Source organism: Diospyros lotus, chromosome 1, assembly GCF_014633365.1.
Source record: "Diospyros lotus cultivar Yz01 chromosome 1, ASM1463336v1, whole genome shotgun sequence".
Lineage (NCBI taxonomy): Eukaryota > Viridiplantae > Streptophyta > Magnoliopsida > Ericales > Ebenaceae > Diospyros > Diospyros lotus.
The window spans coordinates 24,700,943-24,845,121 of record NC_068338.1 but is presented as its reverse complement, the minus strand read 5'-3'; the positions used below and the strand labels follow the sequence as shown (position 1 = coordinate 24,845,121).

The following is a 144,179-nucleotide window of genomic DNA, read 5'->3' as shown; positions in this document are numbered from 1 at the left end:
AGCAGTTCTTGGTAACATCAATGTCCGTAGCATAGAACATTTGATTGGTTTTATTGTGGTTGTTAATTTATGAAAATGATGGTGAATTGCTTACCTTTGTTTTCCTTTTTGTTTTGGAATTGTCACTCAGCAGAACTTGTTACACAACTTGTCAACAAAAGGCATTGGCCCTCTGGACTTCCTTGAAACAGATGGTTGTTGCATCACCTATTCTCAGCTTTCCCGAGCTCTTGGAACAGTAAATAATGTTTTGAGTTTAAATTGCTTCCGTTATGATTTGATACCTTTAATTTATTTTATCTATATTTTTTTTTGTTTTTTTAATCTTGTTCTTATTTGTGTGTGTTGATGGACAGTTAAACCTGAGTGGCCAGTGTCAAGATGCCCTATCTACTGAAGACATGAAAAAGTTATGGGAGCACATGGACACAAATGGAGATGGTGTTATTGATCTATCAGACCTCACTGTATTTACTTTGCTCGTGCTGTTTCTTACTTTAATTTCTTCAAGTGAACTTGCTTGCTTTTTATCATCTTATGGTTAAATAAAACTTAGGTTGCCTCACTAAGCGCTTTTTTGGAACCGTCTTTGAAGGGGGTGTGGAATCCTTGCGGTCCAGTCCATCTGGAAGAAGACAATGAAGAAAATGGAGTGGGAACAGAAGAATTGCTTAGCACCCACTCTACAGAAACTACAATTGGCTTCACTGTCAACAAGGCAATGTTCCTTCCCCAGGAGGTTGAAAATGGGATGTGGCCTGAAAATTACTCTCTTTCGGACCACGCCCAGTTGACTGTGGAGTTCTCGGTGGTGCAATTGGGCGATTCTTGAGTTTTGTTGATTGTTTGCATTCCTGATCAATGAATAACTAGATTAGCATATATAGCAGTTTTTCTTGATCTTTCAAGCTCATTCATTGCCTTTTCTAATGTGAAGATATGCTCTTTAGGAAATGTGCCGTATAGTGCAAGCTTGTAAATATGTATTGGCTTATACACATACATGGTTTTGCCATATAGATGAGAAATTAATATATATGGTTTGCCAGTTTTTCGCTTAATGGGACTGAGACTGCAGCCTTTTCTTTTTTCAGATCAAAGAATGTATTTCAATCACTGTGCAATTTGTACACATTATTTTTTACAATACTCTGTTTTTTTGTTGGCTAAGCAAAAGAAGAAACTTGGGTAACTATAGCGTGTTGTCTTCTAATTTGGTAAAGCGGTTAGCATATTAGTCATCTAATTTGTTAAAAGGATCAGTGCACTGATCATTCAGAATATTTGAAAAAAAAAAAAACTCTTGATAAGAATCACCTTTTACAATATCACAAGTCATTTCGCTTTTAAACTAGTGGACCTTATACTGGCAACCACCTTAGCAATCAGTGGGCACTAAATTCAAATGTGGAACCTCAAGTCTCCACATTATATGAGGTATCACTGGCGAAGCTACCACTTTTGAGTGATTTCACATTCTGGTTATATTGTAAATCTATCTGACTGCTTATGTTACGCCCAGTGTGATTATGGCATTCAGACTGGTTCTGCATTTTGGTTGCCCAGTGAGCTAGGTAGGCGTTGGGACAAAAATATCTGGCTATTGCAAAGAAACTGTCAGGGTCTGATGTCAAGCAATTGCCAACAAAATCAAACTTGTTGTATGCCTTTGATTTGGGTTTTGGCCTCCAGAAACTCATTTTTCTTAGTCCACCTAAGGCCCTGGAAAAGTGGCCAATCCCCTTACTAACAGATGAACATTTCCAGATGGGCCTATTGGAACAAGGGTTTTTGGGTAGAAAAGAAAATAGAATGACAATGATCCGGATGAATCTAGTTTCTTTTAGTAACTTATTTATGTATATGCTTAATATATATATATATATATATATGAGCACATTAGTTTTGTTTTTTTTTTTCTTAGTATTTTTTTTTTATAGGATAAACATAACATCAAACAGACGCAAATCTAATCTGTGTGAGGTGGACAAGGGATAAAAGAACTGTAATGCATATATATATATATATTGATGTCTGGGCTAAAATTAGTACCGACTAAAATCTATTCTAACTCTCATTTGGATCCACCCCTGATACCAAAATCATTTGTCAAAAAGTTAGATAAAATTAACTTGTCACGTCCTAAAACTCTAATTTATATACTTAAAACTCTAAAATCTACATATCTCTTGGGATCCTTTCAATTCGCCACTGATATTCTCATTAGAGCAAAAATTTCATGTATCTCATAAGTTTAACTCAAGGCTCATACCTAGTTAAAATTAATTTTTGGACTTCTGAAACCAAGTAAAATGCTCAACAATTTTTCCGAGAAAATTTGAATGTTGGATTGGATATAGATATTGATATATTCTCTCCCTTTTAGCACTCTCATTAGGGTAAAAATCTCGTATCTCATCATGAATTTGGCCCATAATTGGCCTCATTCGCATTGACATGATAATTAATAATACTCCTAGATAACCATAGAAAGTATGAACGCCTCTTAGCCATCGCTTCGTCACGCTCGATCTGGCTCCATCTCTTGTGTTGGGAGGGCAATATTGTTAACAGAGGATCCTGAGTATTTCGTGAATCAAAGGGTTACTTATTGCCATGGTGCTCTGCCCTTAGGACCTCGAGATTTTCTCATGGCGCAGCTTAAGCTCGTGGATGTGAAGGCGTTTTGGACACCCCAACAAACCTATTTCAGGTGCTCTACTCCATCATACTTTCTGGTGGACTCTAGCCAATTCCTATACTATGTTTTCTTTTTTAGTCTAGGTTGTGAGGTAGGAGGCATTACCATGTTAGTTCCTGCATGAACATGATAATATTCCCTGTGGCTAGCTTGTAGGCTTTCTAGAGCCCCCTGTCCTGGGTTTTGCCTTGGTGCATTCTCCTCTTGAGGCGGCCTTGTGTTGTCTCTGGTCATCTATCAAGAACAAAATATAAATAACTTTATTATAACTTATAACATAACAATAACTTTAGATTAACTTTAATTAGTATGACTTGTAACATGGCGAACAACTCACATTCATGGATTTCCTAGCATACTGACTATTTGGATCATTGTATCACAGTAAATTACATTTGTAGGCAATCTCAAAACATTTTCCTTTAGCCTACACCCCATATGATCAGTTATGGCAATCATATTGAGTTAGCTCAAAACAACTTGCAATCAATGAAATATCATGAATTCCCAACTAAAAATGTTAGATACAATTTTATTATTGGGCTTGCAGAACTGGATGCTATGCATTTCCTTCTTAATTCTACTCATATGGGATTAAATTGTACCACCAAATTCTAAAGCAAATTATAAGAGTTTTAATTTGACAGTAGCTTGTTGGTTTCAAAGCTTCTCATTTAAGCATCCAAAACTTTTCAAAAGCCACAGGTTTCTCTTATCCTTTTATCCAAAAGCTAGAGATTCTCTTTGAAAAGTTGCTTTTGATGTGAAAAAAGTGTCATTTGCTCAAGTTGTATTCGAACGAAGGACATGTTTTTGAAATGTCCAATCCGCGCAGCGATAACATATTCTTAGGTGCAATTTGCTACTTGAGAACCAACTGTGCTATGCTCATGGGGACAACGATAACATATTCTTCTCAAGATTAAACATGAGTCCCACGTTATCGTTGTTTTCAAAATGTCTTCAAAGGGCAGCTTTCTTTTTTTATATATACATATGTATTGGGCCAAATTCTTTAGCTTAACACATGAAAGACATATTTTTTAATATTTTTTTGATTATTTGTTGTTGACCCACCTTGTAGCATTAGAAAAATAATTAAAAAAAAAAAAAGGTTTGTTTGTGGGAAGGCAGAAAAATTATGTGCACGAGACCATTAAACATTTGCTGAATAAAACATGTCAACAACAATAATAATGTGACATAAGATCACTAGCCTACTTTTTTATGGCCTGATGAATTAATTAAGGCTCTTCCTGCCTTCGTTAACACCACTCTGCCCCTTCCATTATTCAAGTTTAACATTTGTGTGTGTGTGTGTTTTATTTGCCCTCAAGCAATTTTGACAATCCAACTCATTAACTTATATAGATTTATATGTATGTGTGTGGAAGAATGTGGGGGAGTCAAAATGGAGCTAATTTTAGTTGAGGCTTTGAGTTCTTGTTTGAGAGTATTTCCTTTTATCTTTTTAAAGTTGATTGGCAAAATTTTAGTAAAAGAATGTTCTATGATATGTTTGGAAAAAAACTAAGAGAAAGTCTATATGAGTGTCTAGCTAACAATCAAAATGGTTAAAGTTTTTTAAATCTAGGTGATTTTTTTTAATAATGTAGTGGTTTTTAATTTTATCTGAGTAATCCCTTACAAGTTCATTCACACTGCTTTGTATACACATACTGTACAGAACTTAATTCAAAAATTGAGAGTCAAAAATAATCTTCACCGATGCCTTTATAGTTTTCTTTTAAATTAATTTAAAAGCTTTTTTCACTCTAACATCAGTTAAAACACCATTTGGAGTTAAAATTACTTAGATATCGAAGAGACAATTTGGTATTTTATGATTTTTAGTGAAAACATTATTGTAGAAAATATTTTTTAAGACAAGATGATCCCTATGAAAAAAAAAAAAAAACTCAAAATTTTAAGGTATCTATTTTTGTACTTTTCTTTTTCTCTTTAGATAAATTAACAATGAAAATTTTGAAAAAAAATAAAATAAAGGGCAATCTACTATATATCTTGTGCTTAAAAACAGAGTAAACTAATTAAACTCAAATAAAAAAATTTAATTGATTTTGAATTCAAGTTGAACCACTAATTAAACTAATTTTAAATAAATTGAACTAATATGCTAGTTTCGAAATAATTCAATGTACTTACAAGTAGATGATCTTTAATTCATACAACATTACTCTATTGTGATATATCTCATCATTCATACTAATAAGAAGAAGACCACAATAAGAATAAATTGCCAATCAAATTCTACCAAGAATACCAAACTAAGTTATGAGATCCAAACTCTTCAATTTACTAGTTTTATGTTCTAGTTGGTTCTTAATGGCAAAACCTTTAATCACTTACTGTCCCACTAGAAGTAATGAGGAAATGAGGATTATTGGTTCTTTGGTATATTGGGGTTAAATGCAATTTATTAGTGCAAATTACAATATAAACCAATCAAATTGAATTTTTAATAGGAAAACTATGTATATATTAATTAAATATCAAAGAAGGCAATTAAATGGCAGTTGTTGTAGGTAACCAAGCACATTATAATTACTAGAAATACTATTTGAACACTTCATTTTAATAGTTAAACTTACACTCACATATTGATATATTATATTATATTATAATATACATGCATAATAAATTAGTATAAAATATCATAAAAATTATATATAAAACTAAATATTGAAATAACATTTCTACATGTTATATAGATGACATTAAAGCATATGCCTTTCTCAACATATACTGATCACAATCTAATCATTACAATTTAAGACTTTTTTTTTTTTAGTTAAATTTAATTGAACTCTAGTTACAATGGGATAGAAGTATTTTAAATGCCTTTTTTAAATTTTATAATTTGAGGATTGATTTATACTAAAATTCAAATCCTTCCCACAAAAGGATACCCAATGCTTGGATCATTTGGAAGGCTCGAGGTACAATGATTATTGAGAGGCATCATTGATTCCTTTGACTTTTATGTATAACATTTCAATAAACAACGGTCAGTTAGATTTCTCTAGATTTTAGGTTTGTTAAACTAAATATGGATGATAGTTATTTTGATATTTTAGTGATGCTACAACTATAAAGATAGTGTGTGAGATCACAAAGGGATGTTTATATTTGGTTTTACTATCCATATTGGAGTGGAGACATTTATATTGATATAATTAATTCTTATTTAAAAAGTCTTCAATTTGGTTGGTATAAGGGTATTCAATCACTTTAGATTAATTCACAATGCACGTTTACTTATTTTGACTCTTCATCATGATCCCATGTATATGGTGGTTTAGTTGAGGACATTTGGTATGATGTTTATTATTCATTATTATTTATCATACTACTGTTGTTATTGCTATTACTAATTAAGTCAAAATATAAAGTATTAAGATTAATTTTTTATTTAATTCATATAATATTTCTAAATTATTTATTTATTTAAAATCATTTTATAGGAGAATGGTTCTATATATAGGTCTGGTTCTCAAGAGTAAAACCAAGATTTAGGAATCAATTAATTATTAGGTAATATAATAGAGGAAGTGGAAGGAAAAAACAAAATCAAGGACTAACTAATAAAATCCTTTTGTCTGGACGAGCAAGGGAATTTATGGATACATTTTATCCAAGTTATTTGAATTTGAGCCTAAAGAATTTAAGAACTTGAAATTATATATATAAGGGTGTTATTTAGAATGATATTTGGGTGTTTATATAAGGGTAAATTGTATTTGCACTCCTTATGGTTTGTGTTTTTTGTCCAAATATTTTTATGATTTGTTTTTAGTCGAGCACAATTTTTGTATTTTTGCTAAATTATCAAAACACCCATTCGTTATAAATGACATTAATTAAGAATAAATTAAAGAAAAATTATTTTTAATCTCAATCTTAAAAAAATAAAAAATAATAATTTAAAAAATATAATTTAAACGATGATTGACTAAAACCCATTTGGCCATATTAGAACCCAAAGGGTTAAGCTTCCTTTATTGGAACCTCTTTTTTTCGACATGGAGGGTTCTTTCGTTGTCATATTTATCAAATATCACAGTATAAAAGAATCATTTTCGCTATCCTTTTTTTAGTTATTGTCTTGTTCTATTTTACCGCTAATAGAAAAAACGAACCCAACCACGATTAGCATTATTTAGTTTAAGATCAAATAACAAATCTTTAAAGAGGAGCTAAAAATCCTAATTAAAGATAAGATGGTGATAATATATATGTACATTTAATTTGAGATCAAACAACAAATCTTTAAAAAAATGAGTTGAAAACACTGATTAGGGATTTGAAGATAGAGATAATATATACATGCGTGTGTGTGAAAAAATTAAAAAGATAAATAGAGAGAGAACAACGACAAATAAGAAAATGAAAAGATTCTTTCTATTGTCTTCCGACATAGCAAAAGAATCTTCTAAAGGTAAGATAGCTAGAGCCCTCGTTGGGTGCCAACAATGCAATTGTTGGGTTTTAGGGATGTTGGCAATAACAATTCTTCTAAATTATTTTTTTTGATTTTTAATATTTTAAATAGATTGAGATTAAGAATAATTGAGTTTATTTTGTTCTTAATTAACACTGTTTATAATAGAAAAAGTGTATTGACAATTTAAAAAAAAAGAAAGTATAGGGACCTTGCTCAGCTAAAAGCTTACCATATTGGGTGTATATAATATATTCTATTATTTAAGCAAATTAGTACCATGTTTGGTACAATCATGAAAAGGCTCTCCTTGAAGGTAAAACCCTAGTTTCAAATCTTTTACTATATCATTTAAAATTTTCTATTTAAAGGCAACTTTATTATACTATACTTTTAGTAGTGAGATATATATATATATACATATTGTAAATATCACTATTATATTAATTTAATAATCATTTTTATAAATTAACTTACATTTGATAATTAATTAATTGGACGGGAATTAATTACCAACCATATATATCATGGCAACAAATGAAACGTCCAGTACATTTTGGTGGTAAGTTTTTAATGACTTCAAATGAAGGCTCTTTCCACTTTTGTGTAGTTGCTCGCGGGGACTCATCTCTTTCCATATTAGGCGGCACAATTTACAAGAATAGTGATGATCATAATAAGGCCCATAACAAATAGTTTTGAGTGTACATGAAAGAACATGTAAGTACATAATTAAAATATGTATTTTACTATCATAATAATAATAATAATTGATGTGTGTGTTTTAGTAATATATTTGTTTTTGCTTGTTTTTTTTAATTAATATTGAATGATGTGGTTAGTAATTTATCTAAATTATCATTGTTTTTATGATAATTGTTTTACGGGTTTTATGGATAACTTTATCTAAATTTATCTAACTGTACTGAGGCCTCATCGATTGCCACCATTTTTCTCTCTCATTCGTTCCTTTATCACTAGTAATAGTAAGTCTCTCTTGTTGTCTCCCAGTCATGGGGTTCTCTTCATCGAAAGGGATTTTACACAGCGAGAGCCCTAACAGACTTGTCATCGAGCAAGCTTCTTGGGCTTCCTCTCCTTGTTATTTTATTTTATTTTTTTTTGTTTTTTATATTATATATACAAATATATATTTGCACACTTTATTATATATATTCTCTCATGAATAGAACAAAAGTAGTATTTTCTAAAATAAAACTAAAACTAGTTTAAAAATTTAGAAGGACTATTTCTATGAATACAATTTTAACTTTGATGTCATTCCTCATGTAGACATTAACTTGGTCTTCATTTAAATTGCATTTATTTTTCATCCCTTATAAGAAAATAATAATATGAATAGATGTATCACTATCAACTCATCATGAATTTGACAAAATAGTTATGACCTACGAATTGTAGAAGTAGGATATTTGGCAAGTAATCTCAAGGCATAGGTTAAATGGTCGAATGAGCAATATATCAGTGTCAATCTAGTGGATTGCTAGTTCGATCCTCGCCCTGCCCAAGGGTCAAATGCCCAACTTGCACTACAAGGAAAAGTGGTATTGCCGGCGAAGTTTTCCCGGCGGTTTCATGAAGTGTCGGGAAAACATTACCATTACCGGCGGTTTTAAAAACCGCCGGTAAAACGTTAGCATTACCGGCGGTTTTTAAAACCGCCGGTAATGGAGTCAACATGACCGGCGGTTTATAAAACCGCCGGTTATAGCATACACATCTCCGGCGGTTTTATAAAACCGCCGGTGATGTTGACCATAACCGGCGGTTTTTAAACCGCCGGTTATGTTTTTCCTTCACCGGCGGTTTTAAAACCGCCGAGGATAGTATCTATATAATCCCCGCGCGCGTTTTTAACCCCTTCGATTTCTTCCAAAATCCCCCCTGCAAACCCTAACCGGTTCTCTCCTTCGATCACCCTCGCGCCTCGCTGCCTCCCTCGATCACCCTCGCTCGCCTCGCCTTCCCTCCCTCGCTCGCCTCGCCTCGCCCTCCCTCGCTCTCTCGCTCGCCTCGCCTCGCCCTCCCTCGCTCACTCGCCTTCCCTCGCTCACTCTCAGTCGGCCTCGCCCTCCCTCGCTCACTCTCAGTCGCTATCGCCCTCGGCCTCGCCCTCCCTCGCTCACTCTCAGGCGCTATCGCCCTCGGCCTCGCCCTCCCTCGCTCACTGATCAGTCGCACATGCAACCAGAGAAGTGGTGATTGGAATTGGGGTAAATTACAGTTCGATTGCTCCGCGATAGTTGTTCTTCCTTGATCAGGTTTGTCTCTAGCTTGTGTATAATGTATCTCTATCGTTTATTTATCTGTCTATACGTATGAATCTTGCGTGTTATCCCAGATCCTTTGTTTCTCCGTTCCAGATCAGTAGCATCATCTATGTTATGATTTGATTGTGCTTTGTGCTTTGATTTTGTTTTACCAGTTAGTGGTGATGCTATGATATGCTTGTGCTTTGTGCTTTGATTTTGTTTTACCAGTTAGTGGTGATGCTATGATATGCTTGTGCTTTGTGCTTTGATTTTGGTTGCATTTATAGGCTAAGTTGGTGTCTGTATTTATAGATGCAATTAGCGATGATGAGCTACCTTGGATGGACACTTGTCCGTGGAGACAGATAGCATATACTGATTTGTTTGGAATGAGTTATAATGGGGATGGGCCGAGCTCAACTCCTATGGGCTTGTCAGATTGACTGAGATTGTGATTATGGTTGGAGCAGACGAAAAGAATCCACACTTGTACATATATAGATTAGGAATTATAGCAAACTCTAATTATAAAGGGAAAAAGAAAAGCCTGAAGTCCAAAATTAAAGCTTAAAACAATTAGGATTAGAAAATTAATTAAAAAGTAAATTAATTTGGAGTAAAGTTCAATGAGCCTATATTCACGTAAGAGTCCACTTCTAAAACCTCATAATTTCTCATCTTGACTTTGAAATACCTATCAAATAATTTTAAGATATAACATTCAAGACTTTTACCTAAATCTAAAACCAGCTAGAAATGGAAAGATGAATAGAGTGGAGTGGATTGGTTGGCATACTAATGAAATGGACAAATGCATGGAAAAAAGGGATTGGTGATGGGTTCAGCTGCGTTAGCATTCCCATCCCATCCCAACATGTACATATGTATAAAATGACAAATTAAGAGGGGTTTATTTCGCACTGCAAAGTGTGGAATCCAGCAGTTTTTTTTTTTATATTTTTTTTAGAGAAAGAGATTTGTCCAATGCAAACCTAAACATGGACAAATTTTACCACCAAATCGAGGGCATAAGTGCTAGGAGTCACGCAAGGGCGATCATCCCTAAGATATTTGGCAAGCAATAAGCATTTAAATAATACAATTCAAGTGTACCATCTTCTTTCTCATTTCAAGAAAAGAGTGGAAACAACGGAGTACGGAGGTATCCAAATTGAACTTAAATGGAAATTAATGACATGAAAAAGTCTATTTCAAAACCTAACATTAAGGGGGTTACGACGAAATATGAGAGAAATGGAGAAAAACTCGTGATTGGTGTGGAAGGAAAAATCTGTTTATGATATAGTTCAAGAAAAAGTCATCTTATTTTTTTTTCGCTTTTTTTAATTCATTCACTTTAAGACTGATTTTGAATGTCGTGTAACATTATTTTCAACCAACATCCATTGTAGCTTATCTTTTGGTGTGGCCACTAAAGAATTGCTTATACACTAAATAGTTGCATCAAAGAGAATTCAAGGCAAATATGAGCAAATAAATTATCTTTATTTTCTTTCTTTTCTAACTACTTTTGATATTTAGCACATTCCTTTTTCCTATGGATATCAGCTTTGCAAAATATTTAAATTCTTTCTTGATGCCAGGTTTAAGAACTCAGGATTCTCATTGTTTTTGGATTTTTTTTATTTTTCTCTTTTTTTTATTCATGTCATTAGACCATCTCTTTTTGTTGTGATAATTGGGTTTTTCAATATAACTCTTATTTTAGTGTGTGACTGATACACCAAATTCAGACTTTACATATTCTTCCTTTTCATCCTTTTTTCCTCTTGAACACAAACCCCAATAAATTGGTTAATGGTCCATATCTCTATTTAGATATTATAAATGATTTTAAGACTTAAAACAAGCAAGAAGATAATTCAAGCCTTGATGAACAAGGAAAACATCGACAATAGTCACTTTTAAGTATTGATAACAATTATCAATGTCTACATCTGAAGAATAAAAACTCTAATCCCACTAACCATATCATACCTCATATTAAATAACTTTAGCATTTGTTTTCCAAATTCAATCCTTTTTGATTTTTTGAAACTCTCTCCATGTGGCCTCGAGAAATTTTTTAGTATTGGAATCTATAGATATAATCCCCTAAAAGGACATGGATATGGATTTTTTCATAACCATTAAACTAAGTTGATTTGCCTTATTCCATTTTTGATAAAATATATTTTCTTCAATAGTACTAGTATCCGTGAGCTTAGGGGGTTCATTCTTGCAAATGGCTAAATCAAGATCAGTGAATCCATGAACAAACTCAACATACAGTTATTCCTTGTTAAAGTCTCAATAGAGCAAATATGATTATTAGGAGAAATATTGGTAATTATAAAACAAGTATGATTTTGAATTAATGATCGATGCAACAAAAACATGCATTGAAGTATTTACATGCGAGTTCAAAATATATCACTACACATTTCTAATCGGGATCAAACATATAAAATGCAATCTAAACTTTTATTCAAGTGAAAGTGAATAATTCTTAGGAAATTTATCCCTTTCGGGATAGACAAAACTATTTAGAATTAATAAAATAACCCTCGTCATCGCTCACACTATTCTAAATTAAATCAAATAATACACTTCTTTCGGGATTGTTAAAGGTGAAGCACCAAACGATGCCATTCTTCTTAAAAGGGATGGGTAAGCCTTGTGTGGCAACCGCAGGCTGCCATTTGGCCCTGCTAGATGGTAACACGTGGCACCATCCTTCCTTTCCTTGATTACGTTCGATTATCCTCCTGCCCGATTGCTTTCCCTGCCTCTGATCAATTCTGTTGGAATAATCAATCGTGATGCACAATTGAATCTCAGCCTTCTGTGCATACTTTATGAGGAGCAATCTCAACCTTCAATCGTTCCTTTTATTTGCTCCTCAGGATGTGAACCAGAAGACGAAAAGGTGAGAGCAAAAAAGGGGGGTTAGGGTTTCATTGTGCGTTTGTCTCTTGGCCGAGTGTTCGGGAGGGTTCCCTCTAAGTGAGGGTTCTGTGTAATTCTTTTCATCTCCATTTTATCCTCTATATATGCTCTGTATATTCTCTTCGTTCACTAGCTTGATAGGTTGACCTGTGATCTTGATTTTGTGGTCATTGGGTCCGTTTTTGTTTGCAAGCTAGTGATGTACAGAGAACCTTGTATGATGTTGTGAATCGGTGTAATCCTCACCTTCATAGTGCAGTGAGCTCTTCTCGGTTGAGCTCAACGTGGACGTAGCCCATTTTGGGTAAACCACGGTAAAAATCTGTGCCCCCTTTGCGTTATTTATTTTTCTGGTTGTTTATGTTTTTGTTTCATGAATCTTCTACATGTTTGCCATGATTGTGTTGGGAGTTCTTTAATTTTCCAGTCCTATCGAAAGTTTATATTTTCTGGGGTTTGTGTTTGTGAGCCTTTATCGTGTGCTTCTCTCGCACAGATAAATCAATATATACAATAATTCAAATAGCCAAACACATCCCAAAATCTGAATTGAGTAAATGAATAGATATCAACAAAATCCAGTTGAGTGGTACAATTCATATCAATTTACAAAATTATTCAACTAGGTTAATTTTCTTTCATATCCATTATTAGTTGTAGGCGTGCAATATATGTAATTACTTATGACGATAAATATCTTGAGTATTAACCTATAAAAAAATTTGTAAGTTATGTTTATAACATTTAACGTGAGAGTATATAAATATACCTTATGTATTAAAAAATTATAACATTCTAATACATTCAGGATGTGATAGATATTTGTTTAATTAAATATAAAAAAAATTCTACTTAATATACTAAAAAATTAATTTATAAACCTCAAAATACCAAATAATATTTTTTGGATATAAAAATTACAAAACAAATGTATCAAAAAGTGTTTTTGCGTGAATGAAGGAAAACAAAAGAAAAAAAAACAAAACATGCATAAAAAACACGGCACGCGCAGTCACCCGCCCCCCCAACCACCGTCTGCGTCCGTGGGTCGCGCAGAGTCCGCAATCAGCGTGCGCCTGCCGGTAGGCCCGCCGATCCGCGCGCCGCACCGCCTGCTGCGCTGCGGCTTCGCAGCCTTCTTTCACGCGATTCAATTTTTTTTTTTATTTTTTTAAAAAATTATGCAATTTACAATCCTGATGATTTTTAATTTTTTTTATATTTTACAACTTTAAATCGAGAAAATTTGTCAAAAAAATATGAATGAATATGTCATCAAAGTTTAATACAATAACTGTATACAAATTTGTAAAAAAACAAAAATGATCTAAATCAATAATCAAATTATCTCACACGTTATGAAAACTAATTATTGGGCCCAAAATATGTTATTAACTTAGCTCTAATATCTATTATTGGATTTAATTTGTTATTTAATACCAACAATTAGAACAAACAATTAAAAGAGGATTACAAAAATACCAAATTTCATGACGATTTAAATCTTCTATTTAGACAGACTACTAGTTGACATCGCTAAAATTGAATCAATACAAGAAAGTTGCATGTTTTGAATAGGTGATCATTCTCCCTCTCTAATAAGTGTATGGATGTTATCAATGGAGCAAACAATTACAGTTTTTTATTTAAATAGAAAACTAAATCGAAGATAAGAGAGGAGACCTAATACTATAATTTCTTTAAGATTATCTTTAACGATGCTCTCTATTCTACTTTTTATTATATTATAAATAATTCACTCTCTATTCTTTTTTTTTTTATCTTAAAAACTATGCTTACTCTAACCACACTCCATGTTCTACTCTCTATTTGATTCCCTATTTCATTTATTTATTAATAAACTTCAACTCTATTTTTTTTACCTTACCTATATATAATCAAGTATATAATATTAATAATCAAATACATAAATCAATAAATAATTCCCCAAAATCAAATACACAAACCTTATCGTTGTCGAAGATGCCGCCATGACTGTTTGCCTTCTGTCACCCTGTTCACCGTCATGTCTTCTCGTTGTCGTCACCATGTCTATTCACCTTCCACCACTGATTCTTTGTCTTTTGCAACCGCAGGCCTTTTCCAATAGCAAATCGACTATAACTGATGATGGCAATGACTACGATGATGATCATTGTGGGGACGTCAGCTATTGAGATGGCCATTGTGGGGAGAAATGGCGAGGGCTGCTTTTGGATGAGCTAGATCATCAAATTTGGTTAGGCAATAGCGGATCACTATCAATTTAGCAAAGGAATTTGGCGATGGCGAGCAACGTTGGACCTGAGAATTGGATTGACTTCCTAAAAATTTAGCTTGGCAAAAGAAATGGCAATCAGTTATGGACAGTCTAATGGGCCCCCGGCCCGCTAAGTAACCCATTAACTTATAAATTCTTTATATTTTTTGATATCACATATAATTAATTAAATGCTAAGATGAATCCAAGCCCATAAACTTGATTTAATTACTTTAGTAAGCTTTACTAGTCTTAATTATCAATTCCCTTTTAATAATTCAAAATTTTGATTAGTGATGTTCCACTTACAAAAAAAAAAAAATCTAGTAGGCTTGCCTTCGGGTTCTTGATGAGCTTATTTCAATAAAGATCTGTTTTTTGTTTTGGTCTTCACTGTCTCGGTCGGAGCTTCCATGCAGGTGATGGGGAGCCTTACCTATAGATCTTGATGCGCATCAAGTTAATTCTTGGTTTGGGTTGCTGGGGATATGGCTTGGTTTCCAAGTGATTCGTTATTGGTTTCAAGTGGAGTAAATGAGTATTTGCTTCTTCTTGTAATGTTTTGTCGGGTTTTTTTTTTTTTTTTTTTTTGGCGCTCGTTTTATGTGGTTTACCTAGACATCCCTGCAGGTTGTTTGATGGGGTGTTGTTTAGTCATGTTTTCCCTTTGTGGGTGTGGCTTAGCAAAATGCCTTGGATTTTCAATGCTCTTCTTTGCAGTAGGTAGGTTGCTTGCAACTTCTTGTTATTTTTTGGTTTGGTTGTGTCGTCAGATGTCATGTTTGTTGTTTTAGTTTCCGAATCCCCGTGCGTTATGGTCTTGGCCCGAGTTCTATCTCAGAGCATGTCCCCTTTTTGAAACATTTAATTAAATAATTTTATTTTGTTTTAGAACTCTTAAATATTAGCACGCGTGTTATGTTAATTGTGTGTATATACATTTTGCTTGCTAATTAATAAACAGTAATGTTGCAACGCATTCGCCCGACTTTCTTCACAACACCAACTCCATTTCAAGCTAGCTAGCTAGAAATAAGGCATTTAGGTAGACTGTAAAGAACATATATATATATATATATATAGTTGGTGCAGGATTACTTTCAAGAGAAACATGTAGTAGCTAGCTAGCTAGTATTATATATAAGAGATGCATTTTAGAAACGATACCCATCCGTCCGTCCGTCCATCTTAAATGAGAGAAACTTCAAAGGTGCACGTTCATAAGGTAGATGATGATCCAGTTGCCGAATTGTTTGTTGCTGCTATAATCTCATTGGCGGCATTAATACATTCCAGTGATGAAGATGATAACGATGACGATGACGACGATGATGATGATGAACTACAATAATAATCTTAAAACCCCCCAACTAAACTACCAACCATGTATTTAGAAGCCAACTGCCGATAGAGTGTAATCTTTATCTTACTGATTTGTTGTTCCAGTCAGGTCTCAGTTACATTATTAGTTTTCCTTGCACTACGGCTGAAAGAGAGCATCAAGACTTCTTTAATATATAAACCTGCAGCAACATTAGTTGCTGGCCACCACTTTGAGGCAGTAGTAGATAATTTTACTTAAATTGCTATTGCGTTAATGTCGTTTGTATTTATGTAGCTTGCCCATCTTCTTTTCTCTCAATTAAGGGGAATTTAGATCAATGTAAACCATTTAATAACCAACTTTTTGGATATTCAAACCTTTTTTTTTTTTTTTTAAGACAGGATCTAAGGCAAGGTTTGAATTTGATACAATCTGAAGAGATAGGAATGCGTGAGTTGTGGATTAATTAATTGGGTGTACGTACGGGGAGCTGAAGTTTTAGTGAATTTTGATACATTGAAATGGCTAGCAAAACAAACTGGAGAAGTACAAAGCCTATCCTAAGCAACTCTCCTGGTTATAACTTAATGTTAAGGAGCTATATAGTGTTTTTCACTATTATTAATGTTTAAAACTTTTTAGAGCTTAGTTTAGAGGTAAGCTCGCGTATAAATTGATTTTAATTATTTGTTCGATCGAGTGGTATTTTTAAGGTATTGTTCATGTCCAATGAGTTTGCACAATACATATAATTTGAAGGGTAGTGACTGCAACTTCTGATCCTAATATCATCATCTAAAATGATAATTATATATTTCAATTGTTAACCTAAAAAATTGTGTATATTACACTAATCATCCTTAAGAAAAAGCTTAATTTAGTTAAATAAGACATGCTTCTGTCGCCACTAGCACGTTTGCCCTCACAAATGTACATTTATATATATATATATATGTACTATACTTGTGAAAAATAAATATAAATTAATCTTTCTAGAAATGAATGGATATATATGATGAATATTTATAGTTGCTTTATCTACATAAGCAGCTAATTAATTAAACCAGCTTGGATAAAGCCATGCACTCGTATTTTCTCTATAATCCTTCCTAACACACTTTATATAGTAACATATATATATATATATATATATATAATTCCCTCGTACCTTTGTAATTTCAAACTGACAGCTATGTATGTATCTATCTTCTCGTACATACAAACTTAATTCCTTTTGTTCCAACTTGCCACTATGATAAGCCACCTTACGTTTTTAAAGAATATTTTAATTTCCTCTTAAAACCACAACTATCTCAGCAACTAGATATATAATAACATTTATATTAGCGTTATTTACTCTTTTTTGTTTTTCCCAACTCCCTCGAGCTACAATAATTAATTGCTCCCAACTTTTCCTTTGTATATATTTTGATTTAACTTTTTATTTACTTTATTTTCTATATATATATGTGAACAACACCACCCACAAAAAGATTTTCTTATAAAAGTTTTATACAGAATAATATGACTTCTCATTCGGAAAATTTTTATGGGTTTTGTTTATAAATGTCATTTGTGCGCTCCTTTTCCTTTTCGTTTTGAATTAGGGTTTTGTTTGATTTTGAAGATATTCATCTCAGTAACCAACTATATATTCCAACCAAAAATGAAGGTTCCATGTGTGTGTGTTTGTGTTTTTCTGCAGTTACCTATACCTGCCCCATTAACTCTAACTTCTCTCCTACTACCACCATTGGCATATGTTTCCTTCATCATCAGGCACCAAACTGACTTTCCTCTTCCACCAAATTAATTTATCTTTTTTCTCTTCATTAATTCATCATCAATGCCACCCCTCTCCCCTCCCTTCACGTATGCATATATATATGATGAACCTGTAGCTAGCTTCACCAAAGCTATATCACATGCACGTAATATATATTCGTTGTTTTAAGACTCGTGTTTCTTCTTCTAATTAACAGTACTTGTCGACAAGCAGCTGCAGAATGAACGGCCAGGAGGCCAATAGCGTGAACCTGGAGTTGGCGCTGAACTCGTCGTCACCTTCATTGCCCTTCCCGCAAGCGGAGTCTCCAACCAGATCGGTTAATTCCAGCTCTATGGAAACAACATCCCCGACGAGTTCATGCGTGTCGTCGGAGATCAGCTTCGACGAGTCGTCTATAAACATGGGCATGGGAGGCGGCGGGCAGCAGAAGGCGAAGCCAATGATGCTGATGGGGTGTCCACGGTGCCTCATGTACGTGATTGTGGCCGAGGAAGATCCCAAGTGTCCCCAGTGCAAGACCCCTTGCTTGCTCGAGGTTCTCCATCAAGATGAAATTAGAAAGAAACCTGCTGAGAGATGAAATCGCCAGCAGCCTTCAGCAGGCCCTCTAATCCTTCATCATCAAACCCACCCCTTGCTTCATTATCAAACTATATATCAACATTCCCCTTTTGCTTGCATGCCCTTCAATTTCCTTTTCTTACATTCTCTGTTAGTTTGTCCTTTGTAATACGTACGTGTGTTTGGTTACTGCTTAAGACACAAAAAACCTTCACCCCCGTGTATTGTCTGCTTGCATTGTATACGATTTTCCGGCAGCATTGCTCGAGTTGAGGGGTCACGTTGGCTCCAAATCTCACCTCTTGGTTCGGCAATCGACTAGATATGGTAGTTTTGTCGGTCCCACTTTCTTCATGCATGTAAGATTTAAACCTCGATCGAGCATATTAAAAAATAAAGTGTTAAGCAATCCTCCAATGACGATTTACAAACCTTAATCATTGCAATGTTGTTACAACATCAATTTCATGTACCGTTTTCTTTCAAACTATATATGCTATAGAAATAAATATATATAATTTGGTCGGCAAAACACAGCTATAATATGTATATATGGATCAAGGATCATCCATCGAATTAATTAAAACCTTATTTACTGCGCGCAGCTGCTATACAAATACAATGACACCATTATTTCCTACCAAAATAAATAACCGGACCACAAGATTATGTTAGAGAGGGGAGGGATATTTAGGAGGAATAGACATTTTAAGAGAGAGGAGTGCTTAGTGGGAGGAATTGTAGAATTTTCCTTGATTCATCAACTCAAATACAATGGGTATTTATAGGTGCAAACGCGACTCTTAAAATCTAAATACATAAATTCATTCGCGAACCAATGATATGAACCAAAATAACCAATATATGAACCATAATTATTAAACTAACATTGAACTTGCACACACATAAACTAAGACACATGCATCTAGAAAATTCAAATTAATCTTCAACACTCCCCCTTAATTTGAATTTTTCTTCCTTACTTCAAGACTTACTTTACTTGTAATGTTTGAAAATCTTCAAATTTGAGTGGTTTCATAAAAATGTCCAAAACTTGATCTTGAGTCTTTACATGCTTAAGCTTCACTTCCCTTTTTGCCATACATTCTCTAATAAAATGGAACCTTATATCAATATGTTTGCTTCGATCATGAAAAGTCGGCTTGTGCATGCAAACTTGTCAATGCAAATTTCACTTGCTTCCACTTGTGGCAAATGAAGTTCGTTCAATAAACTCTTAAGCAAAATAGCATGGTGAGTGCAAGTTGTTGCAACCACATATTCAAATTCACAAATTGAAAGAGTAACAATGGATTGCTTCTTCGATCTCTATGTAATAGTACAATCACCCATGAAAAACACGAAACCAGTAGTGCTTTTTCTATCATCAACATCTCTCACAAAATCACTATCACAAAATCCTAAAAGCTTGAAATCAGTGGATGAAGAATAAAGTAACCCATAGTTAATTGTACCTTTGAGGTATTGGAGAATTCTTTTAGCAGCTTTCATCTGGGTAGAAGTAAGAGCTTCCATAAAATGACTTACCACCCCAACTATAAAGAGAATATCTGGCTTTGTACATGTCAAGTATCTCATACTTCCCACAAGATTTTTGAATACAGTGGGATTGACCTTATATTCATCATCGAACTTTGACAATTTTAATCCACATTCCATGTGCTCACAAAGTTGCAATTAAGCATTGTGAACTTATAATTCTCCAACACTTCTCTTGCATAGCTTTCTTGTGAAATAAAAATTCCATCCTTCATTTGCTTCACCTCCAAGCTCAAATATTATGGCATAAGTCCTATGTCCATCATTTTAAACTCCAGTGACAACTTTCTTAAATTCCTTAAATAATCTTGTATTATTGCTTGTAAAGATAAGATCATAAAATGCAAACAAGCAGAATATCTCTATTTTCGTATGATTTAACATAAAGAGCATATTCATGAGAGCAACAAACCCATTATCTTGGAAGTACTTGTCAATGCGAGTATTCCATGCCCTTGGTGCTTACTTTCATCCATGCAATACTTTCTTCAATCTCAAAACTTTATCTTCATGACCTTTGACTACAAAACCAATTGGTTGCTCAATATTAACCTACTCTTCAAGAAAAACTTTATCTTCATGACCTTTGACTACAAAACCAATTGGTTGCTCAATATTAACTTACTCTTCAAGAAAGTCATTTAGAAAAGTCGACTTTACATCTAGTTGGCAAATCTTACACTTTATTTGAGCTGCCAAAGAAATCAACAAACGAATCATCTTCATACAAGCAACAAGTGCAAACACTTCTCCATAGTCTACTCCATGCTGTTGTTTGTGGCCTTTAGCAACAAACCTTGTTTTATATCTCTCCACATCTCCATTTGCATTCTTCTTTGCCTTATAGACCCATTGGACTCCAATAGCTTCATAGCCCTAATTGGGAAGAGTTGATAATTCCCAAGTGTTATTTTTTTCAATTGTTTTGATTTCTTCCTCCATAGCTTGCCTCCATCTTTTGTCCTTCATGGCCTCCTCAAAGTTTAAAGGCTTACTACCTACAAACAAACAAAATAAATTATTCACATCATCACCAGTGATTTCTTCAATTTCATTATAAATATCATACAGACTCCTCATTTTCCTTGTAGTTTCACTAGAATCTTCTTTATTGTGTATTATGTATATATTATTGATCATTTATATGAGAAATCATTAAAAAATGTGTAAATTAGAAATAAAAAATTATTATGCCAAATAACATTTGTAAATGAAATATTAATTATATGTAAAAAATTCAATAAATATACAATTTTTTTTTGTAAAAACAGTGTTTTAAGTAGTTATTTATTAAATATATTATAATAATTAAAATAAAAAGCTTAATATTTGTATTTTAATTAGTTCTTATTTGTATTTTAAAATTAAAAATACAAATATAATGTTATAAATATTATTGGTTAGTTAGGTATTCATTAAATACAAGCTTTAAAATTAGAATACAAATATAATGTTATAAAATCTAATTTTGTAAATGAAATATTAATTATATGTAAAAAATTCAATAAATATACAATTTTTTTTTGTAAAAACAGTGTTTTAAGTAGTTATTTATTAAATATATTATAATAATTAAAATAAAAAGCTTAATATTTGTATTTTAATTAGTTCTTATTTGTATTTTAAAATTAAAAATACAAATATAATGTTATAAATATTATTGGTTAGTTAGGTATTCATTAAATACAAGCTTTAAAATTAGAATACAAATATAATGTTATAAAATCTAATTTTGTAAATGAAATATTAATTATATGTAAAAAATTTAATAAATATACAATTTTTTTTTTGTAAAAACAGTGTTTTAAGTAGTTATTTATTAAATATATTATAATAATTAAAATAAAAAAGCTTAATATTTGTATTTTAGTTAGTTCTTATTTGTATTTTAAAATTAAAAATACAAATATAATGCTATAAATATTATTGGTTAGTTAGGTATTTATTAAATACAAGCTTTAAAATTAGAAATACAAATATAATGTTATAAAATTTAATTTTGTAAATGAAATATTAAATATATATACAAAATTTAATAAATATACAATTTTCTGTTGTAAAAATAGTGTTTTTATGAAAATATTTTATTTTCATATAAAAATTAATTTATATGAAATTAATTATATTCTGACATTTATATTATTTAATTTAATTAATGAAAATATTTTATTTTTTAATTTTTACATTCTGACCTGATTTAAGATAATTAAATTTTAATGTAATTTTATTTAAATAAAATATATATATTTTTTAAATTAAGAATATATTTTAGTTATAGTCCCGTCACTAATTTAATTTTATTGAAATAAAATATATAATTTTTTAAATTAAAAATATATTTTAGTGACGGTTCCGTCACTAATTAAATTTTAATTTTATTTTATTTAAATAAAATATATAATTTTTTTAAATTAAAAATATATTTTAGTGACGAGTTCCCGTCTCTAATTAAATTTTAATTTAATTTAATTTAAATAAAATATATAATTTTTTTAAATTAAAAATATATTTTAGTGACAGGTTCCCGTCGCTGATTTGTGACGGGGTCACCCCGTCACTAATTTCATCACTAAAACATCCGTCATTAAATTTTAGCAACACTAGTTTTAGTGACGGATTTTCTTGTTTTAGTGACGGATTCTCTCGTCACTAAATTACAGATTTTTTGTAATGTAATGACTTGAGGGCAAAGGGTCAAAGTGAAAGGTCAAAGTGAAATAGGGCAAGAATTGAGATGCTGAATTGCAAATAAAATAGTGTGAGCACTGCAAATGGTCGACGGTCACATTGTGGTCGCCGACAACATGTCAAATCGGCGTCTAGGGAGGGCGTTAGGCCATCAAGGCCTAGGGGGAAGATGATCGGTGCAAAGAAGCAACCTGATTGGCTAGAAAATTAACCCAAAATGCCTATAAATAGCTGGGGTTTTGTCCAAGCGTTTCATCAATTTTCAATGAAAAATTCGAGCATTTGGAGAGAAATTAAGGAATAATGATAGAGGGGTTTTAATCTACAATGGAAGGGGGTGATTTCTAAAGAAATTAAGAGATTTTGGTATTGATTTGAAGTGGTCTCAAAAGCCTCATTGAAAAATCAGGTATCGCTGGAATCAAAGATTAATCGACCAAAACGAGGGTGTTTTGGCCAGTTTTTCGAGCTACAAGTGATTCCATTGTATTCGGAAGGAAGAAAAGAGCAACATGGAAGAAGAAAACAAAATATTTGAAGCAAAAACCAGTGGCCGACAACGAGAGGGAAATTGGAGAAAATGATTGGAGAAGGGCATGGGTGCGAGCGCGTGAAGGTAAGAAAAAAATAGAAAAAAGGAAAAATAGAGAAAAAATAAAAAAAAAATCTAAAAATTAGGGAATTTATTTTTATTAATTTTTTTTCTAAATTTTGGTCAGGAAAAATATCAAGACACGAATTTTGAGAAAGCTTAAACAGCTGGATCAAGGTGAGTGGTTATTCTAAAAAAACATACTTGAGATAACTTGCCTAAATTGAGTATGAATTTCATGAGGATTTGCCAAAATTTATGTGCATCTTGCCATACATATGTAGGTTTCATTATATGTTGTCTTAGTATTTGTGATTTTTTATTGGACATGAAATTATTGGCATATCAATAATTGTGTCATCCATGTTGACCATAGTGGGATGTGATGTTGCCCTAGTAGCGAGACCTACATTTCCCCAAGTGAATTTTGCCAGAATGATCGTAGAAGTATCCCGTGTCGTGTGTGATTATCGAGGGTTCCATGTCGAGGCTAGAATGCTAATGAAAGCTACTCTAGGATGTCGGTTGATTCATGTCCATATATCGTACATTTATGAAAATTATTTATCCCCTCACTTAAAAGATTCAATTTTTAATTTGGACTTTGTTCCTGAAATATTCAATGTTTCAAGTGGGACAAGCAATAGAAAAGAAAAAGATATTGTCCATACATGATTTCAATTGTATTTTTGTCTTACACCCATAACAGGATGAGTCATGAGATTTTTTATGATGTTAGATATGTTATTATATGTTATTTTGTCTGTCAAATATTGTAATTTTTATGGTTATTAAGAACAATATTAAACAATTTGAATTCATTTGCAATTATGATATCCTATCAGATTTCGATTCTGCTTCTGCAAATATTTATTTATCATTCCTTAGCTTATCATTCGGGATGCTAAATATATATATATATATATGTTTAGAGATTTTTAAATATGGTATTTTGGGAATTTAAAGATGGTGTTGCGAGAAAAAAATATATATCCAAAAAAAAAATTCAAAATAGTGACATGCCTCGGGAGAGCGGGTTGTTATAGCTCAATTGCTTTTGTCACAACTTCTTTTGGAAAAGCCCTTCTTGAATGCTTATCAAGTAGACATGTTTCACACAAATGATGTTGGTAGTTGATGGAGGGCATTCCTTTCACCATGTACTTACGTTCCAAAATTTTGAGTGCTCCAAAATTCAAGTGCCCAAATCTCATACACTAACACTATGCTTCAGCTCTCTTATCCACCTTAAATACTTTGCTTCAATTGTCTTGAGAATCAGCATAAACATTTTATTTTTCAACATAAACACCTTAGCAATCAAATTAGCATGTTGATCTTTAAGCCAAAGACAACAATCTTTCATATGAATTTCATACCTCTTTTCAAGGAGTTACCCCAAACTCAAAATATAGCTTTTCAATTTAAGCCCATAATATATATCAGTAATAAGTATATGACTTCTATTTATTGAAGAAACTAGGATACTACATTTCCCACAAATTTGAATCCTTAAAGAATCTTCAAAAGAAATAGTTTCTTGCACTTTTTCATCAAGCTTCACAAATTTTCTTTTATCCACATGTGTGATTGTTTTCTCAATTATCCAATAACCATGAACTTTACTCATTTCCCTCGTCATCTTTGAGTGTAAGCAACAAAGCAGGCTCTTCGACTTCTTGGTTGTCATCAACAACATTAACTTGCTCCTCAACATGATTAGTTACACCATAACATTCCTAAGAATAATATCCAAATTTGTGACAGTGGTAACACTCAACGTTAGACCTATCATGCCTCATCTCATTTGGCCAAGGATTGTTACCTCTTTCTCTTCCTTGACCTAATATATGGTTAATTGCTCCTTTCACAATTGTTGAAGTTGTTATGATCATCTCTACCTCTTCCTCCTCAACCATGTCCTTGTCCTTGTCTCCTTTGGTTATTTTCTCCGTTATCATCTTTTAAAGAAACCTTCACTTTAAAAGGTTACTCCAATGGTTTATTATGCCTCCTTCTGATCTTGTTTTCATAAGCTTATAAAGAGCCTTCTAATTGTTCAAGTGTCATGGAGTCTAGATCTTTGGACTCCTTAATGACACAAACCATATAATCAAACTTTGGAGTCAAGGAACAAAGAATCTTTTCCACCTCACGAATATCATCAATTTTATCTCCATACCTCTTTATTTGATTTACAATGGCCTTTACCCCAAACAATAATTCGAAATTAACTCGCATTCCTTCATGCACAAAGCTTCAAAATCACCTCGCAATGATTAGAGTCACACATTTTTCACTTTGTCAACTCCTTGAAAGGAACTTTGCAAAATCTCCCATACTTCCTTTGTAGAGGTTGCATCGGCCACCTTCTCAAATATTGAATCATCCAAACATTAATAGATGAGAGTAAGAGCTTGTTAATCCTTCTTCCTTGCTCTCACCTAAGCATTCTTTTCATTTTGAGACAAGGCAACTTCATTTTGAGGTTTCACATAACTTGTCTCTACAATCTCCCATATACATCTTGTGAGCCAAGCATGGCTTTTATACAACGACGCCACATTTCATAATTTTCTTTTGTGAGGTGAGGAAATTGAAATGAATATACTCCAACATTGTTTGTCATCTCTCAAAATGAACCTTACTCTGATACCACTTTGTTAGAAAGGAGAGGGATATTTAAGAGAAAGGGACTTTTTAAGAGAGATGAGTGCTTAGGAGGAAGAATTGTAGAATTTTCCTTGATTCATCAACTTAAAAACAATGAGATATTTATAGGTGCAAACATAACCATTAAAATCTAAGTACATGAATTGAATCCATTTATGAACCACACTAATGACATAAATCAAAATAACATACATGAGCCATAATTAATAAACTAACATTGAACTTGCACACGCATAAACCAAGACACATACATCTAGAAAATTCAAATTAATCTTCAGCAAATTGTATATATATATATATATATATATATTTTTGTTACGAAATTGGATAGAATACAAACCAATAAACCATATACGAACACAAAATTTAATGAGAAAAATTCAGATCAAGAAAAAATACTGGCAAAAAAAATAAAATATCACTAACTAAATATTAGTAATATAAAAGTGATATTGACACACATACTCTATGTTTGTTTCATGTGAGTTGGGCACGTATTTATAGACCTAAAATCATCTATGGATGAACACATAAAATTATATCCTGATCAAAAGATAATCCATGAGTATATTCCTCCAGATAAGATAAATCTCACATAAAATCGAATTTGATAACATTATAATCACAGTCAAATTCGAAGTTATAGTCACAATCAAATTAAGAAACTCAATCACAGATAAACAAGGATTTTGAGTCATAGTTATCACAAATCTCCATCTTGACTCTAAATCCACAAATGGAATTATCCAGAATTCCACACAATACTCGAACTTTGCAATAGGAAGGGATTTGGTCAACATATTTGTAGGATTGTCATGAGTGCTGATTTTTCTTACAGTAATTTCACCACGAGCAATAATATCCCAAATAAAATGATATTGCACATCAATGTGCTTCGTTTTCTCATGAAACATCTGATTTTTTGTGAGAAAAATAACACTTTGACTATCACAATAGACTATATTGTCATAAGATCTTCACTAATTTCACCCATCAACCTTTTTAGCCAAATAACTTCTTTAATAGTCTCAATAATTGACATATATTTTGCTTTTGTAGTAGACAGGGTAATGGTGGACTGTAAGGTAACCTTCCAACTAATAGCACAACCACCAATGGTGAACACATACCCAGTAAGCGATTTTCTCTTGTCAAGATCACCTATAAAATTAGAATCAACAAAACCAATAACTCCATCTCTAGTATTTTCGAATTGTAAACAAACATTAATGGTACCACGCAAATATCAAAGAATCCATTGGACTGTCTTCTAATGTTCTTTATCAGGGTTAGCCATGTATCTACTAACCACGCTCACTACATGAGTCAAATCATGGCATGCATAAAACCATAGCATACATAAGACAACCCATTGTACTAGAGTATGGAATTCTCAACATCTTGTCAATTTCATCATCTGACTGAGAAGATAAGCTCGATGAAAGCTTAAAATTTGCAGCCAACGGAGTACTCATAAGTTTAGCCTTCTACATATTGAATTAGTCAAGACTTTCTGTAACATCTTGCATCGAGCGATAGTAAGGACCAGATCAACTTACCCTAATGGGCTTACACAAACTTCCCAAGGGTCACCTATGCTTGAGCTACCCTAGCTCAAGTACACTTAACTCGGGAGTTCTTTATCCATATTTAGCCCAAAAGATATCCAACTGATGTTATTTTCTTCCTTATTATCATCAATATATATTAACTTCTCTAGAGTCCTTTATTAGACCTGACATTTGACTCTCGGGGTATTACATTTCCCCCCTTGAGCACATGACGTCTTCGTCATGTGACCTTACAACTGGTTCTAGATCTTTTCCCCTTTAGGGGTTGTCATCCTAGAAGCCTGCCAGGAGCCGCTCTTTGTTCAGGCCCTCGCGCCCCAGCGCCACTTCCCACCCTCATCAGACCACCTTCCCCAAAAGTCAGCTCTAATACCACTTGTAACATCCCGCATCGAGCGATAAGAAGGACCAGATTAAATTTCCCTGATGGGATTGCGCAAACTTTCAAGAGATCACCCATCCTTGAGCTACCCTAGCTCAAGCACGCTTAACCTGGGAGTTCTTTATCCACATTCAGTCCAAAAGGTATCCAGCTGGTGTTGTTTCCTTTTTTACTATCCTCAATATATATACAAGTTTCTCTAGAGTTCCTTTTTACACCTGACCTTGGGCTCTCGAGGTATTACACTTTCTTAACATATCCCTTTTGACTTAAATACAATTTACTTGATTTTCTGTCTCTTGAAATTTACATTCCAAGTATTTTTTTCGTTGTGCCCAAATCTTTCATCTCAAATTCTTTGTTGAGCTAAAATTTTAATCTCTTTATCTCGTCCTTATCTTTCAATGCTACTAGCACATCATCAACACATAGAAGTAGATATATAAAGAACCCATTCTTGTTCCTTTTAAAATAGACACAACTGTTATAATTACATCTATTAAAATTGTGCTTAATCATAAAGCATTCAAACCTTTTATACCATTGCCAAAGAGACTATTTCAGGCCATATAAAGACTTTTTCAATAAGTACACATAGTCTTCTTTGCCTAAAACTTCAAAACCCTCTAGTTGTTGTATATATGTATCCTCATCAAGTTCTCCATGTAAGAACATTGTCTTAATATCCAACTATTTTAATTTAAGATCTTGAATAGCCACAATACCAAATAATGCTTGGATGGAACTGTGTTTCGCAACTTTGAAAAATATGTCTATGAAGTTCACACCTGGAACTTGACTGTATCCTTTCGCTACACGTCTGGCTTTGTACCTCACTTTTTCAACTCCTGGTGTACCTTCTTTCCTCTTGAATATCCATTTGCACTTAACTATTTTCTTATTCTCAAGTAGTTTCATCAATTTTCAAGTAGCATTTTTGTGTAAGGATTTCATCTCTTCATGCATTGCAGTAATCCATCTCCCAAATTCAACACAACTAAGTGCTTCAGAATAAGTGGAAGATTCTTCACTACAGTCAATAAAATCAACCACATTCAAAGCATATGCAACGAAATCAGCTTCAACATATCTTTGAAGAGGTTTGATATTTCTTCTAGATCTATCCTTAACAATACAATAATCTGATAGACTGGCACTTGCTTATGGACTTGACTTGGGGCTTGACTTAATATGAGATGACGACAAAGTCTTAGATGTCTGACTATAGTCAATTTCAAGCTCCACCTGAATATCAGAACTCTAGTGACTTGTAGGGTTAGTTTCTTTTTGCAGATAAACCACGAAACATAGCAATTTCATCAAAAAAAACATCTCTGTTAATCACAACTTTAGATCTTGGTTCTAATTTCTCATTATCAACATGAACAAATGCAGGGCATCCAAAAATTTTCAAATTAAAATAATTTACAGGAGTACCTGACCATAATTCTTCTGGAGTTTTCTTATCAATAACAAATGACGAAGATCGATTAACTATAAAATATGTCATATAAGTAGCCTTGGCTCAAAAAGACTTAGATAAACAAGCAATGGACAGCATGCACCGTACCTTTTCCATCAAGGTTCTGTTCATCCACTCAGCTACACCATTTTGCTATGGTGTACTTGAAAATGTTAAATGCCTTAGAATTCCTTCTTTTCTACAGAAATCATTAAATTCACGTGAATAAAATTCTAAATCATTATCTGTGTAAAGACGTTTGAGCTGTCTGTCGATTTGTTTCTCAATCATGGTCTTCCATTACTTGAAAGTAGCAAAAACTTTAGTCTTCTGTTTCAAGAAGAATACCCAGTCTTTCTAGGAAAAATCATCGATGAAAGTCAACATGTATCCGGCACCACCTGTAGAGGGTACTCTGGTCAGACCCCAGAGATCATAATGGACATAGTCCAATATACCTTTCGTATTATAAATGTCTTTAGTAAATTTAACTCATTTTTCCTTACAGAAAACGTAGTGCTCACAAAACTCCAATTTTTCAGTACTCTATCCTTTAAGAAGCCCTATTGTGCTCAATTCAGTCATACCTATTTCACTCATATGTCCAAGACACATATGCCATAACTGAGCGAGATTGATATCAAATAAATAAGAAGTAGAAATAGAAGCATCACCTGTAACGGTAGAACCCTGTAAAATATATAATCGACCGTACTATTTCGTGTCTTTCATCACAACAAAAGCATCTTTACTAATCATAATAACTCCACCTTCATTAATGAATTTATACCTATTCAAATCAAAAGTACTCAATGAAATAAAATTTCTTTTAAGATCGAAAACATATCTGACATCTATTAAAGTTTGAACAATACTATCGAATATCTTAATTCTAGCAGTTCTAATGCCAGCAATTTTACACGAAGAATTATTGTCCACCAACATATCACTAGAATTCAGAGTTTTATATGTCAAAAATCAATCCTTATTAGGAGACATATGAAACGTGCATGTTGTGTCAAGGATCCAATCTTCACTAGATTTAGTAATCTCATTAGTAACCACCATAAGTTCCCTACCATAGGATCTAATTTTCAATAACATTGGTTTCTCCTGAAGTTTTTGGTTGTTTTCCTTTTTGATCAGTTTCTTATTTCTTAAGTTTGTTCTGCAACTTATAACACTTCTTATTTATGTGTCCTTTCTTTTTACAGTTGTTATAATTTTTTTCTTTGTTTCTGAACTTGAATCTACTTTTCCCTCTACCACTAGAATTTCTATTATGTATTATTCCTCTAATCAACAAACCCTTCCCCTAATTCTCAGAAGTCCCTAATAACTACTTATAATTTTTTTCTTTCAAGAATAAAGTATCATAAACTTCATCTAGGGTGAGAATATCTCGACTATAGAGTATAGTGTCTCTAAAAGTTGAATATGAGGCTGATATAGAACATAACAAACTTAAAGACAAATCCTCATCATCATACTTAACCTCCATGGATTAATCAAAAACAATTTCTTTAAAAACTGTTAAATGACTCTCAATAGACATACCTTCAGTCATTTGATGAGAATATAATTTTTGTTTTAGATGCAACTTACTTGTTAAACTCTTCGTCATACATAGTTGTTTCAGTTTCAACCATAAAGCGACATCGATTTTTTTTTTTTAAAATATCTTGCAAAATTTGATTTGATAAATGCAGATGTATTTGAGACAAGGCTTTACAATCCTTATGTTATTTTTCTTCAATACTCCATGATTGTGGCATTTTTTCAATACCCAAAAGTGCATCGTCTAAATCCATTTATTGTAAAATTGCACGCATCTTAACTGATATTCCGATCCAATAGAGGAATATCATACTTCAACAAAGTCATTAAATATCCCCAAATAATATTAGATAATTTAAATAATAAATCCAACTGAAAAGGAATCAAAAAATACCAAATTTGAACCAAATCTGGGTAAAAATCAAATATGGAACTAGATGGCGAATCTAGGGCGGGTCGAGGACTTGATGGGTCGGATTAGTGGGTTGAACCAGATCTAGAAAGGATTTGGGTCTTGAACCTTGAAGCTTCTTCAATGGTAGAAGCAACGAAGAAGGAAGGGATGGGTCGCGACAAAGTTGATGTCGGCCAGGGAAAAGACTGGTGAAAGGGCGATCAACAACGAGGCAGTGGCTGGCCGAGGCAGAGGAGAAAGGAGAAGAACAGTGAAGACTTATTTGCTGAAGGTGATGAGCGGCGATTGAAGAAGGGTGACCGACAATCATTGATGACGAAGAAAGAAGCGGTTGGACAATGGCAGTGGGCGAGGGTAATGGTGGCAAAAGCTTTGGCAGAGGCGGCAGCCAATGCTGATGGCGGCGATGGTTGCTGCTTGAAAACCCAAACTGAAGAAGAAATAGAAGAAGAAAATGATGATGATGATGTAGATCAACGGCTGAGATCTGCCAAATATTGATGGTTTGATCCAATGACTCTGATACTGTCGACGTTCGGAATTGGTCGACCATGATTCATTAGCCCACACTGGTGTACTGGATCCGAGAGGGAGGAAGGTATTATCTAGTTTGGTTTGTTGACTCGTCGGCCCCTGCAAAATACTCTTATGCTTAAGTAAGTAAGAAAGTAAGGAAATATAATGTAAGCACCCCCGCCCGGATATCCCAACCACCCGGTTTATCAGAACGAAAGCGCTTACATAAGAGAAAGAGAAATAAACATAAGACCAAAAATACCCTAGCATGCATACATACGAAAAATACAACAGCGGAAGCAAAACAATATACATGCACGCCCACAAGTACCCTGCTGGAACAGCAGTCAAGGAGTATATAAAAATATATAGACACCTGTGCCAACAAATAAAAGATACAGGGAACAACCGGGCACAGTAAAAAATGAGAGTCAGAACTCCTAACAAAACATCAGAGAAGACGGGGGCAGCTAACTGTACATCTTACCGACACGGCTGGCTGCTAGGTGGCGCGGTTCTCGCCCTCGACTTTTACTTTACCCTTACCTGGAACGATGGAAAGCAAGGTGAGTCGCAAGACTCAGTAAGTTTATGAGGAAAGGAAGGCTATAAATGAAACAGAAGAGGAGATCACCCCAAATATAAACCCACATGTACACACAAGCATGTGACGCAACAACGCACCATAATAAAACACATACTGGTCCTTGGGGCCCACATAAAACACCTGGCACCCAAGTCCTATACCAACCTGCCGTTGCCCTGAAAGTCAACATAAATCTCCAACAAACCTGTGCGCACTGTCCCGGGTCGGTACTCCCGTCACCCATATCTCTGTCAGTACTCCCGACAGCCGAACCATAGGCTTCCTCGAAACGGTACTCCCATCTGAGAACTAAATACTACCAGTAACCATGTAATGCACATAAAATGCAATGGCGTAATGAGCATCAACGTGATACGAGACGCCCATACATCCAGGCATTAGGCCATGCTCCGCCCATATAGTAAATCACACGCGATGCATATGCCTGTGTTGGATGCAGCATAACCAAACTAGAATGTCCGTGACCAAGCATAACCAAATCATGATAAACCCAACATGCAGCCCGTACCCATGTGCATACCAAACCATGCAACAAGAATAAAACATAACCAGGCATGCTATAATCATATAATAGCAGAGCTAGTCAACAGTGCCTGACACCGATCAGCGGTCCGTGACTAAGAGAGACCATCTGACGGCCTAAGATAGACCGCACGACAGTCACACCGTCACTGAACAGCTAATCCTTGCCCCCACTGCACAACCGCTCTAGCCAATAAATAACCAAAAATCCAATAATAATACCCGACAGCTAAGAACCTAGCCCCAGGTGAGTACGGCACCATTCCCATAGGCTTGGGGGTGGCACAAACCCCCGTAGGCAACCAACGAATAAAACTCTCGACACCAGTTTAATAAATTAAATTTTAAAACAAACCGTTTTAAATTCCATAATTTATTAACAGCCGAAACCAACGAAGGGATGTCAAATAAATTGACATCGAAAGAATCGACAATGAGGGTATAAAGAACTTGCCTTTTCGAAGATAGCCTTAGGCTCGATTTGACCAAACGCGGTCAAAGTTATACAAACTGCAATATCCCAATTATTATCAAAATAAGTAATATTGCGCTCTAAACAAAATTTTGACCACACAGAATATTAATTACTAGCTTGGCTACATACCTGGATAACTAAATCTGGAATTAAACGGGATTTAATCCGAATTTTTGAAGCCCAAATTTCTCAAAATTCCTCCCGCGAGCTGCTGCTTCTTTTCTGTAATTTAGTTTACTGTTCAATTGCACAAAACACACCTGAAATTGGGCTTAAAATTCGGCCAAAAACGAGTGGAGGGAGGGGCGCCAGGTGGCAGCGCGCAGCCAGCTACTGGAGAGGCCACCGCCTCAATCAAAACGACGTCATTTTGACGTTTATAGCTGATTAAAATCAGCCAAAAATCCTCCCTCGTGCGCGGCTGCCCCCGGTTTCGATCCCTCGCCCGCTGCCTGGCCGCCTCGCGTGCGAACCGCCCGCGCCCGCACGCCTCTTCAACTATATATGTTTTAAGTTATATTTAAGGTGACTTTTTCCCTTTTCCGCAACTCGCGCCAGCCATAAATCACACTCTCACCCCCTATATTAATTACAATAATGCCCGAAACTTCTAAAAATCACACAATTTAATTTATTTCAAATTTTTTCTTATTCCAGAAATTCCTAAGATAATTAATCAATTACCTTAATTTCTTATTTCCTTAAAATCACCTAATTTAATTTTATTTAATTGCAACAAATTATTTTAATATTTCTTTTAAATCAAATAACCTCAAAATTAAATTAATTTGCCATTTACGAGGCGTTACATATAGAGTATCAGCAAGTTGGTAGGGAAAAGCATACCATGGCTCTGGGAAGAGCTGGCTGATATATAGGAGAATGAGATATCTTCCTGCATGTGATGTACGTCTGCAGGTGATAGGATAGAATATCCGGAGCCGACTGAGGCGCCCATGTAGTGGCAAGGTGCCGACGAGACCCTCATTAATGTGGATGAGATCCGTCATTAATGAGGATGGGATCTAAGGTGGGCACGCGAAAATCCAGAAATAGCTGTAATGATGTTGTTGCAAGGGGCCAAGATGGGATCGACATGGCTCGATCAAATGGGTCGAGAGGACGGGACCAGGTTGGGCTTGAATGGCCCAGCTGGGACGACCCCTAACCCACTAATATTCTCTAGCATGTGACCTTCTCGTTATGCGAGTTGATCAGTTAGGTCGGCGAACTGTAAGAGTCGTTGAAAGCTCGCTCGAAGTGTAGTTGGGAGATCACTCGTATAAAGCCCATTTGATCCTAGGATCTGAGCTCAGGCTCCAGCGATGTGTTAGCTTGCTTCGATGAACTCAGTTTAGGGTTTATTGGGCTTTATGCGATTGGGCCGGCATATTGGGTCGAGCCCAGCCCATAAGAAATAGAGCGGGAAATACCCGTAACAGATACCAATTTGTATTCAATTCAATTTCGTAACAATTTTAATTAGCATATATCAACTCTTCAGTATGTGTATTTTTCACTAAACTACATCATAGAAGCCTGAGATCCTCTGAAACAAACTGATTTCTCAAGTAATTGATCTTCTTTGTTTTTTTTTTGGGGGGGGGGGGGGTAAATATATTCAAGAAGAAATTAACTAGCCAATTACATCGATCCCAATATAAACACTGCCCATATTACATTACAGAAAAACAAAAGTTAGTAGGAGAAAAAACAACCAATTACATCTATCCCAATATAAACACTGCCTATATTACATTACAGAAAAACAACAGTTAGTATGAGAAAAAGCCAAGAAATGATTAGCATCTTCAAGCAAAATCGTGGCCAAACTGAGCAGAGCCAAAACATTTGTTTGTTAGTTGGGGAAAAAAAAATTAGTCAAAGTATGAATTAATGTTAATCAACAATGGAGGCTATTTAGAAAATGTTGCGAGGATACGACTACCAAATAGTGATCTAATTTATAGGCGTAATAAGTTTGTTTCTAGCTAACTGTCTAATGATGTATTAACACTATCGAGATCAAAGCAGCAATCATGATGAATCAACGAGCAAATTATTAAAATAAGGGGAAATTCTATTTGCAACCATAAGTTTTTCTCTTCGCAACCACTACAGGTAAAATATTAAATTTTACTATTCACAACCACATTTATTACTTTGTCCAACTATTTATATACCAAATATACCCTCCAAACAACCATCCCTCAAAAAACACACCCCACGCGCATCCAAGTTGTTGTTCTTCTCATCAAACTCTGGTCTTCTTCCTGTTCTCCTTCTTCGTGCATCAAACCCTATTATTCTTCGTCTTCTTCTTCTTCAGACCACTTTCATAGACCACCGTCGACCTCTCGTCGTCGCCCACTTCGCTTGCCTCGCTCACCCTCTTTGTTGGAGTTTCCCGGAATCGTAGAAAATGCCCCTACAGTTAGGGGTTCCAGAACCGCGGGGTGAGGGGAAGCCCTCACCCCTAGAACAGCAATGTTCGGGGGGTAAAAGGTTCCCGGAACCCCGCGGTTCAGGATCCCCTAACCCCCCGAACAACGAGATTCGGTGGGTATAGGGTTCCTCGAATCTCACCCTTCATGGGGTAAGGGGTTCCCCTAACTTACCTAATTTCGCATAATAAAATTTGGATCAGATTAGGTTGAGTTATTGGTATCAAAAATTAAAATTAACTCAAAAAAAATTAAAATTAAAGCAATATTAATTCAAGAAAAATAAATATAATATTAATCCAAAGATTCAGGGCACGATGATTCGGAATAATTTATATACAAAATAATTATATATATAATTATAATATATATATATATATAATAGTATATATTATATATATAATAGTATCAATTCTCTCGAAGTATGAGAGAATTGCGGGAGAATGCAATTCTTCCGAATTCATGAATTCGGAAAAAATTGTTTTTCCCGAACTCATGGGTTCGAGAGAATTGATTTTTCCAGAATACATGGATTCAGGGTGCTTACCGAACCCTGAGGTTCAGGGTTTCCCAAACACCCAGAACGCTGAGGTTCAGGCGGTTAGGGATTCCCCTAACCCCAGGGTTTGGGAACCCCAAATCGCCCAAACCTCGGGGTTTGGGGCATCCCTTAGCCCCCGAACCTCGGGGTTCGAGGTTTCAAGGCACTGTATATTTTATTTTTTTAATTAATTTAATTTTTTTAATTCATCTTATCTAAATTATGTGATTGAATTAGTGATAGATATTGTAAATTGTGTTTTTTCTTACCGAAACAGGAATACTCGTTATCTTCTTTGTCAAATTCTGAGTAAATATTTGCGGATAATAATCATCAACGCTAATAGTAACTGGTAATTGGTTATGGCGAGAAAAATCGGACTAAGTAATGTTTGGTGTTAAATAATAGTGGTTGCGTAATGCTCGGTGTTGAATAATAGTGGTCGTACGATATCCAATTGTGGGTGAATAAAGTGATTGTGGTGATAGTGGTCGAAAAAGTAAATGCACGTGTTTAAAGAGTAATGATAGGTGGTTGAGGGTTAAATATTTAAATGAAGGATAAATATGAATTTTCATCTCAATATATTTTAAGAATATTAAAAATAAATTACGGAAAGTAAAAGAAATATTATTGCAAATAGAATTTCCCCAAAAGAAGAAGTAAATTGTAATTCAAATTCGATTCTCCTAGCTTTAAGGGCTAACAGAACTCTTAAATTAGATGCCAAAGAACATTTGAGATTTTTACATTTTGACAGAAATTGAAAGTAGACTTTCTATATCAAATTACAGGAAGATAAGTGAGACAAAAAAAAAAAAAAAAATTATGTCTGTATCTTCTAATTGCTTATAATCTTGTTTTAATTATTTTTTTTTTTTGCTAAATATTAAACAAACCAATAAAAAGTTTGGAGAATATTAGCTTGGGGCATGAATCAACATCCACTGGGAAAGGAGAACCCATAGGTCTCTCACTTCTAGATAATTGTTGACTAAAATAGAATTTAATCACCACTGATCTATCATATGGGACCCCTCAATCAAAACAATGTGGAATCCTAATATGCTTAAAATTGAATCAAACATCAAATCAGAAAAGGAGGTGGTTTAGGATTTATTGGTCAGAATAGGGTTGAATTGGGAACGGGCATTTTTTATTTTTATTAAATAAATAAATATATATTAATTAAAATTATTATATAAAAATAAAAAAAATTAACTTCATATCGTATTTTCATATATTATTATATATACACATTCTGCTATTAGCTTAAAATTCGTAATAGTTACTTAAAATTAATAAGAATTTATAATATACTTCTACTTATAGCTCATAATAGAATTATTATGAATTATTTTTAGAATGGGATTGAAGTATTATGAATTTTAAGTATCAGGTCGAGAATTATTTGTCAAATTTATTTATAAATATAACATTTTTGTTTTAAGTATAATGTTTATATTGTCTAAAACATTATTTTTTAATTACTAAATCAAGCTACCAAATGAATGGTCCAGAATCGAATCGGTTAGACCGATGTATTTGGTTCAATTTTGAAAACAACTTAGATATAATCTAAAACATTTTTTTTTTTTAATTCTTTTGCTTGCTCCTTTCTAATTTTAAATTTGAGCCTATTATACCTCATAAATGATGCTTTATTCATAAATGTTTTTTTTATTTTTAAATATTCAAAAAAAATCTCTCAATGAGTTATTTTTGCATTATATTAATTTTTCAAATTTTAGGAGTAAATAAAGATAAATTTTGTATATAAATTAATAGGTTTAAACTTTTGTATAAATACATGATGAGAATAAAGATGGGATGGATGAGAATAAAGATAAGTTGTCCAGGTAGAAATAAGGAAGGAAGAGGTCTTAATCCAAAGAGCCCATTGGCTAATCCTAATTAATAAGATTTTATTGTGCTTTATTCTTATTAAAATAGTTTTTCTTTTACTACATGTATGTATTATTCAAATCTAATTTATTTATTAGTAAAGTAGAAAATTACGCTTTAAACTTTAAAAATCTTTTAAATAGCTAGTTGAACATCAAAATTATATCTCAAATAAACTCTAAAAACTTTTGAACTTCTTAAAATTAGTTTTCGCTCTCCAATAATGCAAATTTGAAAATGTCATGTTATGGTTTTTTTTTATTTTGGTTTTTTGGTTCTTACTTTATGATTTTTATTATAGATTAATAAAAAATTTTAAAAATATACAAGTCATTGCGGCCAGTTCAATCTAACAATGACATACCTTATCGCTAATATTCTCAACGAGATAAAGGATTTCAGATAAGGGAGTTAGAAAATTTACTTGTTGTGATGATAGAACTAGATTTTTAGCTATGGTAGATATATAGTGGTGGTGGAACAACATCGAATATAGTGAGAAATAAAGTTTTAAAGTGATAAAAATAAATGCGACATATGAACGATGGCAGATATGAAGGCAGAGATGCTAGTAATGGTAGATCCAATGGCAAAGGGCTAAGGTGGAAGTGGACGCGAATGAAAAATGGGATAGTAATGGTGGCGGTGGGAAGAGGGTTTGATAGTAGTAGAAGATAGCAAGACTTTGAGCCGAGACAGAGATAGTTGTGAACTTAAAGGTAACAAGTAGTGACACGATGGTTGGAGTTCTATTTATATTCTATTCTTTATGTTTTAGTATTAAATTTTTGAATTTTTTAGTAAATTATATATATATATATATATATAGTTTTTTAAATTTAATAGAAAGAAACGAAAATGATACTATTGTGCTTAATTTTTAAAAACTCGTATATCATAACAAAGAAGATCAGATTTTTTTTTTCTTTTTTATAATATGTTTTTGTAATTTTCCCCTAAACAATCCGTTCTTCTTCAAGAGCACCTTATTGTTCAAATTTAATCTTAAGAAATTCAACAAAAAATGTAAGAAAATATAAAATTTTCTGTCTATAAAAGATAATTTCAAACCGCGCATAGCGTAGGTAAGTTATTTAATAAGGTAGTATTTGATAGTGAATATATAGATCAAAAAAAGTAATATATGGAAAGTATTTAAGATAAAAATATTTTTTATTATATTTATTAAATTTATTTGAGAATTATAAAAAAAAAAGTCATGTGACTTCTTATCTAAGTTTTTTCAGATAAATTTATCTCTTCTCCTATGCAAATAAATTTATCTTAATCCTTACATCCAGATAAATTTATCTTAGTTCTTACAGATAAGAAAAAATAGCACATGTATCCTCCAATGCATTCTAAAAACAATAACAAATAGTTTGATAAAAATCTTAGAATAGTTCCCAAGTTTATCTTCAGTATTTCATATATTGATTTGAAAAGCGTTCAAATATTATTTTGATATAACATTATCTTACTCATTATAACAAACGCAAACAACATAAATAAGTATCTAATTAACTTCATTTAAAATCTCTTCAATTAAAAAAAGTAAGAAAATTATAATTAAGATATATAAACATAAAGACTTATTTTAACTTAAATATAAATATTTTTAACAATTATATAACCAAATAATAAATTTTAAATGACGAATGACAAAAACAAATCATCTAATTTGAAGCTCGTTATAGGAAAAAAAATGATAAATTAACCATTATAATTGAAAAGAATAAAAAATAAACAATTATACTTCTAGAATTAAGTTTGAAAAGAATAAAAAATAAACAATTATACTTCTAGAATTAAGTTACGCTAATCATTATAATAGGTGTCGTGGAATGGTAATATCAAATTTTTTATTTTATTTTTAACTTGATGATCAAATTAATCACTATATTTTTAAGGGACGTTTGTTCATTAAGATATAGGGTGAAAAAGTCAAGATATGAAATGTATCTCGGACTTCTATTATTTTCAACATGTTTGTTAAGTTTATTTGACTATTCTTGAAAAATCATTAATGACCTATTATCTTGATCTTTCAAGATATATTTATCTTTTCCCCCTCAAGATAAACATATTTTAGTCTTTATAGATAAGAAAAAATTGACATTTGTGTCCTCTAGTGTATTTTAAAAATTTTAACAAACAGCTTCATTAAAATATTAGAATACTTCACAACTTTATCTTCACTATTCTATATTTTAATTCGAAAATCATTCCAAACTTATCTTAATACTCTCTTATCTTCATTTTAACAAACGTTAACTAAGTAAAATAAGTTGGGACAAATGTGATTTAATCCCAAATGGAATCGCGTGGCCAATTTCCAACTTATTTTCATAATTCATGCAATTTTTTTATGAAAAAATAATAAAGTATATATTTTAACTGCTGTCTTTATATATAAATTTTTATTTATTCACTTATTTTTTTTATTATTTTAAATATAATATCATAATTTTAAATTAATTGTACTCTTAAATTTTTTATTATTTTAATTACACTTTTAATTTTATTAGGTGTAATTAACTTAAAATCACATAATTTAGAATATAATTAAAATAAAAATAAAATTAACTCAAAATTATATAATTTAAAAATATATTTGAAATAACTAAAAAATCGAATGTTTATATATTTGCCAAAAATAAATCAATAGGAGAACTTTTACTTCTATATGTATATCTGTTGGTTTTCTTTTTCCAAACGCAGCCTCATTTCTTTTTGGGTGGTGGGTGTCGTGGTCGGCGTGCGCCGTCGTCTTGTTCCCTATTATTTGCGAAATTTATCTAAGTTTTGGAGTTTGATTCGATCTTTGATCTCTTCACTAGAAATCTCATTTCAGAGGCATCAATGACGATCGGCGCAGGAGGATCCAGCGTCGTTGGTGAGATTCAATTCCAACTGGATACATACACATTCCATCTACGTATTGTTTATATCGATGTAATATTGGGGCTCTCTATTGAAATTCTCATGTTTACCTGTTGTTTTGATTTCATTCCTGCCGTGTCGCTGTGTTCTTTTGTGAATTCATGGGTTTTAGGGTATTCTCCTACCAAAGGTATATGTGTTTGTGGGTTTTTCTCTTGTGAATTTATCTCTGCTATTATGATTGTTATTTCATATTTCTTTGTTATGATGCCTTATTTGTTTCAATTTTGATTTTATTGCTTCTGTTTCTTCTATTTGTAGATGGATCTTAGAGGATAAATTCTTTTGCACTATAGTTGTTATTGCTGCAACCAGGACTCCTCTCAATAAATTTTTCAATTGTTAATTGTACTATGAAACACTAGAGAGGGGCGAAATATCACTGCACATGGCACCTGAGCTAAAAGAATGAAAACCAACTCAGGAAACCTAATCGATCACTAAGCATTGAAGTTCTGTATAAATGGGTCAACAGCAATTGACATTCTCTGCTGCAAGACCAATCAAATAGGGAAATCACAAGTGTCTCAATGAATTATGACTTGACACCCTTTTCTATTTGAAGTAACTCCTACTCTCAGCCAAGTCCCGATAACCAGAGTTAGACAGAAAAACCTGGTTCAGTACTTATTATGTTTTGTGTTAAACTACTAGCCCCTGATGATCAATAACTGTACATATCTGATTCTTTGTGGCACAACATAGTCTTCCTCGAGAAGTTACATCAATAGGCTCATTTCTCTTGCCATGGACCACCAACATAACAACAAGGCCATTAGCCCTCATTCTCAGTTATCTCTTGTGCTTGCATCAGCGGACTCATTTTCAAAGAAACTGTAAGCCAGTCCCTTTCTGTTGGCTATCTTCTTCAAACTCCAATGACAAAAGGCACCCCTCTGTATAAGGAAAGAATGAAAAACCTGTAGAACTGTATACAGAGTGCTCATCCAAAAAGATGCAAAAGAGGGGAAAAAAAGGGAGCACCCTCTTTCATTCACAAAAAGAGGGAAAGGACAGTGTTCCCTTAAGAAAATGCAAAGAACTCTCAACATCATCAAAAGCTCTATTCGTTCACGCAAAATACTCCACTTCACACATTGAAGAATATCCAGAACGGACAAACAGGCATTATGAGGAAACTCCTTTGGTGCATGGATCCAAGTAGTTCTGCTTGTTGCAGTTGCAATTTTGTTGTTGGAGGATGCTATCAAGTGTCGTGACTTGATATTGTTTTTATGCAAATTTCTCTTCATCATTTCTATCTTTTGTTTTTAATTAAAAAAGAAGCTCTAAATCCTAAGAAAATTACAAAATTCCTTTTGTTGATACTTGATATTTCCTTTCAGAACCAGGCATGGGTTTGAATTTTAAAAAATATTTCACTACTAATCCTATACAATCCTAATGACAAGAATTCCTAATGACAAAGACCAAAGTTCTGAATCTTGCAATTACAATCCTCTTCCCACTACTACTACTGCAACTTGATCGAGTACAGGGAAATTTGTAAAGTAACTGCTTTTTTAGCATGAGTTATTGACTAGTTTTTTATTATAAAACTCACACTCATGTAGTCAAAGATGTCCGGTTGGATCTATTTGTTTCTTATTTTATATGTATATATGTATATGTTTAAATTTATTCATTTTTTCCTATTGCAAACCAAAGCTTCAGGGTCTATTTCTTGTAAATTTCTATCCTGTTAAGAATGAGAGGGGTTTCCATGGTTGCGTGAAACCATTGGGCATGTTATGCCAAACATAATTCTTACACCTAGTCTATCCCGCCTAGCAGTCCCAATTTTGGGTACTTGTACAATTGAATGGATTTCTTTTTTGGATTTAATGCGTATATGCAGATTGTATATTATTCAATATGATGTGAATTTGTTTTGTTGAATTTAATTGTGTTCTAATATGAGGAGGATATGGGCTTTACTTGAAACAATAATTATTATGCTAAATTAAGAGGTTGCCATTTGGTGTTGTGAGGATTGATTTTTGAGAATAAAATGATGCAAGCAATTGTACTATTAAAGAATAGAAGTGTGAGATGGAACCCATTATGTACTTTTTTGGTAACAAAAGAAGTGGACATTCAATTGGTTGCTCTTTTGAGATGAACTTTAAATTGTTAGCCTTCAAAACTGACAATCAACCATGTAACCTTAGGCCATGTGAAAATCCACTCTTTGATATGCTATGATGCACAAAAACTTCTCGAGGGCGCCGTTTCGGCATTTTCGAAATGTTTTCATTTCCCAAACGCCAAGAAAAGTTTCTGGCCTGCTTTTACAATTTTACAAATGTTATCTTGGGAGCACTTAGAATTAGTTTCTTTAGTCGGAATTCACTGCCTCACAAGCGCACACACTCACAACTTAAACGAATTCAAAGATCAAATAGATATGAAGAAAACAAAATGAAAAATTGACAAAAATTAAATCAAACCACAGAAGAACACAAAGTCTTATCCTGGTTCAGATTGCCGCTTAGGACAACCCTACATCCAGCCTCCAAAACCTCTGAGAGCAACCTTCCTTTGATTTACTAGAATGCGATCAATACAGAGAACTATTATATGACAACCTTTCCTCTTTTGCTTTCTCGTGAGAATAATACAACGCCTAAATGCCTAAACCACTGTCCTATTTATAGAAGATAGAACGTTAACTTCTAGGCACTTTATAACCGATATGGATATTACCGGTTTTAACCCCCAACTTAATTCTAAATACAAGTTAGTCACCGCCTATCTATACCCTTTAAATTCCGATGCATTCTTATTGCCAATCATCAGGATTACTCGAGACAACACTCTAACAAAAAAGTTTTCATGGTCGTTTCACAATATTAGGAAAATATCAAAAACACGTTTTCAATTTGGAAACTCGTTTCTATCCCCAAATAGAGTTGAAATTTTTTCCATCTCTAATTCGAAATTTTTAATTTTTTCTAGAATTTGTTTTCAAATTTTTTTTGAATGCATTATGAAATTTATGTTTATTTTTAGATTGAATAATTATTTTTCATAATTTTCTATATAAAAAATTATATTTACAAAAAGGCCCTTACATTTTTTATTTATTTATGCGTTTCACCTGTGTTCTTGTTTCCAAGGGCAGATCTAGGATTTTTTACCTAGAGGGGCTTCAAAAAAATTTTCCAACCGTGAGCTTCACCAATAAGAGAAAAACAAAAAGGCAAAAATGGGAGTTTAAGAGCTTTACATGCATATTTAACATAATTCATTAACTTAAAAAGAGAAAGCAAAAAATAAAAAAAAATTACCAAAAATGTGCAATACAAATACCTTATAAAACTACTTAAAGCCGCTACATGCTCATGCATTATCCTTAGGATAGCCCCAAGGAAAGACATATAAGAAGATACATCAATAAAGCATATGGCTAAAATCATTTTAACACATATGAAAATATTAATAAATAAGACATACTAAAAAGATAATCCTACCAAGGTTCCTTGACTAAGGCAACCTCTATATATCTTATCAAGATAGACTTAACTTATCTTTAACCAATATTCTAAATAAGAATACAAAACATATTAATAACCCTAAGAGAATATAACATAAGAGAACATTAAAGTTTTGGCATAAATGCAGTCATCATCAAAACATCCATAACATAAAACTCAACAGAGTTCACACAAGTTACTTGCAAAAATGCATTTGATTACATACAGTTTTTCACATCTCACAATCACAAAAGACAAACCTCCTTGAAGAAATATGGCCAAACATTCCTTAGCTTCAAGAAAGACATCATTTTTCTTTTGCTTTCATCAATATAGCACAAATGATCATTCAACAAGCTTAGTCTTCTCCTTAGAAGTACAAACTTCACTACTTTACACTTTCAATATGCTAACATGAGCAATGAAGCTCAATAACAGCTTTAAAAACAGTATTTTAACATGAACATAATGCCACACAACATACTTGAATGCAAGATAATGAATAACCATAGCATATGCATGCTTAAAGATGAACAAAAGCCATTTCACCCCTAGGCTTTCAAGCCAAGAAGGGGGGGGGGGGGGGGGGGGGGGGGGGAAGGGGGCTGGGCTTGGCTCCACTTGGGATTGGGCTTGGGCTGCTGGGGGGCTTGGAAAAAAAAATTATTATTTTTTAGGCCACAAAATCCATTTTTTTAAAGATTGGGTAGGTCCACCCCCTAGGTTCGCCCCTGCCTATTTTCTACTTTTTTTAAGAATGATGTTTTTCCGTTTCAGTTTCCATGCAGCCTAGTCGATATGAAAGACTTGGACATCCTTCTAAGAAGGTGCTTGATCAGATTTGGACTTGAAATGTGGGTGTGAATGATAATAAATTGATTCATTTGAAAGACTTATTGTTAGGTGCCGTGCTTTAAACACAAACACTCATTGGGCACACGCACACCTAGAACTAGAAAGCATGGGTATTTCTATGGTGTTTTTCTAATGTTAAACACTAACACTACTTAGCCAGGCTCCAACACATGTTCCCCAAATGTCCAAACATATCTTATTATTTTTTAATGCTCTTAGAATTGAACATACTTCGTTCACTTTATAACGCACATGTTTATCCTTTTCACATATAAAAAGTAGCAAATTTAAGAGCTGAAAAACTTGGAGGGAAAACATAAATGAAATAATGTTGAATTGCACCTAAGAATTCGTCTTTATGTTTTATGTTTCAGTAACCATTAAGTTTCAAAACATTCAGGTTGTTTGTAGATAGTATAAAGATAAGGACTTTTTCCTTAAACTTAGTTTTCAATGACTATTATGTTAAAACACATATCTTACTACTTTGTACAGTAAGAAAATATGCACCAAATAATAATTCCTTTGTGGCTTTTCTTGATTTTGTGAAAGTTGTTGTAATAATGTGTCACATTCCTAGGGTTAGCTAGGATTGTGATAGGAATTAGGAGAGAAATCAGAATTGTAGGAAGGGGGAAATCAGTAGAAAGAGAAAGAGATATTGAGAGAAAGGGAGGAGAAACGTGAGGGAGATTGGAGAGAAATCTTAAAGAGAGAATTAGAGTTTCTTTCATTCAATTCAAGCATGCATTTCTCTACATATTAGGGCCAATTTATAGGCTATTCAACAGTAAATGAAATCTGGAAAATAGCGCCCATGTGCTCTTAACAACTCACAAAATACCTCCTACTAACTACTACAACCTTATTACAATAATACCCTTCTAACTACCTTTGAGTTATGACATAATGTACCTGCACCTGTACCTGTATCTATGTCTTGGGTTCCTGGTTATTCTTCTTAACTTACTTTTGTTGGGCTGACTTCCAAATGTGTTTTGTTTTCTTAAAATCTTTTAGAATCTGTTATATTTGGGGCATTTAAGGGACACAGGTGCACATTGCATAAATGCACATGAAACAAGTAAAAAAAATGTTTGAAATCAAAGAACCATACACATATACCTATTTATACCTATTCCTCTTAGCATTTAGGTTTAAGTGAATCTAAAATCTAGAATTTCTAATTGGTTTTTGAATAGATCTTTCCTGAAGATGCATTAAAACTTTTCATGTAAAATTCATTTCAAATATAAAATATAACAATGATTATCTTGATGTAAAAGGTAGAACCTTTTTTTTTTTTAAATATTTGTCTATTGTGGTGCTCTTGCCATGTTGCATCTTGACACATGAGGGATGCATGTCAGATGTTTTTAGTTGCACATACTCCTGGTAAATACAGGTAGAGAGTTTGCTAATATATTATACATAAGATCCTTGATAGGGATATTTTGATTTTGATTTTAAAATAAGGTTTAGATTAGGTTTTATCTTGTTCTCTTTTGATTTATTATAGTTGGTTAGATGATAGAATTTTATTGAATTTTATTTGATTTGCGGATTACATGGAGTTTTATTTGATTTTAGAGATTATAATCATTTTCTATTAGTTGTTATCTTTTAGATAGATTATCTTTTAATTGCCTATAAATAGGCAACATAATGTAACCTTTTATTCAGACTTGATGATTGGATAATACTGCTTCCCCTTCTTCTCTTTCAGATTCTTCTCTTCTTCTTCTTCTTCTTCTTCTTCTTCTTCTTCTTCTTCTTCTTCTTCTTCTTACTTTCTGCAATTGTCCCTACTGTCCCACATCAATCCTCTTTCCACGTGTTAGATGGTTGAAATTGGTTTGCAAGCATAATTTTCCCTTAAATAAATAAATAAGTATTTATATTTTAATTGTAAAATTTAGTTATTATATTTATTTTTTAGCATGAAAATTAGATGAATCCTACACTTAGCACATACCTGCCTTGACCTTTGGCTTGAGTCTATGTTGAAGATGTATTGGTTTTCATCAAGTTTGTTTTCTGCTGGAAGTTGAGACGTTTGCTGAATTATCTAGATGTGCCAATTTTCAGTACGTAAGGTCAAGTGCTGTGCACAAATTTTTCTTTAAAGAGAATCTAGGTACTTGTTGCTCTGCAATTCCAATCCTTCCTATTTTTGTATGCAAGGGGAGTTTAAAAATTTGTTATTGATATGCAGTTCCTAGGAACTTCAGATTGCTTGAGGAACTTGAATGTGGGGAGAAAGGTATTGGAGATGGTTCTGTTAGCTATGGAATGGATGATGTTGATGATGTTTATATGCGATCTTGGACTGGCACCATAATTGGCCCCCACAATGTAATTACCCTTTCTGCTCCTTTTCTTATCTTCTTTCTATTCCACTTTTTAATTCCAAAAGAAGTATATTCTGTTTTGTTTCTTTGTTGACACTCCATAAATTATTGTTGGTTTAGAGAATCAAAATCAATTTTTTCATGCTTGTCAAGGGTTCCTTTATGATATGTGTCATGCCTTTGTTACTTCCAGCAGTAACATCTTTTGTTTGATTCTGTAGGTTAGTCTGTGATTGGTTATTGTATAAAGTGTACTAAGTGTTCCATTGTGCTTTCTGAGTATTGGTTTCTTCTGGTACCCTTGATTTTGCGTTTTCTGATTCTTTGGATTTAATTATTGGATAAAGTCAAGAGAGATATATTGAGGGAAAATCATCAAACATGTTGGAGAAAAAACATGTTCTCAGGTTCCATTGGCAAGTTTGTAATTGAATTAGTTCAAGAGAGGTGCATTGAGCAAAACATTATCAAAATGATGGAGAAAAGGCTTGTTCATGAGTTCCTCAAGTTATGATTTTCAAATATATGATTTCTTTATGATGTTTAAATAGGATGATCCAGTATACAAATTCATTATAAGAGAAAATCATGAGTATGCTTTGGGTTCAACTATTCACACTTTTTTTTGCAGTCCACAAAATATATAACTCAGCTGATACCATCCATAAAGGAGACTGCTACATTATAAGTTTGGTTTATACAAGGAGATAGACTTTGAGCTAATTTCTGACTTTCTGTATTGTTTAGGAAATAGGAGAAAACACGGTAGTAATTTAGAGGAAGCATTCATGATTTTTGACATGGTGATGATTGCTACTCTTTTGGAGAAAGGGGTATCAAATAAATCTTTTGGTACTTGCGATGCAGTCATAACTAGTGGGAAAAATGGAGGTGCATTGAGTGGATTGTCTATCCTCGATATGGAGGAGAATCTCTATGCCCATCCTTTTTGACTTGTAAGATGAACTGATTACCATTTATTTAGAATATTGTGGTATTTGTTGTTTGTGAATAACATGGCTGTACATTAAGCAAATAAGGTACCAGTTCTATCAAAATGTCAGTTTTGGAATGATCCTAATTGTGTTGAGGCAGCAGAATATTGATATCTAAGATCAGGTTTTGTTGCTTGGATTGATTTTATTGGAGATTGCTAGTATATGGAGATCATTTCCAGATAATTAACGTGAGATTGATGATCATAGAGATATTAGTGTATTGTATACAAAAGGTTGGCTGGAGAGGACAGGAATGTAGTATGCCACACATTCATAATGAGGGTAAACTTGCAGATATTATTAAATTTTTTAGCTATTTTTGTTTTAGCAATTAGATATATGATGAAATAATACAATCTAGTCTGTTGTCATGTCGAATTAATTATACAAAAACAGGTTTCTTGGAAGATGACAGTCAAATTTTCCCTTAAAATTTTCAAGTCAAAACTCTAATATTTAAGAGGACAGGCATGAAAAAACATTGGACGCTATGGCCACTAAAGGGAAGTGTTCCATGTTCTGTAATGTCATGGCAAGTCATAATTCCCAAGGCATTAGCATTTTGCAGTAACATTATTATTTTTCTACAACGACATATATTTAGGATAAAACATGGCAGAATATTAAGTTAGATATCTATTTTGACATACTATTTTTCTTATGTTGTTTGTTACTCTGTCAATGGTCAGAGTCCAGGTGCTTGAAAAGAAGTTATTTGACAAAGTGAAATGAAACAATACTTGATGTAGGAACAGATGCTTTGTACAACCTTATTAGAAGAATAGTGGGCATTTAAATGCGGATTAATGAATTAATGAATTCCTTGTTTATTTGAATTATCAGTACAATATACAGGGATAGTAAGGGTAGCCAAAAGTCATGTTTGTGGGTGTCTACTTAGCACATTTATGGTTGTTCCTGAACAGTAGGGTTGAAGGGGCAAAAATTGGTTCCTTTGGGGCATGTTATCTTTCTTGTAGATTATACTAGTTTGGTTCTGTATTTTGCTTGCTCTATTATATCTCTATATAACTCATAATTAAATCATGTTCTTTCAGAGTGTGCATGAAGGTCGCATTTATCAATTGAAGCTGTTCTGTGACAAAGATTATCCTGACAAGCCTCCTAGCGTTCGTTTCCATTCACGCATCAACATGACTTGTGTGAATCATGAGACTGGAGTGGTAACTTTGTGATTTTATTTGTATATTTTATTGTTTAACTGTTCATTTGCACGTAACATGGCATCTCCTATTGGCTTTGGGCATTAGTGAGCAACAAATATGCCCATACAAGTATGTTGCTGGATGGCATATTTTCATTTCTCATCTTTTGGGGATTGAAGATCTTGGTGCTGTTTAATTGAAAGTCTTTTGTCGAGTTTCTATCTGTACTCCTCCCACCCTAAACCTCTTCCGTGTGGAATGAAATTATGCATTCAACATTTCAATCGTACTGTTTTAGAAAGTGAGCAAAATTGTTACAGGAAATACTTATTATTCCCTGAAGTTTTATCCCGGGACTGTATGATTTTCCTATATACCTATCTTTTGCTTTGGGGGGTATAATGTGAGCATTTGTTCTGATTGTTTGCAGATTGAGGCTAAGAAATTTGGCATGTTGTCGAATTGGCAACGAGACTACACAATGGAACACATACTGACCCAGCTGCGAAAAGAGATGGCAGCACCCCACAACCGAAAGCTTGTCCAGCCTCCAGAAGGTACCTATTTCTAGCGAGGAAGAAGTCTACTTAGTGCTCCTGTCCTAGTTGAAGTCTGGAAATGTTGTCAACTGCATTTACCTGGTGCTCATATATATATATATATATATGAACTGTGTATTGGTGTTAGTAGAAGTGAACAAGCGAGGCTGCTGCTCTCTCTCTTGGCCTATCTATCCTGTGGGAAGTTGTATTCATTGTTGACGTTGTGTATGGGCTTTGTCTCGTCTTCCTTGCGTTGTAGCTATAAATGGCAGTGTGAAACATTGCTCAATCTTTAATTCTTGGGCTCTTTTAGTTTCTGTTCTTCTTTAACTTGCCTCCCACCCCAGGATTACAAATTAAATCCTTGATCTAGAAGTATATAATATGAATTCGTACGCTTAGTTATGTGTCACATGTTTTAAGAATATGGCTATTGTAGGGGTGGAAAACACAACATTATTGAGTTTTTACCAAATTACAATATCGACTTTCACATTTCATGGCGTCTCGAACCCTAGGGTTTGGGGGGCCATGGAACTGGGCATGCAAGCAGACACACTAGCAAGAATGAAAGGCAACCGCGACGACTGCCCTTCATGGCTTCCCGAACCCCAAGGTTTGGGGGCCGTGAAAGGGGTCACCTCCAGCGAGTACGGCTGTTTCCCTGGCATTCAGTGATTGTGTATATATATTGATGATGATCTTTGAGATCGATAATCACGTGTTGTCTCGACGAATGGACTTCGGGAGTAGAAGTTTCGGACTTAGCTATGTCTGGCCTCGGGAATGTAACCTGCAAGACAACGGAGTAACGGGACTAAGATCCCCTGGTGTAGACTCCGACGTTCAAGTCAGTAGAATAAATGTGGGTACCAAAAAGTGTAAAAATTGGAGACTTGTCGTGAGGGCCCTTGTATTTTATTAGCAAGTCCGTTATAGGGTACTTGAGATAAAGCCCGAGGTAGGCAGGCACGGCTCCCGGGGACCCCGGTCAAATTGGAAAGAGTCTCATGGTTTGGTTCGAATTTTTTGGACTCCACTATGGATTGCTCTATAAGTGTTGCCACATGTCCTTTAACTAGTCGTATATGATTGTTCCTCATTCTGTTTTGTGGTCTTGCCACGTGTCAACCTCTTGGGCGATCAATGTGGCAAGCGAGACTGCTAGTGTGCAGGGAGTATTTTAGTAATTTAGATAATGCCATATCACTTGCCTTCTACTCCTTAAGCCGAGCTGAAAATCATGCTAAGTCGAGAAGTAGCCTAATTTCTATAGTCATTTAAGTGTGGACTTTCCCCGACGTGAAGTCATTTGAATATGAATCTCTTACTTAAAAATAGTCATTTATTACATTGAAATTATAAGAAGTGTTTGGTTGGAGGGGTTAGGTCCTTCTATATAAACCTAAGGCCCCACCCCTCAATCATCACTTCACTTGATAGTTATGCTCCTAACTTTTGAGGTCAGTCTTTCCATTTCTTCTCCTTTTTTACTTCTTCCTTTCCTTTTCTTTTTTTTTTTTTTAAAAAAGCCCTTTCAAGGCCAAGCTCGGCACAACCAGGGTCGGCCTGCCCGAGCTTGGCCAGGGGCCAAGCACGACCTGGCCAAGGTCGGAGCTCGGCCGTCTGGGGCAGGGGTCGAGCTTGACCTTGGCTGGGCTCAATCAGGCCGAGGTCGGCCACGACCGATCCTCTTTGGGGCTTTTGCCTCGCTGCTGCCTTTTTTTTTCATTTAATATATATATATATATATATATTGAAACTTTGGCTTAACTAAACTGTTTCTTGTTACTTTCATCGCAGGCGTGGTTGAGGGTTCCCAAGCTAGGCCATGTCTGTTGAGCTTCCCTTTAGCTCATGCCCAGCTCCAGTTTTCCTTTCCTGACTTATGTCCTCTTGCTCCCGGTCAATTCTTCTTCTTCTTCATCCTCTTCCTTGGGCTCAGAAACCTATAGTACTATAGTGAGGAATTGAGTCTAGAATTATCCAGTTCCTCCCACGATCACTTTTGCAGGCCCAAAAAACCTAAAGAAGCTTTTCCTCATCTTTCCTTGGAGTCCTGTCTGAGCAGTTATCCCAACTTAGAGAACTTATCTAAGGATTTGACTATCGACCACTCCACCATAATCGAGAAGGAGTTGATTCCTTTCTCCAATAAATACCATCTCATTCTCGATGATTATTGGTATAGAGAACCCAGGGGCTTGAAAGCCCACCAAGCCCCCTATGGTTATATCACCGTGTATAAGTAAGCCCTTGCTACCGGCCTTAGGTTTTCCCATGCGGCTCTTGTAATCGAGGTGTTTTTTGCTGTGAAGTTATGTTTTTCTCAGTTGACTCCCAATAGGTGGAGGTGTCTTGCTACATTCGTTCTCTGTTGTCGAGCTCGAGATATCGAGCCTAATGGTCATCTCTTTTTTTAGAATATTTAAGGTGGTTCCTGTTAGCAAGACTGAACCTCGGTTCGCTTTCTCTCCCCTCAATCACCGTCAATTCATAATTGATAATCATACCTCAATAAAATGATGGAAGAGTAGGTTTTTTTTTACTGGCCTGAAAGACAATGATGTCAGTTTTTGGGTGCTAGTTGAGTGGGTTTTCCAGCCTTCAAAGATCCGTAATCCTGAGGTCTTGCATGATGAGGTTCGTAACATTCGGATTTTGAAAGAGTTGAACCTTATCAACGCTCGGGTATTGATATGTGACCATACCTTGTACTTGGGGGGTCTATCAACTCATGTCTGCTCCGAGCCCGATGTTACTGTGGGTAGTCTCTTCTTCCACTGTTTTTGTACCTTTGATTTGTTGTTTTCCTTGCTACTAACATCTTGCTTGTACTTTTGCAGCTGAAATGGTGAGCACGACCTTCATCTGGGGAAAGAATAAGCAGAGACCCGCGGAGGGTGAGGGAGCCACCGCCTCCAAGAAAAGGAAAGTTGCCATGGATCCCTCCCCCGCCGGGGAGAAGGAGTCTAGCCATCTTAGGAGAAAGAAAACTTCTCAACCCTCGATACAACTGATCACAGCATCCGATTCTCCCATATACTGTCCAGACCACATTCCTAATTGGAGAGTGAAGGAGAGCAATCTCAGTCGAAACAACCAAGTAGCGAGACGAATGATTCATCACTTTGCCACTTCTGCCGACTGTCAAGTGTTGGCTAAACATTCCTCAGAGGCAGTGGAGGCCTCCTTGTGTAAGCATCTAACCCAGGTAACCCATTTTACCTTATTGGCATTTTTTAGTCTCAGTTATGCTGCCCTTACTCACTTCGCTTATTGCAGGTGGTCATGCTTATTTCAAACTTCTCTAGACGCTTTGCCCAGGCTTCTAAGAGAACCCTTGAACTGGACACTCAATTGCACGAGAGGAATGAGACAGTAGAGAGTCAAAGGAAGGACTTAGAAGAGTTGGCCTCCGAGCGACAATCTTTGGGCCACCACATTCAGGAGCTCGAGGAGGAGCTATCCCGAGTGAACTCCCTCAATCGCAAATACGAACGCAAGTATGCCAAACCTACCAAACTTCCTGAGGTGGAGGAGTTCATCCAACAGAACCTGCAAGAGGCTTGGAGGAAAGGATTCCAAGCGCATGCTACTGAGGTTTTACGAGCTCACCGAAATTTGGACATGTCCAATGTTCGATCCATTGAAGAGATTGTAGCCAAGCTAGATGAGGACTCGGAGATGACAGACGATGAAGACACTCCTCTTGATGCTTGAGTTTTTTTTCTCATTTTCTAGGTAGGACTTTTGTACTTCATCCGACATCATGTATTGGGCTACTTGCTTTTAATATAATGTATAATACCCCATATTTTTGTGAAGATGCTACGTATTTTAAGTGAGTTTAAAATACCGAAAATATGTTTGAATTGACAATGAGTGACCGAATCAGTCGTAGGGAGTGCCCTAGAGCTTAGATACCTAAGGACAAAGGTATAATTTTAACGAGCGTCTCGGGGTGAGACTTATTGCACTGAAAGAAATCAAATCAGAAATGGTTTTCGGTTAAGCTAAGTTATAACCTAAAAATACCGAATGATGGTAAGGGGCTTCCGAAAAATCGTATATATTGAGTAATTTTGAGTTAATAATCTTGGGATTTTAAGTATCTCGATAAATTTGATGTTTGAGGGTATAATTCTAATTAGAGAAATTATCCAAATGAAAGAATGATGAAATTATGAGCTTAGGTGGTGAAATGTTAAAGTTGAAAACTTGAAATATGGGCCAAAGTGTTATTTGAAAGAAGTTTAGGGTTTTAGCTTGGATTTCAAAAGATGGATTAACTCTAGTTTTGGATTTCAAAAGCCACTCAATTATGGCTTTGAGTCTTTGGAGTCCATGGCTAAGATTGTGACAAGTGGCATAACACCATTGGTTGAAGGATTCTATAAATAGGCACCTTGAGTTGCTCTCAAACCATTCCAAACAAATTTGAGGAGTGAAGCACTCTAAGAGGAGGAGCTTGCTCTAGAGAGAGAGAAGGAGGTTCGGCAAGAAGGCGGGAAGAAAGCGGCGAAGAAGCGGCGGAGAACGAGCCTCGTCGGAGTTGCGGGTCTTCGCCGGAATTCGCCAAAATCAGTCAGAAAAAAAGCGAGGTAAGTCCGATTTTTTTTGATAATCTTGTAGAGGGGGAAGAGAGGGTCGCGTAGGTTCAAACGGGGGTCGAATCGGAGTTAAAACGAGGGAGATATGGCCGAAATACCAAACCGAGGCGTTGCTGTCCGAAACTGCTGGGCAGCGCGTGAAATACACGCGCCGGATAATGGCTGCGCGTGGGGGCGCGTGTCCATCCTCCTTGGGGCGCGTGAGGGCGCGTGATGGGTCCTTTTTACATGAAATTTTCTAGTTATGCCCCTACTTTAATAACCTTCAACTCTATGTAAAAATATTTGAGGTTAGATTTACCAAAACACATATTTTCTGCAGAAACCTAGCCCGTTTGTTGTAAAATTATATCGTCGAAGAGATAACTCAACAAGGTGAGACTCCGTGAGACTCCTATACTCCAAATCCTATTTTTTATTCTCTTATGGGAGACTTCTATTGCATGAGACGTATTTCGTGAAGTTCTTACACATAAACGCTTGTTATTCTCTTACGTGAAATCATGATGCATATACGAAATGTATTTTTCTGAAAATTATATGCTATTGGCTTTTTAACTGTTGCATTTATAAAATTCGTGTGGCCATACTGTTGTACCTATTTATTGTTGGCCGAGGGCAAAAGTCGGAGATCCCCCGAGAGGCGCTGTGCGTGCGCCATCGAGAAAGCTCTCGTGGGGAAGACCGTGAGTCTAAGGCACAACAGATGTGGTGCTTGCATGAGTTCTATGAAGTTGGGCCGAAGTGACATGATTAGGGACCTCCCGAGAGGCGCTATGCGTGCGCCATTGAGAAAGCTCTCGTTGGAGGAGGCTGACGTGTTCACGAGGCACTTCAGAGTAGTTCTCGTTGTCTTCTCATACATTTTATACCTGATCATGCATCGATATAAACTGTTTTTGGAGTTTCTCACTAGAAGATTCATCTTCTAATTGGACTATGTCCCTGGAATATTCAAACGTTCCAGGTTCGACGAGCGGCTATAAGGGAAAGGAGGTAGCTGAAGAATTAGCTTAAATTACTGCTTGTAGCATGTTTAGCATATTTTTATTTATGCGTGAATCTATGTAATTTTGGATATGTTTAAGACGTTCAGTTATATCTTGCGAGAGATGATGTTCATGTAATTCATTTTGTAAACGTCTTGAACAATTTTATGATAAATAAAGTATTATGGTTGTGAACCATATCAGGTTCGATCTAGCTTCCGCATTCGAGATTTTAACGCCTGTCTTAGCTATTTGATTATTGGGTTTGTTAAGCTGAGAAGGTTTAAATTTGGATTTTTGGGATATTATGTGATGTATGACAGCTATTGTGATATGGAAAAAAAATTTATATTCCTGAAATCCTAAGTTATAACACGCTCAAGAAATTTGGGGTGTTACATAATGCCTTCCTACTTTGACTCTTCACTTTTTGATTGTGAATATACAAGCTAGGACTAGTTAAACCCTGATTCTTTGCATAGTTGAAAGGGATTAATCCAACCCTTGATCCTCCTTTAGTTGACAGATTAAAGGGGATGGTCTAGGGCTATTGACTCTTGAATTTTAGCAACTCCCTCGCGAATGAGGGTGTTGGGCTCTGACTATTAGTCCGCCTTCGACTTGAGGACGACCTAAGGCTCTTGACCCCTGGATTTTAGCCACTCTCTCACGGAGGAAGGTGTTGGACTCTGAGTTTTTTCCAGCCATTAGTCCGCTTTCGACTTGGGGACGGCCTAGGGCTCTTGACTCTTGGATTTTAGCCACTCCCTCGCGGAGAAGGGTGTTGGGCGCTGAGTCTTTTCTGGCCATTAAGCCGCCTTCAACTTGGGGACGGCCTAGGGCTCTTAACCCTTGGGTTTTAGCCACTCTCTCCCGGAGAAGGGTGTTGGGCTCTGAGTCTTTTCTTGCCATTTGTCCACCTTCGACTTGGAGACGGTTTAGGAATCTTGACTCTTGGATTTTAGCCACTCCCTCATGGATGAGGGTGTTGGACTTTGAGTTTTTTCTGGCCCTTAGTCCACCCTGACTTGGGGACGGCCTAGGGCTCTTGACCCTTGAATTTTTCTTTAGCTAATTGTTGACCTTTGTGAAATTATTATTGGAGGGAGAGAATCCGAAGTCTTGCCATTAGTCGTAGAAAGAGTACAAAAAAGGTTCGGGGCATTCCCCTTCTTATTGATAAAACTTTCTTAAGTTTTACACATTTCAAGTGTGCTTTAAGGGCTTACCTTCCATGTCTTTTAGTCGATATGCCCCCAGACTTAAGAATTCCATCACCCGGTACAGTCATTCCCAATTCGAGGTTAGCTTATTCGCGTCCCGAGGATGACTTGTGTCGAACCGTCGCAACACAAGATCTCTTGGCATGAAACTCCTGACATGCACTCATCAATTGTAGTACCTATCAATGCACTGGTTATACGTAGCTTGTCGAATCCATGCCAGCTCTCAGAGTTCATCCATCAGGTCCAAGTTGCATCTTAGCCCTTGCTCGTTCACCTCAAGATCAAAACGCTCCACTCGGTAGCTAGTTACCCTAATCTCGATAGGACTAAGAGCCTCTGAGCCATAGCATAATGTGAAGGGGGATTCTCCTATAGCTGTTCGCGGTGTGGTTCGATAGGACCATAGTATGCTGCGGAGCTCATCTACCTATCGGTCGTCTGCTTTCTCAACCCAAGCTCGGAGTCCCTAAAGAATGGTTCTATTTGTCAGCTCTACCTGCCCATTAGCTTGAGAATGTGCCCCAAAGTAAAATGTTGCTTAATCCTCAACTCGCAACACCATTCTTGCACCAACCGATCCTCGAATTGGGTGCCATTATCCGTTATTAGCACCCTGGCAATACCGAACTGGCAGATGATGGATTTCCAGAGAAATTGTTTTACCCTCCGGCCAGTGATAGTCGCCACAGGCTCAACCTCCACCTACTTAGTAAAGTAGTCAATGACTGCTATGAAGTATTTGTTTTGCCTGGCCGTTAGCGGAAAGGGTCCAAGGATATTGACTCCCCACCTGGCATCTCCCCACCTGGCGAATGGGCAAGGAGATGCCAGGTGGGTAAGTTCGATTATCAGGGTATCAACTAGGTTTGAAGTCCGTTGGCATTTCTCATAAGTCCAAAGCAGTTGCACGGCATTGCTCATCATCGTCGGCTAGTAATACCCTTGCCGAAATGCTTTTTGAGAAAGAGATCGAGCTCCAATATGACTGTCGCAAATTCCCTCGTGGATCTCCCTCGGGATGTAGTCGGCCTTGGCGGGTCCAACTATAACAACTCGCTCCCACAACACGGGCACCATCGGTAAATAATTGACTCGATTACTCACCCGACACACCAATAACTGAAGGGTTGAATTATGTTTCATCATGAAACGCCCTAGGTGGGCACTAGGCTTCGTCCTTCCCTTCACTCCACTCGAGAAATCGATCCCAAAACAAATAAGGAAACACAACGGATCGAGACCCGAAACCCGAGTAAGCTTCATCTTTCTACAGCTCGCCTCACGACAAGCCAAAGGTGTCTCAGGCACCAAGCTAGCACATCAACGTCCACTAAGTACTGAGAATTTATGGGAACATACCTTTTTTATCCTTACCTGATCCAGAACTTGGATCCACCAACTAAAACCATATACATCAAGGAATCTCACAATCATCCATCACACTATGATAGTTACAACAACTAGATACCAACCCAAACCCAATAACATATTCATTCACACACAAGGTATATATACATACCACCACATGAATACATACAACAAATAATACAATACACATACTCGAGCAACACCGCTAATTGCCACAACAGCCTCCCAGCACCATCCCTGCTTGCATCTAGACTTGTACATCTACAACATGAGGTAAAATCTCATGAGTCATAAAGACTTAGTAAGAGTGCAAAGCATAAATAAATAAAGCATGAGAGAGCATGTAATGCAAAAATTCAATGCAAAATATGTAGTCTTCCGTGCCCTCATAACCTCTATAGGTTACGGCATCAACTAACCCTTCCCACAACACTTGTCCTCCATATAGCCATAGGTACACTAGAACTCATATCATTCAAGTGTTAACCACGACATGCAACTCATAAAGCAAAACATTTACAAATACATGTAAGACCACCACCCTTGGGGTCATCCCTTACCTGGCTTGAAACCTCTCATACCTCGGCACGAACTCCAAGCTCTTCTAGAATCACCACGACATGCAACTCATAAAGCAAAACATTTACAAATGCATGTAAGACCACCACCCTTGGGGTCATCCCTTACCTGGCTTGAAACCTCTCATGCCTCGGCACGAACTCCAAGCTCTTCTAGAATCACCACCTCCCCGGTCGAACCTAGATGCAAACACAAAATCCATCAACATCAGACATTAACCCAATACCTTCAATTTCGCCATACATCGCAAACCACACGACCGAAACTTCCAATCAACCCCACCCGAGGGTTCAATCTAACCAACACTACCCAATTCATTATCTCACATAATGAAAATAATTTGAAAAGAATTAAATTAATTACCTCGATCAATTTGAAAGAGAAATTAGGAAAACGCTTATATGGGAGTTACCTCTTGAGCTACCACCTTGCGCCCAAATCCCAAATTCGAGCCTCTGGCACACTCTTCAAGTCTCAAAATAATTTTCAAAATTTTTCCCCAATTTTCTGGGATTTTCTAGCATTTTTTTCCTTATTTTCCAAATTTTCTCTATTTTTATTTTCTTTTCTTGTTCTTTTTTTTTCTTTCTTTTTCTTTCTTCACTTCATCTTCTTCCTCCTTCTCCCGCGTGCGCATAACGCCTGCGCGCATGGCGACCAACCACAACCATTGGCTCTTTCAGCCACTACTTGGCTCACCGGCCGCTACTGCTTCCCGCACCGCCATCACTAGCCGTCGTCGCAAGCCATCGCTACAACAGCACCACGCGCGCCCCTTCACACTGCCATGGTCGTCCACCGCTTCGACCTTCAGCCACCACAAGCCACCAGCCAACTTTCGAACCCACCGCAGGCCCAAAATGGCCCCACCGCAACCCCTCTAAATGCCATCGCTGGCCCGCTGCTGCTCTTCTTCATCGGCCATGGCGACGGCTACCATGGTCGATTGGCCATCAAGCTCTCTCCCCTCTCTCTCTCTCTCTCGCTAACTCTCTCACGATCTCCCTCCCCTACTCTCGACTCCCTACTCTTTTCTCTATTTCTCCTGGCCATTGCAAGAACAATTTTCAAATTTAATGGCCACTATAGATAGCTTGGCCTCCAAGCAGGCGCGGGTATATATATATACACATAATTACACCTTTAATCCCTCAATTTTCTCATAATTACACTTGGACCCTCCAAGCCTTAAATTAAATACCCTCAAACCCTTAAACTCTTGATTTCTTCCAAAATTAATAACCGATATTTACTTGGGGAAGCCATTTTCGTCCCTATGCCTGCACGAAACCTTTATTCCACCCGAAAACACTTCAACGTTGTCTCACTCACAAAATCGGACCACCTCTAGGGTCTCCTTAACTCCTCGGAGGTCTCCTATGATCATTTGGTACTGGCACCCATTTTGACTTATACAGAATTTATTCCGAAAATTATTCTCAGTCATACTGCTTCCAGCGTCATCAACCTCGCCTCGAGGCGTTCACCATTCTCATACCCTCTTCCCTAAACATCCAAAGTCCCAGAGCATTCCCTGCTATCGATTCAGAAATTTTATTAATTAATTTTTCAAAACTAACATTTGGGCTTCCTGAACCACCTAAGGTCCTTTCAAAATAAACAAAAATTATTCTTTTCCAACATGATGTAATACGGGGTATTACACCAACACACCTTAGCAACGATTGGGTGAAAGACTTCTTGTAAAGGTTCAGGCCAACTGGTAGGAACTTGACAACCTGGTATTTGAGTTTTCGACTCTCTTGTTCCTCCTCTAGTAGTCATCCCTTGGTTAGATTTGCTATGATAAGATCCATCAAACTCCCTACTTTGTCCAAGCAAAGTTGTTCTGCTTCTATCTCTATGCTCCTCTAGGGCAATGACTCTATGTAAATAGCCCAGGAATTCTTGGAAAAAGAAGAAGCAGCTATCCTTGAAAAAGCATCCGCCACGGCATTTTGTGCTCGTGGGACATTGTTGATTTTCACTGCCCGAAATTGTGCCATAAGATCCCTGGCAATTGCCAAGTACCGGGCCATAACTTTCTCTTGGACCTCAAACTCTCTTGTTACCTGCTGTACAATCAAATTCGAGGCAGAATATACCTCTAGATCCCTGACTCCCATCTGTTCTGCTAGTCTGAGCCCAGCAATGAGCACCTTGTACTCGGCCTCATTGTTAGAGGCATTGAACTTAAAGTAGAGGGCATACGGCCAAGCCTGGCCATCGGGGCCCTAGAGTAGTAATCCTGCACCACTGCCCTCGACGCTAGAGCTTCCATCCACAAACAGAGTTTAGGTCTAGGAAACCCCTTCGCCTTCTTCCTCCGATAGAGTGCCTTCAACTATGAAGTCTGCCAGAGCCTGTGCCTTGATGGCCGGTCGAGGGCAATAGTTAATATTGAAAGCGCTTAGCGCCACTACTCACTTGAGCATCCACCCAGACAAGTCTGGCTTTCCCAACACATGCCTCAACGGCTGACTAGATAGGACAATAATGTGGTGTGCCTCGAAGTAGGGTCACAGCTTTCGAGCGGAAATGATTAAGGCATAGGCCGACTTCTCTGTCAGAGTGTAGCAAATCACGGCACCGGCCAACCTCTTGCTCACATACTAGACTGGCTTCTGAACTTTGTCCTCCTTCCGCACCAGAACCGAACTAACAGTTTCGTTTGAAGCAACCAGATAGATATATAGTGACTCCCCTGGTTGTGGCTTAGCTAGGACTGGGGAAGAGACTAGATACCGCTTTGGCTGCTCAAAACGCCTTTTGGTATTCTTTCGTCCATGCAAAATTCTGGACTTGAGTCAAGGCCTTAAAAAATGGCAATCCCTTTTTCTGTGGACCTTGACAAAAATCTCCCCAATGTCGCCATCCTTCCAATCAGTCTCTGCACCTCCTTGATACTCCGAAGATGAGGCATCTCCAGGATGGCTTTTATCTTCGAGAGGTTGGCTTCAATTCCTCGGTAGTGCACCATGAACCCCAAGAACTTACCAACTGTAACCCCGAAAGCACACTTGGCTAGATTGGGCTTCATCTAGTACTGGCGCAAGGTCCAGAAGCACTCCTCCAAGTCGTCTGGATGCTACTCAGCCAAGAGACTCTTAACCAACATATCATCCACATAAGCCTCCATATTCCGATCGAGTTGAGCTTTAAACAACTTGTTGACTAACATTTGATGCGTAGCTCCGGCGTTCTTAAGCCCAAAGGGCATAATCTGGTACAAAAAGTGGCCTTGTCTGTAATGAATGCGGTCTTTTCCTGGTCGTCAAGGTGTAGTGGAATTTGGTGGTATCCCTTGTAACACCCTAGACTTTGAAAAATAATTAATCATTGGGTTTATGATTATTTGTGTATGATTATCGATTAATCATGGGGTTGATATGAATTAATTGTGATTTATTAAAGAATTGGGACTATGGGGATATTTATAGAAACAATGGAAAAAAAAGAGTAAATTAAATTAATGAGGTTTTGAAAATTTTAAGGTGTAAGTGAAATAACGAAAATGAGGTATGGGGGTGTGTGTGTGAATCTGGAAGATTGGGGGGTTGTGGTGCGATTTTCGAAAATGGCCCTAGATCACCTTAAAATTAATTGGGTTTGCATATTGATTGAGGCCGAGAGGCAGTGTGGGCGATCGCTCACGAGGGAGGCCAGGGGCAAGGCGCGGGTTCGATTCTCCTTGGCTACGCGCGCGGTGGGAGGAAAGTTGGAATTATTTTCCAACAAGGCAAGCGCAAAACAACGCCGTTTTGGGGCGCTAGGCGGCATCCATGTGCGCCACATGGCGCGGCCATGTCCCTCACCCTAACCACTCATCCTCTCTCTCCTGCTGCCACGTGACAGCTTTTGGGGGCTCCCTTAGGCCAGATTTTGGACCCCCACGAGCTCGTTACGCCTATAAATAGTGACGTTTTCCGCCATAAACGTTGTGAATTTTGGAAGTACTGAAACTTCGCCCGTGAACATATGCAAGGTATAAAAATATTTTAAATTTATGTATTTAATAGTGTTAATTAAAATTAATTTTGTGCTGAGCTAAATTATCTTGTAATGTAGCAGCGATAATTAAAATTAACCGTGCAGCTGATTATTTTATTTTTTAATTATATAGAGAATTGAGACGCAGAACCAGCACGAAGCAAGCGATTAATACGCTGTAAGGGTTTAATATGCTTTGTATGTAAATGTATTTTGGCATGGCTTGTATTAGACAATGGGGGAAATGCCTAGGTATGGGGCTATAGATTTGGGCCGTGTAACTCTTGAGATGGGATCCTAAATGAAATCGGTTGGGCCACCAAAATCTAGATCAGGGTGCGGTGGACAAGCCTACATGCATGATATACTTCACATCATTATACAATTGTCATGCATTTTAATTTACCACATCTCATATTACCCTTACTAAGTCTCCGGACTCACCCCTATATTTCCCCACTAACCATACAGACAGCTCAGGGACGAAAAAGGGAAAGACAATGTTGGTGGATGAGACACCAGCTGACAATGATCGTTGTAATACTCGGGAAATGTGGATTATTTAAGAATAAGAAATTTATTAGAAAAATAAAATTTCGGGAAAGATTGATATCTGAATAGCTCGAAAAAATGATCGAATCGACTGTAGGAAGTGTCCTAGAGCCAAGATGCCAAAGGAAGATGATGAAGCATTGTTGAGCATCCAGAGATAGGATTTATGGCATCAAAAGAAATTGGATCGACAACGGTTCCCAGTACAACTAATAATGCAACTAGAATTTGGGCTGAATACCGAATTATTATAGGCGACTCTCGGGAAGTCAACGGAAACTTGATGGGGGCTTCGGTTTTTCATGAGGAACAACCCTTCAGTGGTTTCAGGAAGAAACGAAAGGGTTTAAGGTCAAAATGAAGATTCGGGCCTTAGTGTAATTTTTTGAAATTGCTCGAGGGAGGTCGAAAAGGTGATTTTTCATAATTTTGGGGGATGAAATGGAAATTTTAGGACTTGAGGGTCCTATTGGAAATGATGGAAAGTTCAAGGGCTTCAAGGAAGGGGTCAATGTGCAATATGGGAGAAGGCAGGGCCCAAACTGCAAATTTGCAAAAGTTGAAGGCTGCCATGGCCGACAGCCATTCCTGATCGTCGACAAAGGGTTTTCAACCATTGGGATCTCGAGAGGTCGGGTTGGGGAACCTCAAGGATTAAGCAAGGACCGGCGGCGAGCATCGAGGTGGCCGAATTTTCGAAAAATTCGACCGAGTTCTTGGTCGGTTTGGCATGGCCTGTAATCGGCCATTCGAGGCCATTTGTCGCTGCTTTTGGGTCACCCAAGGCAAGCTCGAGACGTTTGAGGCATCGGCGCAGGTGGCCATGAGCATTTTGAGGGTCGATTTCGCCTATAAAAAGAGCTTGAGTGGCTGAGATTTTGAGAAGTTGGAGGCTCAAATTGGTCGTGTTATTGAACGAATTTGCGTTCCAAAATAGAGGGCTTATTTTGCCCATAGCTTGGAGATCCATTCTAGAGATTTTCAGGCGTTTTCGTGGTGGTTTGCCATGGATTCAAGCTTGGCCGGAGATAGGAGGCGGACGCCGAAGTTGAGAGTTTGAGCCTTCGGTTGAGGCACTTCGGGTGCTCCTTTCAAGCCACAAATGGTGCCATTCGGATCAATTCAATGAGAGGAAGAAGCTGGTGGAGTCAGCCTAGAACGTCGATAAGGTCGTCGTCGAAGAAGACGATCAGCGCATGGCCGACACGCGCTGGTCACTACACGCCACCACTAGCCCTAGTGCATGTGGGCGCATGAGAGGTTGGAAAAATTGGAAAAAATGTAGAAAAATCGGGAAAATTGTTTTACGGGGGTTCATGCAAAAAGTTTTGAAGTTGGAGTTCCCAATGTCTTGGTTTTGGCACCGATCAGCCTCGTTTTGCATGAAAACGCAACATCCGAGTAAGCTCAGTATTTTTCCTTTGAAGTTCATTGGATATCATGAATTGTTGTGGAAATAGATTTGAAAAAATAGTCCCAAGAGTATCTATTTGGATTTTTAGAAAGGAAAATGGGAGAAAAATAGAGAAATTGGAAAATAGAGATATTTAGTGATTAAATATGCTTTTTATGTTTGAGGTGATCAAGGAAAAGTGATTGGTGCAACTTTTGAGGGTTGGCACGTGAATCAAGGTCGGGCGCACATATCGAGACAATGTGCGCGTTTTTTGTGGTATCCTAATCTTTGGACAGGCTTTGTTGAGATCCTTAAAATCAATATAGAGCCGCCATTTTCCCGATCCCTTGGAGATGAGAACCATGTTAGTTAGCAACTCTGGATAGTCAACCTCCCGAACATGATTGGCCTCGATGAGTTTTTCCATCTCATCCTCTATAGCTTTAGCCCGCTCCGGGGCAAACTTCCTCTTCCTCTGCCTTATCGGCACGCAATCCAAGTAGAGCCCCAAACGATTGGTCATGATAGTCGAGTCTATCCCAGGCATGTCTAGCATAGACCATGCGAACACATCGCGATACCTTCGTAAGAATGATAGGACTTCAGATCGCAAGAACTCCTGCAATTTAGAACTGATCCGCACTCTCTAATCAGGCTCTTCCCCCAACGAAACTTCCTCCAACTCGTTCACCGACTTTGAGGTCTTTGGTTGAGGTCTTTGGCTCCTCCAAACCCTCCAAGATGAAACTGGTGACCACGCCAAGAGGGGCACTAGAACTCTGTCCCGCCCCCCTCATTGACCTCTATTCTGCTTCTATACTTGGTGCCCTTGCCTATTCCAGCTCCATCTGGCCTTGGCTGGCCTGAGGAAAAGCATCTTGATTTAGTCTTGAGTCTGACCCTGACCCCTTGGCAATAGTAGCATTCAAGAAGGCCACGTAGCATTCCCTAGCTTACTATTGGTCTCCTCATACCTTTGTGAATCCCTAGGGAATTCAACACCATGTGATACGTGCTCGATACTGCCTTCAAAGCACTAAGCCCAGACCTACCAAGGATCATATTATATACTGAAGGCACATCAGTAACCAAGAAGTCTAGCGTCACTTGGGACTTGCGAGATCCACTATCGACCATCAGGGGCAACCGGATCAACCCCTCTGAATGTATCACCATTCCATCGAAACCAACCAACGGGACTTGAACTGGCCTTAGCTAATCGAGCATAAATCCCATTCCCAGGAATGCCCTTTTGTAGAGAATCTCCGAAGAGCTGCTAGGGTCCACGAGGATTCACCTCATCTCCCACTCTCTTACCTGAGCACTAGTCACCAGAAGGTCTAAGTAGTTGGGATGGCTAGGAAGATCCTCCTCGGAGAAAGTGATGATCACCTTATCCTTTACCGCATTATTGTGAGTGGTGGAATCTAACCTATTCCCGATCCCCAACCAATTATCTTGAGGCCCAGGAACCATTCCCGCTGCCAATGTGTACAAAATAAACTTATGTCCCACCTTCTCAGCAGCCTATTTTCCCTCTCTCCAGGGCAGTGTCCGAGTTTGTTCTCAAAAACGATCACGAGTAAGAGACCTCCCCCTATTCTCCGGCTTAAACTCTACTCTGCCCAAGCTCGCGCCTCTTCAGGCAATGAAATCACGGAGGTAACCCCGGTTGATAAGCTCCTGAATCTCTTCTTTTAACTGGATGCAGTCATCTGTATCATGATCATGGTCGCAATGGAATCAACAATATATCTTCTTACTTCGAGTGTTAGGCAAAGATTTCAGTGGGGGAGGACGCCGCAGATAATCCTTATCCTCCAATGCTAGTAGAATTTCTGCTCAACTTGCATTAAGGGGAGTATAACTCACCGAGCTCGCATAGGTACCCCCAAAACCCAGGCGATCTTGGGTTCGGGAGGAGCGATAGTCAATCTTCTGTTCTACCACTGGATTTTTCTTCCCTTTTTCTCTTTCCTTCATGTCAGGTTGTTCAACCCGCTTCACTTTCATCATTTCTTCAACGTTGATGTACTTGTTAGCCCGGGCAAGCACTTCTGTGAAGGTACGAGGTGGAGTCTTAGCCAAGGATTGAGCGAATGGCCTAGCCCTTAAGCTATTCTAGGGAGCCACCATTGCAATCCGCTGATCAAACTCGTCAATGCTCAAAGCCTCCTCATTAAACTTGGCTACAAAATCCCTTAAAGACTCACCTTGGTTTTGCTTGACATTAACCAAAGCCATAGAAGACTTCCAGTAACGCTTCAATGGAGCATAATGGGCTAGGAAACATGTCTTTAATTCTCCCCAACTGTTGATGGAACGATGGGGAAGGCAAGAGTATCGCATCCGAGCATCACCTCCTAGAGTAGCAGAAAATGCCCGGCACCACATCGCATCCGACCTCGATTGCACCAGCATGTGAGAGGAGAAGAGCTCTACATGATCATAGAGGTATGTGTTTCCATCGTAAAGCTTGATGGACGGGATACGAAACCTCTCCAGATAAGCCTCTGTCATGATGTTCTTACTCAGGGGTTGATTAGAACTGAAGTGGGGCAGCTCCTCATTTCCCTTCTTGAGCTCTCAGACCTATCGCTCCATAAAACGCAACTACTTCTCCTACGAGGTTCCTTCTTCCCATGAAGGAAAAGAAGTGGATTCTACCGCCTCAAAGGGATGGATTTCCCAACCTGACTGGTGGGATGGACGAAGCTTCCTAGTAAGAGAAGGTGATTAGTGCTCCTCTCGATGAAAGGGCACCTGTAGGCAACACTGTTCATTCTGGTGTAAATATTCGGTCAACAACTCAGTTAGCTGCTGGACTTTATTTTCCAACCTGGTAAGTCGGTCTTCTGGCACCAAATTAGCCGGAGGTGGTGGATCCTCCCCTTACGTCGTGGCCTCCAAATTAACGTCTGTCTTGCTGCGAGTCACGTCTCTTCGGGGAGCCATGCAATGAGTTATGGTAAAGAGTAAAAATCGTTGACACTTGGTTAGGGGTGAGAAGACTGAGATCCGAAGTGAGAAAGGGAAGTCCGAAGCACGAGGCAATGAAAGAAGAGGCTGGCGAGTATGGACGTCGGCCCCACGGTGGGCGCCAAATGATGATGATCTTTGAGACCGACCACCACGTGCTGTCTCAACGAATGAACCTTGAGAGTAGAAGCTTCGAACTTGGCTATGTTTGGCCTCGGGAATGTAACCTACAAGACAACGGAGTAATGAGGCTGGGATCCTCCGGTGTAGACTCTAATGCTCAAGTCAGTAAAATAAATGTGGGTAACAGAAAATGTAAGAGCTGGAGACTTATCATACATGATAATGGCCCTTGTTTTTTATAGGCGAGTCCGTTATAAGGTACCAGAGATAAAGCCCAAGGACCCTGATCAAGTTGGAATAAGTCTCGTGGTCTGGTCCGAATTTTTTGGACTCCACTCTGGATTGCTCTGCAAGTGTTACCACGTGTCCTTTAACTGGTCATACAAGACTGTTCCTCATTCCCCTTTGTGGTCTTGCCACGTGTCAACCTCTTGGGCGATCCACGTGGCAAGCAAGAATGCTAGCGCGCAAGGAGTATTTTAGTAATTTAGATAATGTCACATCATATATATATATGTATGTGTGCGTATATATGTATGTATGTGTATATATATATGTCTATGTGAGTGTATGTATATATGTGTGTGTATGCGTACTTTTTATTGTTGTATTTTTATTCGTTTTTTGTTTTTGCTGCATAGTATCTAGCGTTCTTCGCCGCATTGTCTCCGAAGTGAATGGGCGGTCAAATATGGCTAGCGGGCAATTCATTAAGGGGGTGTTTGTTAATCAAGATAAAATGGAGAAAATGTCAGATATGGGAAGTATTCCGGATGTTTGGTCTTTCCAACGTGTTTGTTAAATTTATCTGACCATTTTCGAAAAAATCTCACATGACCTCTTATCTCCCCCTTTCAAGATAAATTTATTTGACATCCTCTCTCGGATAAATTTATCTGGCTCTTTCAAGATAAGGCTCAATTACATATATGCCCCTTGTAAGATAGTTAATGTCATTTAATGCATTTTAAAGATTTAAATTTATTAAAAAAACTTATTTATTTAAGTCTTATAATTAATATTATTTAATACATTTTTAAATTGTTATATGTTTTGACAATTTTTAAAATTTAAATGACATTATTCATTTTATTGATTTTTAAAATTTAAATCTCTCTCTCTATATATATATTTTATTAACTAATATAATTCATTTCACCAATTTTTAAATTATTTTATTTAATTTTATATTTTATTTATCATATCACCAATTTGTAATTCTAATAATAATTATTTCTACTTTTCAACTCCTTTTAAATTTATTTTTGAACATGAATTTTAAAAATAAAATTTTATTTTTATTTTTTATTTTTTATTTTTTATTTTTTATTTTTATTTTTATTTTTATGAAAATTCATATTAATCATAAAATAGTATTTTAATCATAAATTTAATAATAAGGATATTTTGGTAAAAAAAACTCTTATTTTGGTACTTATCATATGCATTAACAAACACATAAAAAGAAAAAATACAATTATCAATGAATTCCAAAACATTTAACAAACACTCTGATAAAAATCTTGAAATATTTTTCAATCTTATCTTGATCATTCAATATCTTGACCCAAAATGCATTACAAATTTATCTTGATATATTTTATCTTGTTCATTTTAACAAACGCCTCCTAGACAAAAAGTAACTACAATAGTGAAGGATAAAAATATATTTTTAAAGAAGAATATTTTAAATATATTGAAAGTTGACCCTGAAGAATAAAATGGGTGACTGTAAACAGAATTTTCCAAACAATAGGTGTCGTTGTCTCTTTCATTAATTATCAATAGGTTATGTTAACAGTGCTTAAGGTGTTTTTAATGTAATTTATATTTTGATAAAAATTTTATTTAAATTTAATAATAACATATAATAATAAACAGTCTAATAAAGTTTTGTGTATCGTACGTCAATATATGAAGATTGTTTGTGAATATAATATTTTTGTTAGTTTTAATATTTAAATATTTTTATTAATTAATAACAACAAACAACGGCTCATGAGCAGCCAATGCAGTGTCAACTGTGGGCGGGCGGGCGGGGTGGCTGGCTGAATCCTAAAATGGTCCCGCCTCCGCCGCTTCTTGTTATATAGTAACACGTGACTTGTGATGGAATGTTTAATCCAATTTGCACATTCACATCACGTTCGTTTTGACATTAACCGTCCAACAAATAAATACTCTTCTCTATTATTAAAGTCTCAATTAATTTTTATATATTATTTATTTAAGACCCATATACATTCTTTAGAGGCCTTTAATTAAAAAAGAAAAATAGAATGAGATTTTGTTGAGTGGTTGGTTAAATTATTATATAAATTACAAATTTTGAGCAAAGAGCAAAAATAGAAGGGGGAGGACCAAGTCTGGTAGGTCTAACTTTATCAGTCAAACTTATCCCAACGCGTTGAACCAAGACGCTTTTATTATAATCATATAAAACTCTCTCTCTCTCTCTCTCTGTAGAAGCGTCAAATACACGTAATTGGGCGTTGATGGTTCATCCCCCCTCTTTCCAAGCAGCAACTCACTCTCCATCTATAAAAATTTCCCTTCTCCGATTCCAAAACCAAGCAACAAAGTATCCTCTCTCTCTCTCTCTCTCTCTCTCTAGATCTCGATCTCGATCTCGATCCACAACGTACTGCGTATACACAATCATGGTCAGCGCCGGCTTGGATTCGAAGCCCAAACCCAAACCGGTTGTGATTCGAGAGGTTTGGTCGGGCAATCTCGAGTCTGAATTCCAGCTCATAAGAGACCTGATCGATCGCTACCCTTACATCTCTATGGATACCGAGTTTCCCGGCGTAGTTTTCCGCCCACCCGCCTCCGCCGATCCGCACCAGAGGCGGCGCCTCCAACCTTCTGACCACTACAAGGTGCTCAAATCAAACGTCGACGCCTTGAATCTGATCCAGCTGGGGCTCACCCTCTCCGACTCCGCCGGAAACCTCCCGGACCTCGGTGCCGGCGAGAGCGGCTTCATCTGGGAGTTCAACTTCCGGGACTTCGACGTGGAGCGTGACGCCTACGCGCCAGACTCCGTGGAGCTGCTCCGCCGCCAGGGCATCGACTTCGACCGGAACCGGTCCGAGGGGGTCGACTCAGGCCGCTTCGCCGAGCTGATGATGTCGTCGGGCCTGGTCTGCAACGAGTCGGTGAGCTGGGTGACGTTTCACAGCGCGTACGACTTCGGGTACCTGGTGAAGATCCTCACGCGCCGCTGCTTGCCGGGTGGGCTGGAGGACTTCTTGGGGATTCTGAGGGTGTTTTTCGGCAACAACGTCTACGACGTGAAGCATCTGATGAGGTTCTGCCAGAGCTTGTACGGGGGGTTGGACCGGGTCGCCAGGACGCTGGAGGTGGACCGGGCGGTCGGGAAATGCCACCAGGCCGGTTCGGATAGCCTGCTGACGTGGCACGCCTTCCAGAAGATGAGAGAGATGTTCTTTGTAACGGACGGGCCGGAAAAACACGCCGGCGTCCTCTATGGATTAGAGGTTTTCTAGTTCTTGAAGTTGGAATTATTCCTTTATAATTCTTTTGGAAAAACAATAACTTGTAAATTTAAATTAAATAATTCAAAGTAAAAATATTTTCATTATTTCCTCTTCTTGGGCCAATGCAATACTTTTTATTTTTTTATTCATTCACATGGGATGTCTAAGTTTCACCTCAAATAGAGATGCAAATGAGTCGAGTTGTTTGGACTCGTCTCAATGTTTGACTCGATAAAAAGTCGTTCAAATTTGTTTATTAAGATAAATGAGATAAGTTTGAGCTTAATTTTAAAACTTGATTCGTAAACGACTGAGTTTGAACTTAATAAAGTTCAGCTCATTAGTTAGCAAATTAACTCGAATAAAAGCTCACAAACTAACTCGCTTATAGGTTAATGAGCACCTTATTAATTGATATTGGTAAAAATTATTAATTTTTATATTTTTATATATAAGATAACATCACTGAGATTATTCTATCACATGAAACTAAACAAGATATGTGATTCTTGAAAACTTTTAATGTGTTGGCATTTTGTAGGTTGATATATGTGATTTGATATATAATTATAATTACTGATTAATATTATAATTTCAAATTGTAGATTGATATTTGGAGCAGTTAATTTGAATTTGAATTGAAAATATCTTTATTGTATTGTAATTTTTATTATGATTGTATTTTGAAAATAACTAGACAAGTAATTTGATTTTTTTTATACGATAAATGATATTATGCTTATCGTAATTTGTGAAATTATTGTTACTTAATTATTATGTTGATATGATTCATATTTTCGCTATTAGTGAATACCTAGCCTAGCATTTATGTTGTATGATGATTCTCATACTACGTAGGTAAATGTGAAAGTTTGAGAATTAGTATGATGTTGAAATTGTTTTTAAGAAAAAAAATATATCCCAAATTTCTTAAATTATAACATGACCGAGAAAGTGGGGTGTTACACAGCTAATTTGAAGTTGAATTGAAAATATCTTTATTGTGCTATAATTTTCATTATGTTTCTATTTTGAAAATAACTAGACAAGTAATTTTTATTTTTATTTTGTATGATAAATAATATTATGTTTATTGTAATTTGTGAAATTATTATTATTTAATTATTATGTCGATGTTATATTTATTGATTATTAGGTAAGGTTCATTTAGATATATTTATTGATTATTAAATTGATATTTATTTTTATTATACATTAATTTATTTTTATTTTTTTTTAAATAAAACTTTGATAAATTTCAGTCCGAGCTCGAGCTCAGCTTGTCAATCAAATTGACAAGCCGAGCTAGAGCTAAGCCTGAGTCGAGCTCAAGCTCGAACCAAGCTTCTAGACTCAACTAGAACTCAAACTCGAGCTCAAGCTTGAGCCTATGATAAAATTTGTCGAGTTGAACCGAGCTAAGTGAAGCTCAGATCAACTCGACTCATTTGCACCCCTATCCCCAGGGGCGAATTACCTATCCTTCTTATACATTTCTTAAATAAATTTGAATGTGGTCACAGTCTATACACACTCAGATCTAGACATTTAACATAATCCATACGGGACTTGTCTTTCAACCTTATTGTTTGTCTTCCAGTTAAATATTGCTTTTTAGCAATAATTATGCTTTTAAGTTGTCACACTGATTTGAACTCTGATATTTCATGTGAAATTTTAAGTACTTTACCACTGTGTCATGCTCGTAGGGGCTCAATGCAATACTTGGGATGACTACCCTTGTGCGGCCCCCACCGCTCATGCCTTCAATTTCGATAGATGAGATAAATTATAAATGTGAGATTTTGTCTCACTGTACATAGTGAGGATCGAACTCATAACCCACCGATACAAACTCGACATATCACTTGCGATCGCTTGACCTATGCCCTTGGGCGGCTCAATGCAATACTTCTTATTATTCTCAGTGGTGGTTTTGGAAAGTATAGACAAAATTAGAAAAAAAAATTAAAAAAACCCATCACACTATTTTGAGTTATATAATTCAAAATATATTAATCGAGTAATATTATAGGTTATGATTGATTAGTTATATATTGCATATTTATTAAAGTAGATATTAAGTGAAGGAGATAATAACACATGATCTCTTTAATTTTATTCAATAAAGAGACCTCATATAACTAATGATAATTATCACTCTTCGTATTATTTTTATTAGTCAAAATAATGATTAAAATTCAATTTAAAGGCAAATTCAAATTAGGCCGACATGGCATGGTGTGTACGTTATACCGTTCCAACACGAAATCAACGCCTTCCAGAAAGTTGACCCGTTCGGCTTTGGTCTGCTCTAAGCTTTTGAAACGGATCTATTATTTAAAGTTGATGACATACACAGTACTTGAAAATTTTAATAACATTCTTCTATAAGATAAATTATTTAAAAACTATATTCAATTTTATAATTTCTTTAATTTTAGATCTTTTATTTCATAGATAAAAGTCTATTAAAAAATTTAAAAAGCTCAAAATAAATTTTTGGATTAAAATTTATAAAAGAATTTACACGTAAGGGTCTCTCACAACACTCAAACTAGATAATTCTAACATTCAAAAATTCCTTCGAAAAATCAACAAAAGGGATAAATAATTATCCATAAAAAATTTTAATCCTAACATGATTAAGAAGAGTCAAAAGAGACGTTATCTCTAAAAATCTTAATCTTGAACTATTTAAAATTACTCCATATCCCTCCATAAATAAACATACACTCATTTCAAAAAAAATATATCTCTAATATTGATTTCAATACAATCTTTATCATTTTCAGTGTTTTGACTTAAGTATTAGAATGTTTGCGCAGGGATCTCCCCACGCCTTCTAATCATTTTCTTTTTTACAATTTCAGGTGTCTTAACGACAACGTTTCCAATCAAATAAATTTATTATTGTATCTTAGCAATAACAATTGACGCCATATGTAGGAAGCGTCTAAAAAGCCTAAGGATACTAAAATAGTTCTTACACCATCTCAAGTCACAATTAATATACACGACAAAGAGGTCTTAATGTAGATAGCCCTCCTAATACTAATCTATGAAAATTTTAGAATCCACAAGAACACGCTCATCATGATTTTAAAATTCTAGTCACTTTTTGGTTCAAACCTAAATGTCTCCTATGCACAAATTGGGGAGCCATCGATATTATTATAAAATGACATAAAGATTTTATTCAAAATGATCAACTTTTATATAATGATGCACATGTAAACCAAGGCATGGTACTACTCAACAGTGTATTTATATTCTAACCTTAATCTATATGGGTGGCAAGTCCTAGGGAAGCATGTTCAAATTTTAAATTACAAAGCCTTATTATTTAAAACCTAGTATGGAACGTGAAATATGCTAGAGCGATCGAGGGCTCATTATTCAAAAATCTAGAATCAGAAACACACAAAGTTTGAAAATAATCTGAAATCAGAAACACAAAAAGCATGAGAATGATCTAGAATTAAACGCAAAAAGTGTGAGAATTATCCAAAATTATAAATTCGAAAAGTGTAAGAATGATCTAGTATCAGGAATAAAAACAAGTCATGATACAGTCTACTCTTTTTTACGAGAAACTCAAATGAAAATATGGGCAACAATTGTTGTGTCATAAACAAAAGTCTATTAAAAGAGTAAAAAAACTCAAAAGTCCAAAATAACTTTTTGAACTAAAAGGTGTAATTTTTTCAATACGCAGGGGTTCTGCACAATACGCAAACTAAATAATTTCAACATTTGAAAATCACTCCAAAAAATATATGAAAGGGATAAACAATTATCTATAAAGAATCATAATCCTAACATGAAAGTCAAAATAGACATTATCTGTAAAAATTTTAATCATAAACTACTTAGAATTATTCCATACCCTTCTATAAATAGACAGACACTCGTTCCAAAAAATGTATGTCTATTGATTTTAATATAATTCTTATTATTTTTAGTGTTTTAACTTAACTATCGGAGTGAATACTGAAACTTTTCTACGCCCCTCTGACTGTTCTTTTTTTTTTAAATTTAGGTGGCTTGATGATGACATTTTTAATTAAATAAATTCATTGTTGTATCTCGACAACAATAAGATTAATTTTTAATTTATTAATTATAATATTATGCTTAGATTTTTATAGTTAATTGATGACATAGTAAATCTTTATCCGCATGGCTCCCCCAACACCACCCCTTCTTCACTGGAATGGAAACGACAGCCATGGCTATCTCTTCCTGTTCTTTTTCTCCTCCTCCTCCTTCCAATCTTTTGTCTTCTTCTCGCCCCCTATTTCACGATAGTCAAAACAATGACAACCATGGCCGAACCTCTCCATCTTTTTCTTGCCTTCCTCTCTCGCACTCACCAAAAAATGATAGCAAATAGTTAAAACCAGAATGACAGCCATAATCGAAACCCCCACCAGTTTTGGCCGTGGCTGCCTCTTTTTCTCCATCCCCCAATCATCATCATAAAACCCCGTAATATACTCAAAACAAAAACCATCAAAACCCCATTTCAGATGGGTTTTCACTTCACTCTGAGCTCAGTTTCCCTCACTAATATCGGGGGTATGCACCATGAATTTCGAAGCAAAATGGAGTAGAAGAAGAAGAGACAACCATGGCCAAACGTATGGTGGTTTCGACCGTGGTTGTCGTTTTCGAACAAGTGTGAGAGAGGGAAGGGAGAAGAAAATGATGAATACTGGAAGAAGAATAAGAAAATTGGAAGAAGACGAAGAGTCAACCATGGCTGATCCCACTAATTCGAGCATAGTTATCGTTTTCTCAACAAGAGTGAGAGAATTGGAAGAAGACGAAGAGTCAACCATGGTTGATCCCACTAATTCGAGCATAGTTATCGTTTTCTCAACAAGTGTGAGAGAAAGGGAGAAGGAAGACAGAGATTGGAAGAAGAAGAAGAAGAAGAGTTCAACCATAGTTGTGGTTTCTACCGTGGAGGGGTGGGATTGACGTGACAATGACGTTCATTAATATTTGCCCACCTTACTTAAAATAGGAACTAAATGCAAAATTGAATTCTATAATTAGGGGTAAAACTAATAAAAATGTAAAACTTGAATACTTTTTAGAATAATGCTATTGGTACACCTTTGTGTACATCTTGGGTTACACAAAGATATACCAATGACAAAAATATCCCTCATGAGGCGCGTGAGGTGCATAGAGAGTCGCATGGTATTTTAGTTATAATACCCTTTGTGTAGCCCAAGATATACAAAAATGATGTACATCTAGCATGATTCTACTTTTTATGGTAACTTACCCTTCTTTTATATTGAATTTGAAAAATTCTATTTGCAACTACAATTTTTGTTCTCCACAACCAACTTAAATAAAATTTTAATTTTTTTTATTTATAATCAGAGTGATTACTTTTTACAATCATCTATATTTTAAAATTTTAAATAAAAGACAAATATGAATTTTCATCTCGAGATATTTTAAGAATATTAAAAATGAGTTGAGAAGAGCAAAAAAATATAGTTGCAAATAGAATTTTTTATTGAATTTAAAATTAACCTTAAAAAGACCAAAATACCTTTCTTCAAAATTCATAATTTACGACAAAAAAATTCTAACATTTACGAACTCCCATGATTTAAGCCAAGTCTAACACCCTCTGCGCATTGCCACATTTTGCTTTCTAGTTGTGTGGAGGAAGTGTTTTTTCGATTTAAGGTGTAGAGGGGACACTAACAGTTGAACCGAGTCAGTTCAACCAGCTCCCAATTCAACGGCCCAGGTCACTAAATAACCGGCCAATTTCTTTGCCAGCTGACATTTAGTTTTAAACTGGACCAATTTCCAGTTCGTCTGGTTGACCCAGATAACCCGCTCTTATCATTGGTCATGGTCTGCTAGACCAATTTTTATATAAAATTTCTAGTTAATTTATATATCATTTAGCAATGTTTTGCACTAGTAATTATAGAGTAAAACATGTTTAATAAGTCAGAGCAAAGCAAGTAGTTCCATAAACTTAGGTACCCCCAAATGCATTCACAAGTTCAATCAAGCTGTTCCACAAAATTCTTGGCTTTTGTAACGGACGAGAGGAGGGGTGGGGGGGAGACACAGAGCTCCCCATTTTCTTCACTTCCGCTAAAGCAAAGATGCTGTTTTAGTTTGGGAGAAATTGCAAGAAGGAAAATCCAGTCTACAACTTTAATTCTCTCAGATTTCAAGAGTCGACTAGAAGTAGGTGCCTTCTGGCGGCTGAGAGAGCTTTCGGTTGTGTGGGGCTGCCATTTCTTTCCGCAGCTGCGTCAGTATGGTTTCCATGGTGTACTCCCTTTGCCAATTCGCCAGCACCCCGAACTTCCTAGCCTCGACCTGCCAAAAGTTAAACCCAGATCTGTCATAAGTCACAACTTGCTCGTATTAGTTAAATCCTTGAGGAAAACACATATCTGCCATTTGGGATCATGTGAGTTATATAGTTCCAGAAAGCAATTTCACAGAAAGTTATTTCTCAATATCAGGTCTCAGCGAGGACTTCATTATCTTTCTAATAAAGCCTAATTGAATGTATTAACGTCCGCAGAAGGATGGAGGGGCAGATATCAGAACCTCCCCCGGAAGGTTGGGGCAGAGGTTAAATGTAAATCATCTATAAAATGGGGGCAGGATAACCCTCCTTCCCCATCAACATTGAAATATGACACCAAAAAAATATTCCTGGCCGTGCCTTATTTATTGCTATTCTTTAGTGGAAATATAAGTGGCACTAAGTTTTGAAAGGGAACAGTTCGTTTGGTTAAATTGGTTCAGGGCTTTTCTCATTAATAGGAACATTTGGCCAATTAAGCCCCAATGATGACAGATATTGGGGGTATCTTGGTCTTGGGGGATGTTGCCACCGGCAAAATGTAAGTACTAGGGTACTTGTAATTCATTCATATGCTTAAAGCCACTATTGGATGCCACATACAGCATAATAAAATAAACAATCCAACCCATATAAAGACTCAAAAGTATAAATAAAATGAACCATGCAAAGAATTTTCAAGATTACCAATCCAGTCTCAGGATTCACACAGGTCATGTTGATGCTTGAGTGGAAACGAGCACTTGGAGGCTTGTCAGGATAATCTTTGTCGCAGAACAACTTCAATTGATAAATGCGACCTTCATGTACAGACTGAAAGAATAGAACGACCAATGAGTTTAACAAAAGATTGTGTGTGCATATGTCTAAATGTAAATCATGAGCACAGCGTATAGAGAACATTCCCCAGGATTGCTGTTCTTTGCATGCAAACTGTCAGAGACAACCATATATGTCCTTTGCAGCAAACCAACGTGTTTGGTTAAATTTGTAATTTCCATAAATTGTATGAAGAATTCCTCCCTAAGAAGCACAGATACTTCTAACAATCCAACAAGGTACAACCACTATTGGACACCAACATTCCTTAGACACCACACACAAACTGACATAACGTTTTTACCATTTTGGCATTTTGAAGTCAGATTCAACCTTTAGATAGTCATGCCACATGCTGATCACAGTCACAAAAAGAAAAATGAAATTGGCAGTATTCTGGCATGTACCGTCATTCTGGACCCAGATACTGTCCTATTGTTTCTCTTTTTTTTTTTCTAGCCAACCTCACAATGAAATTTGAGGCGTTAATTGATATTTGCAGCAAACTTTGCTTCATATGAGCCATTCGATCTCATGCTGAGAAGATAATTCTCAACTACAATATAGAGAAAGAGTAACCACTGCTCTCACCATTCATACAGAACAAAAGCAGGGGAGAAAACTGGAAAGAAATAGCAGTGAAGAAAAAAGAGGGGAAAAATAAACAAGGAAGAAATAGCAGTAGGACAACAACTGTCTAAACCTAACCATTTTAAAATTCGAAAGGAGATGGACCCAAAAACTGCTCATCTGCATCAACCATGGCTGATAATCAACTTAATGCATGTCCTTTTCACCCACTGGTTATAACTATGATAGATGCCAAAAGCATCCAGTTACGTTGTTCTACATTTTTATAATTGTAGCTTGAGATTTTAGTGGATGGGCGTTTAAATCTATTAGTAAAGTGACTGATAGGATATCGGATTCTATATCAGAATTACAGATCTTTCACAAAAGTCACAAAAGATTTCATCTTCAGTGAATGGGCACGCCCACTAACTGTTACCAAAGGAGTATTGACTAATGTAGAATGAATTATAAGACAGGTCACCGCAACAGTCATCTTAACAAATAATGAAACATGTACATGACAGCCCATTAGCATTAAATCTTAATGAACATTGGAAACTAGCCATTTCAACTTAAAAATGCTCTAATGAAGGAATTCTCTGAACTTGAAGATATAGTCTGGATGTGATGGTCTGAACTTGAAGATATCTTCCAAAAAAATAGACCATCAGAGGATTTATAAATCTGAGTATCTGATTAAAAATATAAAATGGTAATAAAAACATAGCTTCCAAGATAATGAAGCAACAATTATATTATTAGACAACAGACAAAAATAACTTAATGATACACCCATCCAGACTATCACATCCCCTTATTTCACATCGTTTCTCACTACTGTGACTGTTTGTTGGACTAACAGTTGCACTCTAACAGTTACATTAGTCAAACCTGAAATGAATATATGCCACACTATTACTGCTACACCATGTGATATGAGACTATTGTTGAACTGTATGAATACATTGGAAATATTTTGAAATGACATCATTTTTATTGTATACATATAAAAAAAACAATATTCTGGATATGATCTATTACATGCAGAATATCAATCACTGAGCTATGAGTTCACCACTCTGCCTAAGATGCCTATGATCAGATGCCTTAATTGCACTAGGTGATATTGACAACATCACCTACACCGGTTGTGGCTCACTGATTATCACCAATTATCTTATATGCATAACTATATCTTCCTTTAAGGCTTTTATATCACATTTCAATTATTTCATGCCTAAGATCTTTTCAAGTTTCCTTTCCTCTTATTTTGCTATAAACTTCTTCTACTCCAGCCACCTCCTCACAGGTATATCAATTGATTGTAATCTGCATGTCCAAACTATCCTAAATGTATCTTACACATCTTATCTTTATTAAGTGCCACTTCAACCTCATTTTGAATTCTACCTTTGTTTTTGGATATAGCAACACGTCCAATATAATATCTTAGTTATACTTTTATTTTCCAGATGCTGGTACTTTCCTACCAAATATTCCATGACATACAACAAAGTTGGTCGATCATCAAACCATTTGGTAAAACATTTTTTAAGGCTTTGTTCGTTTCAAATGTAAAATATTTTACCCTGGAAAATAATTTACATACAAAAATATTTTACACAAAATATTATTTTTCATTTTATCTTCAAGTGTAAGTTTACATGTGAAAATGTTTCCAAAAGAATAATTTCCATTATTCAGCATAAAGAAAATAGTTTTTTAAAAAATTAAGCTATATGTATATATGTACGCATATATATGTACGTGTGTATATATATGTATATATGTACCTATATGTGTGTTTTAATTATGCACCAGGAAACAACTTACAAAAATTGAATTAATGCCATTTTTCCCCCTTTATAAAAATATTTTCCATACTTTTTGTCACCCAAACACCAGAAAATAGGTAAAACATTTTCTCAAAATATGTTTTACCTTGAATTCTGTTGCGTTTCCATATTGTACTTGTTGGTTTCACCATGTCAACTAAGTGATGGAACACAACTATATCAATTATCTTCATTCACCATCATCTCATGAAATTTCTCCATATGAAGATGGTGTTGAAACTTCATTTCATCATTACTTTGCTAGGGGATATTATCTACTGTCAGTCCCAAACCCGGATAGAGGAGGAGGGTTGCGTTAGGTAGCCGACAGCCAGCGTAAAACCTAGTCGGATCCAAATATAAATTCTAGACAAACTATCTGTTAGGATGTAACCCACATAAAAGTCTAGAATTCATGTAGCCAACCCCACATAGTGGGATAACGGTATGTTTTACCTTGAATGAAATGGAACCTTGGTTTAAAATATTTTACAATCAAATAAAATGCCAAAAGCACTTTTTAAGCTTAATCACCCTATCTTGATTCTATTAGTAACATACTCAATAATCTTCCATCTTTTTGAGTAGTTGAACAGAGATATATAAACTGATTTTGTTAGAATAACTAGTTTTTGAAGTCTCACCAAAACATCACCCGTACTTTTATTCTTACTAAACTTAAATTTAAATATTTTTCTTTCAACCTACTTAACTTAAAATCTCTGAATTTTATGATATCCCTCTATAGTTCTAATTCAAGCTTAATATTCATTATTTCTTTCACCTCACTTACCAGAATAATATCATCTGCAGATAACATATACCAAGGTCATTCTTTTTGGATGTGCTCAATGAGTGCATTCATAATAAGAGCAGAGCGATGAAGGATCAATACAAATTCTTGATATGATCCCAATTGTAATTGGACTAGTCTCAATTTCTCAATATCTCCCCCATAGATCCCAACACCCATTGTTGCTCTGTGATACATGTCTTTAATAACTACATATAAGCAATCCAAACTCATTTCTTCTCTAAAATATTCTACAAGGATTCTCTAGGAACTTTGTTATAGGTTTTTTCCAAGTATATAAATCCTTTTATATATCTATAGAGCCTTCCATTAGACGTCTCAAGAAGTAGATAGCTTTCGTTGTTGACCTACTAGGCAAGAAACCAAATTGGTTTTCAAAGCCATTGATATCTCATCTTCACCTTTGCTCAATCACACACTACCAAAGTTTCATAATATGGATCATTCGCTTGATCCTTTTATGGTTTTCACCAATTTAAATATCTCATTTATTCTTGTAAATGCATACTAGAGTGTTCTTTCTCCACTTATAAGGCATTCTCTTCAATTTAAGGGTCACGTGTTGACTTAGAGAATGAGGAGGTGGGATCAAGCAGTAGGTGCAGGAATGTAGCTCAAGATTAAACAAAATGGGAGGCACTTTTTGGTCAGTCTGTGTTGGGTTGTTTGGCAAAGGAATCAATTAGCTCGGGAAAGTCAAACATGTATAGACCTTTAAGTGATGGATCAGGTTGGCTGTAATTGTTCATCCCCATATTTGGTGCCTCCTTTCTAGTTTTGCAGCCAAACATAGTTAACATAGTTATCAAAGGCAAACCTGAGGGGCACCTAGGCATGAAGCCCCTGTGCACCTCAGCATTGATGAGTCACAGCACCCTTCAAAAGGCACTGAGAAGGAACGTGCTTCATGCTAAGTCACGAGGCGCATGCATCATGCACCTTGTGCAGAAAGACTTTAAACCTGTGGGTCTTTTCCCTTTTTGGGATGTCAGAGCTCTTTTGCTCAATTTGACATTGTATTATTAGTTTCTTGTTTATATGAATGCATAAACTTGTAGATAGGAAAAAGGCAAGGCAGCCAGTGGTCGCTGGAGCTCTCATGCTCCAGCAGTAATACGAGAGTGAGTCTCACACACCAACATAAAGGTGGCATGTGAGACTCTGCATTGGCCACCTGCTTTCTTTCTCAGGGTCACCGGAGGCTGGTGAACATCATCCAACAACCTATTTTGTATTTGCTATTGGTTTGTGTTGTTTTACATAAAGATTTGTCTGTGGTACTACAGGGCGTGAGACTTGTTTTGTTTTCTGTTTCAATTTCTATTCGATTTTTTCTGTTTCTTTTCAGTTTCAACTAATTTATATGCAAGTTTTAAACTGAAAACATGTTCAGTTTCAATTCAACTAATTTCTTTCTTCTTCTTTTTTTTCTTGTTTCTTTTTATATACAAGTATTTTCTCTTTACAATGTTAAATTGAAAATAATATTACATAAGTATTTTATACATATATTTTTTATATATATGTGCCTCATGCTTGAAGCTAGCACTTCGCCTTGTGCCTTGCACTTTTAACAACTATGCTAGTTAACCCTCTTTTAAAGACAAGGACCCCAAGGTTGGTCCTGATTCCTGATGGGTCAGTAGAACATAGCAAACATGGGAAGTTTGGGGAGACCTTGCTAGTTTGGAATAAAACCATTCTTAGGCTGGATTTTTTTTCCACCTAAGACATGCCAATTGTGGAAGGATCTAATGAGACTACAGTGTAAGCACTGAAATCCATGTAAGAATAAATATGTAGAAATCAACATGTATAGCAGCAAATCCATATAGGAATAGGTATATAGTGCGCTAAATCCATTTACAAATATGTATACATTAGACTAAATTCATATAAAAATAGGTTTATACAATGCCAAACCATGTAGAAATAGTAATATGTTATGCGAAATCAATGTAGGTATAGGCTCTATAAACATAGGAATATACTATGCCCCAAGAAGCATGAACACTTCCAAAGGGCTTCCGTACCAGTGCTGCTAGCATGTCGACACTCAAACACACCCACGTGACATGTTTGACACCTAAATTTTTAGAAAAAGGACACAGGAGGGGACACAAATCTCCTATGCAGACACTTCAAAGACATTAAAAGTTTTAGTTTACTCTTCAATTTTCTGAGTTGGCAATTGCATGACTCTTCGGATGTTCCATGTTTTCATCACATGACTGTTAAGTTTCCATACTCTTCACACTTGTATCCTCTTTGCCTTTGAACATCAATTGGATTTCGACACGCTTGTATCCTCTTCAATTTGCATTTATTTATTTCCTACCTCTAGTCTTTATTTTCTTTGAATCCTAAATACCTGTTTTGGACCTTTTGGTGTTCCAATTAGAAATATTCCTGTGAGTAATGCTTGTGAGTTGGTTGCTAATTAGATTAGAAATATTCATTTGGAACTTCGAATTAGGAATATTCATTATGAGTTCAAAATATAGTTTTGATACTACTTTATTATATCATTAAAAATATAAAAAAAATATTTTATTAATTAACAAATCTGATTCAAGGCCAATGTCTACAATATAGACAAGGGTTTTCCAAATACAAAATCTATCATATCCATAATCTTGATAATGAGGTACGTAATCCAATTAATGCAAATAAAATTTCATACATCATGCAACAAAACCATAACAATCTCATTCATATTATGCTTATAAGCAGTTTAAAAAGAGTTGAAAAAGTTTTCAGTAGAAGTGAAATTTCCAATTATATAATCATATGAACAAGAATTTATTCATGCATGAAGATAGGAAAAAAATCATGACATAATATAAATTGTATACTCACTGCTAGATGTGCCTTACTTGCACGTTACTTTCTATTAATCCTCCCTTCCTCCCCTCCCTCACTATATGAATATATATATATATATACATACATACATTTATATACGCCTACACCTACATGGATTTGGCAGTCTACGAAGCACAGGCACAAACACGAGGGCATAGGACAGGGAGACAGGAACATGCCATTTTTCAAAAAAGTAGGGCAAGGCACAATTAAGAATAATCTTGACCCCAAATTAAAAGGAATGTTGGTAACCTTATATGTCAACCAACACTAGTGGATCAGTTATATACTTTAATGCAACCAATCAGAGAGCAATAATATGTTGGCATCGAAAATGATCTCGCGCCTGTTTCTCCTTCCAACGCGGCTCTCAGATCTCGCAGCATATTTTCTGAATCTTGTGCATTGCATAGATCTCACATTGTCGTTGCATCGCCGACCTATCAGCATCATTGCCATCATCGCCTCCTTCCTCGCGGCCTTCTTCTACAGCAACGCCCCCTTGCGCCCTCAGATAAATTACATTTGTAACAAGCTTAACACATATTATATATATGTTCCACCTTGAGGGGGAGTATGAGATTTAACTTATGTGATGGCTTATGTCATGACCCATTTAGAATTTGTATATATATAGGTGTACAATCTATATGTTTGATGAGGAATGAAATTTCCTCCAACTAAAGTTTCTCTCTCTCAAGTTATTTGATTTAACACATAAAAACCCATGCATTTGCTTGTACCAATCCTGTTATGATAAATGTTTTCTGTTCAAATTGGAAAATACTTAGGTACACCCAGTCAATGTTATTAAAGGCATGCCTAGGGTCACCTTTGGCACCTGAAATGCTCCCAGGTGGGCGTAGACTAAGATGATTTTTAAATTATTTAAAATGCATAATTAGTTCATCTTAATTAGGATTTAAAACCTATAAATAGTTTAAGATTTAATTTAACTCGACTTAAAGACACTTAAATTGCATCTTTTTGCATTTTTTATCGTTCTTTTCATTATACATATAAATATATACCAACAATAGATTTTAAAATTTTTTACAAAATTTTTAACTTTTGTGATGCTTATATGTAGGTTACTAAAATATGATGAGATGTGTTTTAATAAAATTTATAGATATGTAACTTGTTTTAATATTTTTTTTAATTAGTATACCTCAAATTTTTTAATTTTCTTGATAACATACTTGTGAATATGTTATAAAGAATTAAGACTTATTTTATACCTTATTCTACAACTAGAATATATATATATATTTTTTCTTTTTTAAGTCAACATGAGCCTAGCATCCACCAGGCAGTGCGCCTTGCGTTACGCCTCAAGCTCCAACACCCTTTGTGCCTTAATGAGCCTTGGGCCTTTAATAACACTACACCTAATGCATGAACTCACTCATACACCAAACAGTTAGGATTGCACCATGTCATACATCACTTCCAGATTTGGCTAATTCTTATTTTACTTTATTTTTGTGTTTGGCCAAATCCAAAATTGTTTGATGACATGGCAAAACCCTAACCATCTAGTGTATGGGTGGGCCCATACATGGATACACCGAGTGTACCTAAGTAATTTCCATTCAAATCATTGATAATATTATATATATATATATATATCCTTTGGTAGGTACCATGTTTTTTCATGTGGGCAACAATTACGTTATTTCTTTTTGAAAATTCTTAGAGGTCAGCAGCTGACCATCAACTCCATTATTTACAAGCAGGATTGTACAATGCATCGAACGTGATTTATTTTAATATGCTTGAGATTATTCGTGCATGTTTATTGTTAACAACGGAAAACGATTATAATGGCATATTAGATAATGGGCCCTCTTTTCAAGTCATGACACACAGGTTCCTTCAAAGTTTTGCTAATGAAGGAGATTTGATGAAGTAGGGGGTAAAGATGCAACTACCATGTATTCAAATCTAACTACATGGCAATTAGTTATTGAATTGTGATACCACGTCAACATCTCCCTCCTTTCTAACTGATTTCTTACTAATCCAAAAAAAAAAAAAGTTTCTCATCTTTTCTTGGACTTGGTAAATATGTATTTTAAATGGAAATAGGTATGACTAGAGATGGTTGGAGATCTAGAATTCATGTAGCCAACCCCACCCATAGTGATTAAAGCTTGTGATTGTTGTTGGTGGAGATGGTACGTATGTATTTTCAAGCATCTCATACAAATCCTTGTGTTGGACACACATTCTAATACCACTTTGCAGTAACAATTTTCCCAATTTTCTCAAATAACCATTTTTGGCAATGTGTTATGTTCATCATACTTCTAACAAATGCAGAACCAATGATACCAAAAGAAGCCAATACCTATGCAACATTGTAAATATTAACAAGAACTTCTGAATTATGTTCCAAACAATCACCATCAAATTTAAGATGTCATTATAGGAACATGTGAGGCATACTCATAGATGGAACAGTCAAATAAAATTAAGATAAGAGAAGGGTTATTTTCAAGGGATATTTACGTTGTGAGGACCAATTATAGTGCCGGTCCATGAGCGCATCAAAATATCATCACCATCATCCATGCCATAGCTAACAGAACCATCCCCAATACCTTTCTCTCCACGTTCAAGTTCTTCCAGTAACCTGAAGTTTCGGGGAACTGCAGAGCATCAACAAAGTTTTAGAATCTCACCAACAGAGAAAGTTGTTCATTACACACAACATGACATACTGAAATCTTGCACATCCAGTTAATTCAGCAAATCTGTAAAGTTAAGGTCATCTCAACCTGACGAATTCCCTTTATATGAATTTAATCTTGCAATCCCAGTAAATTTGCAAGGTCTGAAACGCTGAAAAGCTTTCTAAAGGACTTGAAGCAAAGGGAAGCTGAAATGAGACACCCTCTAAAACAATGCAAGGTCTGCAAAGGGATGCTTTTGGAAAATATTCACAGAAAAACATGAGGAAAGTTGCATTGTGAACAAGAGGAGGTAGTTCTATGAACAGAGGAAGAGGATGTGGCAGATCTAGTGCTAGGAGAATATACTGTCAATTATGTGAAAAACCTGAACACTTTGTTGATAAGTGTTATCATAGGTTTGACAGAAATTTCCAAAGATTTCCTAGCCAGAATTTTGGACGACCTGGTAGTGTGTCACAGTCTGATCCACAGCATATCTTACTGTACCAAGTGATTCAAATGAGGTTCTTCTGAGTGAAGTAGGTTCTATTCAAGGGGCTCATTATGGCAATCCTCCTCACACCTCAGAAACTCAGCCTCAGCTTCTTTGCCTTCCTATAATGGAGATCCTTCATGGTTTGTTGACTCTGGAGCAACAAATGACATAACTTCCATCTTAATAACCTGTCTTTGCATTCTCCATACCATGGTGTTGACAAAGTGAAATGGTAAGAAACTTCCTATTTCCAATATTGGTCTTAGTCAACTCTATACTCAAACAAATCCTACTTCTATCATTTCTTTCTCAAATGTTCTTCATGTTCCTCATATGAAGAAAAATATTATTAGTGTGTCCCAGCTTACAAAAGATAACAATATTATTGCTGAATTTCATTCTAATTCTTGTTTGATTAAGGACAAGGATACAGGACTGGTACTACTCCGAGGACTCCTTAAAGATGGCCTTTATCAACTGTCTCCAGCATTTGATCATGCTATGTCCAGGTCATCTTCATCAATCAAGCCCAAGGCTTATGCTACAAGTGTTTCTTCTTTGAATTCAAAGTCAAATAAATGTAAAAGACAACTTTCATTTTGTCATGAACTGTCTTCAAATGCAAATGTAGCCCAAAATAAAACCGCATGTCAACAGTGGCATGCAAGATTAGGGCATTCTTCTTTTCATGTATTGCAATCAGTTTTGAATAAAATTCATATTTTTCACGATCCCAAGGGCTGTTCTGTATTTTCCTTTACATTTTAAACTTCCAGTCGTAGAATTGGAGGGAGATAACCGATTTTGTTAGTAGCTTTTACCATAAAACCCTCAGGTTGCATGTAACCCACGAGAAACAGCCTATGTAAGGCTCTTAAGCGGGAGGATGGGAATTCATTGTGGAATGAGAATTGAATTCTTTCCCTCTACTTTTCTCTCTCTAAATTCCTCTCTCATTTTCCCTCCTAAATTCTCTATTTTATCTCTCTCTCTTTCTCTTCTTAAATAGTTGAATTCAAGCCTCTTCTTCGAGGCTTGACAATATTCCTTGTTCTAGTTCTTCTCTCTCTTTTGTGACTCTTGTAAAATTGAAAAATTGCATCAACTTCCTGTTTCCAATTGTAAAATCACAGCAAAGAAACCATTGGAATTAGTTTACTCTGATTTGTGGGGTCCATCTCCTATTGTTTCTACAGAAGGATATAGGTATTATATCATCTTTGTTGATGCTTATACTAGATACATATTGCTATATCCATTGATGCCTTGTTTACCTTTATAACCTTTCATAAATTTGCTGAATTACAAAATCAATCCAAACTTAAAATCTTACAATCTGATAATAGTGGAGAATTTCAAAGCCTTTTTGCCCTATCTTCGTGATCATGGCTTTAACCTCGTTTAACATGTCCTCATACACACCAATAGAATGGTGTTGTTGAAAGAAAACATAGACATATTGCTAAGATGGGTCTTACTTTACTAGCCCATGCTCATATGCCATCGCAATTTTAGGTAGAAGCATTTCAAACTGCTGTCTACATTGTTAATTTGTTACCAGCCTCTCCTCTCAATTTTAACTCACCTTATGAATTGCTTTACCACAAGCAACCCAATTACTTGTTTCTTCAACCCTTTGGTTGTGCCTATTTCCCTTAACAAGCACAAATTTGATTTTCACTCAACCAAATGTGTGTTTCTTGGATATAGTCATGTTCAAGCCAATTACAAGCATTTACATCCATCAAGCAAAGTTTATGTTTCTAGGCATGTTCAATTTAACCCTGATGAATTTCTTTTCCCACCTTGTTTTCATCTTCTTCTTGCTCCTCTACGTCTAAGTCTGCTTCTAATAGTTCTTCCATGCTGTTTCTTCATTCCATTCCTTCTTTCTCTCCTTATTCTTCCACTCCTTGGGTAGTACAGTCTTCCATTCCTTCCTCATCCTCTTCTTCTGCTAAAACTTCTTCTTCTAACCCTTCTTTGGCCCCTGTTTCTTCTCATCAGTCCATACTCAATGTCTTATCTAAGCCTACAACTTCTCCAGCTCCTTCTATTCATCCCATAATCACCAAGTCTAAATCCAAACAGCTTGTTACTACTTCTCCTCATGTCTTAGTGAGTACCCTAGAGCCTACTTTAGTTCATGATGCTCTCTTAGATTCTCAGTGGGTTAAAGCTATGCAAGAAGAGTTTTTTGCATTACAGCATAATAACATATGGGGTCTTGTTCCTTTCTCATCTAATATGAATCTTATTGGCTACAAATGGGTATTTCGTGTCGAGTATAATCCTGATGGATCTATTCTCAAGTATAAAGCCAGGTTAGTGTCTAAGGGATTCTTTCAAACCCCTAGTATTGACTATGCTGAAACATTTAGTCCAGTGGTTAAGACACCTACTATTCGGGTCTTATTCTCTTTGGTTGTTATTTTTGGGTGGGATATTTAACAAGTTGATGTGAATAATGCCTTTGTCAATGGGGACTTGACTGAAACTGTATACATGTTACAGCATGAAGGATTCGTTAGTTCTCAATTTCCTTCTCATGTTTGTAGATTGAAAAAGTCATTGTATGGTCTTAAGCAGGCTCCTCGAGCTTGGTGCACAAAATTAAGAACTGCCTTACAAGGTTGGTGTTTTATAAGAGCAGTTTTTTATGCTTCTCTCTTTATCAAGAAGACATCTCACTATGTTTTGTTCATCCTTGTTTATGTGGATGGCATCCTTGTTACTGGTTCTGATTCTAAAGTTCTTCATTCTTTTATTTGAGATCGAGACACTCATTTTGCTCTCAAAACTCTAGGATCAGTGAATTACTTCCTAGGGTTTGAAGCTCATAGAGACAGCAGTCTTACTCAGTCCAAGTATACCATAGATCTGTTGAAAAAGGCAGCAATGCAAGATTGCAAGCCTTGTGTTACACCAGTTAATCTGGGAATTTCTTTGACAAATGATGGTGAATCATTTTCTAATCCGTCTCATTGTAGAACTATTATTGGTTCCCTTCAATATCTAACATATACCAAAATATTGCTTTTATGGTGAATAAGCTAAGTCAGTTTCTGTCTTCACCAAAACATCAACATTGGTTGGTTTGCAAGAGGTTTCTTCGTTATCTTAAGGGTACCATTGGTCTGGGTTTATGGTTCACTTTTTCTCCTGATGATCTGTCTCTAACAGTTTATGTTGATGCTCATCATGCTGGTTGTAAAGTTAAAAGAAAGTCTACCAGTGAGTTATGTGTGTTTCTTGGCAAAAATATGTTGGTCTAGGGTTCAAGGAAACAATATGTGGTAGCTAGGTCTGTTGGAGAAGCTGAGTATAGGGCTATTGCTAGGGTGTCACTGAAATTTTGTGGTTGAAGTCATTGTTTTATGAATTAGGCTATCCATGTTGTTATATCTAGGGTTGTTGGAACTAATTTCTTGGACATAAATTCTACCACACTTACTCTCACACACTCACGGATTTGATCTAAGGAACAGATTTAATAGAATCAACAGAAAATAAAACCGAAAACAGAATTAAACCAAACAAGAAACACAAACCACACATCCACAAGAACATCAAGATTATACTGGTTCATGCCATGTGAATGACACTACATCCAGCCTCTAAGATCCTCCCGAGAGCAGTCTTTATTTCCAGAAATCGATCAATACAATAATGGCCCTTCTCTCCCTTCTATTCCCGAGCGCCCCAATTGTTTTCCCCCAAGATTACAAAGCTAACAGCCCTAGCCTTTTTCTCAGAAACAATCAAGACACTCGTTACAAACAGAAAAATGAAAACTCTCTCTTCATTTGCTACCCCTTGCCCTCTATTTATAATAGTAGGTGGATATCCCAATGAATATTATTAGATATTTACAGTTTAACCCCCCCTATTTCCATTAATTACAGTTTGGGATATAAACTTCTATCTAATTCTTCAATGGCCCTCTAGCACACTGCCATCACTCACTGCTTTCACTTTTCTTCTTCTTATACCATATACTCGAGACAATATTTCAACACATGTACCAAAATCCCAGTTATATGGAATGATAATCCAGCAGCAAAAAGTATAGCTGAAAATCCTGTGTTTCATTCAAGTACTAAACATATTGAGATTAATGTTCACTTTGTTTGAGAGAAGGTTGAGAATGGTGAAGTTGAAATCAGATATGTTCCTAGTCCTACTCTCTATCAAGTTGCTGATATCTTTACTAAGGGATTACCACGAGATAGATTTCTGTTTCTATGTAATAAATTTGGCCTTAAGCTGTCACCTATATCTCATGGCCCTCCTGCTATTTCAGACAAGCTACTTCTCAAGTCCTCTTCTGCTATGGAGTCTGATTTGAGGGGAAATGTGGAAGGAAAATAATTTTGTTATGTGTAATTCCTTGTTGTGCTACAGTTAGAGTTGCTTTTAAGCAGTGTTCTAAAAAGCGCTAGACGCTAGTCGGGCGCCAAGCTGGGGCCTAGGCGGAGCCTAGAAAACTGTTATTTTTTTTTATTTTTTAAATTTTATAATGTAATTTGATGTTATTTTTAATTAAATCAAAGTTGAAAAGCATTAATAATGCAACATAAACCAATAATAAAAACATCAATATACTATAAGCAAGTAGCAGATTTTTTGCAAATATTATAGAATATATATAATTAATAATAAAAATTAAATATAAATCTAATAATTATATATAAATAGAAAAGAAAATGAAATAAAATAAAAAATAAAAAACAAACCAGAAACGCAGCAAAAACGCACAACCCACACACACAGAGAGAGAGAGAGAGAGGTTACGAGTAGACGGAGATGGAGCTTGCCGCGACGGAGATGGAGCTCGACGGCGAGGACGGGGGCGGGGGCGACGACGCTGAGGCAACGAGGATGAGGAGGACGCGACAGATAAGAGGCGATGACGATGAAGCTTGGCGGCGAGGATGGAGCTGGACGCAGCAACGACGATGAGCTACTGGCGGGCCGATGAAGCTTGGCGACGTTGAGGCAGCAGCGTTGAGGTGAGAAGAGAGTGAAGAGGGGGAGACGCTAACAGGTTCGATTTATGATTTAGCAAAAAAAGCCCTAAAAAGCCCTAGGCGTGCTGGCCGACTAGGCGCCGCCTGGGCCGCCTGGGCGCCCAAGCCGGACGTTTACTCGGGCCGGCGCCTAGGAGGCCCGACTAGAGCAATTTCGGGGCGGCCAGCGGCCGCCTAGCGCCTAGGCGGGCGCCTAGCCCGATTTTTAGAACACTGCTTTTAAGTTGGTTTAATTCTGTTGAAGGTTGTTGTAATTCGTTATGAAAGTTGTATTTGTTAGTTAGATGGTTATAACTTGCTGCAACTTGCAAGTTTCCGTTATCAAGGGTAGCTGAATATAAATACTCAGCTAACCCTTTATTTCTGTAATTTTGAGAATAGATTGCATTCTTTCACCGTAAATCTTCTTTCTCCTCTCTCGTATTCTCTTTCCATTCCTTTTATCACCTTGAAGCTCTTGCTTCAGAAATCTCAGACAAAATATCAGTGTTCTCAAGGAAATGCTTGGTTCCTGAGGATCCTTTTCTGCCCAAAAAATCTCTACAGATGTTTACCTCTTCTACTGTACTCTTCGATGCCAGAGCAATGTGCAAGTAATCTAGTAGCTTTGCTTCCTACCCAACATTAGTCAATATTCACCCTCTGTAATGTCCGACAGTGCAATTAATAATTCAAAAAAATAATGAAAGGATCTCTCGTTTTTGCAACAACTGAGGTATAAAATGTTGATCAAGATGCTACAAACAAATTTTACTTAGAATATAACAACTTCATCAGAAATCAACAAAAAAAAAAAAAAAAACATATACATATATATATATATATTCATCCTTGTAAATAAATTTGAAAAAAAAAATAACCACAGAGATAAACACATTAATACAAGCGAACCCACACACCCAGAATCAAATACAAATCCCCAATTAAAAAATTCTTCGTGCAATCGAAGGGTAAGCAACGCAAAACTCACAATCCTACATTTTGCACACACACATTTGTATTAAGCGCTTAAAATGGAGCAAGTTCTTACCCACGACGGAGGATCCTCCTGAACCTATTGCCATCGATTCTGAGAAGGTTTCCGAGCAAGGAACGCGATGATCGAATCAAACTCGACAGCTCAAAGAAATTCGAGAAAGGAGCGGAAGGAGACGAGGCGACGACCCAACAACAAGCAAGAAAGGAATTGGTAGGATTAGCCGACTAGGGCCATGCCAAATGATAAATTATACGACCCCAAAACTATTTCTCGTTCTCGCTTAACCCCCTTTTAATATAAAATACTTTCCTTAAAACACCCTCATTTTTTAATGTTATTGCAACTTCTTTTTTGTGGTCCATCCGTTCTTTCTTATCATCCCAACTTTTTATAATTCAAATATCTATTTTTTTTAATAAGAGAGAAAATTAGGTGACAAAAAGACACAAAATCATTATATACTATTTTGATGGAATCTTCTTGTCTACTTGTAAAAGAAAGATAGGATATTTTGACTTTAGGGTCAAATTAGTCATCTTACTTTTAAGATCACTAAATAAATTTTTATTTTTTTAAAATCGCATAAACTCTTACAATAAATATTGTCTAAATATCTTCCAATAATATTTATATTTTATTAATAAAAATAAAATTATTTAAAAATAAACATTAATCGAAGCTCTAAATGACATCACACGCATATATTATGTTATTAAGGTTCTTTGATAACGAGTGACTCTATAAATATAATTCTTGGGATGTAATTGCAATTGAATGTTTGATTTTGGCTCAATCTTGAGTTTTATTTCGGTTATTAGTTAGGATTATTATTTTTAGGCTTTAGTTATCTTTGACCTTGAGTATGAAAATACGAAAGTTTATTTAGTCATTTTGAAAATAGAATGGTCAATTTTGTAACAAATTTAAATGTAATATAGCTAATTTGATTTTTTTAAGAGTATAAAGCCCAAATATCCACCCTCACCTTAATTGGATGATAATTAGATATGCAAAGTAAGTTAGGCCATATGGCCCTTTTTTTTTTTGCACGATTTTATATAATGTATTAAAATTTACGCATTGAATAATATTTCAAAATATTTTATTAATTATATAAAAATATTAAGAATAAAAGAATTACAAGTATAATATACAAAAAACCTAAATTGTTTTGCATTGCATAACTATATATATACGTAACTAATATATTGTTATTCTATCAAATTTTAACAAATGAAAGTTTACATTTGTAACAAGTAGCAACTACCAAGTAACAATGCTGATACAAAAACAAAATAACAAGTTACAACATATGTTTTGATCTATTATGAACTCGTCTCTCTAGGATTTATACCTCAAGAATGAAGCATTGCTATTATTGACCCAAGGTTTCAATAAGCTTCGCCATTAACAACATCCATTAGGTTTATTCCTTGATTCAACATTCATCTTCTCCTTATTTCTTAATCTACTCAATTCAACCTCTTTATAATATTCTCCTACCAATTTTTTTCAATTTTTCCCTTAGTCTTTTTTAACGCCAACCTTCAACCATCCCTTGTTTTATATCATTCCTTCGCCATCTCCTTACTTGAAATCCCTCGCCTTCTCTCAATAGCTAAGGCACTTATGTAATTTTGCTCCTTCTCTTTCTCCATGGGACTTTGAATGATGGCTCAGTCTTAGGATTTTGAAAGATCTTACTAGTTACGCACATAAAAGTATCTCTCAAGCTCTATCTACGAGACCATTGTCCTTGAATATTTTAATTTTGTATCGATTGGGTTTGTGTGTGAAGCTTGATCTTTTCCCATCGTCTAATCCAATGCTTGCTCTTTGGTACCTATATCATTTTGTATGTTCCATCTTCAAGAAGTCTCAAGGTTTGAGATTTAGTTTTCCTATTTGCTTTTTATTTTGGGTTTTGTTGTTTTTGTTTGTGTCATATGTATTGGGGAAATTCTATTCACAATCCGTATTTTTGCTCTTCACAACCCATACCCTCTCAAATTCCATAACAATTTTAAAATTCCTATTTCACCCCTCTCACAGCCCACAACCCAGTTTCTGCTCCGACCGCCAACCTCCATCTTGCCTCTCTCTTTCACTCCCACACACACACAAACACATACATATATATACACACACACACACACATGCAGTCGCCATTGTTGGGTCGGCCATGGCGGCAAACCCACACACACACACACACTCTCTCTTTCTCTCTCTATATATATATTTATATATATGCGAAGGCATATATAATGTTCTACCCTTGTATTTAGTTTTGATGATGAAAAATAATACCTTGTTTTTGAAGGATCAAAAATGAGGATACAAAAGCATGCAACGGAAGCGGTTTAAAATTAAAACCGTTCCTCGTATTGATTAGAATCTAGGAGACTTACTTTTACGACGGATTACCGGTCGGAATGGAGCGACAGGAGCAGGATGAGCGGGAGCTACGGCGCGTGGTGGAGACGACGGCTGTCCTACGATCCTTCGGCTCCTTCGCATCAGAACTTCGAGGCTCTCTTTCGATCTTCCGGAATATGACTCGAACTCGTGGCCTCTCTTCGGTGAAGAAGAATGAAAAACGACTTGGATGAAAAAACAAATAATGAGAGAATATATAGAGAGAACCCTAGGGTTAAAACCCTAGTAGGCCAAACCCTAATGGGCCAAGATCATTTAATTAATTTTCTTATTGGGTTAGCCCAATTAATTAATTAAAAACCCTAATGAACTATTATTTTATTCTAGCCCAATTAATTATGGACCATTCTGAATAAAATAATTCTCTCTCAATATAATTCATCCAACAAGCCAAATGTATTAAAAAATACATGAGTTACATCGAGCTACCCCGGGGACCAAAAGACAAAATATTCACGGCTACTAAAATGACCAAAATATCACTGCTACCTAGTAGCTATATTTTGTCATTCTAAGTGTTCCAACTATCACCATATGGTAACACTGACCCCACGAATAATTTTGCATATGCCACGTCTTTAACCTACTAGTGTAATGACGAAAATACCCCTCTGTGTAACACCCATCATTTAGAAAGGAATAATGTACTAACACCTTTCTAAATGATTTCTACCATCCTTAGATCACTAGTCCAATAATCCGTGACTACTCGAATGTACTTGCTTATCACTGGGAGCTACCCAGAAGCACACACTCTTAAGTCACGTTCCCAGGGCCCTGGATTATTTGATTATTCTTGGACAATCACAAGGGGGTGAATCACAGAAACTATATTGTATTAGTCTGTCTTAGCTAATTAGAAACCATACTCCCAACTCAAAAGGATATTGATCTTTGATAGACCTCACCTACAATGAATCTAAGAATATAGCTCTAGGTTCACTAGACCACCAACTAATACTCAAGTATTAGAGTACTCGTCCACGTAGTAGTAGTGATAGACTAGCTCCATGATAATTAGTACTTTGTCATTAGCTTCTATCACAGGTCCACTCTACGCATTCCAAATGCGCTTGTACAATTAGAGTAAACGGACTGTTTACTGGCTAAGGCAAGCCATCCTCCATTAGGATCTATTGCACAATGATCTTATCATGATAGAATGCCCAGTTCTATCAAAAGATCAAGAGTAATATTTTCTTGCTTATTAAGTACCCATGATTCATGCCTAACTGTGAAGAACGACCCATCACATGAATCACTTACTTAATAGCATGGACACCTTTCCAACAATTAAATGCAAATAATATATGTGCCATAAACTGAATAAAAGAAACATCATTACCATAAATTAAACAAAACGTGTCTTTAGGGCATACATTTCCAACAGTTTTATCCCTAAGTCATGAGTCAAGTCTATGATTTTCAACAAAAATCAATTTCAAGTGCTTTGTTAAAATGAAAACTAAAAAGATTTATGATTTTCTATATTAGTTGGAGATTTGCAAAGTCAAGTATTTAGTTTTAAATATTTAGTCTTAAAAGAATCTCTTAAAATAATTTTCAAATTAGCTTTAAAGTCGTTGGTCAACATAGAGCTAAAATTGTTCCAAGGCAAAAGACCATCTTTGACATATATGTGTTTGATGAAAATCCAATCTTAAGTATGAAAAATCATTTATGTTAATCTCATACTTCAAAATAAGCTTTCATATTTTGAAACGTGCATGAAAGGTTTTGGCTTGAAACTTAATCATATGAAAAATCCTTTAGTTCATGCATCATGTCTTGAAACTCATTTTGATAACGTTTTAATATTTTTTCTAAGTCTGGAAGACTAGCACCTTATAAGGAGACATATATGAAAATGTTTTAGTTTTAGAAAACTAACTCCCGGTAATTCAATAGTTAACATTCATTAGTGATAAAATGATTTTTAACGAATTTTTCAAGAAATAGAAAGTGTATATCTTAGAGGTGGTAAAATCGTAAAATCCTAAGTTCCTACTAAAATCCAAATTCTACTTTTTTATTCTTATGGATTTTGATTTTTTTGATATTTTTATTGAATCCAAATGGGGGTACTTTCTTATTTACATTTATGTATTAAAGTAAATGGAAGGTAAAATATAAATTAAACAAAATGATGACATTTACTTCTAAAGAAATTTAAATATGTGGTGATGTTTTGTATTAATCAAGTGTGCTTCTACATGTTATCTGTTAAGTTTCCAGATTTTCCAAGAAGATAGTCGAATATGTTGTTTAGTGCTGTCGACTATGCATAAGGATAGTCAACTATGCTTGTTCAGTCTGTCGACTATATCTTGCATCTGTCGACTATTTTTGCGTCTGTCGACTATTGTGAAAGGATAGTCGACTATGCTATTTCATCTGTCGACTATTTTTGTTCTGTAAATTCAAAAATTTCTTCACATTTTCACATCTGTCGACTATACATTTGTATCTGTCGACTATGGGATTTTTGTGTTATAAGATAGTCAACTAACTTATTTTCTCTGTCGACTATGTGTTTCGCAGAAAACTTCCAACGGCTATTTTTTCAAATCCCAACGGCTCCAAACGGCTATATTTCTCTTCAACTTTGTGGGATACTTATATATACATGTCATGGATGATCAAGAGAAGGCCAATGGACGGAAACGAGATGATCTAAATATTGCAAATCATTTTATTCGTGCTTACAGTGTTCTCTGTGCTTTCATTGTTATATTTTTCTATGCAAAGCTTTGTTCTATCATTATAAATCTATTCTTAAGCCTAGTTTTCATTGTGAGAGAATTTGTAACTAAGAGTGTTAACTCTTAGCTTCTCTCTTTCATTTGTATCGTTGTTATTTTCCTAGCTTGTGTAGCTAGAGAGCCCATTTGAGTGGGAGGTTGTAATTCCTAGTCTCGGACTAGAGGACCTACTCGGGTTGAGTAGGGGGTTGACAGTGGATGGTTTGAAAAATCCTTGGTGAGTAGCTAAGGTAGTGGATTAGACTTGGGTTAAGCCGAACCACTATAAATCTTTGTGTTCTCTCTTGCTTATGTTTCTTTTTATTTGTTTATCACTGCTAGCATTTCATTATCCTCACATGCATTGAGTTATTTATTTTCAATCAAAAAGATTTCAAAGTTCTATCAATTAAGTTTTTTTAAAATAACCAATTCACCCCCTCTTGGTGTGTGCCATAGAACCTATTGTTCTAACAATATATACACACACACAAAAAGTATGGCCGAGGCTATGGCAACAGTCGAGGAACCCAAGGTTCCCCGACTGGCCCGAGCCGGGGAACGATGGGTTCCCCGATTGCTGGCAGTCAGGAAATATGTTTTTTTATTATTTTTATTTTTTATTTTAATTAAATTTTTTTATTATAATAAAATAAAATTAAAAAATAAATATAAATAAATAAATTTTAAATTTTAAATCAATAAGATAAATTTTAAATCATGTGTATCTTTAAGTAATTTATTAAGATAAATTAATTAATTTTAATTTTTTTTAAGTATTAAAAATTCAACATGATGATTTAAAATTTAAAATTAGTTAAATTATTCCGCACCTTCCAGTGCGGAGGATTCTTTTCTTTTTGCAATTCCATACATAATGTTTCTTTTTATTATTATTTTTTGTTCATTAAATTATACTTTATTGCTTTACCGTTAGTTTTGAAATTTTTTTTTATTATTATTATTGACTGCTACTTATTTTTAGGTTTTTAATTACTCAGTAGAAATTGATGGAGAAAAAAAAAATAGTTGAATTTTTCTATGTGGCAACTATGCCTAAAATATATAAGACAAATGAGAAGACTCATAAATTTGATTATATTTGTTATTTTTCATATTAATTATATTTTTACACTTCACATTTTAAATATATGTGTGAGAATAATATAAAATCAATGATATTTAAAAAAAAGAGTAAAAAAATTTAAAAGATCAAAAATTTAAAAAAATACATTAATAAATACTGGTTCAATTTTCTGAAACCCGAACCAGGTTCGAACCCCTACACCTCGAGGTGTGGGGGTTGCTAAAACCCCTGTTCCCCGAGGTGTGGAGATTTCCAACTTTCCATGACTGCGGCCATGCTTTCGTGTGTGTATATATATATATATATAAATATATATATGTGTGTGTGCGCTAGGTTCCATGGTCGTGACTACCATGACTACGGCCATACTGTGTGTGTATATATATATTTATATAGGTATGTGTGAGTGTGTGTATATATATATATCTATGTGTGTGGGTCGGTCATGGTCAACCCAGCAACCGTGTATATATATATATATATGTGTGTGTGTGTGTGTGTGTGTTTATGTGTGTATATAGTGCGGGAGAGAGAGAGACGCGAGGGGACGGCCAACGATCAAAGGTGATTAGAGGAGAGGGTTGGTTGTGAGGTAAAATAGGTATTTTAAAATTATTAAAAATTTAATGAGATATGAATTGTGAAGAGTAATTTTACAAACTGAAGATAGAATTTTTCTATATATTGTTATTTCCCTTGGTCTTGGAATAACTTGTACATCTAGATTTATGGCCATGCTTGTGCTCTTTGGGTATAAATTTATCTCGATGCATTTGCCCATAATGGGTTTATCTTGGACATGCACTTGAGTTGTAGTCCACTTCTAGCAAGGTTGAGGTCATTTAATAAGATGTGCCAATATACATTTTTTTTTTCAAATTATCTGAATTATTAAGAAATATACCATGTAATAATGTTGAGTCTCTACATTTAACTAATCTGTAAAATATATATATAGAAATATACATTAATTGCACTATTTGTTAATCTTGCCCTCCTCAAATTCAATACACTATATTCCCAATTGAAGGTTGCAAGAATTAATAGGAACATGTAATTAACTATTAGAGGTTGGGTAATTTTGAGGTAATTTTTGTTCTCAAATTAATAATCCTTCCATTTAAGTTAATTGCTTGGGTAAATAGTAATAGTTAATTGCTTGGGTAAATATTTATATATATTTAAGTTAATGTAATAGTAACTACATTTAGGTTTAGTTTTACAAGGAAATTTATTAATGACCATATACTAGAAATATATATATATATATTCATAATAATATATCATAATTATAAATGCAGTTACTAGTCTCAGCTAAAAGAAAATAAATGTAGTTACTATTACATTAAAACTAATAATGGCATTTTTAGTTAAAAAAAAATATATCATTTTGGATGATGGGAAGAATCATCATGCAATATAAATTATCAGGAGAAGATTCATGCAAGTGCATGAGCTGTAAAATGGGGATTGATCATGAATATACATACACACATACTATATATATATATATATAGAAATTCAGTCATCAATATCTCATTAAAACTGCAGATTATATAGGTACAAATTAGAACACATATCCATATCACAGACGAGCCTCTTTCTTAGCTACTTTAGGCTCTCTCTCTCTCCCTGGATGATTCATTAATGGAAGCATTAATATCCCAACACCTTTTTTCCTTCCTAATTCCCCCACTTTAGTGAACCATGCATCATCAGTTTCCTCCTGCCAACAAGTACATTTACCATTTTGACAAAAAAATCAAACCAAAAAAAACCAAGCAAATGGTTGGGCAATGGCCCCGGCCGGGCAACAGAGAGAGACCACACCACACCACACACCTGCCATGGCCATGCACCTCCCACGTGTGTGAATTCAATGCCGTCACGTGCCTGGTCTGGTGGTACCGGAGACGACGCCACTATTCCAGATCTCCATGAAGGCTCGGACGATCATTTCATGGTGAGTCGGCGCGTTGAGCTGGAGGAAGCAGTTGAGGAGCGCTTGGAGGTCGTCCTTCGAGCGGATGTCTCTCTCCAGGATCATCTGGAGCATGGACTGCCGGAAATCGAGATAGGGATCGTTGGAGTCCTTGACGACGGCGACGCTGTTGGAGATTTTGGGATTGGGGTTCGGGGAGCAATGCGGGGAGGTGAAGTCGACGTCAACGTTGAATGTGGTGGTAGAAATGGAGGTGTGGTCTTCGTCTTCGCCGGTTTTTTCCCAGGAACTTGGTGAGGAGTGGTGGAAATTGTTACTGGGGTTTTGGTGTTTGGTGGACTTTGGCTCTGGCTCGAACACGTCTCTCTGCTTTAGCTTGCCGCATCCACACCCGCCATTGGCAGTGAAGATGGTCCTGAGAAACTTTCTCTTGTTGGAAGACATAGCAGAAAGAGAGAGAGAGAGAGAGAGAGAGAGAGAGGTTATAAAATGACCAGTGTTAATGGAAGCTGATAGGGATTCCAGTTTTTTGTTTGGGGGGAGGAGGGGGGGGGGGGGGGGGGGGGGGGGGGCGGTGTTGGAAATCCTAATCAGATCTGGCTGTAAATGGCGTACAGTATAGGAAGTATTTTAAGAGGTAGTTGACTCTTTTAAGGTGGTAGGGCATGGGCTCTTCTATACACATATGCTTGGAAAATTATATTATCAAATAAAAATTTAAGTGGAAAATTGTATTATAAAAGAATTTCTTCCTCCATTCTATTTCTAGGCTCCGTTTTTAAAAATCAACTCTGAATATTTAATTTCCCCATTAACATCCTTAGGACTTTTAACACTGAAATTAATTTAATTCAATTACTAATTAAAACATCTAATATATAATCTTTAATTAATTGAGCTGATTGAAATTCAAAGCTCGTTCATATATGGTTTGTTAGAGCTAAATCTTCATCTGAATCAACACTTCATTCTTACTTAGTAATTGTGTTTTTTTGTTAGGTAATTATATTTTATTTATTTAAGACGTTAAATTAATTAATTTAAATTGGAACCACATGATATAATATCAAATAATTAATTTGATTATATCAAAGTTGGATTGAATTTTTTGTAGAATAATTAATTACGCCTGCTTGACATTAGTTATATATATATATATATACATATTTTGGTATGTACATCATGTATACTTGGGAAACGTAAGTTTGAGATGGGTTTTTAGAGGAATGTTATTTTATGAAAAAACTTACTTAAATACATTATTATAAAAATAATGTAGAATCCATGATTGTTATTTTCTGTTTGGCATTTTTACCTTAATTTGTTACTTTTTTTTTTTTCTAGATGAACCTTAAATGGTAACATAATCTTTTCAAAGACAATCCCATTTTATCATTTTTTTTTTTATCCCACTGTTCTGTCATTTTCTTCATTCTTTTATTGATAAAAATACAAAATTATTATTCTTTAAATATGCACCTATTAAAGAATAATATACCAGCCAACAATTTACTATTTTTTTAACTTGTAAATGAGCAAAAATAAACATCCCTACAACATTATACATATGCATATACATTTACGTGTGCATGTGTGTGCATACACGACTCCATCAAGACAATATGAATATGTGGTGACAACATTTTATAATTGTGAATTATGAGGGAAGAAACTCTAAAACTTAATTTAAAATATATTTAAATGAACAAAAATAAACTTCCCTACAACACATTATACATATGCATATACATTTACGTGTGTGTGTGCTGCATACACGACTCCATCAAGACAATACAAATATGTGGTGATAACATTTTATAATTGTGAATTATGAGGGAAGAAATTTTAAAAATTAATTTAAAATATATTTAAAGTGAGGAAGGAGAATTGAACACACTATAAAATATATAGCTAGTGAGTGGTGAACTAATCGAATCACAAAAGAGTTAGGCAATGAGTCGATATGCATGCAGCTGGTTGGATTTGTGGTTTCACATCTAACAACTCATAATAACCACAACAAACCATAAAAGCAACTTTAATATCCTCACCATGCATGCTTTCCTGGGATAGGCCGAAATGAAAATAAACAAAAAAAGAAAGGTAAGGTGTCATCGATTAATCTGCAAATTTGAGTAAGACCATTGCAAGTAAAATACGTTTTTAGACTACTAATTGATATACTTGCATAACAACTAAAGAAACAACTGTAATTAACAATAATGGTCAGGGAATACTCAAAAAGGGAAGATGCCAAAATTAATAAGGTTAACTATAATGAATATTATAATAATAAGAGTCAAAAGCCTAAGTAATGATGATGAACTTATAATGCCAAGCAAAAATCGACAAAGAAGCCAAATTCTAATGAGACACAAAAGTTAACCTTAACATGATACATGCTGAGAGGTTGCTCTGTCATATATTAGAATTCCCCAGAGGATAGATAGAGATAGAGCAACCCAAAACTGCATTCCCAACTTTCGTTTCTTCTTGTTTTTGCAGCAATATAACTGTGGAGGATCATCTCCGTAGCCTGTAAAAACCAAATACAGATACTAGCATGCAAAGAAAGGTAATGCGATTTCATAAGGCACGAAATTATATATTTAATTAGCTCGGGTGCTAATCATTTAGGGAAGCAATGGAATAATATGCTGAGCTAAATTCAAGTAACAATATAGCCTAGCTACTAATTCCTTACTATCACCGGAAGTAACCTTGTAAGTTACTAGACAAAAAGGTAACGAAACCTAATAAATTATCACGGGATCACTAACCTAAAAACTTGTACTTCTACTAGTATCCTGTACAGTGAGCCACCAGCCTACTCCCATCTCGAGCCCACCATGCGCAAGAATTTCTTTCAAGGAACATTGAGGGGGTAAATCCCCAAGTGCCTCAAACCCTACCTCCGGCCTGAACAATTAATCATAATGTCTCCAACTTATAATGAGAGCTTGAGTGCCCATGTTAAGCTTATCGCCTAATACTCTGCTCATTTGCCTGTACTTTTAGCCGTAGATGGAACTTCTGTTGTACCTGAAGGTGGAGTTTGGGGAGGCGGCATGCTGGCAGTAGCCATTGCATGGTCATCATGAAGAGTATCAAACTCATTCCACCCCACCCCAGCTGCGCTCAAAGAGTCAGGGCTTTCAAATTCAGGCGCGAGGATATTTTAATTAGAAAGTAGGTGGAAGGAAAACAGAAGGAAAAGCAAAATAAGATTTGAGGATACGGTCCGTCCACATGTCTGTAATGCTAATATCAGCGTCTGACAAAAGCCAATAATCTGCGTCACTCTGTGAAGACCAAAGGAAAAGTTTAGTAACCGGAAAAGAGAATCAAAACCAGGGTTCTTCCCTGTCTTTTGACTTGTTAACCAAAGGAGAAAATATCTGCAGACTTTCTTTTTATTTTTTTCCTCAGCAATATCTGCAGAGTTTTCCGTTGGCAGAAAACCACAGGTAGAAAATATTCTGGTTTGGTTGTTGGGAAAGCCACAAAAGAGGCAACAACTATGCTCTCTGAAATTGCCATTGCTTCAAGTTGTTCTTGCCAAAGGGTATCAAGCTATTGTAAGAGCATGAAGGCCTGCAATCTGTACCTCCTCACCATAATAATTGTATAGATTAGGGAAGAGAACACTCACATCAACTTCTGGAACAATCTTCATGATCCCGCTCACAAAGTCCTGTGAAGCATTTATATCTGAGCATATTCTATTGGCTTCTTGTCCCTGGATTTCAATCTCATTTACTCTACCTTCTTCTATTACCAATTGTGCAGTTGGGTTTTCATTTAACCCTGATGTTGATGGAATGCTGGGGGTTGCCTCCATGCCACTGATCTCTTCGAATTTCTCCTCAAATTGACTGAAACAAATTCCATTAGAACAAGAGAAAGATGGGGGAAAAAAAAGATAGAAAAAGAAAGCCTATAAGCCTGTATACGCATAGAATTTTTGAACAGTCAGCATGAGGGCTTCTGGTGTTAATTTACAATAACGTGCCTTCTCAAAAGATGGAAACAGATTGCAAACTAGCACAAATAATTGTTTAAGCCTACAAAATAGTACCTGACAAGGTAAACATCTATGGGGCCCATTGTGCTCCTGAGCACTATCCTGTATCTCCTTTGACGGTAGTCAGCTGCCTGGAAAATAAGAGACACTTCAATATGCTGGTATAGATAATTCATTAATCCAGTATCATCAACTAACCTCATCAGGATCAGGGACTTCTAGCGTTGTGCCATGTGGAGCTTTAATTGCTATTAGGGTTTCATTCTGATAAAGCCATGAATATGTTCAAGAAATTGTTAGCTGAATAAATCTGAAGGGCAAGGAATTCTAAGCAGGCTCAGAACCATAAATCTTAAAAATGTACACTTAGGAAGAATTAAATCAAGAGGAAACTACTCAACCTGGAAGCAGGGTAAACCTTTGATGTCATCTTCAGTGACAAATAGCCATCTAGAAAAGGAGGAATAAGGTGGGGCAATTGCATAAGTAAAAACAAGGAACCACAGTTTAGGCAAAAACTACTATTGCAATGCGAAACTACAATTCAATAAAAAGAGGGTAAAAGCAGAATAAGACTTTACTTCTGATTATTTTCATTTTCACTCAGCTCCCTCAATCTTTCCTGCATTTCTCTGCAAGAAATGGAAGTACGAATATCAGCAACACAGGGTTGATTTTTTAAGAGAAGTCCATTTGATATGGATTATGTTGGCACAGGCATTACTGTGACCTTATTTGTTCATCTAATTTTTGCTCTTCAATGGAAAGGTTTTCAACTTCTTCCTGCACAGAATAAGTAGAAATGAGGATTAATCCAAACCACTCCGAAGAGAGGGGACATGACTTATTTTTCCACCCTTTGATAAAGCGTGACATAGATTATGGAAGATGTATCACTTGCTTATGTAATAGACTAAAAGAGTATCATGCCTAGGAGTGTATCAACTGAATTGGTGTCTTCATGTTAGAATCAGAATCAAACCAATTTATATAGATTTCAGGTTTTTCCACCCCATACTGAACCAAGTATTTGGTCATCAGGTCTATGCAGTTCGGTTCTGTTTTAGGACAAAACCCTGGACCCACCTTTTAGAGTAGACTAAGCTTTTCATTTAAATTTCTTATGCTCTTTATAATACACTAAGATAGTGTTTGTTAACCAAGTTATAGACTAAAAAAAGTGAGATATGAAAAACATCCTGGACAAAAGTATTTTCCATTGTATTTGTTAAATTTATCTTGAACTTTTCAGATAAATTTATCTCCCCCCCCCCCCCCACCTCCTGGATGATAAGTTATCTTAAACCTTATATATAAGAAAAAAAAATGACACATATGTCCTCCAATATTTTTCAAAAAATTTAACAAACAGTTTGATAAAAATCTTGAAACGCTTCTCAGCCTTATTTTGACCATTCCATATCTTGATCCGAAAAGCATTCCAACTTTATCTTGATACAACCTTATCTTACTCATTTTAACAAATGCTACCTGAGCGTAAAATATGAACTTAACTAAGATGAGAATGTTATGTAGAAATGTGGTTATACAAGAAAAGATAGAATGATGCATAACAGCACAAAGATTGGAGAAGGAGAAGAGAAAGAAGAAGAGAAGAAGAAGCAAAGGACGAGAAAGAAAAAGAGAGAAAAGAAGAAAAAACAGGGAGGAAAATAGTAATTCTGCATTAGAATTAATGTTTGATATTAGGATTTTGGTTTTATTTGAAAGTTGGAATTTAGATTTAAGATTTTATGAAAATTATTTTGTTAGGATCATCATAGTTAGGGTAATCATGATAGGATATTTAGTTTATTTTATTTAGGTTCTAGATTTTAAGACTTTACCTCTTAGTCAGTTCTATCTTTTTATTTTTCTAAGCGTAGTTAGTTAATTACGTTTTAGTTATGATTGACTTTTAGCCTATAAATAGGCTTATGATATATTCAACAATTACCCTTTTGAAGATATCCAATAAAGAAATTGATGATTTTCCTTCCCTTGAATATTCTCCCTTTCTATCTCTTTCAATTCTTTCTTAATCTTCTTTTTCTTCTCTTCTTCTGCCCCTAATTTTTTCTCTTCCTCTTTCTCTTCAATTTTTTGCTATCTCTTTGTTGTTCTGCATCACAGAATTACAATCGAGAAAATCCATAATAGGGTTGGAGTGGTGCCAAATGAATGAAAACAAGATGCATGAGACATGATTAAAATGGTTTTGGCATGTGAAAAAGAAAAAGAAAAAAAAATAGGGCACTTGTGAGGCAGGTGGATGGAATGGAAGAAGTTTGTAGCAAAAGAGAGAAAGGAAGATAAAAAAAAACTTGATTAAAACCCCTAGATATAGTACATGCAATATAATGATCTTATAGAAAATATGACCATGGATGAAGACAACTAAAAATCTAGAATTTGTGTACCCGACCCCACCTAGTGGGATTAAGGCTTGTGATGATGGCCACAATAATGATGCTCATCACAACACAAATTATATATATATATATATATATAGAGAGAGAGAGAGAGAGAGTTTCTACATCTTTTATTTCACAAAAATGAAAATACAAATAACATATTATAAAAAAATGAGTCATAAATAAATGCAGCAAATAAGTCCTTAACAGCCTAATAATTATAAACAAGAACCAATATACCTAAATCTGGGATGGATAAGGTTCAAAATTGATTAGAACTTGGTTCGAGTCTGAGAAATGCAAACCCAAATAGGCAAACACTGAAAGAAAAACCTTTAGCCATTTTAAGACCCAAGGAACACCAAGACCATCATAGAACCAAAATCAAACTAGCCTAAGGAGGCAGGGTTCAGTTCTTGCGCTTCTGGGATACACTCAAAGACAAAAACATAAAGCCCAAACAGATATACTTTACCTAATCTCTTTGCAGACAATATGCCTATGTTTAACTAGAGGTATAAGTTGGTTCTCTCACTATCTTTCCAGCTTGATCAGGCTAGGGAGTAGGGACAGTTGATGAATTCACAAACACTTCCTTCAAAGCACATAGATGCTGAGGGACACAATAATATGCCTCACAACCATATGTCCATATTCTGAAGATAATGTGGCTTGCATATGTTTATATGTACATATTCTGAAGACAACGTTGCTCTATATGTCTATACATGAAGGTACTCTTAAAATGACTTTGCTGAGATGAACATTTATCTTCAAGTTATTCATGTATGTTTCCTGAAAACCTGTTATGGTAGAACAGAAGATGAGTCTCAACAAAAAAGGAACTGTTACTCTTCCCTTATATTTTGTAATCTTTTTGCATAATGAGAAGTTCCTGCTACATGTGTGTAGCTATGCACCTCAATTTAAAGATAGAAAAGACAAAAATATGTCCCTGATATTTCTAAGTGTGACAGGGGAATGTACTGTCTGACATGGTGTCATATGAAAATCTTGCTCCTCTAAAGCAGTGTCCATTTTTCAATAGGAAGCACTCAGCAGCACAGAAGATCAGATTGTATGCACTGCTACTTCCACAAAACAAAATATAACAATTGAAAATAAAAAAAAGAAAGTAGAAAAGATGCATACTAGTTTTGAAAAACTGGTAATCAATGTCCAAGCCACTGTCGTTTCCGCATGATAAAAAGCTTATGTATGCCTAGCTTCAACATACCTGTATGGTGTTAACATTGTCATCAACCTCCCCTGGCTTTGACACATCAAGTCCCCTGATTAATCAATAATACAGTAATTAGCATGCCAAGTGCTTATTAGGTAATTCTTAGAATCTATCAAATATACAGAAGAATTAATATAATCTAGCGGGCAGGGGCAAGAAATACTTCCATACTTCCACTGAATTCTATTCTTTAGCTTCTTTTCTATGAGACCAATTCCTTCAAGCACATTTGTGATATCATATATCCGCCTCTTCTGCACCTATAAGAGCAGAAAACCAGAAATTAGTAACTAACTTCAGAAAACATGATTCCCAGATTGGATATGTAGATACCCCTAAAGTGTCAGCAGCTCTATTTAGATCAAGGATACCATCTTCAGCATGTTTGATCAGACTGATGAACTTTTTTGTTAATAAACCTAAAGAAAAAGAAAAGTCACACGTCAGTCTTATCAAATGTACTTCTTGGGCAAGGAAAACAAAATGGAGTCAATATTGGGAAAATAAAAATAAAAAAAGGAGCTCCATGCAGTACCACAGCAAAGAAAATTAGAATACACCAAATGAACAAAAAAAAGTTAAATATGAAGGAAAATGAAAGCTAAAGAATAAAAATATAACCCATAATTTGATTACCTAGAGAACTATCATACCGACAGGGACCAACTGGGGTGAGATTATTGCCTGAGGGAGAACCTGTAAAATAAAAAATATATTATACATATTGTCTTGAACAGGTGAACAGTCAGGAACAAGATAACTTTCAATCATTTGGATAGCAACTTGAAAAAAAAAAAAAAATTACAACTTTTAACAATCTTTCAGGGCAATATTGTGGCCCAAAATGAAAAGGTAAAGTGCATGGTAATACTCACCGACATTTGACACAGGAGTTTGGGATCCAGATCTACCACACTTTGCAATCCTTGACACTTTATGTGCCTTTCCGCCTTTCCCTGATATAGGGGTTCGAAGAGAACTACTAAAATTGTTGGCATGTGCAGTACTTGGGTTATGTTCAGCAGGCTCAGCTTCATACTCGGCTGTTTCACTCTTCCGCTTCAGTGGCTAGAAATAGTTTTTGAAATTCAAAATCATCAATATATTCGAAAATTTAACTGCATAATTCTCTGGAAAACCAATGGAAATACATCCCAAGAATAATATTGTAATTACAATGGTCAATATAGATTGGATTTCAAAGTAACTGCAAAAAAAAAACAAAATTTTAATGATGGGTAGTATCAGCAAGGATTAAATATGGTCATATCTTGGGGAATGGGATTAAGTAATATCTAGTTAACTGGGACATTATATGTAGTCTGTATTGGCAAGGGGTTTCAGGAATCCGAAGTTGTATTCAACAAGGCTTTGTTGCGAAAATGACAAGAGACAAAAGCCAATGAGAGAGGGTACTTTTGCAACATATGAGGTCCCTGCTTAATGCTGTTGATAACATGATATAAGTGACTTCTCAGTGCTCCAATTAGCTCAGTACAATTATTGGAAATGCTATATTAGGCACATGTTGGTGCTTTACTGTCTAACATTCTATACCATACAACAAATTTTGCCTTATAGCCATCTGATAAAACTTCCCTTTTAGCTTTAATGGGATTTTAATATTGTAATCATGTGAAGAGATTGCTTCTACTTTGTTTAGTGTCTGCCGAAGAAGTGATAAGAATCAACAACACAAGTAGCAATTAGTAGTGGTGTCTAGCAAGCTAAAGTCTTCACTCTTCAACCTTAGGTTATTGCATGTCTAGCAATGTGGGATGCAAGTAAAACTTAGGTATCTGCATATGTAAACTTGTGTATTTGTTGGACCTGTCAATGAATCTCTGTGGCTTCTCTTAAGGATCTTGAGTTTCACCTAAACCACCATGTGCTTATTTCTGCAATTTATTTACTTAGCATGATATGCTTTGTAATGGTCTTACAAAAAAATGTGGCCATAATACCTGATATTGATTGACTTAATTTTCTCAAACGGTTGTATGCAATACCAAAGATATTTTTTCTTTATGGAACATCAGGGTAGATGGATGCATCTAGCCAAAAACGAGTTGGATTTATGACTTGTTATATTATTTTTCTCTTGTATTTAATCATATAGAAAAAGATGCATTATAATCACTGCATTAGACAAAGTAGAGACAATCTTCCTTTGAGGCAAAAGACATGAATTTCACAGAAAGCCAAGTTAGAACCAAAATTTGATCAGTCAAAAATATCTTAACGAAATATATGGCCACACTGACATGACATGGCTCATTATGAAGTAAGGCGCCTCTAATCCAGTAATGACATAAAATTATGCCTTTAAGACTGCTCCAAATTTCCAATTGATGATCAAGAACAATCCATCAAAACTTTCAACTTAGTTCTGCCTCCTTTTCCTCTCACCATCCTAGGAAAATTCATTTTATGAAATAAAGGTTCCTGGCTGCACAATTTTTATCTCAATATCAGTACTTAACGCCCTAAAAAGATGTAGCATTACAGGTTTCATTCCATAGGTTTTTCCACATAATTTGGGAACCAAAAGAAAAGGGTCATCCTTAACATAATTTTCTTGTTGGGAAACAAAAACATACATATTCTTTTATCCTCTCTGGTTATGGAGTTATCCAATGAATGTGGAGAAACAAGTGTTATGCTGGAGTATGTTAGCAACTCTGAGGGAAAAAAAAAAGTGCATATTCTATAGACGCATATGTCCAAATGAAATAAGCAAGCATTGAAAAAGATGAAGAATAGTAAAATAGTTGGACCAGATAATATACCAACATAAGTATGGAAATGAATGGGAGAAGAGGGAATATTTTGGTTAACAAAATTAGTTAACATGATCCTTAAATCAGAAAGAAAGTCAAACAAATTGAGGAAGAGCACCATAGTGTCCATTTACAAGAATAAGTGAGGCGTTCAAAATTGTGAAAATTATAGAGGAATCAAGCTAATGAGTCACATTATGGAACTCTGGGAGAGAGTGATTGAGCAAAGGTTAGGAAGATAAACCAATGTGTTGGAAAACCAATTTGGTTTTCATGCATGGTAGGTCAATAATAGAAAATATATATTTGCTAAGGTACCAAATGGAAAGGCATAGAGATAGACAAAAGGACTTACATATGGTGTTTTAAGATTTAAAAAAGCTTATGACAAAGTTTCTAGACAAGTCTTATGGTAGGTTTTAGAGAAGAGATGAGTATGAATTGCTTATACACGAGTTATTTCAGAACAAGTGGAGGAGATATTGAGGTTTTTCCAATTACAATGAGATTACATCAAGAATCTGCATCAAGTCCTTAGCCATTTGCCCCAATAATGGATAAACTCAATAAACATATCCAAGCAAAGGTGTTGTGGTTTATGTTATTTGCAAATGACATTATGTTGGTAGATGAAACAAAAGAAGGCGTGAATACTAAGCTCAAGAAATGGAGGAACACTTTAGAATCTAGCAGTTTTAAGTTAAGTAGAGTGAAAACCAAATGTATGGAAGAAATAATGTGTGAGACATAAGTTTGGTCATGTGAGAAGAAGCCACTTATGCTGTGTGAGACATAAGTTTGGTCATGTGAGAGAAGCCCAACAAAGGCTCATGTGATGAAAATGGAAGAAATAGAGCAAGTAGTTAGCAACAGAGGTAAAGGAAGACAAAAAAAAACTTGGTGGGAGACAGTTAGGTATGATATTAGTTGCAAGAACCTTATAAAAGATAAGGCTATAGATAGAAATGGTTAGCAAGCTATAATTCATATAGTCAACCCATAGTTCATGTAGCCGACCTCACATAGCAAGATAAAGGTTTGGTATGTTGTTATTATGAATGATTGACCCATGATAGGGAGTGGCAATTGGCATCAATAAGGCATCAATAATCAACTATTGTCTGGTGGATCACTATGGTGGATGGGGTTGGAAGTTAGGAGATGGTCTGCTGCAACTTAATCCAACATATCTTAGGAGAAACTCTTTTTTTTTTTTAAAAAAAAAATGGAGAAATAATGTTATTCCAGCAATAAGAAAGTTTAGAGCCAGAAGACCTCTTATTTTCATTTTCCCCTTAGTTGCATGATGAGCTATTATCTAAAGACACCAACACCTTTGCAATAGAAAATTTTTTACCTAATAATTTAAGGAAATTCTTGGAGTCACCCAATCCCAATTGATATTATAACAAATGCAAAAGAAAACTAGCACAAGTACAACAAGCATACTTAGCTAAATCACTTGACCTCACCCCAAAATTGCATTCACTGCTGCCTTCAACCTTCCTATGTCATGCATTTATGAAACTCCTTATTCCTTTAACCGGAATTACCTAATCAGGCAATGCACATGATGTTGATATCAATGAGAAGGAGTAACATCTTCCCTCAAAATATTCAAATAATGAATCACACAATGTGGAAGTTGGGCTAATTTGTTGAATCAAATGTGAAATATGCAGTCTCCAAAGGCATATATCATGATTTACACACACTTCTGATAAGTGCTCTGAATATCATCAATCCCAACTATTGAATAAAAACAAGATCTATTAAACCTAAGACATACATAAGCAACCACTCATTATAGATCTATCTAAGACACTTGAAATTTATTGTAGTTGGACCTTTTTGATAGGCAATTGACTCACCAAGAAGGTTAAATTATGTTGAATAAAGTAAGGGCAATTCAATTAGTAGATAAAGATAGATTTGCATCCATGGTAACCACGGAAAGGTGGGTCTCTAATTTGGACAAGAAAATTCATTCAAGTATTTGTCTTATGGATATAGTAGAATGAACCTAACATGCAGATAGCTCCCTCTTCTGGAAACAGGTACGTATCAAATCTGATAACCCATAAAATAAGATGCTGCAGTTTCACATATCATTATTTGTGGACTTTTGGCCTATCTATCACAACATTTGCGACCCAAGACAGATATATTGATGAATGTAGAGAGCAAGATTTTTCACTCTCAAGATCTTTATTTGGTATTTATCACTATCTCCCTCTTAACTTCTCTCTTAGAAGAAAATATATCCCCCTCTTAACAAGATCACAGTCAGTTTTATGCCTGAAAGACTTACTTGTCTTTTTAACAGATCTTGTCATATTTGCCTTTCTAATCTACCAAGATAGAATGAGTAAACAACCCCAATATCCTATCTAGCACTGAATTATCTGATTCTGCAGAATCATGACTTCTAAGAACTATTAAGAAGCCTGTGCCAGAATATCCTATAGTTCCCGTACAATCGTAATTAAACATAAGGATAATAGTTCTCTGAAACCTAGGCAAACAGGGTTGACTTAATCCACATACAAAATCACAGTTTGCAGAGCAATGTCCAAAATTAACCCTATATCTGAGTGTTAGCCGTACAAGAATTTGATGAACTGCAAATGAGCACCTACAAACAGACCAAAATACAGTTTTGTAAAAGGAACAGTCGGTGGATCCAATTTCAGGCCCAGCACGAATCAAAGAAGTTCCTAACTCTCCAAGAAAACAATCAGGAAACCCCCGTTCGAGTCCTTAACGACAAAATTCTACACCCAAACCATCTGGAAACCAAAGCGCGCCAAAAATTCAAGTTGAAAGCCCCGAATTAAGGAGACCTTAACCTACACACGGTACAAAGCATTATTTACAAATAATTATACTCACCGGAGACTTGACAACGATGCCCTCCGGTTCCTTCAGCCTGTGATCAAGGACCGGACCCGAAAATCGATGGTAGTCCCCAAATGGCGGCGGCTTCATCGACGAGAAAGGCAGTTGGCGCTTCGGCGGCGGCGGCGGCTGTTGCTGCTGCTGGCGCGTGATCGACTCCGGCGGCTGATTAGGAGCTCGAGAAGCCGACATCGGAACCGACTAAACTCGGAAACTAGCAATTGGAGGGGAGGAGGCGGGGATTGATTGAGCCCTCTTCGGGTGAGGTTTTAGGGGTCAAGAATAATCGGAATAGGAATTGAATCGGTGAATCCGAGGGAATCGAAGGGAATTGGAGGGAAGAGGAAAAGGAAAAGGGAAAGAGAAAGGGATGGAAGAGAGAGCGAGATCTGATTTGGAGTTGGAGGAGGAGGAGGAGGAAGAAGCGAAGAAGCGAAGAGAAGAAAGGAAAAGAAAAACGAGGGAAGAGACGGATGAAGGAGGGAATTTGGTTCGGATATGGATGTGGAGGGAAGCCACTTCCATTCCATTATTATTACTACTACTACTACATTCCACTATTGTTTTCTTTTTCATTTTTTTTATTTATTTTTTAAATCCATTCACTCGTTTCGTTAAACAAATTGCCACTTTGCCATCCTCATTATCAACGCTGTACCAAGTAAGTACCTCTTACATTAAAAGGACACCGTATTTGTAGTTTTTCTTTAAATTCATTTTAAATAAACATCTACTTCGGTACCAGCAGACTGCTTGCCCCTCTGATTCACAACTAACTGTTTTTATTGTTATATTTTAAAAATTAAAAAATACTTCAAATATCAAATAATATCATGTCGTTTTCTTAATAATAAGACAGATAAAATTTATTAGTTAAATTGATTAATTTATTATCTAGATTGACGATTAACACTTTTTAATATCAAAAAATTATGATAATAAATTAATCAAAATTGTAATCACACAAGTCGCGTTTACTTAATTTGAAAAGGATGTCACTCATTAGCCACTTCTTTACTTAATTATAGTTAAGAGTAATAATAAATTATATTTAATTTTATATTTTTAATAAATTAATAAATATAGTTTTATTTTTTATTAAATTTTAATAAACAAATTTGTATGATATCTATTAATATAAATCTCAAAATCATTTCATTGTGAGATTTATATTAATTTTAAAATAAAATAATTTTTATTGTAAATCACTTAAATTTTTATTAACATAATTTAATAAAAAATAACTAAATTATAATCTAATAACAAAAATTAAAACACAGCACAATAACTAATTTTTTACCTAACTTATAATTTGCTCTTCACAGCAACAAGGACAGATGTGTATTGGGCTGGGCTTTAGGTTTGTTACCTCGTACTTGCCTAGGCTGGCATCATGGGGCCCACTATCAGCCTGAATTTGGAGAGCGAATTTTTAATTATGATGCACAAAAGTGTTAATTCAGCCTTTTTGAAATATTTTTATGTTAAAATATTAAGAAACACTAAAAAAAATTTCTAAACCATTTTTATAATTTTAAAAATATTTTAAAATTATTTCATAATATTAGAAAAATATCAAAAATGCATTTTTGTCTACAAAGATCTTAGAGACATAATTTTTTTAAAACAATTTTTTTCATATTATATAATATATATAATATAGGGGAATTTTTTTATTATATTAATTTTAATATATAATTTCTTATATTACATAATATATTTATAAAAATGCCCCCTATATTTTTTCATTTATGCATTTACCTTTGTTTCTATTTTTTATTTTTTTTAAAAACACTACTTTCGTAGTTTCGCTTCGTATCGTATTTGTTATTTATGCAACCTAAATTTTTAATTTTATAAATCCCTAAAAAATGGTAATATATTATTTTGATCTTATTTATATTGATGTATAATGAAAAATGGAGAAAGATCACATAAATATATCCTATTTTATTTCAAAACCCTTAGTAGTTGACTAGTTTAAATTAAACTAGATGTCGATTAAATAAATAAATATATATATATATATATTAAATCTACCTTCCAAGTTGTCAATTGACACAAGGCGTTATGGTTTTTTTTTTTTTTTTTTTTTGTAAATAGAGTCAAATATTAATAGAGTAATTATATATATACATTTTTTATTGTTTTTATAAATTATTATACATGGCTAATAAATTTATTTAATACCATAATTTATTAAATCACCTTAAAGTTTATAATTTAAGATATTTAATATTTTTATAGTTTTACTTTTAACAAATAATTCCCTTTAATATTTATTAAATCATTTTTTGTTATCTTAAAATAGCAATTAGAACACTTTACTCTATTTAAGAGTGAGTCTTATAATTTTGAATTTAATTGATTTATTATAAATGTAATTATCCTCGATTAATTGAGGTGCTAAGGTCATTTTTTATGAATCTAACTTTTTTTAGTTGAAAAAAAATATGCTAGTGAATATTTCTTATCAAAAATACAAATTATAAAATAATTAAATATTTCAAATTATGAAAATTTTTAAAATTAGTAAATTTTAACTTTTACTTTAATGTAAGTAAACTGCTCATTTGAAATTTGATATGATACTTTTGAATCGTCTATGGTTTGGCGAATAATTTGGTTCTTAAATCTTAATTAGGGTCATAAATTATTCAAGTTGCTCAATAATAACTCTGTGCTGGGCTCATTAAAAGCTCGTTCGAGTTCATTCGTTGAGATAAACAACCAGAACTTTAACTTAATTTTAAATCTCGATTTGTAAACGAGCTAAGTTTTTAACTAAGTAAAGCTGAACTTGTTAGCTTGCGAGCTAACTCGAGTAAATGCTAGCGAGCTGGTTCAATTATTAGCTCGTGAATAAGGTTATTTATAAGTTTATTAATAACTTTATTTATATTTTTTTAAAAATATTATTTAATATAAAATTATAAAGCTTTGTATTATTATAATAATACCATTAATATAATGTGTTGATAATAAGATATATTATAGCTTATAAAATAATCAACTAATATATGACTTTAATAAAGTAATTATCGTTTTAATTGAATAAGAAAATGTTTAGTTGAGTAATAACTAACAAATATTGTACTCGATTGATTTTTTTATTTTAATCAAGTAAGACTTAAACATTTAAGGGATTAATCAATTATATATTTATTTTACTCGAATATATTATGGACTAACGTTAATTAAATAACTAAATAGTTAATCGACTAAGTAATACTTTAGTTAAGTAACTATAACATTTAACCGAATAATAAATCTGAATTAAAATGACAACTCTTTATATTTGTATCATTAATCGATTAAGAATAAATATGAATTGAGTAAATTATATTTATTTGAATAACTACATATATCACTCGAGTAATATCTAATTTATTACACTAATTTAATATTAAATTTTGAAAATTTAATTGTTACATATATCATTAAATACACATTTTAGGTATGTTATCTATAAATATAATTTATAAATTTGCATGACATTGTAAAATTTATAATATATTTTATTTAAAATTAATAATAATTATACAAAAATTTAATAATAATTCATAATGGTGATTATAATTATTATTAATTTTAGATAAGACTATTATGAATTATGTAATATTACATCAATATATATATAAATAATATTGTAATGAGAGTATAGTAATTATTTAAAATATATGAAAACTTTTACATATTTTAAGTAATATGTAGAATAATTTGTTTACTTTATATATTATATGTTACAAAACACACCAACACCATACATTAATTTGTAGACAATACATATTTATTATATCTTATTTTTAAAATTTAATTATTTATTATTAATTAAATTTATTATAATAAATGTATTATCAAAAAAGATATATTTAATACTTGTTAATCATATGTATAGATCACAAAAATTAATTGATCAATCAAAATGATTAAATTAATCAAACTAGATATTATAATCTACTGTCAATATGCATATTTTTCATTCAACTAAATTTTTATTTTGAACACTTTAATATGATGTTATACTAAGTGTTATTGGTTATTATTATATTCTTTGAAAATAAATTATAGGATAGAAAATACTTAAAAAGTAAAATGATAGGGTATATGTGATAAATAGTCAAAACTATAAGGGTTGGAATAAAATAAATAAAGTTATATGTATAATTAGTTTATAATTTATATGATATAAATAGAATTGTAAATTGTAAACCAAAACTTGCAAAGCACTTGCAGCAACCTGCTAAAGGTTTGGAGTAGTTAGAGAGAGACTCATCGTTGTCGTTGTTGACTAGTCTCGTCGCCTAGTCGATTGCTGCTGACTGTCGCTGCATTCTTCATCTTTGTTGCCGCCTCACATCTCTCGCCTCTCTCAGAGTCACCTTGCCTCACATCTCTTACTACTCGGTCTACGACCTGGGCGACCGGCACAGCATTCTCCGTTCTCGCCAACCGTGGCCTCGTTTCTCTTACTCTAAGGTATGGCCAAAAGCTATAGCCTTCGCTTTTTGCCTCGCTGTTGCATCCTCCACTCTTGTCGAGCCCGAGTCCGATCTTGGGCTCGAGCCCAAGCTTAGATTTGCTGAGCCAAGCCAAGATTAGCGAAGTTCGGCATGATTGCAACCCAATTATTAATTATGGCCCCGTGCCCTAGCGTTTAACATAATTAGATCGATCTGTCATCCGTTTGGTCCATGAGAGAACAGAGAAGAAATTAAGAGGAAACAAATTGATAGCGGCTTCAACTTCAAACAAATCTGTAGAAATTTTCAGGGGCACATATATCTTTTTCTCTCTCTATACAGTAGGAATACATGTGGATGAACATACACTTGATGCAAAATTAGGATAACAGTAATAACCTAATAACAAGTCAATCCCTTAATTGAAGAGGGAATGAGATTATCAGGGCGGATATATATATGTGAGCTGCCCGGGTTGAATCACAACAAAAATTAAATTTATAGAGTAAATTTTTTTGATTATTTAGTATTAATTCAGCCCAAACTCAATATAGCCCACCCTAATTTTTCCCAGCCCAGCCCACTTGCCTGCAAACCCTTCTCTTCTCCTTCCTCTCTCTCGACCTCGCCCTCGCTCACGGCTCACCCTCGCTGCCTCTCGCTCTCTGCCTCCTCGTCTCTTGCTCGTCCGCTCGTGCTTGCCCTCGCTCTCTGCCTCTCTCTTGCTCTCGCTCGCCCTCGCTGGCTCTCTCTTGCTCTCGCTCGGGCTCGGTCCCTCTTGCTCTCGCTCGCCCTCGCTGCCTCTCGCCCTCGCTCTCTGCCTGACTGACTTTCTCTTGCTCTCGCTCGCCCTCGCCCCCACGCTCGCTCGGCCAGTCGGCTTCGCCCTCTTGCGCGCTGCCCTGCCTCTGATTCAGGTCTTCGTTTTACCCCCCCAAACTTCCAGATTTGCTTCATTCGAGCCCAGGTATGTTTTCTCTTCTTTCAGTTCTTTGATTCTCGACAGCTAAATCTAGACAGTTTTTCTATTTTTCGCCGATATTTTTTTCCTTGTTTATGCTTGATTTGTTGTTGAAATGAAATCGCTGCCTTTTATCAGCAAGTTTTAAGTAAGTGATTTTCTGCTAACTTTGTGTCTGCTTGCCTATTTGACTACTGCATTTAGTTAGGAACTTAGGAATTGGCGTGGCTGGAAGCCTGGAATTTGTTATTGGAAGCCTGGAATTTGTTATTGTGAATCTGTTATTGAATATTTGAATCGACCATACTTTTGCGTTCTCTTGTTTAAACTCTAGAAATACAGTTGTTGTATTGGACTTACTTTTGCCTCAAATTTTGAGTTGAATATTTTAATTGTTGGATTATTGAATTGTGCTATTTTTTGTTTGTGTATCTTACAATTTAGGATGAAACAACAACCTTCTGTGAAGAAAGGAAAAATATTGTTATCTTTTTTCAAAAAGAGAGATCATCGTGAAAGTATTTCAATTCATAGTGAGAAAAATCAATTTAGCACAGGTTTAATGAATTTTTTGTTTCAAAATCTCGTTGAGCACAAGTTTAATGAAAATTTATTGTACTGATTTTTTGGTTACATAAGAATTTTATTACATTAACTTTTTAAATTTCAGCCCCCCCCCCCCCCCCAAAGAGATTACTACTATCGGCAAGCTTCGACTCAAGGTAAGTAAGTTCTCGGTGTTTCTTTCTCCGTTTTCATTCGATTGACCACCCTTCTCCATGGAACTAGAAAATCCCTCCTCTCCCATATAGTGAGCATTCAGATGATCAGAAGCGATTAAAAGGCCAACAAATTGAAGAGGAAGCCGCAATCCGAGACTAACCCAAACCCACAAATTGAACGCCACTTGTTGTGATAGAAAAACCCCAACCCTCTGCTTTTGTGATTATCCCTTGCTGCATGGAATCCAAAATGTTGAGCCAAATTCTCAGCATGATTTTCCCATTTGCAGGAGATAGCTGATTAGGAAAGCCCCACCCTGATTTCTGGACCCAGAGCCGAATATTCCAATTAAATCCCCACCCAATTGAATCTAGTGTAGCCACATACTGCTAATTTTCTGTGCATAAAAGTGAGTGGGTTGTGAATAATTAACAATCATTGAGATTGCATAAGTGGTGGATAACAATAAAATCCATTGAATTACCATAGATGATGTAATGCATCTTTAACAGGCTGAGTTGAATGTTCTGAAACATAATGTTTAGTATAGCATAAATATAGCCAACTTATTGTACATGAATTCATAGGAAACCATTGATTTATTTCACACGATTATTTATAGAGAGGGAAAACTTTAATTTGACCGAGTTTCTGGTTCTTCGTGCTTTTTATGCCGAAGCCTTATTTTGAGCCAGAGTTTTTGTGGTTAACATGTTTAATTTGTGCTTGTGTCATTACGGTGACTTATCTTCTACCTTTTATTGTGAATTCATCTTTTTGATTAATTATTTTTTAACAGTAATCCTCATTTTTTGGTCATAATTGCGTTTTTTTCTATACAATTCATGTTTGATCAAATGAGTTTTACATTGTCTGTTGGCTTCATAATGCTACTCTCCTCCTCAATTTTAAAAATAATCTGTTGGGATCAAGGCTTGGTGCTATTGTTATCTCTTAAAATTATATTGTTTTATATAATGTACACTAGAAATTTAATTCCAATGCAAAATTGATTAGTTTTGTCATTATTTCATAAAATGTCTTTTCAAAATTTTGTTTTCTTCAAGTTTATTTTACTTGTTTTAGTTTTCATTTAAGTTGAAAAGAGCAATCAAGTAACTATTTGTCAGGACATGACCTGAGTGACTTCCATCCTTTCTAGGCTCAAGGAAACTAGTGTGAGACACAAATTGACCCCAACTGATAGATATAAGTTGACCAAGTGTCCCTTATGCTGAAAATGTATATGGGGAATGACATTTTTTTAACTGTAATGGCTTATTCTAATAAATTTTTAATGCTCCTTAACTCACTTTCCCCTCTCCATAGGAGATACGTTATTGGGTCTGCTTACCCCATCCTGCTTTAGGGTATATAATTCTATTCATAATCATATACATACATGCACTATACATTTTGGGTCATTGGATGTTAATACACAAATCTTAGCATTTGGGTTCCTGTGTGTGCCAGGAAAGTTCAAGTCTTGTGCCTTTTACAATTGGTCAGTCATATTCATACTAGTTAATTGTTATTTCATAGTTAAAATAAAATGAAGAAGTACGGTTTGCAACTTAGGGTTCCACCAACCCAGCAAAAGAAGCAGCCAACCCGGCCTCCCCTTCCAACTCCTCTTGGCTTCCATGATGAGGATGAAGATGATGTTGAGAGGGAGATTTCTCGTCAGGCCAGCAAGAACAAGGCTCTCAAAGAAGTGAGTTTATAGAAACAGACCTGTTATATGGTTATTTTTTTTTTATTGTCCTCCTGTTCAATGTTTGCTTTCTTTTCTTGCCCAGATTGAGGAGCAGCATAAGAAAGCCTTGGAGGAAGATCCCTCTGTGTTTGATTATGATGGGGTATATGATGAAATGAAACAGAAAGCAACTCGTCCTTTGGTACAAGATAGGCAGGAGAGAAAGGTATCTTGAAATATTCAGAAGAATTGCCGCTTAAGCACTACTTAAAATTAGGTCAAACATTTGGTTTGTATCAGTAGGTTCTCCAGTTTAATGGATCCCCAGTAAAATACTTTATAACAGGTCTCGCCCGTGGGTATGGGGCTGACAGTGACAAACTGGGCTGCTACTTTCTGCAGCAAGTGCACATACTAGCAGAAATATATAGGATTTCATCACTTGTCATATGTAATCCCTTTTTGATGCATTCTTTTTGACTTCCTCTTTGCTAATTGTATTCTTAGTTTTTGTTCTTGGGTGTAAATTTTTGTTTGGTTTAACTAGCAACTATCATATCTTTATGAGTTTAGCATCAGATGTTCTACTGTAATATATTCTGGCCATTTATCTTCTTGACTGTTTTTTTGTAAGCATTGAATTTCATTTGTACTTTTTTATCTTAACAGAAAAAAAAAGAATTCCATCTATACATTTATTACCAAAAAGTCTTGGCCAAATGCCATTTTCAAAGACATGCTAGTTCTTCCCTTATTAAAATTTTGAAATTTTAGTAGCTGAGGTAACTAATTTTGAACAGGTATGACACTCTCACCTGTGGATTATTGATTATATATTTGTATTGTAAAATAAATGTTTCCCTCTCTTTCAATACATGTGCATGTGCATCCATGAGGAAATGATGCAAGCCGTAAGGTTTCTGCTGTTTCACTTACCAGTGCCATGGTGCTTTTTTGTTTCTCTATTTTTTCCCCCAGCCGAAGTATATTCAAGCCTTGATTGAAAAGGCAAAAGTACGTGAGCGGGAACATGAGATAATTTATGAGAGAAAACTTGCTAAAGAGAGAAGCAAAGAGGAACATCTCTATGCAGACAAGGACAAGTTTGTTACCAGTGCTTACAAAAAGAAACTTGCGGAGCAGGCTAAGTGGTTGGAGGAAGAACGTCTGCGGCAACTTCGAGAAGAGAAAGATGATGTATGCTCAACTTTTTACTCAATCTTCATGCAAACTTTCTGCAATAATTTTCTGATTGATAACTAACATGATCTGCATGCTTTCAAGTTTGGTTGAGTTCATACAAGTCTAGATTATCCTGAATTCACTTAGATTAATTAATCCGATTGGTTACCTAGTATTTACCATTTGACTTTGTTTTGTTATATTATCCTTGCACCTGTCCTTTTGTGTCTGACCTCGACTAAGTTGTTTCTTAACAATGTTGCTTGATAATAGAAGAGTATTGGGAACCTTTTTTTATTCAAAACTATTATTTGTTGTTTTCCATTGCCGAACTTTGCAATACCTCAATCATTAGTTCTTGTTGCTTGTGGTGAAAGCTTTCCATGAGGCGAATGTTCTAATGTCATTGGATTTAATATATCAACTTTTTGCGGTAAAATAAAATAGAGATGGAAGGATCACTTTACCCAGGGGAAAACTTTATACTTAGCAGGAACTTTTAAATTTGTTAAAGCTCAATATTCAGGAACTTTTAAATTTGTTAGGCTCGTCACTAAGTTTCAATTGCTTGCTTCTTGTTGGACAGTTGAGCACATCTTCTCTTTGTTGTCTAGCATTTGAATAGACTGTAAGGTGATTATCTAAAATCAATGATCAGTTCTCTTTGCCTTATTACAGCTTTTAACCTAGGGGTTAAAATAGTTAGGCTAGTTGATGAATTTCATGCTGTCAGTTACGCCTATCCACGCCTCCACCTCTCTTAAATCAAAGGATGTTGTCATGGATTTCTATGTAAAGAGATTCTAGGTTTATCATAGCTATATAACTTGAGAAATGACCTCAATCGCATCGGTTAAATTATTATTTGAGAGTTCATACATCTTCATTTTTGTATCTGTCATCTTGCATCACCATTCTTATATCTGAATTATCTAGTGCAAAGGATGTTTGAATTTTATTCTTATTTACATAAACATTGGAAGAACAAATTGCTTATATTTTGGGCGCAATGTGAAAATCTTTTCATTCATGATAACAAACAAGCAAACCAAGAGTTTGTTGTAGTTGAAGGTTGTGTGGTTCAATTATTTTAAGGCTTTACTTTCTGGACCAGATAAATCTGTATGCATTCTGACTTTCTCATATAAACTATTCTGACTGAAATTTATCTATACTAATACTCTCTGTAATTTAGACTGGATTCAAGAATACATAGTCTATTTATAGTTTCTTGACACTGGAACAATGTGCTTGTATTCATTGGGGAGTGGGGGGATGATCCCATGTTGTGTGTTTTCTAATTTTGGCTCTTTCATTTCCTTATCTTTTAAAATTTTAATTGCAATGACAGTCAGTTTTCCAAGTCCATTTGTCCCGAGGAGTGTCATGGTGTTGAGAATGATGTGGGTTCTTCCTAATGATGTTTTATATAAAATTATCTTCTTGCATCCATCTTATTGGGATAATAGGGGATCTTCTCTCACCTTAGGTAATTGGTATCTGGTCATTTCGGAGTGGATTTATTCATTTATGGACTTCCGCAACTGCTCAATGAATCATTGAAATATTATGACGGGTAGTAGATGTTCTTTTCGGCGATGTCTTTTCCTTTATGTGTTGTAGAATTCAGGGTTATTAGATACTCTATCCTCAACCCATCATTTTTTTTTTAATTTATGTCTTGTCTAATTTGTGGACATGCTTGTTAGCATTTTGTCACTGGTCTCTAAATGAATTACGATTTTTATATTTGCACATGAGTTTGTCAGGTGGGCTTCTCTTGTACACACTTTTTCCCTTCTGTGGATGCATACACCAAGTCATCCCAAATGGATGTTATAGAAACTGATAATTTTGCATTGCCTTTGTTCTGTACTGTTATGATCCGTTCCATTCATTGAATAATATGTATTCTTCCTATTCTCTGTTGAAAGGTTACGAAGAAGAAAGACTTGAGTGACTTCTACTTCAACCTATCAAAAAATGTTGCTTTTGGTGGCCTAGATGCTGAGACAAGGAAATCTGAGCAGGAGCAAAAAGAAGCAGTTGTTAGTACGTCAGAAGAACGATCTATATCGGCTGAATCTCACTTGGACTTCACCAAGCAGAGGGAGGGGCATCAAGGTGGGCCTTCAACCCAACCTGAGGAGAGATCCAAATCTGTAGATGAAAAGCCAGTTGTTGATGCTTCCACAGACGGTGTAGCTGAAAAATCATCCGAAGACCAACCAATACGCGATCATCATAAAAGAAATGAAGATGCAGTTGCTGCAGCCAAAGAACGGTTTCTGGCACGGAAGAGGGCAAAGGAACAATAGGTGACCATCTAACATCCAAAGACACGTTAACCGTTGATATATATATATATATATTTTGGTGATGTCCTCTGGTTGCCATGAGAGTGTTGTCTAAATCTTTTTCATCAGGCAATCAACTTGTATAATCGGGTGCCAGAATGTCACGCTTGTCTCTTATCTGCTAGTTCCGTGGTTTTGTTCAGCCTACCCTAGAATACATTATGTGCCATCATCTTTGTTTTGCTTAAACTGGTGTAGGGATTATACCTCTTAAAACAGGCACAAGATCTGAACGTTAGAGCAAAGAAATCGCAAAATCAGTAAGTAAAAAACCAAAGTACAGTAAACTCCCTGATGCTTGGCAATGGAGAAGGTGGATTTGCAAAGCTTAGTGTTGATTGGTCCGACACTCACATGAGGTAACCCAGAATTAGTTCCAAGCACAACTTAAGAATTGCATTCAATTGATACCTAAAATTGCCTCAATCGAAAAACCCCCAATTGAGAATGACGCTCACACGAGGATGGAGAAATGTCAAGGAGAACACTTCTCTCTCTCTCAGCTCCTCTCTCTCTCTCTTCTGCATCTTCCCTTTATTTTCACGATATAAAGATAAATTCTCAAGAATTAAATAGAGATCTCCAAAGATGAGGATAACCATAGGGTTATCCGATAGGTTGAGATAAGATAGGGTGCGAAAACAAACCTGCGTTGGAATTAGTCAAAGAACAACTATATTCAACATAAATGAAGAAGTTAGGTCAAACTAAAGTATATAAGTATATGTATGGTGGGCTTTTGGATAAGGCATTGTGGGCTTAGACCAATGGGCTTGGTCCTTGGTTTAAGTAGCTGGGCCAAGCCCAACTTTTTTCAAACACAAGGTAAATGTATTTGGACCACTTATTTGTCAGGCCATCTATTTATGGGATTGGATCTTTCTATAAGAAACTATCAATTCTGGACCGAAATTTATGATAGATAATTTACCCAACAACAACATCATCGCCTTGAACTTGTTGGGTATCACACCTCAACAACTGAAACATAACATCATCGAGATTACTATTCTAAGAAATATTTCTAGTAATTCTAAACAAAAATATGTGTCAACTGTGTAAATATCTCCGGCCGTATAATGGAATGCTGTGAACACATATTCATTAGAATCTGACAGCATCAACATTTCTGAAATTATGAGTTCAAATTGTGGGTGCTTGGGTTTGAAATAAAATGATCACAAACAATATATATACATATATGTATATTTGTATAGAATGATTATCAGAAATTTGATGTGGTTTTGCTGCAGCTGGGGTATCTGAAGCAATATAACTATGAGCGCTATGATGTGTTAGTAGAAGCACATAATAATATTCAGTTGCCAATAATTGGAACCTCTTAGATTTGCCAATATATGGGGACTAATATCCTGTGCATTATTGGTTGTTTACAGCTAACATTGACATCTGATAAATGCATGTGACTTATAAAGTAAATTGTCTGAGACGTTGGTGCCCAATTGCCAGTGCAGCAACTGGGCCAGAAAACGGTGGCATTTATTTGAGCTCAAAGAGCACTTGCATCGTAAAACTGAGATTTAATTTACCGTGAAGGATAAGCCTCACAGGCAGGCATGTGATAATAGAATATAGATGGCAGACAATGAGGGTGATGAAATGGTAATATGGACTTGTCATGAATGACTTGTTTTTCAGGGAAAAGTTAACTAAGAAAAGCAAGAAGTAGAAGAAGCAGATGGTAGTGGATTTGGCTGCTTCTCCCTTCTCTTGTGGCCAGGCTGATTGATAGAGATACCATGTGCCTCCCCACACCAAAAAGTAGAGTCCCTTATGGGGCCCCAAAGCAAAACCACTCATCTCTGTTTAATATTCTTTCTCAGGCAAATCTGGTAAACTCTGCTGGTTAACATGTTTACTTACTTTTGTGTTCTGATAATATTAATTTCGATAATTTTTTAAAAGTTCAAAATTGTCTTTTTCATTAGAAGGATATATTATTTAGTACTCACGAGCAGGAAAAGAAGGTGGACCCAGCAAATAAGAAATACATTTTTCATTATGTTATCTTTTTTAAACTCTCAAATTACACACCATACGAGTGGGTAGTCTCTTTAATACCATTAAATTACTACAATATCTCTCCCGAGCAAAACCAGAAGGCTGTACTTGGATCTTGTTTCATTTTAGGCTTAATACATGAGCCGTTTAATTTTGGACGTATAAAATGTTAATATTTAGTATTTTAATTATTAAAAATTATTATTTTAAATTCTTACAGTGACGAAATAATGTTTATTTCTGTAAATGATAGGTCACGTGGATGATCAGTTGATAATATTTGAATAAGTTGATTGATTTGTTATACTCATTCAACAATTAAAAATATAGTGTTTGATTCCTAATTTATAAAAAAATCAAGATTTTATATTTTAATTATTAAAAATTATTATTTTAAATTTTTATCTTGAAACATAAAAGAGAATATAAACAAGAAAGCGAGAGAGTAATGGAAAGGAATTGAGTTCAATAAAAAGAAATGATGGAGATTAGTTTTGTTATATTTTGTGATTAAGAATCGAAGAATGTAACGTTTTTTGGGTTAATGATTCAAAAATTTAGATGTTTGAGATTTAGGATTTTTTTTTAAACTATAGATAATTTGGTGTTTTCTAATCAAGATAAATTTTAGTCTGATGCTTCTTGGAGATGTGACTTTTTTATAACATAACACGATCTCTTTTTTATGTGTGTGTTTTATGTGCATAGATAATAATTTTGTTTACTCTTATTAGTCAATGTAAAGACTTAAAATAATAATTTTTAATAATTGATATACGAAATCTTGTTATTTTTGTATATTAAGGATTAAACACTATATTTTTTAACTATTGAGAGAGCACAACAAATTAATTAGTCAATTCAAATACTATCAACTAATTATTTAAATGGAGTGTCACTAGTAAAAACAGACGCGCGTTCATACTCGTGCTAATGTTCTATTACAGTAAGGAGTTAAAGTAACAATTTTTAATAATTGAGATATTTAATCTTGACATTTTATATATAAAAAATTAAATGTTATATTTTTTAAGTATTAAGAGAGCACAACAAATTAATTAGTCAATTCAAATACTATCAACTAATTATTTAAATGGAGTGTCACTAGTAAAAACAGACGCGCGTTCATACTCGTGCTAATGTTCTATTACAGTAAGGAGTTAAAGTAACAATTTTTAATAATTGAGATATTTAATCTTGACATTTTATATATAAAAAATTAAATGTTATATTTTTTAAGTGTTAAGAGAGCATAACAAATTAATTAATCAATTCAAATACTATCAACTAATTATTTAAATGGAGTGTCACTAGTAAAAACAGATGCGCGTTCATACTCGTGCTAATGTTCTATTACAGTAAGGAGTTAAAGTAACAATTTTTAATAATTGAGATATTTAATCTTGACATTTTATATATAAAAAAATAAATGTTATATTTTTTAAGTATTAATTCAGTGTGACTTCGTTTAAAGAAAAATAGATTTATTTATTTATACAATTTTATTATTACTTTTAAAATTTTTACGGCCTGTTATCCACACGCACATTGACTGCCAATCGTCAACCGTCCTCGATCACGTGCAGATTGGACAGCTGGGGTTCTGTTGTCGAAGCATCACGCTGCCACTGTTCCATCTGCACCTCTGTCTCATTCCATGCACAACCTTATAAAAATAAAAATAAAACATACTTTTTTATATATTTAGTAACAATTAATATATTATTTTGTGGAATTCTTAGAATAAAGCCAACTATTTTAAAATTACTATTTAAGTGCCGCAACCTGCAAATCTTCTTCCCTCACCAACCGGAAAAAGCAAACCAGACGGACGATCTCATGGCCTTGTTCCCTTCTCTACTCTATTCTCTGTTCCTACTCCTCTTCTCGCCGGCCGCCGCCGCCACCACTATCCCGCTCTCCCTGTTCCACTCGAACCCATCTCCAGATCCGTACAAAAACCTTATCCACGTAGCAACCCAGTCACTCACCAGAGCCTACCACCTCAAGAACCCCCAAAATGCGGCCGCCGCCGCCCCTCTTTCCACCCACGGCTACGGCGGCTACTCCGTTCCTCTCAGCTTCGGCACTCCCCCCCAAACCCTACAATTCGTCATGGACACCGGCAGCGACATTGTCTGGTTCCCCTGTACTCGCCGTTATCTCTGCAAGAAGTGCTCCTTCCATGGCGCCGATCCTTCTCATTCTCCTCTCTTCATCCCCAAGCTCTCGTCTTCGGCCAGAATTCTGGGCTGCTTGAACCCTAAATGCGGTTGGATTCACAATAGCAATACCACTCAGTGCAGAGACTGCAAACCCGGTTCCAAAACTTGCACTCAGATCTGCCCTCCGTACATGATCTTCTACGGCTCCGGCTCCACCGGCGGATTTGGGCTTCTCGATACCCTCGATTTTCCGGGAAAGAGAGTCCCGGACTTTGTCGTCGGATGCTCGGTTTTCTCCTCCCGGCAACCCGCCGGGATCGCCGGGTTCGGCCGTGGTCGAGTTTCGCTGCCGAGTCAACTCGGCCTCAAGAAATTCTCTTTCTGCCTCCTATCCCGGAAATTCGACGACACCGCCGAAAGCACCGCCCTTGTGCTGGACGGCGAGTCGGATTCGGGCCATAAGACCCGAAATGTCAGCTACACTCCATTTGTCAAGAACCCCAATGTCGCCGGAAAAGAAGCCTTCTCCGTCTACTACTACGTGGGTCTCCGGAAAATCACCGTCGGCGGGAAGCCCGTGAAAATCCCGTACGAGCACCTGTCGCTAGGAGCCGACGGGAACGGGGGCACCGTCGTCGACTCAGGCTCCACCTTCACGTACATGACCCGGAAAGTCTTCGATCTCGTGGAGAGTCAGTTCGTGGGGCTTGTGAAGGACTACCAGAGAGCGAAGGAAGTGGAGACGGAGATTGGGCTCCGGCCGTGCTTCAATATCTCCGGCGCCGGGAAGGTGGCGCTGCCGGAAATTCGGCTGCACTTCAAGGGCGGGCAGGAGATGGCGCTGCCGTTGGAGAATTACTTCGTGCTGGCGGGGAGAAGCGGGGCAGTGTGTCTGGCGGTGGTGACGGATGGGGTGGTGGGTCCGGAGAGTTCCGGGGGGCCGGCGGTGATCCTGGGCAGCTTTCAGATGCAGGATTTTTACGTGGAGTACGATCTGAGGAATGAGAGGTTTGGATTCCGGCGACAAATATGCAAGTGAAGTGACGGTGAAAAATTGGGAAATTTCATTTCAATAAGCTGACGAAATAATTTGACTTTACTGTCATTTGGGTTATTTTATTTAATGTAAATTACTTTTATTTTACTTCTTCCAGAGCAGAGGGAAGATAGGGTGAAGCTTGAAATGAAATGAAATGATTGTATTTTTTCGTTAAAAATCAATTATCAAATTATCTCTTTACCCTTACTCTCCCATTCATTTTCTTAATCCATTCATTTATTGAAAATCCAAATATTTTACCACATGTTGTATTTTGTACAAGTTACTATTTAATTATCTCATATTTTATGTCATTTAACAAAATTACTCTTATGCCCAATCATGATAAGACTTTTTTTTTATTATTATTATTTACTTTTACTACCATTAGGTTTTGAACTTTACTTTAGGTTTTATGGGTAATATTTCTAATAATATCTCCTTATTTTTGAGTAATTGATTCAAGAATCTTTAGGCAACGTTCTCTTTATTTTTTAATTTTTAATTTTAAATTTTAAATTTATTTTAATTTTTTTGTTTTGATAGTCCGTTTTAAGAAAATTAAAAACACATTCTCTTTGTCATTTTGAAAAATTATTTTTTAAATTAAAAAATTAAAAAACGTATTCTCTCTGAAATTTTAAAAATAATTTTTTAATAATATTTTATAAAAAAAATTTAATTATTCAATAAATTAGAAATATTTAATGTTAATATATTATTAAAAAAATATATACATTTTAAAGTTAATGAATTTTGTAATATTTTTCCCATTACAATAGTAAAATATAAATAAATATATAAATAAATATATTTTGAGTTTAAAGTTTATTTTTGATGAAAACACTCAAAATAATTTTTTATTGTTTTGAGTTTTCTTTATAATTGTTTTTTTGTTTTCAAAAATACATTTTAAAAAATAGTAAAGAGAATGCGTTTTCATTATTTAAAAAAATTAAAAACTAAAAATAATTTAAAAATAATAAAAAGAACGCAACCTTAACTATTCTACTGTGTCTTTATGTATTGTTGTTTATGTGTTCTTTACTTATAACATAGTAATTAATAAAGTTTTTTTTTTAAAATTTGAATATAATAATCAAACAAAATTTAGCATAGATTTAGTAGAGTAAGAATTCTAACCTTAAATCTTTTTAATGTCAAAAAATTAATTTGATTGCATTTGGCTTCAAATGAGAATGTTTTAGCTTAACAAACTATAAGTTTATGTGATTAGTTAGTATTTGTTAAAATGAGTAAGATAAGATTATATCAAAATAAGATTGAAATACTTTTTGCATTAAAATATATAATGATCAAAATAAAATTGAGAAATATTTCAAAATTTTTATCAAACTACAACAACAACATATCCAGCCTTTATTTTACTATATGGGGTTGACTACATGAATTATAGATTTTTATATATTTTTGTCTTTTGTCATATCTTCATTTAAACTCATACATTTCATATCAAACTTTAATATCTCTCTTAAAGTCTTATTGGGTCTACCTCTACATATTTTTTTGACTAATTGTTCCATTTCATCAATCTTCCTCACAGGAGCACCTTTTGATATTCTTCTCATATAACCAAACCATTTTAGTCTAGTCTCTCTCAACTTTTCATCGATTGGCACTATTCCTGACTTATTACGAATAAGCTCATTTTAGCATCCTCATCTCCGCTACGCTCGTCTTTTGCTCATACTGGTATTTGACTGCTCCACATTTTGAGTCATACAACAGCCCAACATATATTTATCTTGATCTTGAGGAGGGAGAGATAAATATATCTAAAAAATATCAAATAAGAAATTATATGACTTTTTTTCTAAGAGTCACTAGATAAATTTAACAAGTATATTGAAAATGATAAAAGTTTGAAATATTTTTTATATTTTATATTTTTTGATCTATAGTTTAGTTAACAAACACTACATGAATAAAAAATCAGAACAATATTTTGAAATGAATAATTTTATTATTTATACATAAATCAAAGTATTTTTTAAAAATCTAGTTAATTATAATTAAAATATTTATGTGCGCACATTTTTTGTATATTTTAAAAAGTGTTATTATGCAAATCGTAATTATAGAGAATATAGAGGGTATTATGTAATTATGAGATCTTAGGGGTCGTTTTGTCAATAGCCCTTGATTTTGGTGTGCTCTGATTTATACATACCTTTTCAGGGTTTATGTTGAAAACGAAAAAAGTTTTAGCCTCACGGGGTTAACTCATAATAGTCAAGGTCTTTTCTCAAAATTGTTTGCACTTGAGGGTCTCATAAATTTGTAATTGTACCAAAATAAGACCTTAGGGTTTGCTTGAAAATTTTATCACGTTTATAATTAGTAATAGCCTTGTGTAGATTAAGTAAACGATAATCAGGTAAAGTCAAACACCAGTGATTTGATAACGATCAAAATAGAATCTATCATCAATTATTTAGATTTGATCTGAAGATGGATCTGATGACTTTAAAACTCTCCAAGGCAGGTCCAACGACAATAGCATAATAGGTATTGATTTTTTGACGATGCATATCTATTATTTTATATATTTTTATGGTTTGGTTAAATTATTATTATCTAATTTAAAATAAAAAAATGTAATTTGAACGATCAAATTTGTTCTCCTTCCAGAGTCGAGCCTAACGCGGGCATGCAAAGGGGGGTTGTTTGGGGGGACACGCCTCTCTCTTATTTTATCCTCGTTGAGCAAATTTTATATTTTTCAACATGGACAATATAACATTCTCATTTGAATGATTGTAGGTAGAATAATGTTTTTAACACACAGCATAGCATGAATTTAACATTGAGTACAAATTCAAAAAAGCTAACATTATTTTGGATGATGGTTTTGTTGCTTATATTTATTAACCATTTTTTTGGGTGTGTCACACTCATACGGACAAATGGAGCCAAGCCTTCTTTCTAAACAACATAAAAGCCATCGCACTCCAGAAATCATTGAAGGGGGGATGGGCCAGCAGATGATACGTGGAATGGTAGGGATGGATGATGCATCCATTCATGTTGCATATTGTTCATTCTTCTCCGTGATGTAAATTCATATTTTTATTTTTATATTTTTTATATAATTATTTAAAATTTTTATTATTTTAATTACATCTCTATATATATTTTTGACTCAATTTAACTTATATACTTTTAACTTTTTCATGTAATAACTCGAATTTTTCGTTATTTCAATTACAATTATGTACTTATATTTGTAAGTCAATTTAATCTCATTACTTTGATGCATAAAACAAAAAAGTAAAATGAGATAAATTAATATTTTGAGCGATAACTTTGGTTCATTTTATCAAGTCGGAAATATTGTCAATAGCTATCTTCTATCGTTCTCATGCTCTATTAATTTATTCATTGAAATAACAAAAAAATTAAATTATCACATGAAAAAATATTCAAAGTATAAAAGTTAAATTAACTTAAAAATTAAATTTTAAAATATAATTAAAATAATAATAAAAAATTTAAATAACCACATAAACAAATAAAAGCATAAAAGTGAAAAAATGTATTCGGCCTGATTCATTCATTCCTACAAAACGCGCCTTCCACGGCCGTGGCCCATCGGCTTTGGCTTGCATCATCCATGCATACGCAATGCAACACCCCCTGTTTTTTTCCCGACATCTATGTATAGAGTTTATTCACAATACAGAAAAATAGTAAATTTGTTTGAAATTTATTAAAAAATTAATATACCTAAAAATAAAATACAACTTGCAAATGTAAAAATACTTTAAGGCTCCATATTTAATGGCTAAAAACACATGCATACCCCTAAATTTCCCCGTTTAATTATTTATGTTCCTTAACTTAAGGAGGACCTATTGCGCCTCTCAAATTTTAAATTGATGTCTATTACATTCCTCAAATATCAAAATTATGCGTGTGATATATATGCATTTGGACAAAATTTTATATTTATACAATCTATATTAATAAATTATACATAATTATATATACATACACACGTACATACATACACATAGTGCACAATGGTTATTATACACACACACCGCACAATAATGGAAGCGAATGCCGACAATGGAGATGACAGCGGATGATGGAGGTGCACGTAGTGGACGATGACAACAGAGAAATTGTGTGATGAAGAATAGGATTGGGTTTCATCATTTGATGAAATCTGAAATCGGGTTTCAAATAGAGGTTAAACCCAATTGATGAAACTTGATCGGTTTTGTCAGCTAAGGTGAGATTGATCAATCGGCGACCACGAGAAAGGTTAGCGGTCGTCGGTGGTGAAGAAAGAGGAAGGCAAGAGGTCGCCGGCACTGGAATGAGGAAGGAGAAGAAGTGGGTGTTGCTTTCACACACCTCAATTGTGTGTATAATTCACATGCAATGCTGATTAAACATGAGATGCATGATCAGTCCAAAATTGAGAGTTGAGAGACAGAATATATCCTTCTTCAAGTTTAAGGACACAATTGGTTAAACGCCCCAAGTTCAAGGGCATGAATGCATCTTTAGCCATGTTTAAGAGATAGATGAAATTGAATGGTGTTGGTGACACATTATAGACATACATACACTAGCACACACATATATAAATAAAATTATAATATAGGTTATTGATAAAAAAACCCACCAATTATATAAATATTGTTATAGGGTGACTTAAAATTGGTTGACTCAATCAACAGTTGGTTTGACAATTGTCGACCATTGGGTAGAGTCAGTCGACAGACCTTACCTAATGGATTCTAGTGCAAAGACCTATAGACTAGAAAGTAAAAAGTTGTAAGTAGATTTTTAGAAGGAAAGTTGAAATACCATGTGTGGAACCAGCTATATTTAGCTAAAGTAGTGGCCAAAGGATATTTACAGGTAAAAGGAATAGATTATCATGAAGTTTTTTCACCAATGGTAAAACATACTTTCTTAAGACTAGTGTTGGCCATGGTAGCTCTAAATGATTTAGAGTTAGAGCAATTAGATGTAAAAATGTAAAAATAGCCTTTTTACATAGCAATCTAGATAAAGAATTTACATAGAATTGAACAGTAATAGAGTTTAATTGTATACATATTCTTATCTTAATCTTGTACTATTTTTTTTACATAAATGTGTGTTTATATGAATTTTATATTATTTTAATATTTTTTTGTGAGAACTTAACAAAAAATATTATTTTAAATATTTGGACGTAAAAAAAATATTATAAAGTTAATTTTATAAATTAATATTATTATATAAATAAAAATAAAAAATATTTTAAATAATTAATATTATAATATAATTAAAGTTATTATAATTAATAGTATATTAAATATTAAATTATAATATTTATATATATGTATTATATTATATATTATGAGATTGGTGGAGTGGCGTGAATCGGAGGACCTAGGCTAGGGCTCCATGCGCATATGTATATATTATAATATATCAAGGAAAGCATGGAGGCAGTGAATGGAATGGAAGATGGAGGCGCACGGAAAGATGATGCAGGATTTGGGAGAGCTTCTGACGCGGCGCAGTGAAGAGATTTTGGGAGGAAATCAGGCGGCGCACAGAAGAAATGGAAGATAGAGGCGGACGCAGTGAGGGAAAGGACGAAGTGACCGCAATCCAATTCGTGCGATTCAGATCTGGGACGACAGGAAGCATCCTTTTCTCCATTCAGGTTTTGTTTTTATTTTTATTTTAATTATGTGTAGTTAAATTATTTAACTAAGATTTGGATGAATTTTAATTTTGAGATTATGTGATTATTTATTTAGTTAGATTCGAAACTCCATTATTATTTATATGAAAAATTTATATTATTGTGTTTAATGCTTAAAAGATTGATCACATTTTAATAATTTATGCATAACTGACTAAATGATTGTTATAAATTAGATTTATAGGTAATATAAATCACATGCTTGATTATGAGATTGAAAGATGATTAGCTCATGTGTGAGAATTGAGAAAGTTTAGTGAGTTAAATCCCTTTCCGAGATTAAGGGTTTTCAAAGAACTTAATGCTTATTTATTTTATTGATATCTACTCAAAAATCTGACAATAAAATTGAAGTAATAAAGGATTAATATAACTCGAGAAAGTTTGTTAATTAATTGAAGAAAATCCACCATCATATGCAAATAATTATAAATTACTGTAAGGGTATTTTTGGTTTTGAATTGGGTTGAATAGATAATTCTATAACTTAGATTAAATGAAATCTAAACCCTAGTGCATTTATTAATTAATTTTTCTCATAAAGAATTCAATCTTTTTATTTAATTTTCTTTTTATTCATTTGATTAATTAATTAGTTCAACTTAGGCTAAATTAAAATTATTTTGGTATTGTAATTTAGTCTTCGTGGGATCGATACTCTTTTCATCACTATATGCATATTTGACTAGGGTATACTTACCCGAATTAATTGTGCATAAATCATATATCAGACAGCCTATTGACTTTGTAAAAGAGGGAACATAAAAGCTAGTGTGTCAACTACAAAGGTTATTATATGGTCTAAAACAATCTCCTAGACAATGGTATAAGAGATTTGATAAATTCATGTTAATAAAATGCTATAATAGATGCAATTTCGATCATTGTATATATTACAAGCAATAAAAGGAAATTAGTTTATATATCTACTATTTTATGTAGATGATATGCTTATTGCTTGTAAAGACAAAGGAGAAATTGGAAAGCTGACAAAGACACTTACATTAGAATTTGAAATGAAAAACTTGGGGGTAGTTAAAAGAATTCTAAGGTATTGATATTAAGAGAAACAGAAAGGAAGGAATTTTGACATTATCCCAATTTGGTTATGTAAAAAAGGTTGTTGAACTATTTGAGATGAGTAATTGCAAACCTACTTCTACCCCCATACCTTCTCATTTTAAGCTATGTGTTGTTAAGGGAGATATGTTAAAAGAAAAGGAAGCATATATGATAAAGGTGCTATACTCAAATCCAATAGGCAGCTTAATGTATGCCATGATTGGAACTAGGCCAGATATAACTTATGAAGTAAGCTTAGTTAGTAGATTCATGAGTAAGCCTTCTAAAGATCATTGGAAAGTTGTTAAATGGTTGCTAAGGTATTTGAAAGGCTTAGTAAACATTAAGCTGGTGTATAAATCAAATAAAGAAGGTGAAAACAACATACAAGGATACTTCGATTCATATTATGTTGCAGATCTTGATAAAATGAGATCTCTAACAGGCTATGAATTTACATTTGGAGGAAATTTAGTGAGTTGGAAGTCAAATTTCCAGTATATTGTAGCATTCTCCTCAATTAAGGCAAAGTATGTGGCTCTAAGTGAAGCCATTAAAGAAGTATTTGGTAACAAGGGATCACACAAGAGTTATGAATGATAAAATCTATGCCTAAGGTATTTTGTGACTCTTAAAGTGCGATACACTTGTCAAAGAATAGTATTTTTCACGAGAGAACAAAACATATAGATGTCCAATTACATTTTGTAAGAGACATCATGGCAAAAGAGCAGGTTAAGGTGGAGAAAATTTCCATTGAAGTGAATCTAACTAATATGCTAATTAAATCACTTCCGGTGGCTAAGTTTGAGCAAGCATTATCCTTGCTCAATGTTCTTCCCACCTAACAATGGGTGTGATGCAAGTGTCATAGTTTAATCCAACTCAATTTTGATTCAAGATGGAATTTGTTATAGGGTGATCCAAAATTGGTTGAGTCAATCTACATTTGGTTTGGCAACTGTTGAGCCTTGGGTAGAGTTAGTCAATAGTGTTGAGATTTGTGATATTTTTCTTTAATTAAAGTTGGTTTAATTTTTTGTTTTTTCATTTATGTCTCCATTATTATATTTTCTATTATATTTTCATTAAGTTTGACATTCATTTTTGGAATGCAAACTGAAGTTTGACATTTATTTTTGGAATGCAAAACATCCTGCATTTAAAGTTTTATTTATAGCTTTTCAGTTTTATTTGGTTAATGCTATGTATTCAAGTCCTATATAAATATGACTTCATTTCTATCATTTGGTGTAATGTGAGTTTTAATGCAAGTTTTTATTTAACAAAGAAGAAGTTATTTTTTCTCCAAATTTTGGTTTTCTTCTTCTATTATTTTTATTTTTCAACAGTGGTATCAGAGCCTAAAGGTGTAACATCCCGCATCGAGCGATAGGAAGAACCGGAACAACTTACCCTGATGGGCCTACACGAACTTCCCAGGGGGGTCACCCATCCCTGGATTGCCCCAGGTCAAGCACGCTTAACTTGGGAGTTCTTTGCCAACATTCAACCCAAAAGGTATCCAGCTGGTGTTGTTTCCTTTCTTACACTATCCTCGATATATACTAACTTCTCTGGGCTCTCGGGGTATTACATTCTTCCCCCCTTAAGCACATGACGTCCCCGTCATGCGACCTTACAACTGGTCCCAGACCTTCTCCCCTTGGGGGCTGCCATCCTAGAAGCCTGCCAGAAGCCGCTCCTTGTACAGGCCCTCGAGCCCCGGCGCCACTCCCCGCCCTCATCGGACCGCTTTCGCCAAGGGTCGGCTCTGATACCACCTGTAACATCCCGCATCGAGCGATAGGAAGAACCGGAACAACTTACCCTGATGGGCCTACACAAACTTCCCAGGGGGGTCACCCATCCCTGGATTGCCCCAGGTCAAGCACGCTTAACTTGGGAGTTCTTTGCCAACATTCAACCCAAAAGGTATCCAGCTGGTGTTGTTTCCTTTCTTACACTATCCTCGATATATACTAACTTCTCTGGGCTCTCGGGGTATTACAAAAGGGCTGTGATTTTGTTTGAGAGAAGAGAATTTCAATTTTATACCTTACAGCATGTCTTCTAATTTTGGTGTTTCCACTCCCCCACAATTTAATGGTGACAACTACCAATTTTGGGTTGTTAAAATGCAATCCTATCTCAAAGCACTTGGCCTTTGGCAATCTGTTTTGAATGATGCTGATCCTCCACCATTGGGAGCAAATCCAACTTTGAATCAAATAAGACAACATGAGGAGGAGAAGTTAAAGAAGCCTAAGGCTTTATCTTGTATTCATGCTGCTTTATCAGATCCTATTTTTGCAAGGATTATTGATTGTGATACAGCCAAGAAAGCTTGGGATAAGTTGAAAGAAGAGTTTGAATGAAGCACAAGGGTGAAGGCTGTTAAATTAATAACTCTCAAAAGAGAGTTTGAGATGCTGAAGATGAATGATTCAGACAATGTGAAGGAGTACACTACCAAAGTGATGACTATTGTGAACCAAATCAGATTTGATGGTGAAGATTTTCCAGATCAAAGGGTTGTGGAAAAAATAATGGTAAGTGTCCCTGATAGATTTGAGTCGAAAATCTCAACCATAGAGGAGTCTTGTGACTTGATTACTCTCTCTATAGTTGAGTTAATCAGCAAATTACAAGCCCAAGAGAAAAGGGATGCAATTCGTAATGAGGAGCATGTTGAAGGTGCCTTTAATGCCAAATTCAAAGGCAAGAAACCTGAAGATCAGGGGAGCAAGGGAAAAGAAGGAGTATCAAGGAGGGGAAAATTTCCTCCTCGGTGTTTCTGCAAAGAGACCAATCATGCTGAGGAAAATTGCTGGTACAAAGCAAGTCTACCATTGTGATTATTGTGATAAGAATAGTCATGCTGAAAAGTTTTGCCGTGCCAAGTAAAACCAATCATCCCAACAGCCCCCACAACAAGCTAATCTTGTAGATGATCAAAAGCAAGAAACAACTTTGTTGTTTATGGCTTCTCATGTTGTTGAAATAGATATAAACTCATGGCTTATTGACAACGGCTGCGCAACCCACATGGGTAAAAATATCAATATTTTTACCCATATTGACAATTCTATAAGGACAAAGATGGTCCTTGGACATGGAGAGACGGTACTAGCTGAAGGTAAAAGTAATGTCATCATGCATACTAAGCAAGGTGAAAAGAAAATCTCTAATGTTTTATTTGTTTTGAGATTATCTCAAAACTTGCTTAGTATTGCTCAGTTGATGCATAACAAATTTTCTGTGTTTTTCAAAGATCGATTTTGTACTATTTATGACCCACAAGGAGTGGAGATAGCAAGGGTCAATATGGTTGACAATGCATTCATTTTGAATGGTGAGAAACTCTCAAATCCTACAAGTTTTAGAAGTTTGGTAGGAAGTTTGCTATATTTGACGGCATCCAGGTTGGATTTAATGTTTGCTGCAAGTATGCTCTCAAGATATATGAATTCTCCTAGTGAAGTTCATTTTGGTAATGCTAAAAGGGTGCTTAGATACTTAAAGGGTACTCTTGATTTTGGAATTTGGTTTGAGTCCATTGATGACTTGAAATTGATTGGATATGCTGATAGTGATTGGGCTGGTTGTGTTAATGATTCTAAAAGCACTTCTAGTTATATTTTTTTCTCTTAGAATTGAGATTTTCTCTTGGAACTCAAAGAAGTTGGAAGTTGTGGCTCAATCCACCGTTGAAGCTGAATATATTTCAGCAGCAGGTGCTGTAAATCAAGCAATATGGCTTCGCAAATTGCTTGGTGATTTAGGATATTAACAAAAGGAGCCTACAGAATTGTATTGTGATAACAAATCTGCTATTGCTATCACCTCTAATTCGGTACAACATGGTAAAACAAAACACATTAAAGTCAAGTTTTATTTGTTGAGATAAGCAGAGAAAGAAGGTGAGATCAAGTTCACTCATTGCAATTCAGAATTTCAGCTTGCTGACATCCTCACAAAAGCTCTACCGTGTGGTCAATTTGAATTTTTATGCAACAAGTTGGGTTTGACAAAGAAAAATCTCAAGGAGGAGTGTTGAAATTTGTGATATTTTTCTTTAATTAAAGTTAGTTTAATTTTCTATTTTTTCATTTATATCTCAATTATTATATTTTCTATTTGTAACTGAAGTTTTATATTCATTTTTGGAATGCAAACTGAAGTTTGGCATTTATTTTTGAAATGCAAAACATCCTGCATTTAAAGTTTTATTTATAACTTTTCAGTTTTATTTGGTTAATGCTATGTATTCAAGTCCTATATAAATGGGACTTCATTTCTATCATTTGGTGTAGTGTGAGTTTTAATGCAAGTTTTTATTTCACAAAGAAGAAGTTATTTTTTCTCCAAATTCTGGTTTTCTTCTTCTATTATTTTTATTTTTCAACAGACAGATAGGAATGATCTATCAACTAGCATAATAAGTTTGGCCCTTAAAGACTGTAACTCAACGGCCAATTAGATCCGTCTCTATCTTCGTTTAAACCTAACCTTGTAATTAATGAATCTCCTATAAATAGAAACAAAACATAGATGAATGAAAATGAGAAAGACGTTGTTGTATCTGAAGTTCTCTAAGTGTTGATCAGTGAGATTAAGAGAAAAAGAGAACTTTTGAGTACAGGGTCGCTCAAGTAAGAGTTTGTATTTTGAGAAGTGATTTGATCTTGTTAGCGTTCTTATATTATTCTATAATCACTAATTCAATATTGAGTTGATTGATTAAGGGAAGGATTCTCTATTATGAACAGGGATCTATTTATGAATCTGGACACGTAAATTGTGTGTTCTGTTATACATTTTTTTTTTCTTTTTTTGTATTTATTCTTGGTCTGTATTTTATATTTTGGTCTTG

The 144,179-nt window shown here is 35.1% G+C and overlaps 8 protein-coding genes, 1 long non-coding RNA gene and 1 pseudogene across 10 annotated transcripts; 8 read left to right on the top strand and 2 right to left on the bottom strand.

Annotated features, from left to right (window-relative positions):
• LOC127797432 (uncharacterized calcium-binding protein At1g02270-like) overlaps positions 1-1,048 on the top strand; it is a 3,274-nt pseudogene extending 2,226 nt beyond the window's left edge.
• Positions 1,049-40,937: 39,889 nt separating this feature from the next.
• Positions 40,938-50,856, top strand: LOC127813443 (ubiquitin-conjugating enzyme E2 variant 1C-like). Its single transcript, XM_052354407.1, has 4 exons — positions 40,938-41,125; positions 47,719-47,858; positions 49,911-50,036; positions 50,449-50,856. The coding sequence occupies exons 1-4, from the start codon at positions 41,092-41,094 to the stop codon at positions 50,587-50,589; spliced, it is 441 nt and encodes a 146-aa protein (XP_052210367.1). The 5' UTR covers positions 40,938-41,091; the 3' UTR covers positions 50,590-50,856.
• Positions 50,857-51,008: 152 nt separating this feature from the next.
• LOC127813432 (uncharacterized) lies at positions 51,009-54,357 on the top strand. The gene is made up of 3 exons (XM_052354396.1): positions 51,009-53,323; positions 53,407-53,774; positions 53,846-54,357. The coding sequence occupies exons 2-3, from the start codon at positions 53,412-53,414 to the stop codon at positions 54,281-54,283; spliced, it is 801 nt and encodes a 266-aa protein (XP_052210356.1). The 5' UTR covers positions 51,009-53,323; positions 53,407-53,411; the 3' UTR covers positions 54,284-54,357.
• Positions 54,358-54,906: 549 nt separating this feature from the next.
• Positions 54,907-56,365, top strand: LOC127813428 (uncharacterized). The gene is made up of 3 exons (XR_008026108.1): positions 54,907-55,164; positions 55,496-55,548; positions 56,141-56,365. It is a non-coding gene; the product is annotated as an uncharacterized LOC127813428 (long non-coding RNA).
• Positions 56,366-70,884: 14,519 nt separating this feature from the next.
• On the top strand, positions 70,885-71,982 carry LOC127796057 (probable CCR4-associated factor 1 homolog 11). The gene has a single exon (XM_052328112.1). It carries the CDS (start codon positions 71,036-71,038, stop codon positions 71,885-71,887), a length of 852 nt encoding a protein of 283 aa, XP_052184072.1. The 5' UTR covers positions 70,885-71,035; the 3' UTR covers positions 71,888-71,982.
• Positions 71,983-77,881: 5,899 nt separating this feature from the next.
• Positions 77,882-94,595, bottom strand: LOC127812631 (ubiquitin-conjugating enzyme E2 variant 1C-like). Its single transcript, XM_052353096.1, has 4 exons — positions 94,383-94,595; positions 87,663-87,802; positions 78,930-79,055; positions 77,882-78,247 (listed from the first exon to the last, which is right to left on the bottom strand). Exons 1-4 carry the CDS (start codon positions 94,414-94,416, stop codon positions 78,107-78,109), a joined length of 441 nt encoding a protein of 146 aa, XP_052209056.1. The 5' UTR covers positions 94,417-94,595; the 3' UTR covers positions 77,882-78,106.
• Positions 94,596-102,123: 7,528 nt separating this feature from the next.
• LOC127790332 (uncharacterized) lies at positions 102,124-102,991 on the top strand. The gene has a single exon (XM_052319789.1). The coding sequence runs from the start codon at positions 102,475-102,477 to the stop codon at positions 102,832-102,834; it is 360 nt and encodes a 119-aa protein (XP_052175749.1). The 5' UTR covers positions 102,124-102,474; the 3' UTR covers positions 102,835-102,991.
• Positions 102,992-103,079: 88 nt separating this feature from the next.
• Positions 103,080-116,389, bottom strand: LOC127790321 (transcription factor E2FB-like). Of its 2 annotated transcripts, XR_008020752.1 has the most exons (15): positions 115,891-116,389; positions 111,094-111,286; positions 110,855-110,914; positions 110,552-110,637; positions 110,390-110,478; positions 110,213-110,267; positions 107,292-107,344; positions 107,143-107,193; positions 106,963-107,011; positions 106,760-106,825; positions 106,616-106,692; positions 106,190-106,412; positions 105,776-105,839; positions 105,318-105,669; positions 103,080-105,073 (listed from the first exon to the last, which is right to left on the bottom strand). XR_008020752.1 is itself a non-coding variant. In XM_052319773.1 (14 exons), the coding sequence occupies exons 1-14, from the start codon at positions 116,086-116,088 to the stop codon at positions 105,536-105,538; spliced, it is 1,398 nt and encodes a 465-aa protein (XP_052175733.1). In that variant the 5' UTR covers positions 116,089-116,389; the 3' UTR covers positions 105,082-105,535. The 2 variants fall into 2 exon arrangements, 1 of the variants encoding a protein (XP_052175733.1); XM_052319773.1 differs by lacking the exon at positions 103,080-105,073 and having other exon boundaries at positions 105,082-105,669.
• Positions 116,390-120,923: 4,534 nt separating this feature from the next.
• Positions 120,924-127,467, top strand: LOC127808473 (uncharacterized). The gene is made up of 5 exons (XM_052347038.1): positions 120,924-121,326; positions 123,586-123,757; positions 123,843-123,965; positions 124,718-124,936; positions 126,856-127,467. Exons 2-5 carry the CDS (start codon positions 123,596-123,598, stop codon positions 127,237-127,239), a joined length of 888 nt encoding a protein of 295 aa, XP_052202998.1. The 5' UTR covers positions 120,924-121,326; positions 123,586-123,595; the 3' UTR covers positions 127,240-127,467.
• Positions 127,468-131,079: 3,612 nt separating this feature from the next.
• Positions 131,080-132,713, top strand: LOC127796629 (probable aspartyl protease At4g16563). Its single transcript, XM_052328871.1, has one exon. The coding sequence runs from the start codon at positions 131,140-131,142 to the stop codon at positions 132,502-132,504; it is 1,365 nt and encodes a 454-aa protein (XP_052184831.1). The 5' UTR covers positions 131,080-131,139; the 3' UTR covers positions 132,505-132,713.
• The last annotated feature ends 11,466 nt before the right edge of the window (positions 132,714-144,179 follow it).

Coding starts and splice junctions, on each gene's coding strand:
- LOC127813443 (XM_052354407.1), top strand. CDS start 41,092: ATGACGATCGGCGCAGGAGGATCCAGCGTCGTTG. Junction 47,859..49,910: donor CCATAATTGGCCCCCACAAT/GTAATTACCCTT, acceptor ATGTTCTTTCAG/AGTGTGCATGAAGGTCGCAT. Junction 50,037..50,448: donor TGAATCATGAGACTGGAGTG/GTAACTTTGTGA, acceptor GATTGTTTGCAG/ATTGAGGCTAAGAAATTTGG.
- LOC127813432 (XM_052354396.1), top strand. CDS start 53,412: ATGGTGAGCACGACCTTCATCTGGGGAAAGAATAAGCAGAGACCCGCG. Junction 53,775..53,845: donor TGTGTAAGCATCTAACCCAG/GTAACCCATTTT, acceptor CGCTTATTGCAG/GTGGTCATGCTTATTTCAAA.
- LOC127796057 (XM_052328112.1), top strand. CDS start 71,036: ATGGTCAGCGCCGGCTTGGATTCGAAGCCCAAACCCAAACCGGTTGTG.
- LOC127812631 (XM_052353096.1), bottom strand. CDS start 94,416: ATGGCAATAGGTTCAGGAGGATCCTCCGTCGTGG. Junction 79,056..87,662: donor CTATAATTGGTCCTCACAAC/GTAAATATCCCT, acceptor CTATTCTTTCAG/TCTGTACATGAAGGTCGCAT. Junction 78,248..78,929: donor TGAATCCTGAGACTGGATTG/GTAATCTTGAAA, acceptor AACTTTTGGCAG/GTCGAGGCTAGGAAGTTCGG.
- LOC127790332 (XM_052319789.1), top strand. CDS start 102,475: ATGCCGTCACGTGCCTGGTCTGGTGGTACCGGAGACGACGCCACTATT.
- LOC127790321 (XM_052319773.1), bottom strand. CDS start 116,088: ATGTCGGCTTCTCGAGCTCCTAATCAGCCGCCGGAGTCGATCACGCGC. Junction 110,479..110,551: donor GAGCTGCTGACACTTTAGGG/GTATCTACATAT, acceptor CTGCTCTTATAG/GTGCAGAAGAGGCGGATATA. Junction 106,693..106,759: donor AAGTCCCTGATCCTGATGAG/GTTAGTTGATGA, acceptor CTTATTTTCCAG/GCAGCTGACTACCGTCAAAG.
- LOC127808473 (XM_052347038.1), top strand. CDS start 123,596: ATGAAGAAGTACGGTTTGCAACTTAGGGTTCCACCAACCCAGCAAAAG. Junction 123,758..123,842: donor AGAACAAGGCTCTCAAAGAA/GTGAGTTTATAG, acceptor TTTCTTGCCCAG/ATTGAGGAGCAGCATAAGAA. Junction 123,966..124,717: donor AAGATAGGCAGGAGAGAAAG/GTATCTTGAAAT, acceptor TTTTTCCCCCAG/CCGAAGTATATTCAAGCCTT.
- LOC127796629 (XM_052328871.1), top strand. CDS start 131,140: ATGGCCTTGTTCCCTTCTCTACTCTATTCTCTGTTCCTACTCCTCTTC.